Below are 144,179 nucleotides of genomic sequence, written 5' to 3' on the forward strand. Positions count from 1 at the left end.
ACTCATGGCAATCCCATTTTTTATTCTAGCATATTTAATGCACTGTATTTAAGCCATAATTTTCTCCGTAGCCCAACTAGCTGCAAATTTGAGATACTCCTTGCTCCAATTGACAGTAAAAGTAACCCCTGCAATAATTGTTGTTATAAATGAACCTATTTTGTTTTATTCTGGCTCGATGGGTGGTTCCCCCCACCCCTCCTCGATGTTCTCCATTGCTGACGACGCTCCTCTTGTCCTGCCCCCCCCCCTCCCCACAGTTCTGTGGCGTTCTTGGTGTCACATTTATGGAGTTTGTGAAGGCACGTGGCGACTACTGCCAGGCGCAGCACGGACTCCTTGCTGACAAGTGAACTTGTGTGGTGGAGAAACTGTACTATTCTATCACCAAACCCCCATAGCCCCCCAGGAGTGTACACGCGAATCTCCGCTCTTCCGAATTGTTTTGCAACTTCTCCGTGTACCAGCGTGTGCAAGAGAAGACCCTCTGCATCACCCCCTCTATAAATCCAGATGGGGTAAACTGTGTTGTGGACTCTACAGTCATTCCCTCCAGTAGAGAGCATTGATTGTGTTTTTTAATATTCATTTATTATTGTTATCATTGTCATCGCATAACACAAATAATAATAATTATTATTATTTATAAATATATTTATTTTAAGGTATTTTTTTTCTCCTCCGTTTTTACGTCCAAGCGGAAGTTGACGAGTGGGAAATCGTGTGGACAATTGAGTGAATTCTCAACATTTGCACAACTTTTGGAGAAAATTAAACTTAAAAGGTTGAATAATATAAAATATATCAATATTAATAATAATAATTAAAAGTAATAATTACAGAGCACAAGTGCAAATAGCAACCTGATAATCGTCATTGCTGCTAATTGTAACTTCAAGTTGCCTCAAGTGAATCCGCTGGAAGAAATGGCACGAATGAATCGCCCAGGGGCCGTGGAAGTTACCTACAAGCACATGCGCTTCCTCATCACCCATAATCCGACCAATGTCACCCTCAACAAGTTCATCGAAGTAAGTACCTTAGGCTGCCGTGCATTACATGGACTTGCTTGAGACTTTAATCCCCGCACTCCCAACGTAATCGTGGCACAAATAGAGAATCTTGGGAGAAATGCCGCGCTCGCCGTACAATGTTGCACGTTTGCCCGATCTGAGCAACAGTGATGCGTGTGTGGGTTTTGTAAAATAAGTAGCATTCTGTGTAAAGTTAATGGTGATTTTAATAGGGACACTGGCCTTTTAATGGAGAAATAAACGTTGCAGTTGCTATCATGTTGCTATAAAATGTTACCAAATTCCCAAAGAGTTTTTTAGTTGATTTGGATGGCACACTGGGTTTAACCCTTGATCGCATAACAAGGTCTAGCACCTCTGATTACAATATTAGCCTATTGATTGATTCATTAACATTCCTTTAAAATCTTGATTTGAAGCTTTCGTGACTGCAGGAATCCATTCTCTTTGGTTCTTTCGGTAAAGTCACGTAGTTCGAAATAAAATAAAACAAATAACAATTTGTTTTATTTTAAGAGGGTTGACTTGGGGCTAAAGTCCCTAATATGATGTGCTTTGGAATGACCCAGCCACATTTAACTAATGTTTTTCTTATTTATTTTCTGTCACAGGAACTTAAGAAATATAATGTGACCACTGTGGTGAGAGTTTGTGAAGTGACCTATGACAAGAGCCCTGTGGAACAGCAAGGCATCAGTGTCTTTGTGAGTGTTTATATACACGGATGGCTTAGTCATAATTCACATAACTTGTATTTTCAGTATAACCTCACTTGCTGATCTTGTACCTGTAAAATAATATCACTTTGTTTTTTGAGGTTCAGCTAGATTTTTCTTTCCATTTACTTGTTCCAAGTTTCCAATGTAATGTTATCAGAGCACACGTATTTTTTGTGATGCCTTGTTTGGGAGTGGCATATTTTTTTATATGCTGTGAAGAAGCGCCATTGCTCCAAACGACACCTTTATATTTTAAAAAGCTTTTTGTTAACAGCACAGTAATGTAGCCCATTACTTGATATTATAAATGAGCACCCAGGAACCATTTTTGGATTTAATTTTGATGCACATACAGGTTACATGTTCCCATTACAGCGAGAGAAAAGCCTAAAACGGTGGCGGGGTGCCAGTGTATGTACGCATATTGAACTTCTTTCGCACCATACATAGCCAACCGTGCTACTCAGAGGTGCAGGGGAAGGACAAATAACTCAACACAAAGCGGTTCTTCAGCAGTGAATTTTCAATTTAGATTAAACAATATTGATCAACGGAGGCATCCTACCATGTGACCTCTGCTGCTATGGTCGCTTTTCTCTTTTCACATGCGTTTAGGCAGAGGGGGGCTACGCTCTGAAGCTTAAATATATATGGTTATTAAAATCTTGATTTAATTTAATTATATTTTGCACATAATGCAGTCTTGAGAGTTTAATGGCACACAATGGTAGAAAAATATTCTGCATTGTGTTCACGATAATAATTTTGTTTCCTTTTTAGGACTGGTCTTTTGACGATGGGGCACCACCATCGAACAAGATTGTTGATGATTGGCTGAACCTGTGCAAGACCAAGTTCCGTGACGAGCCTGACTGTTGCATTGGTGTTCACTGCGTTGCTGGCCTTGGGAGGTAAGGGCCTTTCGCATTGGTCATGGCTAGTTTGTAAATAAAGTCAATATAGTAACCAGGCTACATAGTGGCTTGTGCTGATATCAACATTGGCTTCCTGTTGTGCAGTTTGGCAACAGTGTCACAAAGCACACTGAAGGCATAAAGGTTACATTTGCCAATTGCCTGGTGCTAAATTGTTTCCTGAATGTTTTCCCTGGATCTAAGTGCCACAGGTACTATTTGCTTTTTGGGATGGTAAGTGTACACATTATTATTGTTTGATGCACAGCATGGGCTGTTGTGTGTGTGCAATGTTTCGCTTACAGTATGGGAATTCAGATGATAGTAAATGTGTTCTTTACAGGGACCCAGTTTTAATTATTAGCCATTCACATCATTGCCAGTTGGGTTTTTTGTTTAAAATGGGCAAGGTGTAGAGAACAATGATAAAGTGAGTACTGACTGTGTGTACACCTGCTGTGTCCCCATCACTAGCTTGTGGGCCATGCAGGCCCAATAGCTAATGGCTGACCATGTTTTGCTTCCTAAGATGGTGAGGGTGGTATTTCTGCATTCGAATCACGGCGTATCAATAGCATCCATCGTGCTTTGAACACTTATAATCAAGGCACGCGATTGAATGTGTATCACCTCTCAATGACGGCTGCTCACTTCAGTGAGACATGATCGTCAACAAACCCTTCGCAGGCAAGAAATGTGATTGCTATTGGAGCGAGCACTCATCAACCCAACAAAAAACCGTGTTGGCCCAAACCCTTGATGAAGATGACAGACGTACACAAACACATTAACCAGCTTAAAATTTACATGTGACTACTTTAAAGCCAACTTCTAAGGCATGCAGTGATTCCTGTGGATGATAGGTTGTGTGCTTTGTCTGATAAAGCAGACTGCCTGAAAACACAAGCATCTTGCTTTGAGAGGTGTTGTATATGAGAGCTGAGCAGAGAGCTGCGAAATTAGAAACCACATAACAGCTGCAATTCTAGAGTGGCTAAACTTGACCGGTGTTCACCGCAAGTGGAGAAAGACTCGTGGTTTTAACCCCACCCTCTTCAGTTCTACGTGGATATGTTGGGAGACTTAACATTTTAATTTTTCCATAATCCTTGCTTTGAATGGCAGTTCTTCATATTCAGAACTTGTGTGGAGTGGTCGCCAAACGGTTATTCGCGTGCTATAATTGCTGTGATCCCTGATTAGTCCCCGGTAATGGCTAGCATCAGTGTAGAGTAATATCTAAACCAATCCTGTTGAAGTATAGTCAGACAACCTCTATCTAAAGAACTGTAAATTATTAAGATACATTGTGAGTACCACGTTTTTTTATTATTATTTTTGTTTCAGAAATTACTATACTTTAAAAATAGGTGTAAATTATTTGTAACAGTCAATATGTGCCACCTGGGCTTGTTTGAGAGATGCGTACGCATATTTGTAGTGTTTTGCAAAGAGGAGGGGAAATCTGAACTAGTTGATCAGGATTTTAATCTCTCGTGCAACTGCTTTATCTTATAAGTATAACCCGTAAAAACTAAGTTTTTCACTATAAATCCTTTATATGCGTGGCAGCGAACTTAATATAAAGGATTTAAAAATATATTCGCCTGTGGAGGACGCGGGGATCGATCCCGCGACCTTTGGCATGGGAAGCGAGGGCGCTACCAACTGCGCTACTCCGCCACGGCCTGTGGAGGGGTTACGCTCTGGGCTCTTACACTCTGACGTTCAGCCAAAGCCAAGAATGAGTTCTATTTGAATATATGTAAAATACATTTTTTTTGCCTAAAAAGTGTAAAATTTTGGGAATTTTTTTCACGAACATTAATTGTCTGGCACAACGAGTCTGTGTGGAAAATGTCAGCTCGATTGGATCACGGGAAGTGGGTTAAAAAACGACCGAAAGATTTGCACGGTCGTAAGCAAGCAAGCAAGCACGCAAGCGAACTTAATATAAAGGATTTAAAAATGAATAAAGCTTCCCTCGAAGAGCATGTATTCTTCCTCACATTCTTATTGACCGTAGAATAATACTTCCCGCACTGATCACAGATGACTAATGGAAATAACGATCGACTACCTTGGAAATGGAAAATCATTTGTTAAGTTCCCATTTAACGGGTCATGTGTCAGAGCGTTGGACTTAGATGACACACTCTTTCAGTATTCACTGCCATTTGTTTTTAAACTGTCCCCTGCTAGTCTCATAATGCATACATATAATCATACTGTGCATTGTTCACTGTAATGGGTGATAAATAGTGTTTAATGGACGCATTTGTTTTGCAAGTTTCTTTGAGACCACAATGCTTAGCATGCATAGGTCATTGTGTTTTCCCGTTATGGTCACGTTGACCTGAAAAAGCTTTTTCCCAGAAAGTACCACAGAGGCTCCTCCTGAACTTGTATGTTGCACTTGTAATAGCCACGTAACACATTTATATCGTTTAATGGTTACCTTGTGTATACAATTGCCTACTGCTGGACTTTGATAAATGTGCCCTGCTTTACTGTAATCATACAATACAACTTGCATCTCAAGAAATTGGGCATATTTGTTTCAAAGTGGCAGTTTTGTCATTGGCAGAAGAAAAAAGTAAGTCGTTCAAGCCTGGATTTGAATCGAGTCAGGGAGCCATAGGCATGGGAAACTGTGGAGGGAAGGGAGTTCCAGATGATATGGGCAGCAGAGGGGAAAGAATGAACTCTGACTGAGCTAAGATTGACTAGTTTGACAGAAATCTTATTTTCTGGAGCGTGTAGAGCACATGGAGTGAAATAAACGAGAGATAAGCAGAGGGGCCAGTCCATGGAGGATTTGATAATTGAGTGCGATCTTGAAATGGATCTGAGGTTGGATTGAGAGCCATTAGAGGATTGGGGTTATGCTTTTCTTATTAACGGGTAAAGGTAAGCAGTCTGGCTGCTGCATTTGCATCATCTGAAGTTTGGAGGCGAGGGATTGTGGCAGGTTGTAGGAGAGATTTGCAAGAGTCTAGTTGGGATTGTTTGAGTATCATCGGAAGCTGGGGTAAGGAAAATGGCATATGAGGTCTTGCAGAGTTTCAATGTGGGAAAAGAATGAGAGCTCTGGATCACTGACAACTCTTAAGGTTGTGTACACTCTTTGCCAGTGTATATACAAACAGGTACTAGACCATGCATACGTTGGTAAAATATTTTTGTTAAAATATATTATACTTTCTTTGAGTTATGAGTTTTCCTCTGGAAATTTTTACAATTTTGAGTTTCTGCAGCTGGCAATGGAAATTAATACTGTTGCATGCTTTATATGACTTTGAAACGTTCAGGAACCCCCAGAAATACTGCCACATGGCAAAGTACACCTGCTATTTTGAGGGATACCCCAAAAGTCATGCATCCTGCTTTTTCTTGATTGTTATCATAATGCCACATCTTTCACACCTTATTCGCATAGATAACATTCAATCTCATGGGCTTGTATGAGATCAGATAATTTCTCAGCAAACACGACAATTCCAACAGGCCCTGGAACATATTGGGTGGACTGTTCCTACTACTACCAGCACTGATCTTAAGATTTTAATCTCTTCAGCCCATGGAAGAATGTCTTACATGAGAAACGTTTTCAACCGAGTGCTTTACAAGATGCTGTTAATATATTTATGTGGTACCAATGAATCGTTTTACTGGGATTTAATTGTAGCCCTGCTTCAAAGTCGGTACTATTGCTTAAACTTGGATGGGGATTATAGTAAGAAATAGGAAAATGTTTGACTTTCCAAATATATCTAAAATATGGTGTTCGTTTAATAAAAGAGAGAAAATTAGGCATTATTTTGGAGATCCTTAATGATATCTATCAAATTTTTTTTACACACACTGCCATCCACCAAATGATGACATTTACGCTTCTGATGGACAAACATGCCAGCGTACCAATTCAATTACAAGCAGATCACCCCACACCCTATGTGACTGCACAAAGCACCCTGATGAAAGCCTAGCAACGCAGTGTCATGGCACTCGTTGGAATGCACAGGGATCCCATTTAATTTGACCCTGAAAATTGGCAAAGGGAGTTTGTGACTGCCAACTTGTAATGCGATTATTCATGAACTGTGAGTCTACGTTTAGCTTGGTAGTTAGTATGATTACAAGAATAGTACATATAGTTTTAAAATATCCACTGCTCTTCACATGTCTAAAGGGCAACATATACTGCACATACGTGTTTTATAATGTAGCATATATGATGGTAACTGAATTTGGCAACATTTTTACATTTGAACATTCCTTTCCAAGCATCTTGATTATTTTATTTTTGGCAATTAAAAGAATTACAGTCGCTTAAAATGCATTTTCGCCTGTCATTTCAACTTCATCATGTCAAGTCAGCATGTCGCCCTGCATAAATTAATTTGGAGTGGCGCACTCACTTTTGTCGGTGGTCTTGAGCCAGTAATGGCAATTCAACATTATCATAGCTAGGGGCCAGTCACTCCGTAGGACAACCATTGTTGACTTTCCATGAAGTGGTAATAATATGATTAACCCCGGAGGGATTATCCTAGGCGTCTGCTGCTTACCACTACTTGATGTTTTACACCTTTCTGATTTGTAAGTTGAGCGGTACAATCACGGCATCATCTGGTCCAATTTTTGGGAATGTTGCAATGAAAATGGGGCTTAAAGTTACTCATTTTCTATTTCTCCATTTGATATAAATATACTGCCACCCTGCTGATGACTCAGGTATCAAACCAATCGAGGTTTTGCTTTGTCTAAAGAAATCCTGCTGTAAAACTTTGGTTCGGAAGGCTCATTGGTCATTGAATTTAAGTACGAAATCGATGACGTATCTTTGCAATGAAACAAATATCTTCCCTGCTATTACCCACTTAGAGACATTCCATATTTATTTATGCATAAACACTTGCTTTGATGCTTCATCATTTGAAAGAGTGAGCCCTTCATATTCATACCAGGTGAACCCAATAGGTTTGAACTAATATCACTAATTAATATCCCACAAAGAACACTCATGAATCATCCATGTTGATTTGTATTCTGTGGTGCATACCTTTTTTAAAAGCGTCAGATTGAAAATTTGTCCAAACATGCATCAGGCATTGCTTGTATTTATAACACTTTATTATTATTATTTCGAGATTGCATCTGCCAACAAGCCTCGTCTTGATGTTTTAACAAGCCTTGGCCCCTTGGACTGTGGGAAATGGTTTGAGGCAATTCTTCTGACATCAAATATGCGCTCAGAATGTTTTGATGTACACCTGGATCGTCTCTAGCTTTTGACTGGCTTGTGATAGATTCAGATGTACCCCATGTGATTGTGTGAAACTTAGTTTAACCTGAATATGGGCACAAGAGCACAATGTCGTATCTTTAAAGGTCATGGTTTTATGTTTCGGGGGCAAAAAGAGGTTAAGATACAAATGTGTGGTCTTCCTAATTTGTATTAATCCACATGTAATGCATTTTTATTTTTTACACATTGGATTCCCACAAGTGTTGTTTCAATAGCAGCATTTTTAAAATGTAACTTTATTTTGTTTAACATAGCAAAACACTTAGACAGCTGTACACAAGCATGAACCAAATGAAAGTGGTGAAGGTTGTGAAGTATTTTTTAAATGAAGTTTAATCGAAGCATTACATATTATTCGTTTTATCAAGAAATACATTTCTGTGAATGTAAGTTCCTGTGAATGTGCATGCACTTGCTTTTCGCTGGCTTGAGGCCAATTGCTGTATACCGGCATAAAAACTGCATTCCCCATCTCCCCAGCTGGGAAAGTTTTGCTCCAACTCGCCCCAACTTGGTCACCGCTCAGTCCTTACAATGCATAAATACTCATCAACACTCCATTTCATTAACCAGTTTAAATTGATTTAGCAGTTTTTATATTCAGACGCTCCGGCGAGATGTGAAACTGGCCTGCGGTGTGTGCATGTTATTTAGTGTCTTGGTAAAACTATCGCTTTCTTACCATGAGATGTCCTGAGGGAATGAACCTCGTCGTTTGATAGATAAAAAGAAAGAAAAAAATGGTGATAGGTAGTGTTCAGTGGCATTGGCTGTGAAGATTTTGCCCTTGTGATAACCCTGTGCACAGACCTTTTTTCTGAATTGTGGTTTGACACTTTCAATGTCGTTGGTTGCTCAGGGCTCCTGTGCTCGTGGCCCTTGCCCTCATCGAGAGTGGGATGAAGTATGAGGATGCGGTGCAGTTCATCAGACAGTGAGTATCCTTCCCCACGAAACCCCGCTTACTCCCCATATCGACGTTCCTATTAATTATTTTCTCATTTTCCTGGGCGGGTGACGCTGTGACAAACAAAGGACTCGATTCACAATTGGAATGCCCACGAGTTCAAATTCCGGTCAGGGTTGATTCAGTCCATCCCGCCTCTGGGGTCGGTAAATGAGGTACCATGCTGTGAGAAGTCAACAGTGGTCATCCAGTCGTGAAGACTGGGCCCATCATGGTAATGAGGGGTTTCCACGCCTGCCTCGGCTGCCATTGGATATGAACACCACCCAACGCTCTTATGAATGAGCATGGAGAGACTTTGACTTTTTGTTTTAGGATTATAGCATCGATTGTTTATGCACAAGCAATGTGTAATGCTTTATTCAGTCTCCTGTTCTATGCAATGCTGAAAGATACAACTCAAAATAATCAAATTGTTATTTTAGGTAAATCATTAGACTGTTGTGTTCCAGGCAGTTTGAAGCATAAAAAGTTTTTGAATCACAGTACGGTGTTCTGTTATGTATGTTGGTTTTATCTGTCGGTATGATGACGATTCTGAATGGACTGATCTCTTGATTCCACATTGTGCCTTGCGTCACTCCCACTTTATGTGATGCTCGGTTCTAGTGCTGCAGTCGCATCGTGGTGTAGATTTTGAAACGAAGCGTCGGAGTGACACTGCCGTAACGTCACCCGTGGTATTATTGTGAGCCCGGCCGAAAGTTAAAACCTGGACATAGAGCCTGGATATGTTTCTACAAGATAAATTATATGTATGTGTAGGTTTGTGCCTTTTAATGCTGTTATTCATGGCGATGAGCCAACAGATTAAGTGCTATTTGTCAGCAAGTAAAGCCGGCTGGTTTGAACCCTTATCTTTTGTATGTACAGTTGTAATTAATCACCGTGTTGATCACATTAAATGATTATTTGTGATGTGGCTGGTACACGTAATTAATTAATCATCATTTTTCTGTTCTGTTAAACCTAGAAGCCGATGAACTATCGTTCTTTAGACTTGTAAAAATAATCTTAAAACGAGAGGTGCACATGAGTACATTTTGTATGAGTTGAAGTCAAATGAGAGGATTTGTGTAGGAATTGAAGGTTTTTTTGTAGATGCACTAGAACAAGAAGTACCTGAATAGATAGGCCATCGAAATCACACAAAGGATCCGGTCTCGTTGCAATTGAATAAGGGCTGTTTTGATGTTCATTGAACTCATTCATGTTGGTGTAATTTTCTCAGGGGCACATACTGTGCTTTTGGTTACTCCACACCCATGTGAAACAAGATTCATTGCTGTAAAAGGCTTGAACCACCACCTGTGGCGTTGCGTTGTCTAGTTTGTATGAAGGTACACAGGAAGTATAACATATCCTTTTTCCCCACAGCAGTAAGCCTTTTACTAGATGTGTTAAATAATGGATAATTGTTTTAACCTGCTCGAGTAGCTCGTTATACATGCTCGTGGCAATTGTTGTTTATGGACTTTTGTCAGTGTAAGAGTAGCGTGAATGCATCGTGTATCTCGTGTGGCGCAATGGTGAAACAGTTTGCAGTTGAAAGGGTGTAAGTTGAAATCCTAGTTGGGGTCGAGGGCTATGATTAATTTAGGGTCGATAAAATGTATACCATTATATTGGAAGGGACCAGTACATGAGAGCATTTACCCTTGCTATAGGAATGTGGAATATCCATCGCTGGGGCTCAAGGCCACCAATGGAGATGAGCACTACCACCCTACATGTACTGGTTTTGACAAGGAGACACTAACAAGGCAGCTGCAGGAAGGCTTGGGACATCTCTCTTGGGGTCTTGAATGAGTTGCTTTAGTTTGGCTGATTCAGGATGAATGCCTTTTGCGAGGGTTTGGAAGGGCTTACCAGACATGGCATGTGCAACTTGATGTCAGTTATTTAATTGCTTATTTACACATTAACTGCTTGGGGGCTCTTAACTGGATGGTTGTTTTTTTTGCCTTCGATTTAATTTAAAACTTATTTTGGGGGTAGGACTGTGGTTGCAGACGAGAAACATAAATGTACGTGTATGTAGCCAGTGTCTTTTTATAGCCAGACCCAAAGTTAGTAGTTTCCCCTTCGGGGTGAGACAAACGCTCAGTGTGCGTTTTAATACAATTCTACCTTGTAGCTTCTAAATTATAACTTCCTCCTCTATCTTTGCCATTTACGTGACAACCTTTTCGCTGCTGGCGGTTGCAGTAGGCAGTCGTACCTGTTTTTATTGCACAATTTGGAAATGTCAAAAAAAAAACTGCTGTGTACTGCATAATTAAGTGTAGGTAAAGGATATTTCCCATACGTACAGCACCTTATTGTGCTGTTAATATTATGGCTACGCAGCCTGCATGTGTCATCCATTTTTGCAACAATACTTAAGCTGTACCGAAGTAAAGTATACCAACCGATTCCAGTGAACTTAAATAAAGCATTAATGGGGCTGTTGTGGTTATCGTAAGATAGTCTAATCGCTCTTTGAGTTTCTCTATTGGTGAGCAGTTTGCAATTGGTGGATCAAGGTCAGCGAGTCGGTGTATGCGACTTAGGCTTTTTTTATTTTCAGTCAAGCCTGACTAACACCGTTTAATTGAAAATCAAGTTGCGTAAACAATGAACTGCTCTGCCTTAACAGCAGCTAATGTTGGCAATAAAGCATGCTTAGCCTGTAACCCAACTGCTTGAGTGGCAGCGCAGGGGACAGCATTGCGTGCCTGCCTTCAAATAATCAACATGTCAGCATTAGCTACGCACAACTGTAGCTCTTCACACTTGATGAAGATGGGTTTCTATTAGCAATAATGCCTTAAAATTTAGTCAAGGGGCACCTCTTTTGGTGTTCCTGCGTGAGTTGTAGAAACTCCATATTTCTATGGTGCAGATCTAATTATCTACAGGACCCAACCATTGGTGACTTCCCACAGATTCGTTTTTTTATCACCTGTGAAGACATGACGAGCTAAGAGTTTATATCCCCAAGTGGGATGTGGACTTTCTTAGTACCTTCTGATAGTGAATCTAACTGTCATGCATAACTCTGTCCTCTACTGTTTGTATAATTCCACTGTAGGTCGGGGTGGAAAGATAACATGCATTTGTCAATTAATATTAATATCGTTTTAAGCTAACAATATGGGCATTGCACATATAGTTGTACGTAATCCATTGCGGCAACTGGAGTTGCTACCATTTGACACAATTTTAAAGTGAATTGTTTCTTGCAAATAATTGAGTCCCTGAAATCAGAATTAATCTATTTTATAATGATTCATTTCACCGTTAATATCTGTTAACTAAGGAGAAAGGCTCACCGAGTCTCACTGCTTTTTTAAGGAGGGTTCCTGTTTTGGGATATTTGGAAATGAAATGAAAGCGGTGGCTGAAGATTAGCATCCATGAGAGAGATCACCTGCCCAATGGGGATCACAGCTTGGTGGGCAACTAACAATGCGATGTCCTTGTGCACCTCTGTCTCCTAGGAAACGCCGCGGAGCCATTAACAGCAAGCAGCTGATCTATCTGGAGAAGTACCGACCCAAGATGAAACTGCGCTTCAAGGAAACAAATGGCCACAAGAACAACTGCTGCATCCAGTAAAACGAAGCCTCTTGGCCGAGGGACCTGTTTTGGATGAAGAGAAACCAATTCCGCGCATCTTTTACTCGGGGACAGGTTAACTTGGACTGCTTAGGACCACCTATTCCACCGCTGGCACCATGAGCCCCCCCCCCCACGCTCAATGCCGAAGTTTCCAACACACACTCTGGTTGTTATGGAGGCTGAGAATGGGAAGGAGTATTTTCCATCTCGTTCTCCCAGTGGCTTCGCTCGGGGGTTGTTAGTGGTGGCTTAAGCTCACCGTCAAATGGCCTTTTCTTTTTTCCTCCACCCCCCCAATCGATGTCGGTGGTCCGTTTTACTTGTCGGTTTGCAAGTTGATAATTACATTTTAACTGAATACCAAACAGTCCGAATGCGATTTAAGCCAATTGCTTGGTATAGCCCACATAATTGTGTTTGATTAAATACCTACACAATTAACTTGACATTCAGATTTCGATACCTCATATTCCACATCAAATGAAGCCCTTGGTGTTAACCTGTCCCTTGAGTGCAATTGAACTGATTTGTTTTACACGTAGACTGTCCAGCTGAAGAAATCCTGTGATTAATATTGATTTCGTCGCCAATATGTATTCGTTTAGATATCACCAATGAATGCGTTTTTCGGTCTCCATAGCGGTGTGCTTGGCCCATCTGGGATTGTGGCCAATAGCAATTTACGCTCTAAATTATCTGCATGCCGCAGACATTGATGGCTAGTTATGGGGATTCTATAGCCCCGCTCCAAAATGTTCCAGGGTATTTTCAGCTGGGAAATCCAAGGGGAGTTTTCATTTCCACAGTTTATTGCAAACGAAATCAAAGCTGTAGACTTGAAAGCACATTGTTTCAGTAAATTTTTATTGCCTTAACCTCCTTTGCTCTTCGCCTGTGAATAACATAAGCAGATGTGGGGAACGAAATAGAACTCCCCATGGCTGAGGCATGGGGGTCTGTGATTCAAAAATGCACATTTAAAGCTATGCTAACCATTTACTTGCATTAATTTATTTAACGTTACCTTAATTAATCAGAGTGGTTATATATATTGGCTTTTAAATGTGCATCAAAGCGAACACTTTTAGTTGATTTTAGGCTATATGTAGCTTACGCCATCTAGCTTTGATAATACAGTGGTTTCTGCCATTGTGGCTTAAAGCTTCTCTTTATGGCATGCAAGTGTGTGCTGAGAGTCCATTATGGTTTGATTCACGGTTTAAAATGTCACGCGTGGGTCTTTGTCTATTGCTTGCGTTGCATAAGACCATGTGACTGGCAGAGATAGGAAATGCACACGTCACATGCACCGAGGGAATGGTGCATTTCTGTGTGTCTGCTGAAAGAAAGGTTTTCTTTTGGTCGTACTTCATAGTGCCATTGTTTCATCTTGGTATGGTTGTGTCAATGATTTTTGCAGTAATGATTTTGGACATGAAACAAACGGCCTTAGATACTAAGCAAAACCTTGGCCACTGCAATCTCTACAATTATAACTATAAACTACAAATATGGCCTCTGTTACTTCAGCCAAGTGTAGAAACTGGTTTCATAGCAGTGCGTATGAAGCGGGAATGTTCGATTTAATTTTGCGCATGGGGCATATGAGTACTGAACAGCTATGAAACTAAGTGCAGAAGATCATATTTAAATACGAACAATATCGGAGAGAATTACGTTTGATATGTCCTACACAATGGGATTCATTTTTTTTAACCGATTTTTTTAAATTTACAAAATGATGCGAAACATTATTTTCTGCTGCGTTGCCAGTGGTGCACAAAGCATCAATAACAAACAACAAAAAGACAACACTTTCGTCCATAACACTGCCTTTAAGGGGAAAATATATAGCAGGCAACGTTTCGGGCAATGGGTCTTCTCATATACTCTGAAGGGCCATTGCCTGAAATGTGACCTATGTTATACATACATTCCTCCCGAAACAGTGTTATTGATGAATGTGTTGTAGTGTTGTGATGCTGAAGTCTATTTTTGGGCAAAAACTACATCTCTGGCAGTTCAAACACTGAAGATGTTCAAACTTTTTCCCGCCACCAAATAACTTATTTTGGATTATAAGTAATGTTTTTATTTAAGACACCAGCATGATAAATCTAGGCCGCTTAAGTTCAGTTTTAGCCTTTTTGTATGTTGATGCGGGAAACGGATGCAAATATGCTGCTTCCTCTTGTCTGCCGTCTCAACCCATGTAAGAGTACGAACCGGTTATCAGCAAGCGTACAGCTTTAATGTAACTATGCGGTGGAGAAGCCAGCCGTTTGGGGCTGTACCCGGTTCTGATGTATTCAGAATTTGTTTTTGAACTTTTTTCTTGTTAACAGCGTTGGAAGTGTCACAGTCAAACAAAAAAATATTTCTGTATACGGATTACTCATTGTCACGGGTCGTGTGCAGGTAACCCCTTGTTTGGTATAATTAAACATTTGATTGCTTGAATACCTAATGCAACGTATTCACCTAATTAGATCTATTTGACTAAGGAAGCAAAGTCACTAAGTCCTCGGTTTTGTTGTATGATATGTTTACATTTGATGTCAGTCGTTGCTTAAAACCAAGCTGCTGACACAATCATTTCCCCGATATTGCATTTTAAGCCCTTTTTCAAATGCTTTACAATGAAAGCAATCAAGAGTAAATAATCCACTGGTGCATGTTGAGCGAATTATTTTCACCGCTGAAAATTGAGTGATAGGGGATTACCCGCTTGGGTTAGGGTTAACACGAACCCGACGCCTTTTATTAATCTAAGTACAGTAACATTTAACTTGTGAGTGACCCTTCAACACTGGCTGTCAACAGATTGTACTTTTTGTTTGTGGCCACTTAGCATGCGTTTTAAGAAATGTCTATCGCTGAACACACGAGGTACTTGCCCCCATTTTTAATACATAACAGTTGCTGTGATCACGATGCCGTGAGCACTCTTGTGCAAGTTGAAACCTCGATATGGTACTGCAGACCAATTTCAGCAACCCCCACAGACAATCGTCTTGAGGTGGCAAAGCCTTATTAATTAATGTTACTGCGCTGTGAGGTAGCGTTTTGAGTACCGTAGCAGTAATACAGTGGGTAGGTGTGGTTCAGTTTTTTCGTCATTGTGTATTCCTAAGCAAAAAGGGTTGTTTAATGTCTGAAATGGTTGTGCACCTGAATTTAATAGGGGGTCATGGTTTAAAGTAACTTAGTGTATGCCTGCTTTATAACAAATTGTTTTGTAACTAGACTATTACTTTGACGTTTTGATGCAACAGTGTTTCTGTATTTTATTACGTATTTTTGGTAATAAGTAAATAATACAAGTGTACCTTCTTTGTCATTGCAGGTAAAAAAAAATATTTTGTACAAGAACTTAATAACTTTAAGGCAGTGCTTTTCTAATCAGCCAAACTTTTTTTGCCGACGGACCTGCAGCCTTACACTGTTTAGAAACCAAAATGTTTTTGAGTGAAAATGAACTGGGAATGGTTTTGAGCGGCACATACTTCCAGTTCTGTCTACATTCGAACGACATTGTTGAGTGCAACTCTGGTCTGTGTCCTTAAAGTTGTCGGCTTTTCCCATTTTAAGAACAATGTGAGTGGCAACTGCGCTATCAGAATAAGTGTCAGAATTCATCTGTAACAGGTCAACAAGCCTGTGAAATACAATAAATGTTTTAAATATCAATTCACAAAGATGTGCATGTGCTTAAAAACTTTCAAGGAATTATATCAATATACATCTCAACTAGTTTTTGTTGTGGTAACGTATGGTGTTATGGTTATTAGTCCAAGTTGCTGATCTGCTGTCATCTGCATTGTCCTTTCCTCATAGTCTACCAATGGAATTCACATTTAATGTTGGCACTTTGCATGTATGCAAGTGGATAGTACATTTTTGTTGAGCGAAAGGTCACAAGAGTGCAGTTTTAGCACAGGCATGCCAGGGTCATGTTAGCATGTGCTACCTGAACTATGCTGCCACATTCTTTTAGTGTCCAGTCTATCCCAGAGTATGGATGCATGCGGGTTTGGTTGTTCAGAGCCACTGACTTGCATTGCATCCAATAGCTACTGTGCTTGCTTTGTTTTAAATCACATTCTGGGGTTAATGCCACTGAAAGAATGTGGTCATACGATACTGTCAGCAATGTTCCACTTTTGATTTAAAGCTTTTGTGACTGCAGGGATTCATATTATTGGTTCTTTCGGTAAAGTCACGTAGAAGGGCGATAATGAAATAATATAAATATAAAACAAAAATTATCACGACGTTTCGACTGCAACACAAGCAATCATCATCAGGTGTGATCAGATGTGATGATGATTGCTTGTGTTGCAGTCGAAACGTCGTGAGAATTGTTATTGTTTTATATTTCATATTAGTTTATTATCTCCCTTCTACGTGACTTTACCGAAAGAACCAAGAATATAATGTTCCACTTGTTCTGCTCATGTCAGGAAACATGGAAAATATACATTTATTTTGTGGTTCTGCATATTTAGTATGGTGTGTGAATATACGCCACATGTCAACATGCCCGTTCACTGCAGAATGTTTTATTTTTTCAACCGGGTATCATTTGTTGTTAATATCCCAGTTCAGTTTCCCCAGGATCCACATGCATTAATAATAGCTGTTCCATTTCATTTCTGACCAATTTGTAAATTACAAGAAAACGTTCAACTGCCACAAGTGGGGTGGGTATTTTGGTCTTTTTTTTAAGGAAGTATGCTTTTGCTTGCCACAACAATTACAAATAATTAATTGTGTATCCATTTAGTTCAAAACCAAAACTTTTAATTAGTGCATACTAAATAAATTGTGACGTACTGTAATTTTAGGAAAGATTTACACATTGAAGCCAATCTTTAAATAACTCAATTAAAATTGATATAATGTCCTGTAACAGAATCGTGGAAGAATTTGTAAAGCAAATATTGCATCTGGAAAATAAACAATGGAAACATTTAACGCTTTTTGCTTGGATGTTTTGACGTGTTCCTGTTATGGTGAAAAGCTAATTTTGAGAATATGATTAAATTGCTGTTGGGGTCATTGGAGAAATATATTTTCTTTTATCAGCACTTGAACTATATTGTATGTATGTTGAACTTCTTTCGCACCGTACGTAGCCAACCGTGCTAATCGGAGGTGCAGGGGAAGGACAACAAAGTAAAAAAAGCAGTTCTAAAGAAATGCGCATTCCTGCAGCCATATATTTTTGTTGGCTTATTGGGATTGCTTTATTCCCCAGGTCAAGTAATAGAACAGAGGTTCCACATCACAAGCTAAATGCTGTTATGATTCTTGTCGCATTGGATGTCTTTTTGCATCCACTGTATTCTTAAAAGGTTAAAGTACATGCCACATCAGGGTTGCATTGGACATTGTGCAATATCTTAATACAAACATTTTAACTCTACAAACTTAGTCGGGATTTACAAAAATAGCCACGGGCAATTTAAGTGACCAGCCGTTACTATACTTAGGTTGCTGTCATCTGTACATTTCAACACATGACACGGGGGTTAAATAATATTACCGATATAGTTAACACGAGGCTGCAGTTGGGCAGGTGCGCGACCATTTAAAGGTTGTTTACATCGGATTTGCAGACCACGTGTTTGAGTAATTTGGTGATGACTTCAGCCAACTGCTTTAATTCGATGGTTGCCATTAGTGGTGTTTTGAGCGTGGTGTAAGCTCTTTTTGTTTAGCCAGCAATGTAACTTCAGGCGGGCATTGAGTGCCTGCCAGCCAGGGCAAACGATCTTGGCTTATCGTACAAAGTGGACAAGCAGACGTCCATTGTCCAGATGGTTGATTCAGAGAGTCGTGTTTCCATGTGCCTTACGTCAAGACAGGCGGTAACTTGTGTGATATTGCTAGATTCCATTGGGGTTCTGGAAACAACTTTTTGGCTTTAGACATGGTAGGATATTGGGTACCCAAGAGGGTAGCTGCCGTGTTCCATGTGCACAATTCAGCTGCACAACAGACACACATTGGTTTAGCGGTTATACGTGGGGGCTACATATTTGATGTTCCATATTTAGTATTGTTTGGAGTCCGCAGCCCAAAACAATTTGACTTTGTGGCTGTAAATGTATTTTATTTTTAGTGTATAGGTGGCTCAAAATACGGTCCAGTAAAATATATCTCGCGACTTGAGTTTTATTCCCGGTCACGATTTAGTTCAGTGGCGGTCGACATCAGAATCAGTGACGTGATCGTACCAAGCTGCCCAGCGTGGTGACGAATGGTCGAACAACATCCACAACCAACACAGCATGGCGATGCTTCCTCGAGCAATGGATTAACAGGACTGAAAAAATGCGTTATTTATAATGTACATTATATGGGTTGTCCATTGAAATGCTATTTACTAAGTGAAACCAATTATGTTAAATACGTCCAAACAATTCACACGTGACTACTGTATTTGTATACATTTATTGTGTCGTATAGTGATATGCCTTTTTTTCCTCAACATGCTTTTTAACTGCAGCTATTAGAAGTGTGCGCATGTGAGCTGGATTGACGTTACAACTGAAAAGGACACCACAATAATTATAGATTTTTGGATGAAAGCTACGTAATTACCTAACCAAATATGTGTCGATAATAATTGCAATTTGAAACGCACCACAATATATGCTCGTTCTTGAAGAGAGAACGACTCAGAGCTGCGAAGAACTACTGATTAGTCGGGAAAGGCGAGTAGGCGGTGAGCCAGTGCCAAATTCCCCCACCCCAAGCTCTGCGATCCTCTATTTAGGTGACAAGATGTTAACTATCTCGCCTGGTATTTACGTGTCGAGACGTGCATTTTGAGCAATTGGCTGTTTACATTTCCACGTGATAAGCCACTTCGTTGAGCTCTCATTTGTGGCCAGGTCGCTTCTCAAAATAGCGAGATAGCTCAGTGGACCTTACCTGGTGAATAAAAAATGTGTTGTCAACCGATGAATAAGTGTTTATACATATGCGAGGACGATAGTGCACCCAGAGAAAACCCACACAGATGGAATAGATGGGATTCCGCATTTGCAAAATGCCACGTTTTCCAGGCAAGCCAGAGCATTGGCATCTCAACGTCCACGGGAAGGGAGTTTCACAACCCTCGTCTCCACCATGGTGGACTCCAGGCGGACGGAGCTTCAATCGCCCAGCAGCGACTCTTCCCCAACACCCAACAGAGCCAACCGAGTGAAATCGTCACGCGTCCAAGCGTTGAATGCGCCAACTATGATTGTGTTTCACCGCACCGGTATGTTGGATAAAAGCAATGATCACAACTACATTCAGCGATTAGATGTGCGAAAATTCAACTCGAGCTCCGTCAAGCGTCATATTGGACGATTTTTGACCCTTCTCCCAGTTACACGGCGTCACAAAGTCAGACCCCCCCCCCCTTCAAATATGACGTCACAAAGCTCTGCCCCCCCCAAAAAAAATCAAACATGCTTCAAATCGCTTTAAACTATTGTCATTATAGTGCATATTTAATTTGGCGCTGCACTCTGATGTCGGATAAAACATTCATTAAAAAGTCGATTTCATTAAGTCGAACGTGTTTATATGTATCTGAAGTTCCGCATTTTGATGTGACGTCACAATCCACAAACCCCTTCCCCATTGTCACACATCGTCACAAATGTCTGACCCCCCCCCCCCCCTAGGTGCGTGACGTCATTTATGGACGGCCCTCAGGACAAGATCCAGAAAGTCAGCAAAAAAATCCAGCAAGTCAGAATAATATTGGCTGTGAAAATCCGACGTGTTGAGCACACCAACATTTGTGACGGATTTATTTGAGTGAGTTTATTGAGTGGGGCTTTACAATTCGACGTCGCATCAGCTTCCGGTTAAAGTAAAATGGCAATGTCTCCCTGCTCAAAATCAGAATATTTATACTGGAGGAATCCGATGTGCATCGAGCAGTGTTCATTGACTTTGCTGGTCTAATTACGAGTAGCAGCATTTGACATTTGAAAAGCGCTGTGCACGAGCAATCCCCTCTTGAAGCACTGCTTTTTTTTTGCAGGTAGATTGACTTCTTCCAACAATCGACAAATGAACCTTATGGCGGGACACCGGGGTCCCATAAGGGGCCATCCATTTAGTGCGTACGCATGGGGGGGGGGGGGTAGGGGGGGTTAACTCAAATGCGTGCGCTTGCGTATGGGGGGTCTACTGACAAATGGACGCACGCATAGGAAACGGGGGGTGGGGGGGTGAAGCCTCGATAATAATTTGTCTACATTGGCCTTCAAATGAGTTAGATAGTCCGGCGGTGGACTATCTGTTTGCTAAACACGTTAATATTATTAATCATTGATCGTTTCTACGTGGATTAAATATCGGCCGTTCTGTAGGATTCGGGGGGAGGTGGAGGGTGTAAAAAGTCCGCGTGCGTACAGGGAGGGGGGGGGGTCAAGTTTTGACAGATTTTTGCGTACCTACACAATGGATGGCCCCTAAGCCCCCGGCTCTCGCATAAACTGCGTTGCGACGTCATGTTATGTCTGTTGAAGGCGAACGATAGGGCAATCTATTCCTCTCGACGAGCTCTACACTATGCGCTAATCAAAGTTTCAACGTTTTGTTTGTGACTACGGAAATTTTGGCAACGACGGGTGCTTGGTGAAGAACGAGAGGATTGATTTCTGGTGGGTCGCGGCGTTGATGTGCGCGGTGGGACGAAGTCGACAAAAATAAACTAATTTATTACGATTTTGACTTCCGTTTATTCGGGACCCCGGGGTCCCGCCATAAGTTATTCTTTGGGCTTTTTTCGGTAAAGTCACGTATAAAGATAAAATAATAAATTAAATAATAGCATACGACGTTTCGATTGCAACACAAGCAATCATCATCAGGTATAATGAAATAGCGACATAGAATCTAACCAGAAAACTATAGACAGACATGTAAGCAGACAGATATCACCAAGATACATAGAGAGAGCAACCCAGGAACAGAAAGGGGCGATCGTCTCTGTGGGGTGGCCTTAAATATACAGAGGGGGGGGGTAGGGAAAATGTTTTACATGTCAATGAGTACGACGGGAGGGCAAGTAAGGTAAAAAAAAAGATTCCCGCCATAAGGTTAAAATAATAATTTACACGTTCTGTATTCCAAAGTGGTCGTATACCGAGGTACCACTGTAACGCGCATTTCACCCAGAGGTCACAAGGCGCTGTCCAAAACAATGACAAAGACCACCCCCCACGTCTAGCCTCAACAGACTGTCGGGGCAAGTGCCGTTAACGAGCACCTATGAAGGCCGGTGTGGCACACGAGGGGCTGGGTTGGCCAGCACCACGCCCGGCCGCATTTGTCTCTCTAATAACAATTGTGACACAGCGCACCAGGTACTCATTTGAGGCAGAGTCGATCTAGGGGAGGCCCAGGACCGGCTCATATATTCGTTACCGATGTTGGTCTAGAATCGAACTCGTATTGCCGGGATCGTAGCGCAGCGCACTAACCGCTACACCACCACTCACTGCCACACACAAAACAAAAACACACACAAACACGAAGGCTCACAGCAATAACATAAATGAATAGAACAAGCCCTTAAAAATGGCGTCCGCCTCGAGGCGCGATTTGAAGAAAACGAGGTGGGAGACAGCAGAGCGAACGTCGAATGGACGTGAATTCCAGAGGCTGGAGGCCACGCGAAACAAGTAAACCCGTAAAAACAAAGTTTTTCACTATAAATCCTTTATATGCGTGGCGGCTAGAGTCCTCTCGTCCTCTGGCTTGAGATGGCTGCCACCTATGGGTCAGATGATTGTCTGCCACCATTAAGCAATTGGTAATTAAATATTTAATTTGTTTTTCCTAAACAATGTAAAATTTTGGATTTTTTTTTCACGAAAATTAATTGTCACACAACGAGTCTGTGTGGTAAATGTCAGCTCGATTGGATCACGGGAAGTGAGTTAAAAAACGACCGAAATATTTGCACGGTCCTAAGCAAGCAAGCAAGCACGCAAGCAAGCACGCACGCAAGCAAGCAAGCGAACTTAATATAAAGGATTTAATAAAAAAGGCCCCGGTCACCTATCGTCGTAGAGAGAACTTCCTTCGCACCGTACGCAGTCAATCGTGATAATCGTACGGGTGTGAGGAAGGACAACAAACTGAACGCATAAAATCAGTTCTAAAGAAATTAGTTTTTTATCTACATTTAAACATGCACAGTTCCAGTGGCTTCCTAATATCTGAAGGAAAACAATTCCAGACGGATGTAGAAGCGCATCTGAAAGCGCGCGATGCAGTGACCGTCTTTGCTTGATGCTTATCCAAAAGCCGCTGCGAGGATGACCAGAGTTCGTGTGATGGTTTATGATATTTGACGACATCAGCTAAGTATTTGTGGTTCATTTATGGAAAGCACTTTGTGTGTAATGAGTGCCACCTTGCAACGTGACCTCGGCACGCACAACAGAGCAGACTCAGGAAAAGAATATCGACTGACAGAGGTTATTCCTGGATTAAAGACATTGATATAGACATGATAAACGCTCGAGTTGGTGTTTGGTTGGCACTTGGCAGTCTAAGGTGGTGTTTGCAAGAAACCGGTTAATGAGAATCCAATGCAAGTTTCCCAGTGAAACATTTAACGCAACCTCTGGATTGTTAATTTATGCCGCTATAAATTGTATCTGCAACTCTGCTTAGTCCAACAGAGGTGTCACATACCACAACTCTATTTCCACATCCAGATGTCATGTTATTTAAAACATGTCTGGTGTGTAACCCTACAGTATACAGTATGTCCAATACTATAATTCTTGTAAAATAAATATGTAGTTAAAACTGCGGTAGAAACGAGTAAAACGATATGGACGATAAAAGATGGGATTTTAGATTCAAATAAAGTTATCGTACAATAACTAATCCAATCAATGGCAGATACGGATACCTGATGCACTAATGTGGTCATCCAGAACAGATCACCCAACGCATAACGACGCAATGCCCGACTCACAGATACCAATGAGACATCACAGTGATATACACACCGCCGGCTTGACCGCCTGAGTGTGAAACTGTAGATGTCGCTCTGCATCGACATCAGCCCTACGACCTAAGAAGTGGCGAGAAGGTAAAGGCGCAGCCCTGGAGTCGCTGGCTCGGGCCACTGCTGGTGTCCGTGCCTCCAAAGGCTATTTTGGTCCTCTTCCACTGAGACCAAGCAGGCGGCTTGGAGGTGGATTCGTGCCCCACACTTTAACCCGGCACACGCGGTCTGCTGCTGGGTGGACAGGCAGCGGGTAGGGGATTTTAATAAATGTATGCATTGTTTTAACTGCCACGCCGGGAAATCGAATGTCATAATTATGACACTGCTACTATGGGTGTGTAGGGGACGTCCATAAATGACGTCACGCGATTTTGGACGATTTTTGACCCCCCCCCCCCCCTTCGTCACACGGCGTCACAAAAGTCAGACCCCCCCTCAAATATGACGTCAAAAAGCTCTGCCCCCCTCCCAAATAAACATGCTTCAAATCGCTTTAAACTATTGTCATTGTAGTGCTATTTAATGTAGCGCTGCACTCTGATGTTGTAGGAGAAAACATTTATTAAAAAGTCTATTTAATTAAGTAGAACGTGTTGTATATATTTATTTAAAGTTGCGCATTTTTATGTGACGTCACATTTCTCACCCCCCCCCCCCCTCTTGTCACACATCGTCACAAATGTCTGACCCCACCCCCCACCCTAGATGCGTGACGTCATTTATGGACGGCCCCATACCTCAGAGTTATCATGATCGCATCGTGAACATCTAAACTGTTGCACGCCCGCCATCTAGTGGCTGAAAAAACCGCATGCAGGCTTGAAGTATTTCATCGGGAAAGCAAGACGCACCCAAGACTTGTTTTGAATGCTGAGTGCATTTTATTTTTTTAAATCCTTTATATTAAGTTCGCTTGCTTGTTTGCTTGCTTGCGTGCTTGCGTGCTTGCTTGCTTGCTTACGACCGTGCAAATCTTTCGTTCGTTTTTTAACCCACTTCCCGTGATCCAATCGAGCTGACCTTTTGCACATAGACTCGTTGTGCGAGACAATTAATGTTCGTGAAATTTGTTTTCCAAAATTTTACACTGTTTAGGGAAAACAAATTAAATATTTAATTACCAATTGCTTAATACTGGCAGACAATCATCTGACCCATAGGTGGCAGCCATCTCAAGCCAGAGGACGAGAGGACTCTAGCCGCCACGCATATAAAGGATTTATAGTGAAAAACTTTGTTTTTACGGGTTATACTTATTACATGGATGATGATCCCGTTTAGCCAGTTGCCCGGCTATTTTACACGGGAGATCTGTGGTGCTTGCAGGAGCAGCAACAACAAAGACGCAAACATGAGCATTGCTGAGCAACGATTTCAGAGTCCTTAAGAAAATTTGTACAACAAACGAGATGCGTCTCAAGGTCGTCAAAGAAATACGCGAATCAAAAAGTGCCCAGTGCCAATAAAGTGATCCAAATCTGGTCACACCCACACCCCCGACTTCTGGGGAAAAAAAGACAAACCCAGTAAACATGCAACGCTGGGCCAGAGTTGGCTTAACGTCGGCCCAAAGTTCAATGTTTTCCGGGAAGTTCGTCTTCTCATCTGGAGAATACACGAATAGATATGTAAGGCTTCAATAATATAATCGATGTTTTTTTTTATGACTGTACCGGCCTCTAATGGCTGGAGGGAGTAAAATTAATCCATTACACACATATATATCGCTTTGCACTGAAGGTGGAGAAGTGAGTGATACTTTTACAGTGCTAAAATTGATTATTTTACCATTGTATATATGTAAGGGTGCATTCTCTGAGCAATATACGCAGGTTTTATATTTGGTCCAGGTAACAGCGTTAACAATACGTTATTTTATAAGTAAACTAGCGTTACTACCCAGCTTTGCCCGGGACTTGGATTCACCACGCCCGGCCGCCTTTGTCTCCCCAGTGGCGATGTTCACACACCACACCAATTACTCATTTGAGGCTGAGTCGACCTAGGGGGAGCCCCAGGACCGGTTGAAATAATCGTCACCGGTGGTGGCCCGTGGCCGTGAGCGGGAATCGAACTCGAGTCGTCGGGTTCGTAGCGCAGCACGCTCACCACGTGCGCGGGTCACATGGCAATTTGACGTCACAGCTCACTTTCCGTGCAAAAAATATATGCATTATTGAGCTCCCCCCCCCCCCCCCCAAAGTATATATTTTTTTATAATTTTTGCATGGCGTACAGTCTGGAAAGTACCCACATGGCAAATTTCAAGTGTGTTGCATGTCGGGAAGTACGCTAAACATTTTGAACAGACACACATAATCACAACTCTGCCTTTTATATATATGGAAATATATATTTTTTATAACATCAGCATTATGTATCGCACTCACTCGTGCATCCACCTGACGCTTACCTGCCTAGACCCGCCGTATCACTTGCATTTTAACATCCAAACGGCTGCTTTCCCTTGACACTTTAGTCACACTCGCAGGCCTTTTTCAAACATTATGGGTCTAAAATGCTCACAAGAAGACGCGAAAACAAGGCAGAAAGACCAATGCGGAGTAAACACATAAAAAAAAACTGTAATAACATTGAATAACAAATATTGTGATAACATCGATTTTTTATGTAATGGTGACCACGAATCGTGATATTCATCGCTCTCATTTGGCTGAACGAATGTAAACAAAATGGCTGCGGATATCACGATCTCACTCGTAAGCGCTTTTCAGGTTTTTTGATTTTCTTCCTTTTTTTGTAGTAAAAAAAATACTCCAGAACAAGTAACACTATAACGAATCAGCGTTCTACAGGGTCGCGTTAAGCGAAGTCAGCCTGCTATATGTGAACACGATTTAGTTTCACATACACAATTCATTTGTTTTTATTACAGTACGTGCATGTATTGTGAACTTAACTAATTGATGTATTGTTATTAATATTACACATCACCTGCTTCTGGCAGGGGTGAGGATATGATTGCTAACCTTGTGAATGGACATACTGCATTTCCAGTCAGCCGAGGTCTATAAAACCTGCGATAGAGTTTAACACAGTACCACCAGATCTCGGTACAAATACATTCAATCAATTCCTGCCCACCCAAACACAGATTCCAATTCCAGGACTGTCACTCAGAATAAAATAATGATAGGCAATGTCATGCTAGTATTGGGTAAATCTCCAAACGAAGTAAAACAGAATCTCCAACATAATGTTGACAAAATTCACTAGCAATTGTCATCACTAATATTGTCCCTAAATTCAAACAAATATCCACTTTCACCCCCTTCACCTATCAAGTATATCAGAAATAAGATCATATTCTTTGGGTCTTTCGGTAAAGTCACTTAGAACAATTTTTTTTTACAAAGAACTACGACGTTTCGATCGCAACACAGGCAATTGTCATCAGGAGAAAAACAAAGAGGGGGAAAGCTGCTGAGGCAGGCTGTTTTAAAGGTTTGAAATGGATAGAGCCCAAGGGTCATAAACGAAGTGGGCGGGGCTAGTGATGTTAAAGTGAGAAATTTGCATGTAAATGTAAGATCGGAGAGCTACCTCCACAACTAGGGCGAAGAGGTGGCCATTGTATTGTGAGAGATTAGCATGTAAGATCGCAGAGCCGCCGTCACATCGAGGACACGAGCGATGGTGGCTGTGTTAGTGTGAGACATTTAACCTGTTCATGTAAAATCAGAGAGTCGAAAATAACTGATAAGGAAGAATCCATTGGGTACCTTCGACTTGTTTGTAGAATGTTCCATTCCAGGTGAAGTAAGTGTTGGTAAAGCAGTATCTCACCAGGGCCGGTACAAATCTTCAATGATTGCAATGGTGTCAGGCACAGGAACTTTGGTAAACAAAGATACTACATCGAAAATAACGAGCAAATCACCTGGAGATAGTGAAATGTCCTTAATTAACGATACCAAGTGAGCTGAGTTAAGTACAGCTGAGGTAGTCTTACCAGTGAATGGTTGTAAGGTCTCAGACAGAAATCGAGCCAGTTTATAGGTGGGTGAGTCAATGGTGGAGATGATAGGACAAAGTGGTGTACCTTCTTTATGGATTTTTGGTAAGCCATACAATCTGGGTGGTCGAGCAGCAGAGGGTTTTAAGGAAAACCGCTTGGTTGGTTCGATTAACGATGTCAAGAAATATTATCATTGAACAAATTGAGTGCTTCAAATACTTGGGTTTACGGATTGATTCATAACTTCATAACTTACATTCCAACCCCATATTGATAGCATCTCAGAGAAAATAATATGCAAAAATGGCTTTTATACTGAAACATTATTTTCCCATTCGATTGCACCTGCAAGTTGTTGAAGCTATCATTCTATCAAATTTTTACTACTTTGACGCTGCTTACAGATCAGCTACTAATGAAACACTAACAGAAGAAACCCGTTTTATCATTTCGCTCTTAGATTTGCACTGGATGAATTACAGGACCCACTATTGTAACCTCTAATTAGCATTTAATCTCACATTACTTGATGCAAGAAGAAATCTACACTGGCCCCTGTCCATTCCATTGACAGTCATTATATCAATAAACCATAGTTGGTATGCAAATGAAATTAAATAATACACAGCTGACGGCTCTTATCTATAATTATAACACACATCGGCTCTTAAGAGGACAATATAGAGTAGCTTATTCACAAGGCAACAGTAGAAAATATACCATAAAACATCCACAATAGCTTGCAGGCATTGGTTAAAATTCCACAAAAGTGATATGCAACATTCCGGTCCAAGGATGCTACTTACTTCAAAATTCACATCAGACCAGTGAGCACATCAATGATTTGATTCAAGAGTTAAAATCCCAGGCGACGTTGCCACATGTCTTAGTTTTGCCAGGAGGTAGTTGTCCTCGGAAATCTGTCATTTTTCCCAGGATATGAAGTGTCCCAGTCTTTATCAGTTGCATACAAATACACCACTTGCAAAAGACAATGCATCTACATGTAGTTCTACCCATGTGGTCATCATCATCACAATTTTCTGGTATTGTGAGAATCAATATTCGTTTTTTGCACCTCAGCGTTGGCAACCCTACATTCGCTTCCAGTCATGATCATAGATTCTCTGTGGTGGTTTCAATTAGTACCACCTAGGAAAGCTTCAGAGTTTGGTGGGAAGTCAACTTTGGGTATCTACTAAACTGGCCCGTGCTTTAGGAGCATGCACTATCAACAACGAGCTCAGGTAAGTCATTGGAAATGAACACAGCACACAGCTCGTTTGAGCATGGACATTTTTTTATTTGACATTCACATTTACAAAATATCGTACCATGCACATTTTGTACTAGAGCAAAGTACTACGATTTGTGAGCAGAAAATCACCAGTCTTGGTCAATCTGCTGCTAGATGAAGGCTTCTCCAAGATTCTGCCATCTCTTAGGATCCTGCATTGTAACAGTTCACTGAACAAATGTACATGAACTGATTTAATCACTCTATCTCCTGGGTGAAAATCCACTCAGATCCATTCAACTGCTTGGCTATTACTCCCTTCTTATTCCTGACCATCTGCCCATCATTCTTTTTCATGATGTGTTTTTTTCCCAAGCCTACTTACTTTTTAATGTTTGAATGTCACAAACCTGCACATGTTCTTTAATCCACGTGTTCCTCTTTCGGTCTCTATAAATGTAATTACAATCGTGCATCTCCACATTTTGGGCGCTTCAGTTTTTGTTTCATTATTTTTTTTATGACAATGTTTCTGAACCATATATGAGAGCAGGTAATAGTGCATTCATTACAATGTTATTTTTTGGGTACATCGATACGTTGTTATTCATGATGAAGTTCAGCTTCCAATACCACTTCAACATGCTATCTCTCGTCTGCATATTTATACACACACACAATCTGCTGTGTTTACCAGTTGTCTCTCCAACAGATATCTTCACATCTTCACTTGTTTAGTAAACTTTGTTGCGCATATCATTTGGTTTTGACGAGACCAACTTGGCAGCCTTAATCTGCATTGCAAGTAAAGTACTGCACATAACATTCCTTGCAGACAATTTATATTCAACATTATGAAGACTATTTTGTCAGAAAATCCGAGATAGTTAATGTTTTCCTCATTAACATTAACGCATTTGTTTTTCCCATTACAATGTTTTTTTGCCAAATTATCTTTTACTGCTCTGCAATAATTTTGGCCCAAACATTGTGCCACCTTGTGATGACTTTGTGTCAAGCAGATGGCGAAACTTTAACCCGAGTTCGCGCACCCGTCCGTAAACCACACGGCACAATTATTGGTAGAATTTGGAGGACAATTCACGGTTCCTTCTGGTCGACAAAACAAAACAAACCAGGATTGCCCTGATTTTGGCAATTGCCAAATGTCAGCTTTACCAGCCCCTTCCTACTCCACCTCCCCCAATGCCCCATTAAAGAACGGGGTCACGTGGGCCCTGCACCGAGGCGGCTGGCAATGGCCGCGTTGCCTTCTCGCGAGGGCTTCAACTGACGGCTTCGCAACGAACGGACACAACAACAATATTACAAAAAAAACTAATGCGAATGGCTTTAGCGAACGCAACTTTAACGAGGACGCACGAATGTTAGCTAAGGTGAGCGCGCCGCTGTTATGGTTGTTTTGCTTTGCCAACGCCGTCCAGGGTTTGGGCCTAGTCCTAGACTTGTCTAGTACCAGGGCCCAGATGCTATGCGTGTGTTGTTATGTAAAAAAAACAACACAATGATTCGTATTGCCGTTTCTTTCATCAGAGTTAAAATACGTTGTTGCTGTTGCTAACTTGGCGTTGAGCGTGGAGTTGCCGCTTTAATTGTGTTGCTATTATTAAAGCAGGCGCGTGACGAGACGATCGCTAGCATTGCCTGTGGCCTAGCTTGGGCTGCCTTATGTTGCAATGTAAACACTAGACGTTTCGTACTGAATTGCGATTGATTCTTTGCTGTTCCAGATACTATAATTCACGGCGACGTTAATATTGTAATGCCGGTGTTGAAACTCAAGCAAACACGTGCACATTTTGTTTGCACTAAGTCGCATGCACTTTCTTCCCTCCCTCTGCAGCGCTTTACAGCGTCTGTTTAACTTTAACGCAGTATATGGACGGATTATTTGAGCGATTTTCTCACTAAAATGTTTTTCTCAGTCGTGTTGAGCATGGACAATACAATCGTGAACTGTGTAAGGGACGATATGGCCGTGGCGCATTGGATAGCGCGCTGCGCCTATGCACCCAGTAACCAGAGTTCGATTCCCGACCGCGGCGAGGGGATCACTGAACTGGTCCTGGAGCCTCCTGAACCCCACACACCACCACAATTGTGCTCAAGTGTGAACCGACATCCCTGACGATCCGTTTCGACGGCATGGGGGAGGCCTTCATCATCCAGCAGTGGATTTGCCAAAGGGCTGTCAATGACAACTTCAAGGATACAATTTTTTTCCCCACCACAATGGCAAAAGTATATGTAATTGTTGACCACCAAACTTGAACTGAGTGAAGTATGGTCAAATAGGACTGAATTATACAGTCTATATCATATGAACTATGTCAAATGTGTACGAGTACACAGTACTCAATGATCAAATCACTTGGAATGTGCCAGATCCTGTCGGACCTCAAGCTAAGGACAGTATGTTGGGTAGAGATTGTACTGTGCTTAAATGTGCGACCAGATAACACAATCCATTACGTCTCTATATTTTCCGCACTTTCACCAACCCTCACTGACCCTCACTGACCAGCGTGGTGAAGTATGGCCAAAAGCCCTCGCTGCCTGATGAGGGCCTCATCCATCAGTGGATTGACAAACGGGCTTTACATGCATAGGTAATATACTTATTGGACTGTGTTAGGTCTGTATACTGCTCGCGTGCATTTTAATTCTAAATGTAATACTAATGTATATATATTTAAGTTGTATACATTTGCATGTTCACATCTTGGTCAATCCACTGCTGGATGAATGCATCTCCGCGTTTGTGTGGGTCACACTAACTTACTGTTTGCGATATTGCATACATATACACTGTATATGCAGCAGAGCAGCTGGCTAAAATGTCAAGGGTTTTCCTTGCTATTTGGGACAAACATGTAAAATTTTTGCTTGATCAGTCTGTATTATCGCTGAAGCGGCATAAAGTAGGTAAATGCATTGCTAAGAATACATGTACACGAGACCTCTTATCTTCAAAAGAGCCATATTGTGGTTCCTTTAATCTGGCAAGGCCAATCCAATATAAGACAAATTTATGGATTAAATACCTTTTTTGTGGATAACCATATTTTTGTTAAAGTGTGTTATCCGTGATTTCTCTTAATCTGAATCTCTTTTTCAGGCCATTACTAGTAAGAGGATTTATATTGTACTATAATACAAACTGCAAAGTACATCACACATTTGCGTTAAAATACAACTATGCTGTGACGGTCAATGTACCTATACTATTATGCACATTGTGGTTGTTGATGTTGTAACGGATTCATGGGGATACTAAATACACATTTAACAGCTTTTGACTTTATGCAAATCTAACAATTGCTTTTGCAGATTGTTATAGTGAATGTAAAATAAGTTAATGATCAATGATATGCTTGACAGTTTTGGCAGGATGCTCTTGCAAAGGATGCTAGCAGAAAGGTACTGGTAAAGTGAGCAAGGCAGGCAAGGGGATTATGACTGAGAAGATGGACCTGAGTGTTTTATATAAAGTCACAGTCTTTGACAGGTAAATTGTAAACACTTTTTTTTATTTAACTTAAACTGTAATATTGGTGATGGATGTGGAAAGGTATTATGGTGCTTTGTAATTAATTTATAAGGTATTTATTTTTCTTTACATTTCCCATCACTTACATGCCAAAATGGATGTAAGCATGCAGGCTATGCGTTCATTTATTGTCTTTATCTAGTTCATTTTTTCTTATTTAATGTGAGCATTGCTCTAATTTTACATTTGCATGCAGTTATGACTTAACAAAGCACTTATGAATTACAATGTTGAAAAGAATGGTTGCCGTTCATTGTGCTCTGTTTTCACAAACTTTCACAAGATGCCCTGGGATGTCCAGTGGTGCTGACGTCTCGGATGCTCAAATCTCTGAGCCTTCATCAGCGAGCATCCTTGATGGCTCCTCCACATCACAGCAGATGTCTCATGGCACTGATGGCTTGACATGGGAGCTGGTACCTCTCAACTCTATCAACCGTTCTGACAACCAGGAAAGTTCTTTGTTCTGATGAATTACTGTACATAACTGAATGTTTGTCATTGCTTTGTCACTGCATTTTAAAAAAGTGGAATGACAGAGTAATGGATTTTTAAAAAAAATGTTCTGCTCCAAATTATATTCTTATTGTGCTGTATCTTGAAATGAAGAAATGTTTCTTTTGAGTTTTTCAGCAAGCAATGCCTGAAATACATAATACATGTAAGCTAGTTTCTTTCCCATGATAACCTCTTTTTTAAGAGGTTTCCTGCCAAGTTTTCACATTAAGGGGCGATGATTGCGAAGTAGATTCCAATTGAATAATTTGCAGGTATATTTTCAAATTTGGACTGTGACGCTGGCACACAATGACCCATTCTTGTGAATGCTATCAAACTTTGCTGCCCATATGATCCTTATGGCTGTACCCCGGGGTACCAAATAATACAAAATGGCCAAGGCAATTTAATGCTTTATTTCTGGGACACTATTTTTTCCAGGGGTGTACCTAACTCCACGACTGGGGTACCAATCAATCCGAAATCAGTGCTACTCCGCGATGTCGAAACGCCAAACATTAGCATGAAAAATTAAACTTTGAATCGTGCATCGTGTACAGCTCGTCGAGATGAGTCGATTGCCACATCACCGACCATCAACAGACTAAAAATGACTGCATCACGGCCATTATGCGAGAGCCGGGGTACAATGGTACCCCGGGTACCGCCATAAGGTTCATATATGTATTTAGTATTATTCATTCATTTGTGTGGCTTTTCACCAGAATTCTAGTTTGCTCCCAGGAATTGATCGAAAATCTGCACACTTTTAAATTGGGTATTTTTCAGAGATGTTTTAATACTAAAGTAGTATACAAATTATACCGTATTCAGTGGACTTGAACTGGTGAATTATGTTAAAAATCACATGGAAAATGTACCATCATGATTGGTAAGAGTAGACTAACTTAAAATTGTAAAAGGTGAGTCGGTTGGTTTGAAAGTATGTCATTTATATTCTGTTGTTTGACAGTCAGATCATTTGACTCTCAATCAGAGATTTTCAAGTTCAAATTCTTTACAGGGATCAAGTAAATGCATACTTTTTTTAGGTCGAAATTATGACCATTGTGTAGGAAAGTCGAACAGTGGTGTATCCTCTCATGAGACCACCATAGGTATATGACATATCATTGGCTTGGGACCACTCATTATGCTAATTTAAAAACCAAAGTGTATTTGATGCTTTATCTCTGTGAAAACCTGTTTTAAAATTCTCAAATATGTATTTTGATACCGTTATATTTCGAAGCTATATATGAATATATATTTTTTCCACTACAGATTTCAAGATGGCTTTTTGTCATTGCCAGCTTCCATTGAGATTATCTCCTGATTTAATTACAACTTACATTCAAACAAATCCAATTGCAGGGTGAGCAAGGCAAAGAAGGCACGCAGATGGACCCATTGCTGAGCTGCGATCAGATGGAGGTGGAGCTGGTGCCACTGGATGTGGAGCTGGTGCCCGTGGAGATCCAGCTCGTTCCTGCGGAGGAGGAGGAGGAAGAGCCGCCCGTAGCCATCGAGCTCGTGCCGGTGGAGGAAGGCTGTGGGACGTTCTCTCAGCCGCCGGGGGACTCCTTCGAGTCTATTGAAACATACACCAAAATGCTGAGCGACAAGGACCCCATGTTCACAGCGGCAAGCACTCCGTACCATCTCAAGTATCACGAGAACCTGCGCGACAGCTTCTCGCTGGCTTCCGCCGAGGGAGAAGGTCAGTTGAATGCCAACGTTTGCAATGAATTGAGTTTCCTTTCCACCCGGATCAATTGTTCTATTGTTTTGAGGTTTACTTTCACAATGGAAGCAAGTGAAATAATCTTCTTAATGAAGCCAAAGATTTGTCTGACCCTGGATAATTTATCTCAAATAGAAGCATTGTGGCTTGGAACATGCTGCAGCAATACAAATCATTAATCTTGGCTTGTAATTTTGGAGTGCTGTTTTGATTTTTCTTTAGAAATATTTATTGGTTTTCACTGACATTGTGTTATTCAGTTTGGTATGTTTCATTCATTGGTAATGAGAAATTTATTGGTTATTCTGACAATGCTCTTGTTCAACCTTGCTGGCACATGATGGAAACTAGTAGGCTTAATCGAATGTATTGCATTACTGTATCTAGATTGTATATCAGTACTTAACAGTAATAACATCAAGTGTATTCAACAAAAATAGTTGAAGTTTTTCCTTAATAGCCCTAAATGTTGGCGATTATGTAAATGCATGGTTTACATATTTTTTTTGTAACAATTAGAGCTGCTACCATTGACTATTGAATCTTGATTCTGGTGTGATTAATGAATAGAAATTAGCATTCAATTACCATATATTTTGCACAAGTGAACAATTTTTCAAACAAGAATCTCAAAGCACTTATCGTATAAAAACTGTAAGACCAACAGAACAAGAACACTCATACTCAGAAACACGCCAACATATACTAACAATACACCACGAAAACATTAATAATTGTAACTATCACTTCAAGAATGATGTGTAACTAGAAAGCAGTTCTATAAAATCAGCTGTAACTCTTACTTACAAATACCATAAATTATGACTCTGCAGTAATTTAAAAATTTTGGTGTCAATTTAATTTGTTGTTTGACATCACCATTTTAAAATGGCTCATGATGAATGGTTTACGGGAAATTTATGTACTTTTTTACTTTCGCACCGTACATAGCAACATTATATATTTAAAAATGTTTTCATTAAATAACTAGCGGAACAATTTATTCAACCAGCGCGTAGGTTTTTTAATGGTTAATTTTTTTCTAAGGGTATATCTTTAACATGTGCGGAATATAAAGCAGCTGCTTTATCCACTCAATATTATTTTGACCCTTTTTCACATGCATTGTCAAGTGAAAATGTAATCTAGTATAAAAACCAACCATATTAGCGCAATAGCAATTCAAGGTATTCAGTATTTTTTGATTGAAAATGTGTGTTTTTACAGGGCTGGGACTGGATGATGCCATGGTAGAGAGCCTTTTAAAGGATGGAAGCTTACCGATTATAGAGGATGTAATGGGATCTGAATTCACTAACCTTTCAAATGCAGAAAGACAAAAAACAGGTTTGTATTCATTTGAAATGTGTTACTTGTGTGTGTATATCATAGCCAAAAGTCCTTCCATGTACAAACGAGTGTTGGGTGGTATTCATCTCCGTTGATGGCCCTGAACCAGTGGTGGAAATTTCACATTGCTGCGAGCAAGTCTCAGCATATAGTGTACTGTATATAGGTTGGGTAGCATAGTGTTTATAGGTTTCATCTTTAAAGTGAAAGGTGACTAGTTTAAATCTGGTCAATCAACTTGGCACTCGCTCTGGGATAATTGTCACTTTCTGAGAAGTCAGCAGTAGTTGTTTGAGAGAGTGGCCCTCGCCATATGATCGTGTAATTTTCACCACTGGCTCAAGTTGACAAGTAGGAGGTGAGTCTCTCCTATGCTTCCCATGAGCAGGAAACTACTTTGTCTCCACAGTATATACGTATCTAAGAAGAAATGAAAATGTTTTGACTGAGATGCCATTTTCTTGATTCTTGAATGTGTTTCCAACACAGGAGCAAGTGGAGGTGGAGCTGAAGAAAAGAGGCCTAAAACAGTGACCAATAGTGCAGAGCACACACCTGGAGAGAGTGAACAGGAAAGTTTGCGACGTAAACCAAGGCAAACCCGAAAACAGCAGCAGCTGACAGAGCAAGGTGCCTCCACCAAGTATGCTTCAAAATCAGACTCTTGTGCCAGTGCCTGCACCAATGCAAAACCCTCGGGTGGGAAGGGCAATGATGTGTCAAAAAGCCATTCGTCACACAATGATGATGGAGAGGAATACCCAGAGCATGCAACTCCTAAAACCAGGCAGGTGCGGTCAGGCTCATTGCAGGACGGTGAGCAAAAGTCTGCGGGGAAAAGTTCATTCCTGAAACAGTCTGAAGCTGAATCCGCAAAGAGCAAGTTGGTTGCAAAGCGCAAAACAATGAGCATTGAGGAGCCGCCCCTGTTTGTACCAGACAACCTGCTTCCCGCAGTGAAGAAAGACTGGTCCGAAAGATCACAATGCCAAGTCTGGAAATGCTAAAGCGGGCAGGATGAGATCACAGAAGTTTGAAGAAGAGAGCAGCACGGACCTGACTGAAACAATGTCATCAGCCCTTTCTGATGAGAGTGACAGTGAGAATGACCCCAACAAACTTTGGTGCATCTGTCGACAGCCATATAATAACAGGTGAATGCTAAACACATTTGCAGTTGATTTACTTCACAGACCCAGCCCCTCTTGACATTGATTGGTTTCTATATCACATGTTTGGAAGATATGAGACTGGAATGTTTCCCTCCCTATTCCAATTACACTGCATGTAAATGTGCATGCTCTACTGCTTATTGAAACTTACAGTAATTCGGCGTTATTTTCTCTAATTCTATTTTATTGCAGTCATTAATAAAGTTAGTGGATCCATGGTCAAATAAGCAAAGAGAGGTATTAATCTCTGCAGGTTGCCCTGAGCCAGTGGTTGGAATTACAAATGATCATGATGGATGCAAGTCTCTCCGTAAAACAACCACTGTTGAGCTCCCGGAAAGTGGCACTTATTTTTTATTAACCACGGAGAGTTGATGGGCTGAGTAGAACACCGAGCGAGATGATAAAGAGGACAGTTGAGTATTTATCTCCAAAGTGTTAGCTACTGTTAATGGAGGAAGGATGTAATAAGAAATGGAAGTTGGGAATTATGACTTGATTCTAGCAATGTACAAATGTGTCACGTGGTTATTTGGATACTTAATTAATAAGTCATTAATTGTGGTTAACCAATCTGGAATGCAATCTAAGAAGAAAATGTTTTTATAGAAGTAGCATATCCTGAATAATAAGCATAGGTCCCTATCTAGGAAAGCTTCAACTAAGTTAAGACTTTTTCAGGATTTGGTTGTTGGGTGAATTTATTTTTATTGAAATATTTTAGTTATTTGTTAAAAATATCAGGAAAATCCCTTGCGATACAACATATTGTTTGCAAGGGTATCCAGGGTACCGATTGATACACATGTAGAAAATCATTTTAATCTGGAATTTGTGGATTTTTTTGAGGAAATATTAGTATTTGGAGAATTCCAGCACATCAAAGGGGATAAAAATCTGGACCGAAGAGTCAAAATTCCACCTACTGTGCTGCCATATTCTTGCATCCTCACACCCCAACAAATTTAGTCTTAACAGTACGTGATTATATTGGTGTGATTCACCAACCTCACCTCCAAAGTGATAGTTATAGGCATGTGGCACCACGTCCGTTTGTATGGTGTGTTTGGTGTGCCACTTTCTTTAATTCCCCAACTTCAAAACTTTCAAGGTCGACATTTATTTGAATAATAATAATGCAATTTATAACGCGCGCAAATTTGTGGATGTAACGGCCGCAACTCAGAGGCGCGGAGCCAAGCTCAGAGTCGCTCGAAAGCATGGTTATAGAGGTAAGTTTCTAAGTGTCTCTCCTGAAGGAGACGATTGAGGTGATGCTGCAAATGTACAGAGGGATAGCGTTCCAGACTGTTGGGGCTGCCACCCAGAAGCGGCGCATAGACACGGTGACCATCCTGGATCTTGGTATCAAGAGGAGGTCGTGAGTCTCGCTGCGCAGGCATCTGCCGTGTGCTGAGCTGCAAGTTGTCAGTAATGAAGAAAGGTACGGCGGGCAGGCAGATGTGTGGCACTTGCAATGCTTTATGACATTGAAAGACTGAGTACAAAAGAAAACTATTTTGGGAATTATTTCTGAGTGCAGGCACTTGTTTTATGGTGGAATGGTACTTGTTTCCGACAGGTTTATGATTTGTTGCGACCGATGTGAGGACTGGTTTCATGGTGATTGCGTTGGAATCACAGTTTCCCGTGGGCGGCAGATGGAACGCAATGGCGAAGATTACATTTGTCCAAACTGCAGCTCCAAAGAAGATGAATCCAAACAAGGTAATTCCTCTTGGTTGCATGGATCATGGGCAAATGCCTGATGTCAAAGTGTCTGCCAGAGGAAATCGCGTGGGTCAGTAATCATCCCCTTTGGTAGCCTTGGGCCAGTGGTGTAAATGCCATATTGTTATTGCAGAAGCCAGACTGTTTAGAGGATGACCAGTGTTGACCTTCCACTAAATGGTACTCATTGTGTCAGCTCAATTGTGATGTTGAGTGAACCCAGCACAAATGTTAATTCACCTTCCAACTGTGAGTCGAGCAATAATATAGTATAGTCTGGTATCCAGGAACACCCTCAATTACATGTGTTCTTTGACTGGTAACAAATGTTGTACTTTCCATAATGTCCTTCACATGTTCAGCTCTCCGTACTAAATGATGAACTTACCACTCTGCTTTTTCATGCGTTAAAAAAAAATCCTTAACCAAGGAAGGCTCACTTATTCTTAAGCACTCCTAGGGAGGTCCTGCATTGGGATATTTGTGCAATCAATAAGTATGGGTTCGAGTGGCATGAAAACACAGTATGTGATTAACATCCACGCGTAATAGGAGGGGGAGAAGACTCAATGTTAGGCATTGCGTATTATCCCCCTGCTGCCCTTCTGTCTTCGTGCTACCTCACAGCACTCGGTGATCTGTGATCCACTCAACCTACTTAAAAGCACTTTATTACAGGCGTGTATGTTCATTTCGCTTTTACAATGTGAGAGAAAACAAGTCCATACGATTATTTTGTTTCGTTTAATAATCATTTACATTTACGTGGTTATACATTTTTAGCACAGTTTATATGATTTTTAAAAAATATTTAAATGTAAGTGTGTATTACAATGTAATATATTTAATTTAGCCTGATTTTTGAATTTTTCAGTTTTAGTTTACGTCTGAAAAAACATAGCTACTCTATTTTTTAACTAGATTTTATGTTCATGTTAATTATTTTTTTATGCACCAAATTTGTCCCCTGTTTGCTTGTATTTCCTCCAGGTCTCCCTTGCAAAAGCGACATATTGTCCCAGTGGCGTCTCACCCAATTATAAATAATGGAAATAAACTGAGTCACAAAGTTTCCGTAAAGCGCACATGATAAATTATAATGAAACGTGAAATGTATCAAAAGTGCGTTCATAAGTATAGCATCATTCAGTGATGCAGGAATTTGCTAACCTACCAGGTCACACATGTGACTACAAAAGCAAAAGAAGCTTTAAGTGCAAAATTATTTAGTGATTAATGTAGTAAAAAAAAACCTGGTATAAGTGCCGGGTTTGGTGTTGCACACCTGTAATAATGTGACTTGGAGGTCGGGTTGATGGATCATACGTGGATGAGCCATGATTTGCGTGAGACTCCCACCTGCGGGTAAGTGAGGTGGCTGTAGGAGCCAGTATGGCAAGCGGCTTTTAGATACTTCTTTTGGTGATTTTATCGTTCACCGCTCATGCCTTTGGTTTCTTTGGGCTGTCTATTTTATGACTACAAGATAAAACATTCAGAAAGGAACGGTTCTACCCTCCCAAGTAGGACCGTGCTGAAACAGAGTCTTGAAGACTCAATGAGGCTTCACTGGGTAACTGTAAGATTGCGGTCGCGGTAAGTTAGTCATTTTGAACTCGTGCCTATTATTGTTTCCAGTTAATTGATTGTGCATCGTAAGATGACATGTAGTTTCTTATAAAAATAGCAGCAGTCGGTCAATAACTGGAAACAATGTGGCACGAGGTTATTGTCTCTGTGGCACTTTGTTCTCAGCCGGCGGGGCTGATCAGGACGTGCAACTTGGAGCGAAAGCCGAGAGCAGCACCACCTTGTCCGAGGCGGATGCCGGGGCCATGCCAGGGAAAGGGACACCTGCCCAAGCTGCCTTGCATTGCATGAGCGACGGATCCATGCCAACAAACACACAGCAAGGCAACATCAAGGGCAAGATCGAGAAAGCGAAGATTGTGTCTGACATCACAAAGAAGAAGAAGAGGATATTAAACAGGGTAATTGCACAGTCATCAGACCATATGGTGCCGTGGTAAGAGCATGTGACCTGCAAATGGAAGGCTACAAGTCATTATCCTGGTCGGAGATTGACTCGGCCCATCGTCACTTGAGGGTTAATTAACTGAGTACAATTTATTTGAGAAGGCAGCAGTGGTGTCACCCTGTGGAGAGACTGGTTCACACTGAGAATGAGTGTTCCACCCCTGGCGCAGGGCTGCCAAAAGAGATCATTGCTGCCCAGTTGATTGATTGAGCATAGATACATTTTAACTTTGTGGAAATTACTTTTGATCATTAAATTCGGCAGTCACTTAAGTGTGGGCTGAAAATACAGTATCCATTGCAAGGTAAAGGAAACATGTTAGTTGTGGGGAGACAAAGGTGGCTGGGTGTGGTGTTTGTGCTTGTGTTCAAAGGTGTTTACTAACAGCAGTTACCCCTACAACCTTGAAGGCTAATTGAGATATTTGTCTTGTGCAGTGTGCTGGTACAGGGTGTACAAATATGGCAGCTCCAGGCTCTGTGTACTGCAGCAATGACTGCATCCTGCGACATGCAGCTCACACCATGCAGACCCTCCAGAAAGTTCAAGCCAAACCTGCACCTCTACCCAGCATCATAGGAGATTCCAGCTTATCTGTGGTCAGTATACTTTGAAAAAAAATGTTATTTGAATGGTTGTAAACTGCAGAAGATGCAATTTAGTTTTTATGTTTTGACATAGAAAAGGATGTGCAAGCAGAGGTCTTGGTTTCATAGATTAATAATCTACATTTCATCTTCTGTTTTTAATGTTATTGTTTTATAAATAATTATTATCTAAAAAGACAAATGCAAATGTTGAAAGATCTTGATAAAATAACTTCATTGGTATTTTAATAGAAAATGTTTTTTTCATGAAGCTGACAGTTACCCCTGATATACACGGTGAAAATATTTCGTATTCATGCCAAATTCTACCATCCACAGTTCTAGTCTAAAAATAAGCAAAGTATTTGTTTTGTATAGCATTGTTCATGCACATTGCATCTCACAATCGCTGAGGAGCCACAGAACAGCTGAGAGGCTGCCAGGCGCGGTGAGCTGCCATGAACAATTGCTCTACAGCGTGGTTGTTTATACACGTGGGAGGAAACCAGAGCACCCGGAGAAAGCCCACATGTGAGGGAGCAACATCTTGTCCCATACAGAACGAACAAGATATCACGCCACACTTTGCTCTACTGCGTTCTGCTGGCAAGCGAGGGTATTGCCCCTGGATGCCCATGGAAAGGAAGTTGCTCAACATATACCTGGTCCACCATCCCTCGCTTCCAGCATCAAACAACCGCAGGCAGGGGGCAGATCATCTGCAGCCTTTGCTTGTTTGGCCTGAAGTCTCTCCCATACTCATTTTTACCAAAATTATCTTGTGGCGCACGTCTGGCTCCACCTCCCCTCCGGATGGGGTGGCCAGTGGAGCTGTAAAGTGGGCCACCATACCAGTCATTCGACTGTGAAGGAAAGTGAACCTAGGTGGCAAATGATTTGTTTTGGATATTTGGTGGTGTAGGACCCACTGCAACACCCTCCGATTGCCAGTCCAGTTGTGGCAACACGTCTCAAGGTCACAGCCTCTGTTTTTTGAGGTGTTCATCACCTTCCTCTATGGCCACTGCTGGGCATGGTGACAGGTTGAAGACGAGGATTGGTGGATTTTTCTGATTTGTGAAACTATAATACCTACTGCATTTTGAGGTGGCCATAAAATGGCATGAAAGGAAATGGCTTCTTTATATCCATATATGTTAACGTTTGAGTGTTGTATTCTCATACGTGTGGGCTTTCTACGGGAATTCCTTCCACATGCAAAACACTATTTGAAGTGAATATGGCTAAACATGGCTATGCTGGACTTTCCTCAACATGAGTGGAACGCTCAGAAATTCATATTTATTGCACGTGGCAGTAACATTTAACACATGCCTAAGTCTTGGACAATGCACTTTATCATCGCCATGAGTTGTTGTACTGTAGTTGAATTGGGTCCTAATTTGTGTTGTGCGTAACAGCAGGCTCCTGGCACAAGGCTCGATGCCAACCCTGCTTTGCGGAGGAACTCAGGCGATAAGCCTGTGGTGGTGTTTGAGCGCAGCAATAGGGTGGTGCTTATCAAAGCCAATGTGATCCATGTGCCTAAGCCTGGAAGCCTTGTGAAGCAGCCACAGCCTGCAACCAACGCTCAGCTGGGATCAAAAGCCAACATCCCCTCATCAACATTTTACAATACAGGTAACGTCTACACACTAGCATGAAAAGGTTTTTTTTTATTGTAGAGGTGGCCTGATTAGCCGTAAAGGACAAGCTCATTGCATTTTTAACAAGACCAACTATTAGTATATTTTGGTATTAGCAAAGGAGGCCTCATGATGTAGATCCTTACCCCGAGCTCTCATTGCTCTGATAGTGCGTTGTCTTTGAACTGTGCGCCTTTTGGCGTCATCTGGTCGAACACCATATGAGACGAGGCTCTAAAGAAAGCTGTCTCTGGTGTGGACCACTCAATTTCAAGGACAATGCATAAATTATCAGAGTATTGTTTTTTATTTGCATTTGACTGCAAGTATTGTGGTTAATGTTAACATATTTCCTTGCACAAGGTGTCAGTTTTGTTGCCACAGAAAAGGGGAAAACCCCTATTAGTTTCAAGACCAACTAAATTGTATACAATTCTGAACATTTGGCAGGAGCCATTGAAGTAGTAGCCCTGAGCCAGTGCTGAAGATTTCACATTGCTTGAATAGGGACCAGTGTACAGCACAATCACTGTTGATTTTTCAACAAATGGCACTTACCAATTGGTACCAATTTTACTGACCTTGGAGTAATATAACACACATCTTCAATTAGTTTCTCTTTTTAAATTATTTGGAATGCATTGTTGTTCCAAAACAAGAATTTGCCTCTTGCCGTCAGACTGATACATGTTAGCCTTCTGAGCAGAGATAGCATAAACTGCCTTAGTACCATTTAGCATGCAACCAGGCTTAGAACCATTGTTAACTGGGGCTGTCTCACGATTGCAAATCCCTGTCATTTCCAAATACTGGTTTTGTTGGTTCAGGCTGTTTAGTTTGGTGGTAAAACTAAGTCAAATGTTATGCTGAATTAGGAATCTTAAAATATACACTCACCAAGCCACTTCCTGTTGTTTTCAACAACAATCAGGTTATACAGTGCTATTAACAGAACGTGAGCTTAGAATAGCGGTCGTTAAACTGATTACAAGACATGCAAGTACCAGACATTTTATATTTCTAGCAAGAGACAGATGTGTCCTGTCATGGTCTGGTGCTGTGATACAACACTGTAAGGCGATCTGTGTTCAGCCTATGGGTCATATGTTGTTGGACTTGTAACGAGTTGGTAATATCTTGTAGGCTTCTTGTGAGATAGAATAACTGATTCAAACTTTCTATCCCCTTCTCTCACAGCAGCTACCTACACATTTTTTACAGCATTTAGTTTTTTTATGAAGCATGGCGATAGGATTTTTGAACAAGATTATCCTTTTAAATGTATCATTGCAACCTTTCCTACTCCATAAGCTATTTAAATTGTTGTATTATTGAGTAAGGATGTGATTTGTGGCAGTCCTGGAAACGAATGGTTATGGGAAAGTGTTAGTGAAACACTTAGATATTAGTAAAACACTTAGATATTATCATGTGTTATGAGAAACACAGTCCCTCTGGGCTGCAAGGTGGCTAAGTCATGCTCGTAGAGTAAATGTGTTGGTGTGGTCTGTGCAGAGTTTTACGCGCTATCTCCTTTCCAGACTTTGTCTTCTCTCAGTACAATCGGTTTCCTCCAGCATGTAAAGGACTTCGAAATAATCACGAGCCAAAGATTTAAATGTGGGTTCTTCCTCAAAAAACGTTTGAGTCTCAGTGAGGCTCCCCTGAAAATAATAATGAGGATATATTTGAATAAATTTTAATCTTACAATTTTCAGGGAAGCTTCATCAGTAAATATTGTTGTTTATAGCACTGCTCTTAATGCAATCTTTTATTTTGTTTTTCAGCCAATAAGCAAAAAACAGATTCCACCATGAACAACAAAAAAGACACGGTGACCAAAGATAAGAAGCCAGAGTTAAAGAGAAAATCAGAAACACCCACACCTGCTCCCAATGACAAGCTCATCCGGAGCAACGTGCGCCGTTCACTCGGAGACATCTTTGCAAAAAGGTGAAACAGGAACAATCGTTTGATTTTGTGTAGGGTTCTTATGGGCGCTATATCCATCACAATCTATATGGGACCATCACGATGGCACATTCTCCTAATCCATTGCTTTGGGGATGTGTGCTGCACATCTGAACTGTGATAACCCCAAGCCTTCATGAATATGAGGTGGCCACTAGATGGCAGTGAATTAAGTAGGTCAATGACATTTGTCTTAATTTCAGTGTCCTATATTTTGGGTTTCATCCTGATACTTGTTTTTGCACAGATGTAAAAGTAAAACTTTATAGTGGAAGTTGACCAAATATCTCAAACATGGTCTTTGTAAAATTGTTTTGGGATTCATTGAGGCTTTCCTTTAAAAAATGACATCAAACAGTTTTCCCATTCATATGATCATGGGTTGAGGTTCAGAGCCAGTAGTGGAAACTCCACATTTCTATGGTAGGGGATTGTCAATTCATATTAAAATATATCTCAACACGTTAGATAGTGACGAGTCTGCACCTATTGAGATCTGCAGACAGTTTGAATTTGTGCATACATTTGTTTTTTTGAGCATGGACTTTAAACAGTACAAAATAAGCGTCTGGGGTTAGTACAGCACCAAATGTTGTGTAAACCACTTAATGTGTCCTGAATGTGTGTCCAACATTACATATTTATATTCTTGGTTCTTTTGGTAAAGTCACGTAGATAGAAAAATAATAATTAAAAAAAAATTTGTTATATATATGTCTTTTTTTAAATCTACGTGACTTTACCGAAAGAACCAAGAATATGAATTCCTGTAGTCACGAAAGTTTTAAGTCAAAATTACATATTTACTATTTACAAGGCATGTAGCAATGCTTCGACTCATTAATTAAAATCTATTCCCGTGCTCAACATACACGCATTGAATCAATAATTTGAGAATCAATTTACGATTCATGCACATTATAAGCCAATGTTATACTTTTGGCTCATGGGGTAAGTACATGGTACAAATTATATAGACACAAGAGAAACAATGCAAATAAGTAAAAAAAACTTGGCAGAATTTATTGATTCTTGAGTTGATTAGTGTCCAAAATTTTTGTTATTTCTTTTATTTATTATCTGCCGAATATTTACCAAAACTCAAGCACAGCACAGATGTCTTAACACCCACTAGCCCACCCCCTCCTTCTGATCGATTGTGGTGTGCAGCATGACACCACCTTTGCCTCACTGACCCTCACTGCACTTCACCCCTCCTACTGTCTCCTTCTGCTATTGACATTTGCCATTCTAGGAAAATGTATTCCAGCTTCAGTAGCACACAGCCAGTGCCTGTGTTGGTTTTTAAACACTTCAGATATTCGTTGCCCTGCTGTAATGTCACTTGTGTGTCAATGAAAGGGTTTACCGATCGTACAATTTCATTTTCGAGAGAGTCGTGCATTGGTATGTTTGGCCAGTTCCTTTGAAACATTGTTTCGCATTTCAGAGGAATCTTGAGCACCAAGAAAAAAACCCATGTATGTAATATGGTAACACTGAAAGGTCCACACAAATGGGTTCATTAATCCTTTTAGCCATAATACCATCTCCTGGCCACCTTGCATCCCAGTGTCTTTGGGGAGTGATCAATCCCTTATCTCTAAGATTGAGTATTTATTAATTGTTCATGAACCCTGAAGGGGTGCTGGACTAAACTGCCTCTGAGTGAGCCTCAAATAATTGTGAGTTTTTCTCACTAACCACAGCACCATCTGGGCTAGTCAGTATTATCACCTCTGCTTTTTTTGACTAGGATGAAAGACACAAAGAGTCTGAAAATTTCAGAAGATGAAGCATTAAAAGTGGCGGATGAAATTGAGAAGGAGCTATATGCCCAGTTTCAAGATACAGACAGTAAATATAAGAACAAGTATCGGAGTCTCATGTTTAACCTGAAGGACGCACGGAATCACGTATGTTTACACATGCATCATCATGAACACCGTTGCCTGTCTATTTTGGCAGAGCCCACAATATCTTAATGTGCCATCAGCTTTGTGTTAACACATTTGTATTAATCGATACATTTTGACAAAGCTTTGTTTTAGTAATGATATAACCTAGGAGCGGTCTCAGATGAGCTGATGCACCTGCGTTCACACTTATACAAATTAATTTAATTGCTTGCCATGACAATGGACACTGTAAGTGAAATGATGCAAAGGCAAAGTTGAAGAGTAACCTCTTCCGAACAACTTAACTGCCACATAAAGTATCTACTGAGTCTCATCAGCTTTCACCTTTGACGCCTCCTCCCTCGGGCTGAACGATTAATCGATTTCAAATCGAAATCACAATTTGAAACAATGCGATTAGCAAATCGCAAAGGCTGCGATTTATTGCGATTTTAAAAGTCCTATTACTTTCCTATTGGAATTGTTTAATTTAGTATTATTGTAACTTTATTTATTTAACTTTACAATTGTACTATTTCAATAAAAAATTGTAATAAATACATGTTGGAAGCAATTCATATCTTTTAAGTTTTCATCTTTGCATTATAATGTATAGAGCAGTTCATATTTTGATGGTATCATGTGGTAATGCTCCATCACATGTTTTAAATCTATTACACAGTGAATATTGAACTGAAGCGTGACTTAATTTTTTTTTATCACAAATCAAATCGCAATCGCAATATCTGTCAGAAAAATCGCGATTAGATATTTTCCCCAAATCGTTCAGCCCTACTCCCCCCCCCCCCTGCCTGCCTCGATCTCACCCTGCTGATTACAAAACAAACATTGCGTGAACTCTGCTAATTGTCATTATGCTGTTTAATTGAGACTTGGGCAGTACTCAACCGTATTAGTGATTCCAAGTCTGTGGTGGACGTTTATAATTCTAAGGGTTGGAACAGATCTTTCTAGGATAACATTTCATAAAGTTGCACTCATGCTATTAATCATAGGGGTTATGAACGGCTGACCGAACACCCAGTTGGATTTGTACTCGCATCCTTGTGATTGTGAGTCACAATTCAGCAGGAGTCTTAACATGGAAACAGCATGTTGATGTGCACAGAATAACTTTTTATTGTCTTGAAGACTTTTTTGTCCTTAAGTTTTGATTTCCTCAGGGGTTAGTTTAAAGTTATAATATTTACGGATAGTAATTTGAGTTGAGAATAAATATTGGAGAATAATTATTTTATGGAAATTGTGTGCAGAATGTTGATATTGTGTTTATTTTTGTAGGGCTTGTTCCGTCGGGTTTTAAGACGTGAGATCCCACCACACAAGCTGGTTAGAATGAGCCCTGAGCAGCTCGCTTCCAAGGAACTGGCTGAGTGGCGTGAAAGAGAGAACAAACATGTAAGTCTATTCCATGATCAACCTTCAAAATGCTCTTTTGTGAACTTTCACGTTGACGGCTACATTGCTGAAGCCACTTTGAAAGCAATAGGCATTCACCGAAATGTACTAAACTCAAGTTTAATTGAGAGACTTCAACTGTTTGCCGTGAAAACTCATGTTAAATAGGTGTATGTAATTTACTTTGTTGGGACATATTTGCTTGAACTTGAAACTTTATATTTGGGCATCAGGAGAGTTTTGGTATGCTACTTCGATTTCTTTCTCCGCAATGACATAGGGCAAATAATCTAACATTGTGTCCCCAGTTTAAGTCATAATGTCATTTTCAGTCATTTGCTAATCAGCTGGATCAAGACATCCCCTACTCGATCTTGATTGTGGGGTTTGATTGACCAAACTTCATATTGCTCATTGTGGGTCGGTGAAGGGAATCCAATACATTGACTACCGATGTTAGTCGTGGTCAGGAATGGAACAGTGCACAAACCACCGTCATCACACCAATCAATTAATCTGGTATACTATTGGGATGGGTGCTATTAAACAGTGTTATAATAAAGGTATGCTTGGGATACATATTAAATATGTAGAGTACTTAATTCTAAGCTTCATATTTGTATTTTTTCATGGACAAAAAATGCATATTTAGATAAGCAGCGCTTTTTCAAGTACATCCATAGCCCAAGACCGTCAGCAGTCGTGTCAGTTACAGGACATTGCAGTGAGGGAATATACAAGAGAAAAACTTAAATATTCATCAACATACGATAAATAATTCATGTTTAAATGCAAATAAAATATTAAGTTAAAAAATCATATCACATATATGCAAATTATCCATATATGGAGCATCAGACATACTGTAGCATATTCGCATTTTGAATCCTGGCAGAGGTAATTCAGTAGTATGGCCTTAAAGCACATGCTAGAGAAGGTAAATTAGGAATATTAAGATTTTAATTTAAAGCTTTCGTGACTGCAGGGATTCATATTCTTGGTTCTTTCGGTAAAGTCACGTAGAAGGGAAATAATAAAATAATAATAAAAGGGAAATACTAAAATAATAAAATAATATTTTTATTATTTTCCTTCTACGTGACTTTACCGAAAGAACCAAGAATATAATATTAAGATTGTTTATGAAAAAAATCCAAGGGTTAAGTTGGCCCTCTGAGTTGGGATTTAAACTTATAACCTTGCGATTGTGAGTTGTATCTTCTAAATAAACCACCCAAAATAGGTAACACATTTATCAGGACTAATAAGTAAAGTCAATGAATACATTGCTACATAATAGATTGTGACATTACACACCCTATCATAAACAGACTTCCTTATTTTCGTTGATAAAGTGACAGAAACCATTCTTGCATAACAATAACATTTTAAAAATGATTCCATACATGAGTTGGTGTTAATGGTTCCTTATGAAAGTGAAGGCTGCAAACCCATTAACGATTTTGTATACATTGTGTTAAGCTGAGGACACATTAACGAAATGTGAAACATTGCTTATAGAAGGTTATCTCGAACCTTGTATGCCTTTATGGAACTTTTGTCGACAAGTAATATGAGCAGTTCTTGTATGTCTTTTGCAGAGGGTGTTTTTCGATGGGCTGTAGTCTTCTTTGTGACTTTTGGTCTTTTGGCTTCATGCTGAAAGAGACAGCTGCTCTTTGTGCACACGATATCCATTCCAAACACAGTAGAGGTGACTCGGTGGCTTTAGGGTAGTGTGCCCATCTTTTGCAGTGCAACATTTGCTGGTTTGCACCCTCCAGCAGTGTTGCAGGCAAATAATCGTAAATCATGCCGTCCTTTACAGTATACATGAAGCATGCAGTTGTGTTTGCTTGCTTGTGGGCAGTGTACATCCATGCATTACATTTCACAAGGAAAAGGCTACTCTCGTAGACAAAACAACCACCCTTTGGACTGTGATAGATAAACACTCCTGGCTGAAACATAACACAAGCTCTTTAAAAAAACTATGCTATGTAGCCGAGGGAGATTGCTCTGTTTACAATTAGTGAAATAATCCCTTGATTTAAAATATCCCACGGAGTTGCATGAGAGATAAACTTAGTCATAGTTCTTTACTTGAATCGATTTCACCTCGATCTATGTGGGCAACTACATCAAACTGAGGAATAATCGTCAGAAACATACATACTATTTTCCAAAATAATATCTGAGGCAAGTTTTAGCCGATGGTGATGGAGGCTTGTGTGTTTGTGTGAAGAGCGTCACAGTGGTTTGCATGCTGCTCAGCATTAGGTGACATTGCGTTATGTTCCTAAAGAAACACATGAGAAGCAAATTGTCTTTGGACCTGTCCTGGGCCTTGCATAGTTTGACAGAGCTCTAAATTAGTACCGAGGGTGATTTTTGAATGCTACTCCGAGGGAATCGAGGAAAATGGCTGTGGTGTTGGTCACACTTCTGTTTTGTGCCCTGACGATTTTGGGCAGTCACCAGTATTAATTGTCCCAACTAGCTGTAAGCCTTCAGCAGGGTGGTATTGTCTTTTCCAATTCAAAAGGTAATTTGGGTAATGCAATACATGCAATTTTTATTGCAAAAGTAGAAGTGTGACTACATCAACAGTACAGTTGTTGCTAATGCAACCATTGGACATTTGCAAAGGATTTGGAACTAGAAGCTTAGTGGTAAGCATTATTTTTACATGAATCATGTTTTTTTCTTGTTGTGTGTATGCAGACACTAGAAATGATTGAAAAGGAGCAAAGAGAAATCGAGAGAAGACCAATTACCAAGATAACTCACAAGGGAGAAATTGAAATAGAGGAATCTACTCTGCAAACTGCTGTTGAGGTCATTCTCAATATCCCACAAGCATAGGTGTAATTTGTGTAAACTGAGGATTTGCATTTAAATGAATTCCTTATTTAAATAAGTGTAGCGCTATGTTACTGTTTTAATTAAGAGTAAAGGTAGCCTTCATACGGCATATCATTGATTATGTACATTTAGCTATGGTGGCGATTGAACACATTTAAATGCCCCTTAAAAATGTGCCGATGGAATAAAAGCAAAACAAAGTGGCTTATACATTGACTTTATTTTGCAGGAGTCTACTGACAGCGAATCCACACTGACTGAAGAAACTGAAACAAAAGTGCATGTTGATACCACTGAGCAGCATAAACTTCACCTTTTTGACCTTAATTGTAAAATATGCACAGGTAAGTTCTCAGTGTATTTGTGGTTTACATGAGACCTCCAAAAATTTTAATTTCTATATTTTTTTTTACCCTCAAACGTATCGAGATTGTGCTATCGGCCTCATGTCATAAGATGTAAAATCCAATTGGATATCTGCAGAGCAATGCAACCCTTTGTGTCAAAGAACAGACCATTGAAGTAGATATTGCAGAGCTACTTCTGAGATATGTCCAGTTACCTTTGGTCCACACACAGAGGGCAGGATTTCTCACTTGCTCAGCAGATGAATGATGTCTGTTGCGTGACATTCCAATAATTTTTTTATTATCAGTCCTGGAATTTAGGCAAATTAAGGGCGGAACCAATGTTAATGTGATGGGTTTTTTGTGCAGTCTTAGATGACTGCACTAAGAATATCAGCTCTCTATACTAAATCAATTTTAATCACAAACGCCTGCCTAGATTTGAACCCAGGGTCTCAACGATGCCAGCTCAGCACCCTGGCCTATGAGCCACCCGGCCACCTCATGAAACCATGATTAATAGTCACAATGTATATTTGTATAATAATGTACATTTAAATTGTATGTTAAGACACAATTTAAGTAGGTTGGTGCGTGACAGTGATCACATTTTGTGTAAATATATATTTGAATCATTTATAAAAATTTAAGTACAGGGTTAGAGAGACACTGTCTGTAGCATTACATTTCTTATTTAAGTTAGGCCACTTGGGAATGGTTTCGTACACCAAATATGGTCTATGCTTCGGCCCTGCAGTGGGTGTTTGTTACTTGACAATCAGACGAAATGTTCGAAGTTATTAAGTTAATCTAAAAGACAATTTTATAATGATGGGCTTTTTTTAGTGTGCTAACACCGATGCCCAGTTTGAGACCATCAGCACGCAGCACTTAAGAATAAATACAAATTCACAGCTTTGTTTACTTAGCATTTTCACATGAACAGTCAGCTAAATCTACAGTGATATTCTTAAGGAGGGTTGGTGAAGTTAAATGGGATGTGATACAACTGAACAGATTTTAACCTGAGATGTGTCTGAAAGCAGTAAACATTAAAGTTGGAAGTACATAAATCTTGTACGAAGTAAATTTAAAGAAAAGTAAACCATAAGTACATGAATTGGAATGTCTTTCCTTCCCTTCCCTTCTACAGGTAAAGTAGCACCGCCTGTTGAGGAACCGTCAGCCAAAAAAGTGAAAGTCGCCACATCTGTTATACTGGCAACTAAGAAAGCTGCCGCAGAGTTTGAATCAGCCGCTGTGACTGCACCTGGTCCATCTAAAGCAGATGCTGGAACCGCCAAGTCAGCAGTTAGTGTGTCTGCTTCATCACGCGTGAATGCCAACCTGGAGGAACAGCAAACCAAGTCCCCAGTGTCTGTTCTAGCTGTCAGGTACATTGCATGGGAGCACGATTACAACAGGCATATATGTACCTGAAAAACACACTACATATGCTCATTGTAAATAAATTAAGAGCCGTTGCAGAACCACTGGATTATATTTGCGTTTAAAAATGTGTACATTTGATAGGTCGGCAGAGCAGTCAGCAGGTGATTGCAGGGCCTATTCCTTCTTGGATGACATCTGGAAGGGCTTTGTCAACATGCAGAATGTGGCCAAGTTTGCCACAAAGGTGTTTGCAGTGTCCGGATCTTGTGACCACATGGCAGAGGTAACTGTCGGCTCATGTATGGAGACAAAAACCATTAAAATACAATATGTGGAATGCATTTGCTTTTGTCTATATCATATCAAATATTGTTACAGCAATGAAGTAATTTTATTCTGGTAAGGATTCTTATTACATAATATATATTTTTAGGACCTTCCGGACACAATTGAAGTTGGTGGCAGGATAGCCCCAAAGGTCGTCTGGGATTACCTTGAAAAAGTAAAGGCTACAGTGACTAAGGTAATCCATTTTCATGATTTCTTTTTCAAGTCAAAAAGGCAAAGTATTTCCCCATGCTTATAAAAGCAATAAATGGGGCAGTGATAATTTCCTTGTGTGACCAAAATCCCAAATTTCCATGACGGCTTGATTTCTCCATAGCAATGCCCACTGTTGACTTCCCACGGATATGTTTCCTTTTTTACCCAGAAGAATGATGGGCTAATTCAATTGCAAGAGAAACACTGCCGCAGAGTACTTCTCATGCTTCATATGTACATGGAAACACTGCGGGTGTTTTAACCGTTAAATAGACGCCGTCTGCTTCGCCGTTGATGTTAAAGATCCAAATAAGTCATTCGAACAAGTGTATACCATGAAAAATACTTGCAAATTACTTAATGGATGAAGCCACACGTGCAACATCACCCCTCCTGGCAGACTGTGCCCGTCTGTCTTGTGTCTCAAGAATGGTGGGAATACCAAATGCAATAAATTATTAAATGCCCAAAATAAGGCAAACTTTCAATGAAGTAAAGACGTGGCTAAAGTTGAAACCATGAAAACATTTAGTCTTACAAGAGAGATGCCAGATTAATTGGTCGTCATAATAGAAAATATTTCCATAGGCACATTCCTGTATTATACTGTTTTCATGGGTAAGGGTTTATCGGTCACAGATTTGTGTTGGGTGCCAAAAACCCCTGGGCTGTAAAGTTACCAGGATATGGGGGACTTTTTGGTTATTATCTCCCCTTGCATGGATTGTCTCTCGGTGCTTCATTTTCTGACAAGGAAAAACATTCCTTAAATCCCGACCCATTTCACGACTCCTCTGAGAACGAATATTTAGATTTGAGACGCCTGAGTAAATATAGTACATGTTGTGCTTCCAATACAGCTTTTAGTTTTTAAAACATGATTTCTATTACTGATGAAATATCGGGCAACATTCATATGAACCTTACTCGACCTTTGCTCCGCAGACTCAGGTTTGCATTATAGTATAGCCTCATTCCACCATTTGCTGTTTATGAGCTCTAATTATTACCTCTACCGAGCTACATCCCACACCCCCTCTGGCAACAAGTGGAGTGCACATGGTCATGCAACAGCCGTAGATGCCCCCCCCCCCCCCACAACAGTGGCAGAAGAGTGGTTATTGCGGCGCATCTGGTGCAATTAATGTATGCTATACACACATCCTGTGTAGAGGGAAACGCAACAATTCTGCCATCACCCTCGTGGGACGGTGGATTGAGATTCTGGGCAGGATATAAACTGAAAATGTCCCTATCTCTGGTCAGCCTATCTCTAGTGTGTTTGTTCCATACACTCAATACATGCATACACTGACGTACACACATACATAGCCTGCATAGACTGTTTGGGGTAGCAGCTGTTTGCGAGCACATAATGAAAATGTAACGGTTTGTTACGCGCGCAAATTTCACGAAACGGACATTGTTTGAGCGCAGACTTGGCGGCCCAGAGCATAGCTTATTTATTATTTGTATGACGGTCTGAACAAGTGTGGTGCCTTTCAGCCCAATTCTGAAGGTAGGAGGGGGAGTTTGAATGCTTCGCATGTGGAGAAAGCTCCAGATGATAGGAGCAGCCATGGACAAACACCACTCGGCCAAGACAATCCTGGTTCTGAGGACGATCAGCAAATCTTGGGACATTCTCTGTAGAACATGGCGCCTCTCTGTGGTCAGGTTTAAGCAGAGCGAAGAGATGTGAAGAGTGAAATGGCACACAAGGTGGTGGTTTGGCGAGCACCATGGCCAAATCCATTTTAATCCCCAATCCTAATGTTTACAAATGCACCAAATATTAATTTAAGGCTGAATCATCCTAAGGGAGTGCCAGGACCATTAAGGATATCACTCACCACTAACAATTCGGGTCACAAGGTTTTTTTGCAGTGCACAGCTCCCCATACACTCGCAAAGACCAACATGCATTTCCACGCAAGTGCACATACACAGCAGCAACATTAACAGCCTCATTACCAGCAGCAGCAGCAGCAGCAGCAAAAAACCACATCAACAGCAGTGGTGGGTCTCGTGGGGAGACTGGCCCCTGCCATGAGAATGTATAATTTCTACTGCTGATTCACGACCACCTATTTAGATGAGCACCACATGTGCACAGGTACATGCACATACCTACACAGGTGTGTGTTTCATCAATCTTAGCCTGATGGTTGGCCCATGGGTATGGGTGGGGCTTGTGTCTTGATAAAATTAAGCAGCAATGGCACCTTTCCATCACTCCACTCCTAAAATTGGATTGTCAAGCAACATGCGAATAAGCCCTCCCACCAAATTCCGTGGGCTGGGGGGGGGGGGGCAAAACACCACAATCATGAAGAGTAAAAATATGCCTTGGCAGGCAGTTTCCTGGTTGCGGGACTACCAGACCTATTTTTTCATGTGAAAGTTTCAGCGTGGCATTTTCTCTCATTTTTAAGTGGGGTTTATTTTACTTCAATCTTTTGAACACATTTTTCTTGAATGATAATACACTGCCTGTCACGTATCAAAGAGTAAATTATTTAATCGTTGAGGCCATGTAAGAGCATACTGATATAAATGGGTGTTTTACAGGTAGGAACAATGTTCCACACTGCCCACCAGGGATTTTTTGTCTGTCTGATTGTCGGTCGTGCATAAATATATATATAATATAAACAGCTCTTTGATTGGTGGAGACCTACTGCCGGGTACGGAGAGGGGAGGTGCCGGAGGGAGGAGGGTCAGGGGAGGGGCCTAAGGGAGGGGGGAGTCAGCGGAGGGGCCTCAGGGAGGGGGTCAGGGGAGGGGCCTAAGGTAGGGGGGGTAAAGGGAGGGGCCTAAGCAAGGGGTAGGGGCCGATAGTTAAGGGGGCTGGTCTACCTGGCTGGCTGCCTGGCTACCTCAAGTCACGTGATCTTGTACACAGGTAGGAACAACAGGTTCCACACTGCCCACCAGGGATTATTTGTCTGTCTCGTGCATATTTGTCTGTCGTGCACGAATGCGCTGTCCAACCAGGTTCCTACCTGCCCACTCTGAAGGAACGTGTTTACAGAACAAAAGTGTTAATATATCATGCTTGTCACATGCATGCATAAATATGTAGCCTTCTTAGCTTTGACCTAAATGTCATTGGCTTTCAGAATCTGAAGCATGCATACATATTTAGCCTTGTCAGCATTGGCATTGATGTAATATGCCTTCAGAATCAATATTTAGTATCGGATTGATCAAAATATTCCTTGCTTGGCACAACATAATGTAGTTATAGTCAACTTATTTTATTTCTTGAGCAAGTGTCTTTTCACATTGCGAGACCTTTTGTCAAATACATTTCATCTCGTATATTCATTGAACATCACATATCCATTGTCTCACATTGTTGGAATATGTAGTTGGATATTTATCTTCTGGTTTTTCCGTGCATAGCCGGTTTTTCAGCCCTTTTGTATGTCCACTGATGGATGAATGACCCACCCAAGTTCACTTGACCTGCTTGATGCCATTCCTTAAAGTGGGTGTATAATACCAAATGTAATACATTACAACTTCAAATTATTAGATAAAACATTTTTTATTCCCGTCTGCAATCAAAATGTAGCTTTTTGTAATTTTAACTTCGACTACACATTCTTTATGCCAAAATTAGAATCATTGTGTATTACACATGCAGAATATTAAACTTCTCATTAGTCATTTGCAAGGTTATATTGTGTCTTAATAGTGCAGCAGAATTCTGGCAATTCAGCACTTAATCCTGTCGCGTATATTGTCAAACATTTAGGAGTTAGATTTTGATTTAAAGCTTTCGTGACTGCAGGGATTCATATTCTTGGTTCTTTTAGTAAAGTCACGTGAAAGGGAAATAATGAAATAAAATAAACATTTTTTACGTGACTTTACCGAAAGAACCAAGAATATTTAGGAGTTAGTTTCAACTTTGTTCGTTCTTTGTTTTCGCCAGGAGATCTGCTTGCTTCGCTTTTACCCAGCCACGGAGGAGGAGAAAGTGGGCTACGTGTCACTCTTCTCCTACTTCAGCAGCCGCAACCGCTTTGGCGTTGTCGCTAACAACTGCCAGTATGTGAAGGACATGTACCTCATCCCTTTGGGAGCATATGACGATGTGCCAGAGAACCTGCTGCCTTTGGACGGCCCAGGTGAGATGACGGTCAATGTTCGATGTGTTAATGTGACGGCGCATGCCTGCAATCCAGCTCCGTGCAGGTGGGGTTAGTAGATCGTGCATGTTTCATTATGCGTTGTGAAATATGCGGGAGATGTGATATGTCCACTTGGTGGCAGCAGAGAAAGGGGGTGGATACCTTTCCATGGAGATAGACTAAGCATTGTCCTGGAGTATTTCCATTTATTTAAAATACCCAGACATTTTCATGGAATCCTACATTCAAGACCCTCTTGAAATAAAATTCATAATTCTTTTTTTTGGGGGAAAATGGAATTATTTGTATGATTTGGATTGCCATTTATTACTTCTAGCATTTAAAATTACCGCCTGTATTGACCATTTTCATACGTCTTTAATCATCATCATCAAACTTTTCTTCTCCATTGTATTCTTGTGCAGATGCAGTTGATTTGATGTCGATATGTGTGACCCTGCCTTATATCTCTCCTTTTGGTTATACCAGGGGTCGTCAACAACAATAACAGCATTTTTTTTAATCGGTAAAAAACTCTGTCAAGGGCAACAATGCATGTGAATGCAAGACGGTCCTTAAATAAAGTCACGAAGCAGTCCGTCCTTAGAGCCACATGCAGCCTTGGAGCCACGGGTTGCCGACCCCTGGGTTATACTTTTGAGCATCCTCCCACTGTGCCACACCATCAGTATCCTTTTTCAAAGGACATTGCCTCTCACAGCAAAGTGTCTTTATCAAGCATATTTTTCCTAATGTCTTTTTATATATGTATACTCTTAGATATGAATTCAAAACCCGTCTGTCAAACGATTTTATTTGATGCATCTTGTCATCCTCGTCTGCATGGCTTTCAGGCTGTGATCTATTGTGTTTTGTAAAGTGACAATTTTATTGATCCATATGTCATACCTGGCAGTGTGCATTTTTCTTTGCATTGGCCAGCATTGTAAAATACCAGCATGACTCGCAGGTGTGGCCAATGTAGTTAATTTGATGATTAATAACGTACGTACAGTTTGCATTAAAACTACGGACATAAACCTGACAATGTCACTCAAAAAGACCCATCATTTGTTACGTACCTTACCGAACTTTAGTGTAGACACAGAATTGGCAGTGGTAGCAATTACTTGATTATATTTTTTTGTAGAACATTGGTTATGAAGTCAACCATATGAAATTTAAATTGACAGCCCCTTTGTGAGTCCACTGCTGGGGAAAGGCCCTTGCCAAGCCCTTTTTGTGGCACATTTTGCTTTTACCATTCTTCACACTGGTAAGTGTGGGTTGGTGACTACTGATGTTAGCCATGGTTTGGAATTGAACTCAAGGCAACTCAGTTTAAGCGCAGTTTACTAATAACCGTGTCACCGATCCACTCCACCATATATTAATTTCACAATGTAAAAGCGATCAGTATTCATTGTCATTGATTCTTTAATGGGATGTCCCAACATATTAAGGATATCTGTTACAATTATAATGCACACTATTATGAAAGATAGGTTAAGCTTTTGAGCATTGATTGTCAATGCAATGTATGTATATATCTGTAATCGAGTTTTAGATGGACCAGACATAATATCACCTGCGTAGAATCCAGCACCTTGGAGATGGGGTTGGTGGCTCATACAAAGATTAATTATCAAGTGCTATGGGACTGCCAGGTTATTGGATTAATAGATAGTCAAGAGATGAAAGTATGTCAAATGGGTTTTGTCACATGTGGATTTTTATTAGTATAATTGCACCTGCATAGGTGTTGTCCAAGTTCTTAACTTAACCTCTCACACACAAAAAAAGATTATTCTGTAAAAAAAAAAGTCTTGAATCAATGAGGTTTTCGTGCATTAACAAAGAATCGTTGTTTTCCTAACATACTTATCTTCTGAAATTCGTTCGTCTTCAGGATTGGAGCAGACGCGACCGAACATGCTACTTGGGCTGGTGGTGCGGCAGAGATCAAAACGGAGGCTGCCAGGCGAGCATCCCTTCGACGCGCCAATTCTTTATGACAAAGAGCACACGATTCTGAACAGTCCCGATGATAAGCAGAAGCAAGTGAGCTCTTTTGAAAATGAATACCACCACTCCATTCCAGAGAATGATAGCATTGGAAGATTAACTAAGTATTCAGAAGAACCAAGCAACTCCTCATTTGTTGAAGATGGCATATCACCACTGATATCTATGTATTCTGCAACGACGACAGGATTCTATGGGACAAGCGATTACACTACAAATTCTCTACCACTGCCTCCGTCTCCACCACCGTATGTTCCAGAAAATAATGTTGACCCAATTGTCCAGAATTTTGCAAATTTGGGTGAGACTGTAGAAGAAGAGCATAACACCGATGATGATGAAGCTTATGACCCTGAAGATGAAACACTTTTTACAGACAACACCCGGCGTTTTGGCCAAAGCTCAGGCATGCTGTCAGTACGAGACAAGCCTCCTGACATGTCCATGGACACCTTTCTTGATACCATTGTTCCACCGGCGAATGTCAGTCTCTCGGAACAACAGACAATTCTGGATAACCTCAAGAGACAGATTGCTGAGGAGAAGCGGAAGCTCGAGGAACAGGAGGCGAGTCTTCGACAAATGCCGCCACTGCCTCTCCCGCCTAACGCTGCGGAGAATGTGGAGAGTTTGTCCGTCCAGGTGAATAAAAGCAGGGACCCACGGCAGTCGGGGCTCGCTAAGCAACCGCAGCTGCTGAACAAAGCCGAGCCAAGTGCCGTGGCTTCTCACAGCTCGAGTGACGCTGTCTCAAACCAGCGGTATGAGCCTGCAAACGAAGGTGCAACTGAAGTCAAGGGCAAAGGTGTGGCACCGAGTCCACAAAGCTCGCACCTCTTGGCTAGTAGACATGACGCGGATCCAAAAAGGGATTGGAGAGACTCGAAACAACCGTCGAACTTGAGCCAGAGTGAGAAGCGGTCTGGTGCCGACAAACCTTCAGAGCCCTCCGGTTCGGGAAACTCCCACAGGAACTCGTCCAAGGAAAGAGAGCACCGGTCACGCCGCGATTCAAGCGAGTCGCGGTCACAGCAAGGGAGCCACCGGCGGTCAAGCGTCAACAGCGGCGACAGGGGCGTCGAAGACCGTGATCGACACGAGCAAAAGAACGCTCGGGCCAAGGGGGGGCACACGGAGCAGCGCTGGGACCGTGATCGCGAGCGCCAGCGCGGCTGGAGCGATGAGCGAGACCGGCGCCGGGGGTGGGACGGTAGCAGCGGCAGCGACAAAGACTGGGGCCGAGAGAGGGAGCGTGACAGAGACAGAGACTGGGAAAGAAGCTCCAGTGAGAGAAGCCGGAGTAACCGAGAACGGTCGTGGAACCGGGGCAGGGACCACGACAGCCGAGACGCGGGGAGGAGTCGAGACAGGGATAGGTCCAGACACTGAAGTGACCGACCGATATCCTGTGCGCTGACCCAATGGGGGGGGGAAAAAAACTCACTTGAGACCAGGACACTGTTTTGAAGTCTTGCTATTATGCTGACTGATGCATCTCAAGTCGAGCGGGCATCGGTCGCAGCAGGCTATCAAGAAATGCGTTATTTGATGAGAATATAGTTGGACTTGAAATGTTTTTGATGACTCGCACCACAGGCTGTATTTGTTGTACATACAATTCAGTATGATCTTTCATGTGTTCTGAGCTGTACAATTATTTTATGGTGTTCGTTGACACTTTTGATAAGCAAATCTATTACCAATTTTTCATCAGGAGTTTGCCGGCCTCAAAAAGTTTTGTTATAAACATCGGTAATTCAATACATTATCTTTGTTATTGCTTTTGCAGGTTGTTTTGTGAAATTCCAACTTATTGGATGTTGAAGAACCATGTCACACACATGTTAACTGATGTTTTGTTTGTAAAATATGTTTATTAAAAAAACATGTTTCTGTATTTTCTTAATTCTGAATTGCTTGTGACAAATTGAATGTGATTTTTTAAATATATATAATTAGAATTTTAAAATTAGAGTTTTTTTGTGTTCTCCCTACTCATCTAGGAATCATCCACGCATCACATGTAAATTCAAGTCGTATCACTGTTGTTAAAGTTCAGCTTTAAGACTGTTGGCAATGATTGAACTAAAATATTAAGCCAACCTATGGCATGTAAGAGATTATTTGTATTAATAATAGCTTAATTTAGATGACTTCAGGTTATAAGGTATACGTTAAAGTTTTGCCATTTTTAAATACTGTATCACTTTCACAACAATGTTAAGATTCGTATTGCTAAAATTTTACATTGGCTGCAACGGTGAGGAAAACAACTTGAATTCGACATTGAAACTTTGAATATCGGTACGACTTTCACTTGCAGAGTCTTGATTAGTACGGGGTCATAGCTCTTTACACTTGAAATGGCTGCCACTTTTGGCAATGGCATATTAAGATTGCATAACTGAGAGCCTTTTGATTTAATTGTACATACGGGGGATCTTCAGCAAGTGTAGAGACAAACGTATTTTTTTCAGATAACACTTTATATCGAAAGACGGTCCCCATCATCATACTCTGCGAATATACAATTGTCCCAACAGCCCACTAACCTTCATAATTCCAGAAGCACATGCTGTAAATATTCTGGTTTGTCTTTGAGCCATTACTGCGCCACTGCTTTTACAACCTCGTCACTTTCAAACCACTCTCTGTCGATCTTCTTTCAGATGTCAATAAATGTCACTCCTAAGCGGCTATGTGTGGGCTATATGCTAGATCTTTCGGATAATAGGATCCAAGCTTTCCCAACAATTATATATTTGTGCACGTGCAGTGTGTGGGTGAGCATTGTCTTTGGTGTCCCACCGTCCCTTTGTCAAGAATCCGGGCTATATCATAAATTCAAAAGCTCACCACGAACCCCGATCGTTGAAGGTAAAGCATGAACTGGCCTACCACGTCTCTTAATAAAAAATATGCTCACTTCCTGAATGGAGCTGATCCACCATATGTAAATAGTGCAATGATTAATACTCTTGTCACCATAATGCAGCTTTATATATTTATATTTCATTTGCATTACAAGGTTAGGAACATTTCCAGATAGCTGCTCTTCTAATGTGCAGTTGTGCAAGAATATTTTTTTGATGTGAAACGTCTGCCAATCTCGAAGCAAAAGCTACAAAAAAGTTCATGTGAGTACCAAGATCCTGTCCGCATTCATCACTGTTTTGGATATAAAAAAAAACCCAAGTTCATTGCAATTATATAAGAATTATAATTGGGAAATATTGCAGCGCAGTATGATAGTTTTATCTCGGCAGCTGTGGAAGAGATTTTTCACGGAACTTTGTGGCCTTTTTTACCTTTACATAATAGGGGTCGTATTTTTCTCCATACACTTTGTTACGAGATTGTTGCGCACCGTATTCTTCATTATTACCTGGAGTTTGCAAAAATTAAGTGCCGAACCAAATTTAACAAGATTTTGGTGTGTGCAGTCACTGGTGATTGGGCTGAAACTAGCGATTTCCTCCACTTAACCCGGTTTCATCACGGGTACCTTGGCGAATCCTAACCCAAGGACTTCTGACCTATCCGGCCACCTCTACAACGTAATTTCTTAAATCAGAATCCTAATGACATACATCTATATATATAAAATCGTTCATGTCTGTCTGTCTGTGTGTGTGTGTGTGGACTTTGGCCCATACGCACTTTCATTGGACGGCGGTTGCCCCTGGCAACGGCTAGCCACGCCTTCGCCAAGGGCTGCAGTTTCATTGGACGGCGGTTGCCCCTGCCAACGGCTAGCCACGCCTTCGCCACTTTCATAAGCTCCGTATTTAATTAAATAATAGCCATTACACAGTATTGTTGGAGCGCTAGGGGGGGGGGGAAGGAACGCCACCCGTACCCTGCCTCTTCCAAGCCGACAATTTTAGGCGAGGCCGCAGGCTTTGCACGCTACTAGGCCTCGACACCCACAACGCCACTCTGAGGTAAATTCATCAAAGTTTTTCCTACTCTTCACTACACCCCCACCACAATGTGTGCTATTAATATTACTTTTAAACCCAACGCGCCAACAATCGATTACTTTAATGTTCACTGTACAAATACTCATTAAGCTGGGTGAGCGTACTGCCAGTCTATCATGTACACTGTAGCCTGCTTATTAAGCTCGGTGAGCGTACTGCCACTCTATCATGTACACTCTAGCCTGCTTATGAAGCTGAGTGCGTGTACTGGCAGTCTATAATGTGGACTCTTGCCTGGTTATTATAATCGATTCTTTATATGTTCTTTGTACAAACAGTCATTAAGCTGCTTGAGCGACCCCAGTTCGATTCCAACTCACGCCCACCACCGCTGACGATTATTTGAAACGGACCTGGCCCTCCCCTAGGTCCACTCAGCCTCAAAAGCGTAACTGCTGTCGTGTGTGAACATCGTCACTGGGGAGACAAAGGCGGCGGGGCATCGTGGATCCAAGTCCCGGGCGAAGCCGGGTCATGTGTATGTGTGTTTGTGTTTATGTGTATGTCTGTTTGTCTCTATGTATGTGTGTATGTATGTGTATGTATGTGTTTCTGTGTATGTGTGTGTGTATGTATGTGGGTTTTTTTTTATGTCTTTATGTGTATGTCTGCGTGTCTCTATGTATGTGTGTATGTACGTGTGTGCATGTGTTTGTGTGTATGTATGTGTGTGTCTATGTATGTGTGTGTATGTGTATGTGTGTGTATGTGTGTGTATGTATGTGTGTTATATGTCTGTCTGTGTCTGCATGTATGTGTGTGTGTATTGTGTATGTGTTTGTGTGCATGTATGTGTGTGTTTGTGTGTATGTGTATGTCTGTGTGACAGAGGAGGTGTTCAGGTTAATTGAGAAAAAGCGTCAGGCCCACTCTCATCGCCTACAGCATCCCACGTCAGAGAATGAGGAGGTTTACCGCAGCCTTCGCTCAGAAGTTCGGAGAGCCGTAAGGCGCTGTAAGGATGGGTGGTGGTCGCGAGTTGCTGAGGAGATGGAGTCTGCCTCAGTGGCCCGTGATCACAAATCACTATTTAACTCCATCAAAAAAGTAACCTGCAGCGCCACACCTATTACCATCATTAGAGGAAAAAACGGTGATCCAATCTCCGACCCACAGGAACAGGTTTGCAGATTTGCTGAGCATTTCTGTGAGGTCCTGGGGGAGGGAAATTCTCTCAGCCAGGAAAACATCATGGCACAAAGTGGTGATAACCCTGCTGAGGCTGCGGTGCCTCAAATATTGGAAGAGGTCACCCCCTGTGAGTGGCTGGCTGAGGTGCCAGCTGTTGAGGAAGTACTGAGGGCGATCCGGAGTCTGAGACCAGGGAAGGCATCGGGCAGAGATGATCTCCCAAGCGAAATGCTGAGGGAGGGTGGCGTTTGTGCACAGACTGCCCTATATGACATCATAACAACAGTCTGGACCACTGGACGGGTTCCGCAGGACTGGAAGGATGCCCTGGTGGTTCCCCTCTTTAAGAAGGGGGACCGTACCGACTGTAACAACTACAGGGGCATCTCACTCCTCAGTGTGCCGGGTAAGGTCCTGGCAAGGATTATTCAACATCGCCTTGCTAGGCACGCTGAGGAGAGGCTTGCGGAGCCCCAATGCGGTTTCAGGAAAGGGCGGTCCTGCACAGATGCCATATTTTCTGTCCGTCTGCTACAGCAGAGGTGTAGGGAATTCCAAAAAGACCTACATCTCTGCTTTATTGACCTGGTCAAGGCCTATGATACCATCAGTAGGCCTGGGCTCTGGGTTGTTCTTCGTGCTTTCGGAGTCCCTGACCCTCTGCTCACGATCATTAAGGACCTTCATGATGGTGAGCGGGCCCGGGTAAAACTACGTGGCCGGGAGTCGGAGCCTTTCCCTGTAAACCTTGGGGTGCGACAGGGATGTCCTCTGGCTCCCACATTATTTAACATCTATTTTGACCGCGTAGTTCGTGAAGCCTTCAATAGCTGTACCGGGGGAATTTCCATTTGGTACAGATATAATGGGAGGCTGATCGACGCCCGGGTGCGATCAAGGGATGGCTCCCTATTGGTCAACCACGTTATGTATGCCGATGATTTGGTAATAGCTGCTCACTCAGAGGAGGAGTTGGAGACGCTGCTGCTGAGACTGGAGCGTGCCACTAAGAGGTGGGGCCTTACCAACAGCCCCACCAAAACTAAGCACCTGCCTGGGTATTTTGTAACATCGGACACTCCACCCCCACAACTCCCAATTGGTGATGGGGCAGTTGTGGAGAGAGTGGAGAGTTTCCCATACCTGGGCAGTGTGCTTATGACCGGCTCCAGTCTATCAGCAGAGGTCTCACTCCGAATCAGTCGAGCGGCAATATCTTTTCATCGGTTGCGTAACGCTGTGTGGAAGCTACCTGGTCTGTCGCTCCGCACGAAGCTTCAGGTCTTCTCGGCCACGGTCATTCCCTCCCTTCTCTACGCTTGCGAGACGTGGACCCCCCTGGTGGAGCATCTTCGCCGGTTGGAAACATTTAGGCTGGCCTGCCTACGATCCATCCTGGGTTTAACCAGGCTGGATTGTGTGAGGAGCTCACAAATCCTTGAAAGATCTGGGCAAAGTCCCATCAGTGAGCTCCTCCGGCAGGCAAGGCTGCGTTGGCTGGGTCATGTAGCCCGCATGCCCAGCCACCGCATGCCTAAACAGCTTTTGTTCGGCCGGATCGAGGGGGCTAGACGGGCGCGGCACGGGCTGGAGAAGAGATGGAGTGATGTGGTACAGGAGGACGTGGAGCTGAGTGGACTTGCCGATGACTGGTACCAGCGGTGTCAAGATCGGCCTCAGTGGAGGAGGCTCGTGAAGGACGCTACTGGGCAGTTGGAGGCAGTCGCCCTCCAACAACAACGGAGGGCGGAGGAGCGACGCTCACAACAACGAGCGGAGCGCCGGGTGGCTAAAGCACAGCAAGTTGGCACAGTAGGGGGCACAGGTGGTGCATCAGCCAGTCATCTCGGTCATCTCGGTCAGTCGACCCGTGGCACCTGCTGGGTCTGCCCCGTGACCTCCTGCCAGCGGGCTTTCGACACTTCACGTGGCCTCAAGGTGCACTTGGCCTGGCACAAGCATCGTGGTGACGTCACCGCCACTTAGTGGCGAATGGCGGTTGTTGTTGTTGTTGTTGTTGTCTGTGTGTATGTGTTTGTGTGTATGTGTGTGTATGTATGTGTGTGTATGTGTTTGTATGTGTTTGTGTGTTTACGCTCGCATTACACAAATGTGTTGCTGGTCTAAGGCGTTCCTCGCACAGCATTGCCGCTTTATTATTTCAGTCGTTTACTGCCTTACGCACCCTGAAAGTCGTGTGTGTCTGCAGCAAGCGCGTGTATGTGTACCTATGGACGCGCGCGCGTGTGTTGTGTAGGGGGAACGGTAGTGTAGTGCTTAGCGTGCTGTCTGTGTCTGTGTGTGTGTGTGTCTGTCTGTGTCTGTCTGTGTGTGTCTGCGTGTGTCTGTGTGTGTGTCTGTGTGTGTGCGTGTGTGGTGTGTGGGGAGCGGTAGTGTAGTGCTTAGCGTGCTGTCTGTGTGTCTGTGTGTGTGTGTGTCTGTCTGTGTCTGTCTGTGTGTGTCTGCGTGTGTCTGTGTGTGTGTCTGTGCGTGTGTGGTGTGTGAGGAGCGGTGGGTGTAGTGCTTAACGCTACGCTGCGCTAACAACCCGGCGAACCCAGTTCCATTCCCGCTCACGGCCACCACCGGTGACGATTATTTGAACCTCCCCTAGGTCCACTCAGCCTCAAACGAGTAACTGGTGTGGCGTATTAACATCAGCACTTGGGAGACAAAGGCGGCTGGGCGTGGTAGATCCAAGTCCCGGGCGAAGCCGGGTCATGTGTATGTGTTTATGTGTATGTCTGTGTGTCTGTATGCATGTGTGTATGTATGTGTGTCTATGTGTTTGTGTGTATGTCTGTGTGTGTATGTATGTCGGTTTTGCCGCCGTGGTGGATCCAAGTCCCGGGCGAAGCCGGGTCATGTGTATGTGTGTATGTGTTTATGCGTATGTCTGTGTGTCTGTATGCATGTGTGTATGTATGTGTGTGCATGTGTTTGTGTGTATGTATGTGTGTGTGTATGTATGTGGGTTTTTTTGTATGTGTTTATGTGTATGTCTGCGTGCCTGTGTAGGGGTTATTACGGGAGAAACGGCGGACAACAAACACAGGGCTGTCGGCACTCACATACACGGGTGGTCACACCGACGTCCGCATCAGTTATTGCCCACGCCCCAGCCCTCGGAGGCGATCCCTATAAAAGGTGGAACCCAAAGAGCTCGTTCAGTTCGACACGAAGCTGACCAGTGAAGATCCAAGACTCGGAGATTAGGCCCTGGGACTCCCCGGTCTCGCCGTCTTTATAAGGGCCGAGCCGGGTAAGCCAGTGGCGCGGCCCAGGAGCTTCCAGACCGCTGCCCTTGTCAGGGCAAGGCTGGTTAGCTGGTGCCGAGATCTGTGCTTGCCAGGGCCAGATCAGTCAGCCTCCCGTAGCCCAGTAGAGGAGGACTGGGGGACAGGACAGAGGGCTTAGTACTAGGGTGGGTTTCCCATAGTACGGGTGAAGGGGCCGATACCCCTTCAACTATTGTATCTGTCCCGGAGTTAATAAACAGTGTGTCTCAACTTCGACATCGTCTCCTCCGTTACTTACTACACCTGTATGTATGTGTGTATGTACGTCTGTGGATGTGTTTGTGTGTATGTATGTGTGTGTCTATGTATGTGTGTATGTGTTTCTGTGTTTGTATGTGTGTGTATGTATGTGTGTTATGTGTCTGTCTGTGTGTCTGCATGTATGTGTGTGTGTATTGTGTATGTGTTTGTGTGTGTTTGTGTGTTTACGCTCGCATTACACAAATGTATAATGCGGGTCTAAGGCGTTCCTTACACAGCATTGCCGCTTTATTATTTCAGTCGTTTACTGCCGTATGCACCCTGAAAGTCGTGTGTGTCTGCAGCAAGCGCGTGTATGTGTACCTATGGACGCGCGCGCGTGTGTTGTGTAGGGGGAACGGTAGTGTAGTGCTTAGCGTGCTGCCTGTGTCTGTGTGTGTGTGTCTGTGTGTGTGTGTCTGTGTGTGTGTCTGTGTGTGTGTCTGTGTGTGTGCGTGTGTGGTGTGTGGGGAGCGGTAGTGTAGTGGTTAGCGTGCTGTCTGTGTGTGTGTTTCTGTCTGTGTGTGTCTGCGTGTGTCTGTGTGTGTGTCTGTGTGTGTGTCTGTGCGTGTGTGGTGTGTGAGGAGCGGTGGGTGTAGTGCTTAACGCTACGCTGCGCTACCAACCCGGCAAACCCAGTTCGATTCCCGCTCACGGCCACCACCGGTGACGATTATTTGAACCTCCCCTAGGTCGACTCTGCCTCAAACGAGTAACTTAACTACTGTAGCGTATTAACATCGCCACTGGGGAGACAAAGGCGGCCGGCCGTGGTAGATACAAGTCCCGGGCGAAGCCGGGTAGTACAGCTAGTATGATTATGAAAAGGCATAAATTGTTATGCGCTCGTATAAAGAGCAATGTCCACTTAATTTTGCGTATAATTGCTCAACATTGCCTTATTTTAAAAAGGAGCTTACATTTTCCACAGCACTGATGAACACGGGGAGGCTGCAATTAACCGAAATTAATTGCCGCTTTGTCATGAGCTCTTCTGATTGCATTTACAAGGTGTGGTGAGAGGATGGGTTCAAGAAAAGCTTTTAATGCTGTATCCTCATCAGTGATTTAAATGTATCAGTATTGGCTATTATCAGTATTGGCTATTATAGGCAAACTTAGGTGGAGCGCCGGCATGGGTGTGCGTTTCTCGCTTTGCTACTTGTTTCAAGAGGCACGCAATTTGAGAAAATAAAAACGGGTTAATAATATAGCGGATGTATTAAACCTAGTTCTGTGAAAAATCTATTTTACAGCTGCCGACACAAAACATCGTGGACGTAAAATGTCATTTCGCTTTTTTATTTTATTTTCTGGCCACGTGTGCAGACGTCATGGTGGTGATGAAACCGGGTTAAGCGTAGGATTTCGCTCGTTTCAAGCCCAATTACCAGTGACTGTACATAACAAGCAATGTTAAATTTGGTTTTGCACTTAATTTGGCAAACTCCAGATAATAATGAAGAACACGGGGCACACCAATCTCATAAAGTTCATGGGGTAAATACGACCCCTATTCTGTAAAGGTGAAAAAGGCCACGAAAATATTTCAATAAGTTCCGTGAAAAATCTCTTCCACAGCTGCCGACTAAAAACTATCACTTCATCGTTGGCGTAAAATGTCTTTACGGTTTTCATTTTATTTTATTTCTGGCCACGTGTGTAGACGTCATGGTCCTAATTTTTGTTCAAAGATCACTCGCAAGTCACCTAATTGGGAAACCACGGCAACATTGCCCCGCTCATGATAGAACTGAAGCCGACTTACAGGCCGGTTCTGTGTTAAAGCCGGTTCTGTGTTCACCATGCGCCGGACAGAATCAGCAGCCACCCCCAGGGGTCACTTGCCACTGGGCGCCTCAATGTTTTGAATTTGAGGCTTGGTATAAATATGTGGTGGTGGTGATGATGATGATAAACTAGTGCAATACAGAATCAACAAAACGAAACCAACTTTTCACTAACTGGCATGTTAATTTAGACAATTATTTAATATTAAAAAAAGAATAGTTACGTTTTGGCTGGGCTGGCTTTCAGGGAATATGAACATTGCCTCGTATTGTTTTAAATTACCTCAAAGTTTCACTCAAGTAACTGCTTGTTTCCAATATTAACATTTGGAGCCCAGAAGCCGCCCTTGTAACGCTATATAACACCACCAATATATGATAATAGGGGTTTCTCCTTTTTTCTGGAATCAAAACAGGTGTTAAAATGTTAAAACACCAAACTGAAATGTTTTACAAGAAATCATGTCTGCATTAAGCACACTACTTGTGGTCAGAATGCAAAAAAAAAACATACTCTGATAATATATGCATTGTCCTTGAAACTGATTGGTCAACACCAGAGAAAGCTTTTTTTGCATATATTATCAGAGTATGTGTTTTTGTTTGCATTCTGACCACAAGCATTGTGGATGCAGACATGATTCCTTGTAAAAGGTTTCAGTTTGGTGTCTTAACATCTTAACACCTGATTTGTTGCCAGATTAAAAGGGGGAAACCCTATTATCATATTTTGGTACTGGTAAAGGTGGTCCCATTATATAGACCACCGATGTAACCATTGTAAACGAGACAGTTTTGTAAAGAACATCGGCATCATTTTTGAATGCTGAACAAGTTTGCATTTCATGAGCCTCTGGTGGGGACTGTTGACTTTCACGGAAGAAAAAACACAAGAACTCGAGTCACTCAGTGTTAGATTTTGCGGTATAATTAATTGCCTTTTAAACTACCTGTGATTTAGTTTGTATTTCGCAGGTGAATAAATTGTGTTTGACGTAAGTGCTTTCCAAGTAGCCATTCTGAGTCCTTTGGAAATAGCCGAAGCCAATGCAGCAATTTTAAAGTCAAGTGAAGTAATATGTCCAAATCCTTTCAGTCAACTGTATCCAGTCCATGTACAACCTTTCCAAATCTCTCATGTCCAACAGTAATATGCATGGTACTGCATGTCATAGTTAATACTGGTAGGAACCTCCTGGTTAAACCAGCCCACAGGGGATTATTGTGTCCGTCCGTCCGTCCGTCGTGCAGGGAGGGGCTGGGTGGGGAGGGAGGGGCTGATGGGGAGGGGCTGGGTGGGGAGGGGCTGGGTGGGGAGGGTGGGGGCTGGGTGGGGAGGGGCTGGTCACCCCGTGGTGCCCTTATAAAACTCAACGTTTAACCTACTCACGCCGGCTTGTGCCCGCCCTCAGGCATATGTGCGGAATACACCACGCCGCCGTTGACCCTGGCCGTTGACCGAGCAACCCAACGTTCCTACCAGCTCCCTCCGCAGGAATGTGTTATGAGTGCCGCGATGGTATCATAGTTGGCACACTGGGCTATCCAAAAGTCGCCGGTGCGATTCGATCTCTCCCGGCTCAGTCGTTGGCCACGATTCATATACCACCCCTCCCGTTGCTATATCACCCAACACCACATTCTATTGGCAGGTTGCAGATGTTGGTGGTAAAGTCTGAGTGCTACCCCACCTGTTCCACCACATCTGGACCAGCGTGCAAGAATGCACAAAATATACCCTCGAGAACCCCCTCTTGGTGGATGCACTTCCAGAGGCCTTTGGTAGGCAATTGCAGGGCTGCACCTTTACCTTTTTCATAGTGTACGTGCACAAGCGATTACCGTTTGGTTATAGTTGGTCCGTTCGGCTCTATAATTAGGTTGAAAATGTATTACAGAAGGCACGTTTCGTGTTTAAAATATTACGTAATAACGCGATGTGTATGTCGGCCTAATTGCAATTGGAAAGCATTCGCTCAGCATTGTGTCTAATTGGTACCGAGTGGCATGAGCTGACAGTTTTTTTAAAGAGCCCACGTCTCCCCCCGTATTATTGAGTTGCCTCGGCTTGGGCTCGATTACAATTTAACCAGTCAAATTTCGTTTTAAAGCTTTCGTGACTGCAGGGATTCATCTTCTTGGTTCTTTCGGTAAAGTCACGTAGAAGGGAAGTAATAAAATAATAAAAATAAAACAATGAAATAAAATAATATTTTCATATAATAAAATAATTATTTTTTGTTTGTTTTATTTTTATTATTTTATTACTTCCCTTCTACGTGACTTTACCGAAAGAACCAAGAAGATGAATTTAACCAGTCGTCAGGTGTGCCTTGTTTTTGCGACTTAATTTGAATGTGGCACATACCTATTGACGTGAAAAGGTGAACTCAAGCGCAGCGCGAGTTAATGCAGTTAGCTAACATCTGAGCTGTGTGAAGGAAGGTGCGATAATTAACCATCTCAGCAAAACGTGAGTCGTCTATGTTGCACGCGTCTATCAGTGACTAGTGGCGTACACCCTTACTAGACTTCAATTGATAGCTTGCTGTACTTGAAATGTTTATTCATTCACGAGCTTTTTTGCACGTCAAAGGACGGGTGTTCAGTGCAGTAACTCTTAAATATTCAATCGAAAAATTGTTCAGCGCATGATTTTTAATGAGGGGGGGGGCGGTTGCCCCATGTGGAGTGACGTCACCCGCTTATAGTTATTGTGGAGGGGTGCGGCATTGGAGTGACGTCACCCGCTCATGATTATTACTGAGGGAGGGGTGCGGCATGTGAAGTGCGTGACCTTCTTGTGCGTTAGCGTAAATTTCCACGCGGGTATGAATATTAATGAAGGGGGGGTGGGCCTCATGTGGAGTGACGTCACGCGCGGGACGGACAGACATTTCTGGGTGATTTTTACAGGAGGTAATATTCCCAATGCTACTTTATCTAATTAAACCCGTGGAGCTCATTTGTTGTAAGTCAAAGAAAAGTGGCGTTACATAGAATGTAGTGAAAACGTTGTGCTCGCAGATAATGGAAGCCCACGGGGTTCGTCTGTCGTGGTTTAATATTCTGGCTTGTAAATTGCGTGCAAAGCGGGATTTAAATGCATCCGTGAGCTTGTTAAGAAACACTATAAACTCAACTTTTTTTATTTGACCAGGTAAGGTCCACTTAAAAAGTAGCTCTATTTCAGTAGCGACCTGGCCACAAATAATAGCTCAGCGAAGTAGCTTATCACGTGGAAATGTATAGCAGCCAAATACTCTGAAACGCATGTTGTTCAATGTGAAGGGAAACACCGGAGAGACCATGGGGAGAGAGAGACATGCAAACTCCAAATATACAGCAGGCGTCAGGGTTGGGATCGAACCCACGACCTCCTGTATATCAGGCGAGGTAGTTAACATCTCGCCATTTCATGACAAGGGCAGACATTCAAGTTTTGTTGAATGTCTGCTCTTGTCAGTGTTCGCCACCAAAGTGGCTACAGCGATGGATGCATATTATCAAACCCTTGACGTTGTTAAGCATAAGTTATATTTGTAAAGGAATGTTGCAGTTCTAAAGGACCGACTGCTGCATTTTCCTTCGTTTGAAGGTTAAAAAAACTGATTGATGTAGGCTTAGCATAGCAACTAAAGTTGTGACACTCAAAAATAGTTCAATTCGGAAGGTGGTACACGAACTCTGCTGCGTGCACAATGTAATTTTTGTAGAATTAATTGATTATCCCATAGATAGCAATTAGGAATAATAATTGAAATTCATAAAGCGCCCTTAAATATTACAGAAGACATGAAATGTGACCAAAGCCTGCATTATCAAGGTATACGGCATTGCCTAGTTGTGCCATGATAGAAGAATGGGATTTCACAAATATGCCAGAATAATGGAATTACGCAAATTATACTTTATTGCTTTTAAGACGGCGATGTTGGGGATGTACACGTACAGCCCAGTACTTGACGACATTTTGTGGGAGCGAGCCCGAGCACCCGGCTCGCAAACCGATGTATGCGAGGGAGCCACAAATTACTCCGTAGAGATGGAACGGATGGAGATTTGGCCCAACATTAGCTTTACCACCTTGACCACACTCATGTTTTTTTTTCATACGAGGGATGGATGGGATGAATTGGGCATCCCGATGATAGGTGCAGTGGCATTAACGGATAATGCGGGCAAGCCCTTAATGGTATTCAGAATATCAGAATTCGAATACAGTATGCATTTATACTGGAGGAGTCCTCTTAGCAAAACGCTATTTTTCAAATATGTCCAGAAGGACACATCATGATTGTTTTTTTTTTTACTATAGAGATGGAACAGATGTAGATGCGGCCCACATGATGTGTGCTACATATCGTCACATCCCGTCACCAATGACTGCATGAAGAAAACCTCCACAGCGAGGGTTTTTAATGTGTCGACTTCATGACTTCTACGGTGAGTTTATGTCCCATAAGTGTGTTGTAGTTGTGTGTCATTAGCCTCCTGATGTTTATTTGTTTGTATTAGAATGAAAAAAATTCGTGTAATTTTGAGGACATTCCTATTTTTTTACCGGAATAAATTGCATCCAATAATGTAAATGTCCATCTCATGATCGCTGGTGGTCGAGATTAATGACGGAATGGCAGGTAAAGGAGGGAAACGTTCTCCTGTGGAGGAGGAGGTTTGAGATCGGCTGGCCTGTTGGAGTGAAATGGATGTTTGCGAGGGATGGTGAAGTCCTTCATCCAGCAGTAGATACATAATGGATAATGACGACGATGTTGAAGCATCACGCTTTTTGAGTATGTCGGTTCAGAAATATCCACCAGATCAATTGTTATTCTCAGGTTTTTTCCGGTAAAGTCACGTAGGTAAAACATTAAAATTAATAAAAGTAAAATAAAATAAAAATCACGACGTTTCGGAGGCAACACAAGCTTCCGTCTTCAGGTGGAACCGTCACAGCCACGACAGCTGTATCAAGTTCCACCTGAAGACGGAAGCTTGTGTTGCCTCCGAAACGTCGTGATTTTTATTTTATTTTACTTTTATTAATTTGTATGTTTTACCTACGTGACTTTACCGAAAAAACCTAAGAATATGAATCCTTGTAGTCACGAAAGCTTCAAATCTAGATCAATTGTTGATGTGTCCGTGTACAATGGAGCAATATTGTAACCGACCACGCGGTGGTAATGTTGCATCGCGGAACTGCGAGTTTCCCAATTCTTCCGAAAATAATGGGCTGTCTGCCGCATGTGAAAGGGTGAAGGATGTATGGATGGGGATCTTATTGATCTTGCTTCATGCCCTTTACAATTGTTCTGCTTTATACATGTGAAAGCAGCATGATTTTAACTTTTACTCTAAAAAAATAGATATTTTGATATCAATGCTTTTCATGAAAGTGTATTTGATCAGTGTTTGTATTTTTTTGCGTTCGAATGTAATGGTGAGCAATTGTATTCATCGTTCTCGCGAAGGCAGTATACAAAATATCTATTTAAAATGACTGATGGCTCACTATTGTGCATAATTAACCCACCCCCCCTCATCAATTTCTCTTGTTTTATTGTCCCGTGTCCAAGTTGGCGCAGCCGGTTTAAATGATTTCAATATTCACCACTAGAAGGGGAGACGTCTCAGAACATAATTTGCAAGAGCTCTGTGCGGTCAGTTGCCTTTCAATTTTTTTTTGTTTCATCCAAAGTTATTAAAACCTTGGTGCAGTGGCCTCATTTCATTCAGCTCTGATACTCTTTTCACAAATGATGTGCTCGGCCCCACAGGATCCTTACTGAGGCATCCTTTGTGTTTCCCTTTAATAGGAATTTTATTTTATAATTGGAAATTCTCCACTGGCATGGCTGCAGTTGTTTATAAGCAGGTCAATGTCTTTATAAGGTGTGTGTTTTCAGTTTATTGCAATGGTCGATTGCTAATGCCATTCAGGTGCAAAGTTGCAATGACATTTAGTAAAAGAGGGCTTTGTTAGACATTGGATGAAAGTAAATTTATTCTCTCCACAATTTTCTTATTCTTGTAATGTTGAACATTTCACAAATCCTATGGCTTTTCAAAGAAGCAGAGTGCCACTTGTGGTAAAATTAACTGACTACAATAACGATGACAGCCCTTCACGATGTATAATACCATATGTGACTAAATATTAGTATGCCAAACAGCTTTGCATTCATGTAACATGGCTTAGGTTAATTCAACATATGCATCAACAACCGTTGCACATTTACTCGATGAAGTCAATAAACTGTGAGCTTTAAAAATTGTGTCTTGGGCATGTTGGAAATTCAGAACATTGTATCTTGATGTTTGTCAATAGAATAACAAAGTGTGTTTTTTACATGTTTTAGATAAGGCACAAATCTATCACTATACTCTTTGGTTCTTTCGGTAAAGTCACGTAGGTAGAAAAATTTAATAAAAATATGTTTTATTTTATTTTATTTCTGCAGTTACGAAAGCTTCAAATCAATTATACCACCGTAGTGCATTTTTACATTTAATATTTGAATGCTACGGACCATATTGTTTTAAAGCTCCACGAAAAGCTATAGTTCTATTAGAGCATTCTACGTGCTGTATCTTACGCACTCCTGATAATAACATTGTAATTATATATTTATTGGAAACCCAGCGATGAACATTTCAGGTTTACATCTCGATGCGCCAGAAAAATCCATGTCACATTTAGCTTTCGGGCTTGTTCTGATATATGGAATCTTGCCCTGATTCTTGTAGCAATGCCTAAAAGCCATTTTCGAGGTAGAGTTCTGATTTTAATTTGAACAGTAAGATTTGCCTTGCCGTATATATGTAAAAGTTTAATGGTGTTGGTTAATTCATACAAGGATGACCTATGTTAAACGAAGCCCAAATGTAATTGCAAGTAAGAGGTTTTAAAAAGGCACATGAGAAAATTATGAATTTCCATTGTAAAAATACCCAGTAAATTACAATGGCCGAGATATAAGTGCAATTATAATGGAAATAGGCAATTCTGAAATAAATCGTAACATAAAAAAACATAAAATATGACTATAGCAATATTGAACTGCTTTTTACGTGGGATAAAATAGGAAAATTAAATATGTCAATCCACGTGTCATTGCTTGCTGTTTAGGAGAAAGTGGTGTCTGAACTTTTATTGTCCTAATAGTTGAAAAATTGTCTCTCTTTAAAGGCAATTTCCATCAGTGGTTTAATTAAATGTGTTAAAACACCATTTACATTCAACCGTAGCATTTTGTCCTGTCACCCAGTGTGTGGTTCACCATCTGCTTCCTGCCATCTGTGCATTAGCGAGTGAGCAGCAAAAGCCATATTTCATTAAAATGCCAGATGACCACAATTTTGTTATACCACCTGATTCACTGGGGTGCATCATGCAGACTGAATCTAAATTCACTAGATAAAAATAAATAATAACAAACAACATGAGGAAACCAAACCTCACAATATGTAAGGCCCGTAATAGTGGAATCTTGTGTTAGGGCAACACAGTATAAAATGGAGAGTCTGTATGATAGTGTGATTTCAGAAAAATAGCATGGCACACTACTAAGCTTCTGTGACATTTAAAGTACCTGTTTAATGTATGGAACTGCTTGATAAAGTATTTTATAGCTGACCTGGGAAACCACAATAACAAGACTCCAGATGTCTATTACTAAATGCATTTCTTTTACAGGACATTTAACATGTACTTCATTAAAACAAACATCTATTATTAGGTATTTTGAATGCATTATACACATTGGTGATTCGCACAGCCTCTGAGGAAAATGCTAAATTTTATGTCTTGAAGGCTTCACTCCCACTGCAAAGAGGAATGATAAGAAATAATGGAATGAACAGATGCAATCCCAGGTGCAGCATTTGCAAGACGCTTCGTAGCCATTCATGTTGGTGTATCTTACCGTATATTCCATTAGTAATCATTTGGTGGCTGTTCGGAGCCCTGACACTTTACCATTGCATCTCTGTTGCTTCTTGGGCTTATTAACATTTTAGGAGATATGTATATTTATTTACATTTATATTCTAATTGTACTTTCAGCATCCAGTGATGAAGGTTCCTTCCAGGGTATCTCAATGATAAAAACACAATCATCTAAATCAGAGTTGTATATCCTGCCCAAACGAGTTTGGGTAGTGTTGTTATCCGTGTCCCACCCTCAACTTGTGGTGGAAATTCCATATTGGTACCGTTCCCTCCATTGTGCAGTCACAGCTGGCTTCCCACAAACTGGTCCTCATTTCATCCACTTGGATTTGAGCCTGGGATGAGCATTGTCAGCACGGTGCTGCTCGACCAGCGTCAACACGCGCTCGTTACTGACCTTGATGCAATATTACGGACTTTTGCCTGACATCCTTCAAGGCTTCGTTACCAGTTAGCACAGCACCCCAGCATGTGCTCCTTAGCTGTGTGTGTGCGCGAGCGAGTGGCTCGTTAGGCGCTCATTTGTCAAACGAGCCTTCGTAGCTACAAAAGGTCACCCCAAGTGGCCTTGCCAGAGTGTCAATACGGCTGTACTTTGGTTAATCTGTGTTGGCTGCCCAGATTCGAACTCGGGGTGTCGGCAATGATGGCTCACTGCGTTTTCGTTCAGTTCGGTCGCGTTTGTTGTTTTACTTTCCACCATTAACATTGAACCCGACGTAGTTATTACTATTCACGTGGCGTTTTAGCTTCCAATGAAGGAATTAAGTCGATTCTTCATGGTTAAAATCACTCCAGCTCATAAAAAATACTCCATATGGTTTACTTTTGTTTTATACGTGCATACATCGTATTTTTACTGCACACGTGGCTTGTATAAGGCGTCATCACCATCATCGGCGATGTCCAATGCACTGCTGGATCAAGGCCTCCCCAAGCTGCAATCACAAGCCAGAGATGAAGCTCGTCAGTACGAGCTCAGCGATCTGATTTCGATTGCCAACCACGACGACCACGCGTGGCAAGTGATAGTGTATCCGAACTGGTGCTGGGCGTTACTAAGATCGTTCTTAGCCCTTAAATGAGTCATTCGCGGCTGCCTTTCGATCTATTGTGTGAAAGGAATGTCAAAGCCAAAAGTCTAAGTGTCTCCATGCTAACATCGTGCAGTGCTTATTTCCACTGGCAGTCTTGAGCCAGTGGTGCAAACTGAACATTTATTTCGGAGGAAGACTGTTACGTGCCGATCAGGCCGAATATTGCCACGTGCCATTTGAAGTAAACACATGTCAATTCACTTTTTGAAACCGTGGCATACAGTTTTATACATGAAGTGATGATTTACAAAGTGTAAGCATAATGGCTACTTGTGTGTTCTTAATTCATCATCATCTTCACAAGCCTTGATCAATCCACTGCTGGATGAAGGGATCCACAAGCTACCTGCCATCTCTCACGATCCTGCGATGTTGAATGTAATTGCTCCATCTCCATGGTTGTCCTGTTCTGAGATGTGTGCCGTTCCTTGTTAATTATGATGTGGTTTACAAGAAACTATTTTATATGTTTTTGTACGTTGGACTTTTTGTACAATTTCCCATTTTTAGAGCATAAAAAATTGGTCCAATATTCAGAATCTATATGCATACATATTATAAATATTCCCAATGTGATGTGTTTCATTGTATTGCATTGGGGCAGGTGAATTGTGTTCTTTTCATAATGCGAATACCCTGGAATGTATATTCAGTTCAAGTGGCTTAAACCATGGATGCATTATTCATGTGGTATAAATTTGATCATTGTTTATAATTTATAAAGGTACGAAGCAATCCTCTCACTATACAATACACATCCACTGAACGTGCACGCAAACAGTGAAATTGGCAAAACCTTTGGTAACCCTCAAGTGGCATTGACCGTGCACCCACATCTGCTGGGCACGGTCTCTGATTTCATACCAATGACCTTTAAACCACACCACATTGATGCCGAATTAAAATGAATGTTGTGCACTCTGCCAGGGTGCCCTCGAGGAACGCGTCAATGTTTGGGAGATTCAAAAAAGAGGCATGGGATCTGAACGCAACTCGACAAAAGCAAAAGATAAAAACGTTAGACACTTGTGAAGGATCTCGATGTGAGAGTGCTGCGCAAGTCTACCGCATGGGACGCCACCTGCATGTATGTTGAACTTCTTTCACACCGTACGTAGCCAACCGTGCTAATCGGAGGTGCGAGGGAAGGACAACAAACTAAACACAAAAGGCAGTTTTAAATCAATAACTTTTAAATTGAGATTTAAATCTAGATTTAAAAGTGCATAGCTCCGGTGGCTTCCTAATATCGGAAGCGCATCCGAAAATGTGCGATGCGGTGACCGTCTTTGTTCGATGCCTAGCCAAAAGCCGCTGTTGCTGCTGCGAGGATGACCAGAGTTTGTGTGACGGTTTATGCTCCTCGACGGGCTCAGTGAGGTGTTGTTGTGGTCCCCACGTTCGGGCGGTGGTGACGCGGCCCGGCTGAAGCATGTTCCTCCGCCTGTCGCAGAGGTTCGTGGTTCGGATCGAGCGGCCGCCCCCCAGTTATTTCAGCAGGGTGCGTTCGCCGTGAACAACACGGGCCATCTGCTTCGCGGTGGACATTGACGATGCGTCCATGTCGTTCCCAAGAGTAGGCCACTGTTTGTCGGCGTTGTGGTTAGAATTGAGCTAAGTTTGAAAAATGACCCCCAAAGTACTCAATTGAGATTATTCATGGTTGTGTGAACATTTGTCAGGACCCTCCTTATAGAGTCGTGAATCTCAGCCAGGCTTTCCCAGGTAACAAGTGAGATAACATGTTAATAAATAAAAATGAAACATATTTACTACAGTTGTATGAATTGAATTGTAGATTAGATGTGCAATATCTATCTATCTATTCAAGAGGGCATCGCTTTGTCTCAGCAAGGTACCACTCAAAATGTCTGGGAAATTCCTGAATGAGCATTTTTGTTTGTGGCAGGAAAAAACTGTGCCCGGGATGCAAAACTGATGTATATCATTGGAGACCTTTTAAACTCATTCCATGTTGTTCACAACAAAAACCATGGAACTAAAGAATTTATATTTTAGAAGACAACCAACCACAGGAGAAGCTGAACATATGAATACTTTACCATTGATCATATGCATACGATGAAGCAGATTTTAAAAAGGGCAATGAATTAAACTGCCATCATGCCTGGCTTTTATGGAATGAGAAGGAATTTGCTTCAGTGGAAACCTGATGCAGTTATCTAGCACGCCGAGGCATAAACAGCCAAAAATTGTTGCTGTAAATAATGATGGAACTGGCTCCGACAAGGTTTTAAGAAAATAAGTACACGAAGAAAGCAACACAATATTGAAAGGCAGAGGAGTGGCGCAAGGAGACATGCTCTCACAAGGCTATTCACCGCAGCTTTTTGCAAAAATATTACGCAAAATTGTATTGAGAAATGAAAAATACACGGAGACAATGTGTTATCCATCTCAGATATTCTAACGGGCAGTGATGTGACCCAATGGAAACGAACTCCAGGAACTGATTCAAGAACTCACCAAAGAACATTGCAGATTTGGGCTCAAGTTAAGTACGAGCCAAACACATGTCATGTACCACGAGTTTAATAGAAAAAAAGAACATATTTGTAGGGGAAATGCAACTGGGAAAACACAGCAGTACAATATGTGTTTCTAACTAGGGCATGTAAAATGTGAGTGCTTTTTGTAAAAAATAAACTTTAAAAAGAAAATGATTCCTTAACAATGTTTTGTGATCTGAATATCATAATGGGATGCATGCTGGGAATTGTGCTCATTGGCAGAAAGAGGAGTAGATAGATCAGAGAAAACCCCCAAATGAGAGTAAATCACATTGACTGCTGAGAAAAACAAGTGCACTTAGCTGTAAAGGATGATGGGAAATGGGCAAGAATGATAACGAAATGACAGCCAAAGGAGAGAACACCCTTTTAGGGGCTGACCCATCGCGGAGATGGAGTGATGAGGTTAGCTCACGCACAGGAACGAGATGGATCATAGTATCGCAACATCACGATGAATGGTGTCAGCATGGAGGGCCATTCGTCTAGCAGTGGAGAAGTTATGGCTGATGATGATGATGATGTCAATCAAATGAATGAACGAAGGCCTCCCAACATTCTAATGTTGCATTGCTTATAATAGACTACAAAAGTGATTGAATTTCCATCTCCAGTGCAGTGTTTTGATGGTCTCAGCCAAGTCACCGATGATTTTACAAACAATAACCTTCACGTGGATGTTCTTCAATTAATTTGACTAAATTCCAGCTCTGAGAATGACAAAATATCAGTTTCGTTATCGTGCAACACACATGACTTTGCAGTCGGGTGTGTGGGAAAGCACTGCCCCCCCCCCATATAAGAGGTCATTTGAAGAAATGTCATAAGTTCTGTGATATCTGCTTCTGTGGACCATGACCCAACATCGCATCCCACACTGCTCTGTTAGCGTTTTAAATTGATGCTTTGTCTCATGACATAATGCCGATAGCACAAATGAGAGACATTTTAGGAGAAAGGTATAGAACATATATGTGAAAAATAAAGAAAAATATCATAAGCTCAGCGCATTAGATCCTATTCGGTTATCATATCAGAATTCGATCCTGATGGTGTCACATTTTTATTCATGATTGTACAATCTCTTCTGATTAGATTCCAATTTTTCACGAATATATATTCGGATCCAATTATGATCCAAACTAATGGAGTACCCTTCAAATTAGCTTAATAAACATGCTTTCTGCACTGCCTCCTGTAAATACTAATTTCGTCTAATCTGTGCGTCTCACGCATTTATCTCGTGATCAACCGATCACAACTATGTTCATGGGTTACAGATGTGCACCGCCACACCTAGCATAGACAATTCCAAAGTATGTGCGTGCAATATGATATATAATTCGCAACAACAACAAAAAAACACGACCTTTTGTAACTCCTCTGGGCACAATATATGCAGCTCTCAATGCAAGATTAGCTTGCTATAAATACACGATAACTAATGACTGCATTTGCTTTATTAAGTCGTACGCATTTGCTAATGAGCAAATTCGCATTTCCCCAACAAAACATTAGCTTTTTGCCGAACCCCTGGGAAGCCACTGGGTAAGAAGATGAATCGCCAAGTTGAGCACACGGTGACATCTTCCGTCCCAGCATTTAGTCAGACTTCCACTTTTTTTAAGTGATGAATGCACTGCAAAGAGTTGGTTTATGTGAAAGCAGTGATGCACGGTAATTGGTCATGAGAAGCTTAAACCACTCCTTTGAAACAAAGGAAAAACGTGCAGGATACCTGCTGAGAACGATGCTGTGTTAGGTAAATTGTATATTTCGGTGGACGCTGGGGTGGAAGCTGGCCCTGGCAATGCAGGTTTTAACAAGCAGGCAATCCAGTTGACGAAATGGAACCGTCCTTCCGTTAAGTACGCGAGCTTGCACCCACGCGCGTCCATTCTAAAGCAAGCGCTTTCATTATACTGGCACGCAACAAAACATAGATTTGCAACTGTGCTTAATACAGCACACCATATCGCTCTTTCATAGACCCATGACAAATCCAAAGTCAAAATGTCTCCATAGCTCTCCAGAGTGTTCGTGGGTTTCACTGGGTGTTGTTCCGCCCGGAGAGCCAATGTTTTGCTCCATGTGCTACCAGCTTCTTCACGAACTCCATTCGGCTCACAATGCCGAACAACACGAAGTGCAACCAGAACGCACGCCGGAGATTTATCGGGCAGGCCGCCCCGGTTATCACTGCAGGCGAATAAAGCATTATATGCGCCGTCTTCTTGTATTATGTATGTATACTCTTTGGTTCTTTCGGTAAAGTCACGTAGGTAGAAAAAAATAGATCACGACGTTTCGATCGCAACACAAGCAATCGTCATCAGGTGGGACAACCACAGCGAGAAAAAAACTGCTGAAGTAGGCGAGAGATCTGCCGTGGCACGAGGTTATATAGGCCTCGGTCAGCAGGGGGAGAGAGAAGGGGGAGAGGCGGGGCAGAAATTAGACCCCGCAGCAGCACCCGGGTCACTGGAGTAAATCAAGATTAAAGTTGTATGTTGAACTTATTTCGCACAGTACATAGCCAACCGTGCTGATTGGAGGTGCGGGGGAAGGATAACAAAATAAACACAAGCAGCAGTTTTAAAAGAAGAAGGCCAGTTTAAAATCTAGATTTAAAAGCGCATAGCTCCAGTGGCTTTCGAATAACGGACGGAAGAGCGTTCCAGACGGCCGCAGGAGCGCATCGGAATGCGCGCGATGCGGTGACCGCCTTTGCTCGGTGGCGAGCCTAAAGCCTCTGCGAGGATCGCTGGAGTTTGCGTTGACGGTGGTTTGTGTTCCTTGACGAGATCGGCACTTGCGGCAAGCTCTTCGCGTGCGATGAGCTGCGACCTTCACCGCGCAAGGTAGAGATCCTGTGACGTCCTTTCGAAAGCGTCGGCCCTTGTGTGGTGGCGTCACGGCCCAAATTTGCCACGAGTGTCGACTCGGACACGGCAGCGACATCGCCCCCCCCCCCTCCACTGCGGACAGCGTCTGTGAAATACGGCGCCACTGGCCATGATATTATTGTTCTATTAGAATGGCGCCAATACCAAACGTACAACATTATTATTATTACTGTTAAGTATATGCAGCACAACCGTGATAACATTTGCAGTAAAATGTCTCCCTGCCTCCATTGGTGGCTATTTATGCGTCTATTTATCTATTATTTATTCATAGTTTTCTTCAAATCGACATATTTTAGGACGATCTCGGCTCAGGACTAACAACGCAAAGCTATACTATATTGTATGCTTTGTGGTGCGTTCAATCTGCATTACCTGTTGTTATCATATTTGCCCAAGCTGCTGACACTATCATTTTCTTTTCGCAAAGTAATTTTAGGTACATTTAAAAATATATCTATATACTTTGCGAAAGAAGTACAGATAAAAAAAACTCAATCAAATGGCGCAACGCATCTGATTGCGCAGTGCGGAGAGCAGGTTACCGTTACCTGGGGCCTGCGTGACTGAGTAGAAGGCGACGCGCCTCGCTTTGAGGGCACCTTGGTGATGAGAAACGGGCCACGTGGGAACAGCCCGGGCGCAGACAAAGGTGCCCCCCCCCCCCCCACATGTTTGTGCGGTTGACGCATCCGAGGATCAACACTAGGTGGTGGTGGGTGGTGGCGGTGGTGGGTGGTGGTGGTGGCGGTGGTGGGTGGTGAGTAGTGGTGGGAGGTGGTGGTGGTGGGTGGTGGTGGCGGTGGTGGGTGGTGGTGGTGGTGGTGATGGGTGGTGGTGGTGGGTGGTGGTGGTGGCGGTGGTGGTGGGTGGTGGCGGTGGTGGGTGGTGGTGGGTGGTGGCGGTGGTGGGTGGTGGTGGGAGGTGGTGGGTGGTGGGTAGTGGTGGGTTGGTGGTGGTGGCGGTGGGTGGTGGGTGGTGGTGGTGGGTAGTAGTGGTGGGTGGTGGCGGGTGGTGGTGGGCGTCGCGGCTGGGTGAGTGAAGGGCCATTGCTCGAGTGTGACTAAACGCACGCCGGCCGTGAGGTGCGTGATGGGGATGTAAATAATTGATGCCTCACACCGCTCGAGACTGTAATTCTCCAGGACCTTTCACTGCTGAACACATCCGAGCAATTTATGGCTGAAATGCCATCATAGATTTTTCCGGAGCAGTTGTAGAGTGTGTGTGTTTCCTGGATCGACACGTTAACCTTTTTTTTTGCAATACTTTGCCGCGTACAACTTACCTAGGGCCAATATACATCTTGCAAAATGGTGTATTTACACCACAATGGTTTTGAGTAATGATAGCCAGTGAGTGGTAGGTGTTCGGAATCAGAATCAGTCGTTTATTTCCTCAGATAAGCTTTTTTTTCTCAAGGACAACTCAGCCGGCAGACAAGATCAAACCATTCCACAATTACAGATGAAAAAAACAAACTAATAGCAACTATACTCTTTGGTTCTTTAGGTAAAGTCACGTGACTTTACCGAAAGAACCAAAGAGTATAGATTCCTGCAGTCACGAAAGCTTCAAATGAAGATTTAATAGCAACTCTGTTGTAAACTTACATTCATATTTCAACTTCAGTGATTTTAATCGAGTCAGTTTACATGAGGGCAGAGCTGGCAGAATGGAGATGCCAAGAGACTGAGCGATTCCAAAACTTTGGAGCAGCTCCGTGAAATTCTTTTGACATGAAAAAAATTGCGTGCAATTTCAATCTACTTCATCAGCAATGGCATCAGTTCTGTCCACCGCTGGATGGCCTCCCCAGCATTGCCACAACTGGTCAACAACCGACGATGCCATAACAAATCTCGTTCTCGTGCACGAGTGATTCTCATTGCTCTGTCTCCGAAGTCACCGTCCTCTCGGCCGTGACGCCTGCCGTTGCCACCGTTCCGTCACTGCTCCGGTCGACTACCGGTCATCAACCCACTTAGCTGTCTTAACAGTCGCCTTAATGTCTACGGGTTTGTGTTTGTTCTACGATCCATGTATTTCCTCTCTCTGTCTCCCAATGTAATTCCCACGATGCAGCTATCCGTGTTTCTTTGCGTGCTTTTGAGCTTTCCATTCTCTTCGTCAGTGTCCACGTTTTTCCATCCTCATGTCGGAGCGGCTAATGTGACATCGATTGAAAACTTTTCTTGCAGAACCATTCTGGGAAAAGGATGAGATTGAGACAATTGGGGAACGCAACGTTTTCACTGCAGTGGGATGATGAGAGCGGCAAAGGGGAAGTTGATGCTCGGTAAATCACAAACAGTAGCTCTTAGAGGGCGAGATGGAACCATTCTACTTACATGTACATACATAAAGTACTAGTACAGTGCAGGTATTATTGTTGTGAACTGTTGTGAACTGTGACCCTTTTACACAATGCATTGTGAGGTATCCTTTGCCAGGCTTGGCAGCATACGTATGCTATATGTGTATAATATGTGAGGCATTGTTTACCACAGATTGGCAAAAATTGGTAGGGAAAAATATGAAAATATATATGTGAGCATATATTTGCACAACTTCTAAGTTGATGTGCTTTGGTAAATGAACCATAATTGTGTGAACTTTAACTGGCCGGGTGGTGTTGCGGTCGAATGTCCATCATACTCACGGAGCTGATAAATTAGGTACCACTTTGTAGAAAGTAAATTGGTGGTTGTCCTTTGGAGAGAATGGCCAGGCCATGGAAAATGGGCGCCACGGTAGCGAGATGTTATCTCCCTCGCCCAATATGCAGGAGGTCGTGGGTTCAATCCCGACCCTGACACCTGCTGTGTATATTTGGAGTTTGCATGTTCTCTCTCACCCGTGGTCACCTGAATTTTTATCCAGGTCCTTCGGTTTTTTTCCTCTCCACATTTAGAATCAACGTGCGTTTTTAGTATTTGGCTGCAAACATTTTCACGTGATAAGCCACTTCGTTGGGCTATCATTTGTGGCTAGGTCACTTCTGAAAAAGAGCTATATATCTCAGTGGGCCTTACCTGGTAAAATTAAAATAGTTTTTAGTTTAAATTAGGGATTTAGAACTGTCAATTGACATGAGCACAAAGCAAATCAAGAAAGTAAACAGTTGTTTGAGAACGGAAACACCTCGACTGTCCTTAAATTTGTGTCTCGAAACGACCATTTCAATATGACCCTTTCTCCAAAGTAAACATTTGTCATGAAATATAAATGATTTGAGGATGCCGTTATGGTTATGCGGTTAACACACCACGTGCGGTCCAGAGGTCACTCGCCAGTTCCATCTGCCGGCACAGAAGTTGAAACGGCGCAAGTTTCTTAAATCCTCCTCCCAGCACGCAGGTCACGTGTTGTGGGTTCAACAGTGAGCACCTTCCACCTATTCCAAGATGTTATAGCTGGTGTCGAAGAATTGGTCAAATAAGTTTCCAAACACGCTCTCTAGATTCTAGATTTGAAGCCTTCGTGACTGCAAGGATTCATACTCTCAGTTTTTTCGGTAAAGTCACGTCGGTAAAAAAATGAAATTGAAATTAATAAAAAAAAATTGTAATACATTTTAATACAAATGTAATTTTATATATTTTTATTTATTAATTTTAATTTCATTCTTTTTTACCTACGTGACTTTACCGAAAAAACTGAGAGTACGCTCTCTCGAGGTCCCTGTGGTGGGAGGCCATCTGCCAGCGGTGGCTTTAACAAGACATTGTCTGGGTGCACCTTTACCGTAGAAAAAATACGTCGTATGACACCACTGCACTGGGAAACTTGCTAGAGCATAAACATATTGTAAATATGCTATCTAAAGAGAAATATGTTATAAGGTATTTAACGTTCACTAAATAACAGATGTGGTGCTTTCACCTCTGTGGCCTCTCAGTTGCAAAGAGCAAGCTAAGGACGGTAATGTAGTTCCTGCCAATTACTACGTATACATTTTTGCAATGTTGCATACAATCAGAGCACTGTTTATTTAAATGCAGTTACGTGTTAATTTCATCTGCTCGTTATTATCTATCGTAATTTAAATGCTGAACTAATTGCAAGCAACACACGGGCTAGTTCAGATGGTGGTTGCACACACGTTGAAGAGAAACGGATTATTTAATGCAAATGAGAATGAAATTGTAATGTGCATTTGGCTGAGAACACTGACATTTAAGCAAATTAAGCAGTTGAACGGTTCAGCCACATAATTGCGATATTGGGATTAAAATAGTTTGTGGCTTAAGTGAAATTGAATAATTCTGCACATTACAGAGAGATGTGGCTCACACTCAATAATATGCAGGGAAATCCCAGTGTGAAGATTATTATTAACATAGTGTGTGGCTTAAGTGAAATTATTATTAAATTAGTATTGTTGACGTTATAATAATTAAATATTAATCATATTTATTACATTCTTATCATCACATTATTATGAAATTATTATGACTAAATTATTACCAAATAAATTGTTGTAATATATTTATTAAATTAATCATTTAATACGTAATAATTATATATATTTTTGATAAAATAGTGTATTTGATGAAATTATTATTCAATGATTACATTGTCATTGAATTAAAGTATTATTAAAACATTATTATTGACATTGTTGAATTAAAAAAAATATTATTAAAATAGTTTGTGGCTTAAGTAAATTTGAATATTTCTGCACATTACAGAGAGATGCAGTTCACACTCAACAATGTGATGGAAATCCCAGTGTGAAGATTATTATTATTCAATAACCGCTTTTATATAATTCATGTAAACAGATGGTTATGCGGACGTTATGAAAAAATATATATAAGTAAAATATAGTGGTGCCCTGCCACACATTGTCATTTAATTTGAATGTATTTGTTTGCTGGTAACAAATGCATTTTTTAGCGTAAAAAAATGAAAGTGTTTAATTTAAAATGTTTGTTTAAACCGCGAGTAATTGGTGTTGTGCGGAACATTAATGCTGTGCCTCAGGTGTATATTACCATCTGCCTTGCTCCAAAAAACTGCGATCATTTCATTATGCAATGGGTTTTTTTAAGTCCACATTCTCAAAAATAAATGCGGCCCCTGTCGAATCGTGGTGGAGGAGAGGTGCACAGTTGGTACAGTCTGAATCGTGATGTCAATACAATTATACACGTGCAATGAGCCTTTTGTCCCTGAATGCCCATCTTCATATCTGCAATGCTCATGTTTACATTTCCAACAGTGGTGTTAATATGAATGGACTTGCCCCAGCCATCTGAATGTGCATAACAGGCCACTGCTGCTGAAAGTTGCCATAAAAACCATGCGAGCACTGCCACATGTTTCTGCAGTGGGATTATTATTGGCCTTTGCCAACGTTATAGTGTATTTTGTATCAAAATTCATACCGCATTTAATCTGTTAATGCTACAAAAAGTTAATGCTACAAAAGGTTCATGCCAAAAAAAGTTAATGCTACAAAAAATAGCATTAACTTATACTGGTGTAATGGGAACATAAATCGGGTTGTTGCTGGGCTCTGGTCCAATCATACGGCCCGGGGTATTGGGGGGCGGAGCCTGGTCTGCGGGGCGTGTGGGAGGGGCCACCGTTCGCCTCGGCTCCAATGGGAGGCGAGGTGAATGGGGGCGGAGCCAGCGGGGTAGTATGGGAAGGCCGGATCTGAGGATCCGGAAGAGGAGGAGTCAGGGTCACGTGGGGGGAATATATATAAGTGGGAGCCCGGAAGAGATCGGGGCAGTCGGGGAAGTTAAGAGGCTGAGCCACTTTGGGTGGTGAGGAAAGATCCGCGCCATCGGCCACGTGGCCGAAGGACCTCAGCACGCCGTCGGCCAGTGGTGTGCGGAGTGCGGGAATAGAGGAGCTAACGGAGGAGCGTGCGTGGCACGCGAGAGGAGCGTGTGTGGCACGCGAGAGGGAGCGTGCGCGGAGTGCGCGAGACGACACTGGTCCGAGAGGAGGCCAGTGGGGGATGTGGAGAAGAACCTGAATAAAAGACAAGCGGAGACCAGCATCGCCTGACGGAGTCTTTTATTACACTGGCAGGAACCTCCTGGTTACACCAGCCCACAGGGGATAATTGTGTCCGTCCGTCCGTCGTGCATCCAAAAATGGGAGGGGTCGGGCTGGGTGGAAAGGGGAGGGTGGGGAGGGGCTAGGTGGGGAGGGTGGGGAGGAGCTGGGTGGGGAGGGGAGGGTGGAGAGGGGCTGGATGGGGAGGGTGGGGCTGGGTGGTGGGTGGGAGGGGTGGGGCTGGGTGGGGAGGGGCTGGTCGACCCCGTGGTGCCCTTATGAAACTTAACGTTTAACCTACTAACGCTGGCTTGTGCCCGCCCTCACAGTCAGCCATATTTGCGGAATACACCACGCCGCCGTTGACCCTGGCCATTGACCGAGCAACCCAACGTTCCTACCAGCTCCCTCCGCAGGAATGTGTTAATAAAGCCAACGGCAGTAGGATCGCAGTGGCTTCCTCAAATCCATCGCTTTTTGTAAGCGATGAGAACATCCATCAAAACAGGAACCGTGTGCAGTCTATACAACAATAAGAACCACGCTTTCAGTTCTTTTGAGGTGGTGGTTTAGACAAGGCAGTGTACATGCAATGTGGTAGTCACATGGCATGCACGCAGGGCATGATGGGAGCCGTGCCCTCCTGCTGTTTGTGAATACACCCTTGAGGGTTTTATTTGCGTATGCCCTATGCCAAGGCTTGCTTCTGCCACATTAATGTGGAATTTCCACACTGACTCAGTACTCTAAACTATCCCCTGCCACTCAATTAAATGTGAAAGCATTTTGACTGTTTTGGAACAATTATACAAGGTACTACAAATACATTGAGTAATAAAATTATATACAGTTATATAAATTGTTGCACTGTACGTAGCCAACCGTGCTAATGGAAAGGTGCGGGGTAAAGACAACAAACTAAAAACAAAGCAGTTATAATGAAATTGTTGATAGTGATGCTTGGCGACGCTGTGTATAAAACAAAACCATTTAAAAATTATTGTTATATAGTACCATATAATGATTACCTTGACATAACATTAACAAACAATTATGTTTTTAAATTAGGCTAACATTCCTAGGTTTGCTTTTCTATGTAATTAGACCATTGTAATTGCGTAGCACCTGCAAATTGATCAAGTGTGCAAATTAATCAGCCAGCTAATTCGTTGTGAGATAAATCGCATAAACAGATTTAAGTTGAGTTTGTTGCATGGTGCAGATCATCGTATCTTACAGATACGGAAAACAAAACGTATCGGCTGGCATGATGTAAAACGAAAATCACAATCTTGTGTATTTTTAAAAGTCAAATGAATTCGTACCTTGAGCGCCTGAATAATGGACACGTGGCTCATTAATCATCTCGCCGTGCTCAACGCGCTGCTCACAGTGCCCTGTGCTTGACTGCGTAAATGGTCACCGTTAATGCTCAAATAAGGCCATAGCTGTAAATCAAATGCCCCGGGTTGTGTAAATGCACACAAGAGCATCGCACACACATATATATTACGTGTTGAAATGGGTTCCTATTTCAGGTTATAATGTCATAAGTCTGTCAATTCGAAAGTCAAAGTATCTCATTGATCAAGTAAGCAATGAGGTGGTGCCCATCTCTGCTGTCAGCCCTCAGCCACTAATGGAAATTCCATATTTCCATGGCAATCTCTCCATAGGAGGGCCACATGACTTACCAAACTGTAGTAGGCTGATCCAATGGAAAATGTATTAGCAATGGAAGCTTGATTTACTGGGTAAACCCCTGACCAGAAATTGCGCTTTCCTATAATGAGTTGATAACTCAACTGGAATGCTTCGGTTAAAATCCTTGAAGCTAAGCTGGGTTGAGGCTGGATAGTGTTGTGTGACCGCCAAGCACAGAACAAGTCTCCACAGAGCACGTGGTGCTGCCCTTGTAGGCATCAGAAGGGGTAGCACAGCCAAAGCCATGGTTGCTCTGTACTTCTGTATTCCCAGGTCTATGATCCCTGCCTTCTGCAGCACTCACTAGCATGTTGGGGTATGGTAATTGAAACCCCTATGACTTCCACAGCAAAGGATTGACACGTCATTCTCAAAAGGGCTGTACATGTACACACATTGTGTGGTGGGTATTCTAAAAAAAAGTGCCACCTAGCTGGATTTTTCTACATACATTGAATATACTGGCATGAAGCAGTGGCACAGCGCGCCATAAACACAATGACCTGCATTTGATTCCCAGCCGCAGATCATTTATGTGGCAAGTGATATCTGAGCTGGTCTTGGACACCCTGTTGACAACTCACGCTGACCCCCAGTGTGGTGAAGTATGGTAAAACAATCCCCACGACTGACAAAACATGAGGTTGAGGCCTTCATCCAGCAGTGGACTTATAAATGGCTAAAGTTCTTGTTCCATGTATTTTATATCTTACGTACTATGCATGAAACACCATAATATTTGTTACAGGTCCAGACTTCAGATGTGTCAATATTTACTCATGCATACACACTGCACGTGAACAGAAAGACCGTGTACGTTTACGTGCACAAACTATCAAACGTTTGCCATATAAACTCCACGTGTCTCTGCGCGCGCCCGCACGTGCAACATGCAAATGGCATGAAGAGATATAAGGATGATAATCTGGAGATAAAGATTGATAATACATCTGCGTTGTGTAGAGAGAGAGAGAGAGAGAAAAAAAAACAGACATGCTCATAACTCTTCTTCATTTCAAGGGCATTCTGATTTTTTTTGGAAGGTTGAAGAGTGTTTAAGCCTCCTCGTGAAGGTGACGTGTGCAAATAAATGGCAGAGCACCGAGAGAAAACCTTTTTTTATTGGATTTTATTTTTTTTAACCTCACCTTGCCAAAATGTAATCTTTGTGGATTTAGTTTGGGAATCCTGGCGAAATCCCTACCTCGCTCTTAACTGATTGGGACATGGCTTGCAGTGTTATTTATTTATTAACATACTTTGTGATGCAGGGGCCCGGCAGCGGTACGGACGTAGGGCTATGGAGGCACCCCGATACAGCACTGGATCAATTGGCGGTTAGGCCAGTGCTCCAATTGCCTGAGGAAGAAGGTAAAAGAAAAATAAGTAATATTAAAAAATATATTTTTTTAGAACACGCTTTAATGAAATGTACCCTACGAGTAATGGCAGAACTCCACGACTCCAGGAAGTGGCCCCGAAGCTTGCCATAACATAAGAGGCCGTGGTGATTTACAGCCAACGTGAGTTGAGCGTGGACAATTAGACCCAAGGCGAAACATAACATATAAAAAAGATTGTTTAAATATTTTATTTTTATTTTAAATGATAGAATATGATATTGTCATCAGTATGGCATACGTATACCAAGTTTGCAATCGATATGACATTAGGAAGTGGGTTAAAATTGAGTTACAAGATTTGAGGATACGACAACAGACAGAGAGTGAGTTAAATAAAAGCGTGTAATTAACAAGATGAGTCATTGCCGCTCTCATATCGTTCACACGAGACCGTGAAAATGATCAGCAACTTAAAATAATTTTGTTTTTATTGAAGTCATATTTGTCCGGATAGCTCTGCGGCACTGGGCTTGACATGCAATTGGACAGTTAATTTCAGGGTCAATAAAAAAGGTACCACTTTGTGGGACGTCAACAGTGGCTATTCTATCCAAAGGACTGGTTCTTGCCAGAGGAATGTGGATATCCCCCACTGGCTGAAGATTGATAATGATCTAGGACTCATTTGAGTATTGCGATACCTGGTTGTGACAGAATGATGGCCAGTAAACGTTAAACATTGGGCCGATGTTGGCTCGAAGTTGGTCCAACGATTCCAACCACATACCAACGTTGGTATGTTTACTACTGATTCGTACATAAACGCTGACTGGTACATGATTTGTACATTAAAGGCCGATACCACGCACGACTGATGTGTGCTGTGGCTGGTATTCAGGCTTAAGTCGCCGGGTCCATAGTAGCGTGTGCAATACACATTACAAAGAGAAACTTCCCCCAGATAGCCTTTAGCAGGCTGTTAGGGCAAGTGCTCTTAGTGAGCACCTATAAAGGCTGGCACGGGCACACGGTGGGCGGCCAGCACCACGGCTTGTTTTTTTTGTGCGAACCACATTACGCACACACAATCATCACATTTACATACACAGATAGACGTACACACACGCTTGCGTATTTAGACAAGCTCGCACACGCTCCTACACACAGCACAAGGAAAGCCAACTTATTCCGCATGCAGCTTCATAGGCGAGAGACTGAAGAGTTAAGAGGGGGTTGGGGCGAGGTGAGGAAGGGGGGGGGGGCACGGGAGGGAGGGGGCCAGTCGACCACTGCACTACCAAGAACCCGGTCGGCTGAGTTTCATTTCTGGCCACGGAGAATATCAGTGGCGGGTGATGTCTGAACCGGATCTGGGCTGCCACGTCGTGGCAGAATGCTGCCCAGTGAGTATTAAACATTGGGCCAGTGGTGGGCCAATGTTGGCCCAAAGTGGGCCCAAAGGTTCCAGCATGGCGAAGCAGGGACCTGATGTGGGAAAACCTTCATCTAGAAATCCAGCGGTGCATTTTACAAAGAGCTGTAAAAAAACCACTAAACAGCTCTAATTGTATTTGTATACCGACGGTAAGGGCATTAGTAGCCTTGAATATTTAAATAATAGAATTTGCATAAGCACCGTATGTTGAAAATGGACCCGTATGAGGTAATGCAATTTGATTTAGCCATTGCATCCAGCACGCGAAAAACCTCCCCTCGCCAGACTCGGTGTGCTCGCTCTCCACCCAAGGTAGTCATTTCACGAGGCATTCCTACGAAATCCATGAGGTCGTGGGGTCTTTAACATTGGCAAGTGCACAGGACAGGCAGCTTAAGGTTTTTTTTCTTCTCTCTCAGAAGACAGGCACTTTTTTTTCCTCACCGTGAGGTTTTTTCCACATTCAATGACAATTCAAGGTTATGCCTACTGCTTATAACACACTTAGTTGAGAATTAGGTTGGTTACATCAGAGAGGCCACATGCCTCATGCCCGTTACGGTATCTCATTGATAACGCTGTGTAACAAAACATATTTTTGTTCCTGAGTAGTAAGTCTGATTTCCTAATTGCTTATGCCTCAAAAGTACAGAAAATGGCGATTATTCCGCACAAATGTTGTCTTTGTGACCAGGACATTGATATTTAGAAATGTACCTATTTTCCATGGGAAAACGTGTGAATTTGTGTCATTCCTTCACGTAAAGTCCTGGTCGTAAAAGCAAAGTTTTTGGGGAATAATAGCGAATTAACACAATTGGAACCTCCTTTGCCAGTAGCAAAATATGATCATTGTTTTTTTACCCTTTTATCTGGCAACAAAACTGACACCTTTTTTACAAGGAGTCATGTTTCCATTGACCACAATACCTGCAGTCGGAATGCAAACAAAAAACACAACTCTGATAATGTATGCATTGTCCTTGAAATTGATTGGTCCACACCCGAGACAGCTTTTCTTCGAGCCTAGTCTCATATGGGTTGGACCAGATGACGCCAAAAGGCGCACAACTCAAAGACAATGCACCATCAGAGTATGAGAGCTCGGGGTAGCATTTAAACCATTGGAACCTCCTTTGCCAGTAGCAAAATATGATAATAGTTTTTTTACCCCTTTATCTGGCAACTAAACTGACGCCTTTTTCAGTTTTGTTGCCAGATAAAAACGGTAAAAAAAAACAATTATCAATAGCCATTTTCTATACTTTTAGGCATAACCAATACAAAAATAACACTTAGTACCCAAGAACAAAAAATGGTGTTCCATAGTGTAACGCACACGTGAAGAAGGGTGCGCCCCGGTTGAGCGTGGAGGCGATTTGCAAGGAGAGAGATGCAAACGCGTTGTCAGTATTGTGCTGCATACAAAGCGAGGCCTGTTTTGGAGTCGTCTGCTCAGCATCAATTAAACGGCTGTCCTATTCCCTGCGCACCGCCTCCGCCCCCGCATGTATTTTTAACCATGCTTACTTTCGACGTCAGATTCATCTTTGGCAATGGGTACATTGTTGGCCCTCTGTGTAAACTATCCTGACGACGTCTCCGATGGTCTGTCCCTAAGGCACAACGGGTAGGGATTTTCAATGATGTGGTGAGTCCGAGGGGCGGGGTGGAGGGGGGAGGGGCAATGTGGGTAGTTCATCCACCCCCCCCCACCTCTTTTGAGGTAACGAAAATGTACATTTTGTTCATATGCACTGGTCGTTGTTTGCATTCATTTAAGGCCCTATTTCAAAAGCTTAACGTTTCAGAGCCGCCACCTCTCCCTCCCCTTGGAACGTTTCTAGATCAATCTCTGCCACAGCTGTGGATGCGCGAATACACACACGTTGTTAACGAAATAAACTCAACTTCTTACGTTTACCAAATAAGGCCCACTGAGCTATATAGCTCTTTTTTCAGAAGCGACCTGGCCTTAAATGATAGCTCAACGAAGTTGCTTATCACCACGTAGAAATGTACAGCAGCCAAATACTCTGAACGCGTGACGTTGATTCTAAATGCAGAGAGGAAGCAACCGGAGGACCCGGAGAAAAATCCACGCGACCACGGGGAGAGAGAGAGAGAGACACGCAAACTCCAAATATGCACAGCAGGCGTCAGGGTCGGGATCGAACCCACGACCTCCCGCATACCAGGCAAAGAAGTTAACATCTCCTCGCCACCACAGCGCCCACCAGCTGTTCAGTGAGCACCAGCGAATCACAGCGGAACGGTGAAAGCAAAAAAAAACCTCGCACGGGTCGACTCAGGACACCGTTTATCTGGTGTCGACAAGCAATTTGTTCAGCCCTTTTTTTTTTCTGAAACACGGTTGCTGGGCCACCGGCTCAAATGACCCGAAATACCAAGCGGCTTGCAGCGAACAACGCGGATCGCGATTATTTGAGTCCAGCACGGTTCGGGGAAACTTGTGGGGAAAAAGAGGCGACGCTGGGAGGATAATCCAAGTTGGAGCAGTGCGCAGAGAGACGTGGAAAGAGCAAAGTGTTTTGGTCCCGCGGTGTGGCTTGGCGGTTGAGCGCACTGTGGATGCGGGACATCAACAGAGATTAAGTAAGCCCTGCCATGGCAATGTGTAGTCTCCATCATTGGCTCAAGGCTGCCAGCAGAGACCAGCATTGCTCCACACCTGATTGGGAAAAGACACGCCTGATTCGCGTGGTTATATTGCCGCTGTTTTGCCAGTCTTTGACAGAATGAGCGTGTGGAATTTTCAGCACTGTGGCTCTGGACTGTAAATAAGAGATAAGCACAGCTTTAATGCTCATTTAAGCAGGAAATCAATTTTACTTTGTTTTATTGTTCTGTATTTCGCTGTACATTTAGGGCCAACTCCAACGGAAGAATAAAAAAACAAACACCCATTGCACTGCTGCTCATTGCATGCGCAGCCAAAATGCCCCCGGAGAGGAACTGCGGCTCGGGTTTCTCGAGCCAACGATAACGAACATTTCGGCACCAAATTGCTGAATCCTTCCAGCATCGAGCGGAAATCGTGTCAATCGCGCGTTGGGTGCGTGCCTCGTGCGGGGCAGTAACTTGGCAGGGTGTGACAACACATGCCGCCGTCCTCTGCGGACTTCTTCCGCGGGACGTCTCACTCGAAGTTTGTGTTTGGGTTGCTCTATGCCATGTGTGGGAAGGGAGGGGGCACGTATGCAACACTGCCAAACATAGTAGCACAATTTTTTTGGGACAAATTTGACGTGAATCAAAGCCCCGATGACATTGATAACATGAGAATGTCCTGTGAACTGTCGGTGTTCCGTAAACATGGTTAACATTGCATATAATTGGGAGTGCTCAAAATTAATGTTAATGAGTGGGTTTGACGTTTAAAGCGGTTAAACCAACACATTTACCCATCTCGCTTCATCCCATCCTAATGCGGGCTTTTAGTCAGTCATGAATTCAAGGAGACAATCCACCTTGGGAGCAGGAGAACAATAGCGGTGACCATGGAAATGTATCCGAGGCACATGGGAAATTAGCAGACAGTCGGGCCTCAAATGTCTTCCCTGCCAAGTTCAGAACACCAGAATGTTGACAATCAATAGGGTGCACTCAATCCATTCAAGATAATGCATTGAGGACAATGCCACCTTCCTGGATTTACATCAGGCATCTGGAAATGACCCCTCCCTTAGCAAATAGACAAGGCTACGGTAACTGTAATAAGAGACAAAAATTTCGATTTAAAGCTTTCGTGACTGCAGGGATTCATCTTCTTGGTTCTTTCGGTAAAGTCACGTAGAAGGGAAATAATAAAATAATAAAAATAAAACAATAAAATAATTCTCACGACGTTTTAGCTACGACGCAAGCAGCCATCCTCACCTCCGTCCTAACCTCACCTGAGGACGGCTGCTTGCGTTGTGGCCGAAACGTCGTGAGAATTATTTTATTACGTTTTATTTTTATTATTTTATTATTTCTCTTCTACGTGACTTTACCGAAAGAACCAAGAAGAAGAGACACAAAGTCAAGTCAACGTGTCTCTAGGCTGGAATGAGCAATGGGATAGCACTCATTTCCAGTGGCAACCAGAAGCCGCTGGTGGAAATTCCACATTCCTGTGGCAGGAGCCAGTTTCACCATAGAACAACCAGAAATACATATTAAGAGACGATATGAAAGCCGATCACTGAGATACCATATCAAAGTTAAATCTGCAGCCGTGCAATTCTTGCAGAGCTCTAGAGATGAAGTTATAGAGAGCCCTCTTAGACGGTGTTGGGGCAAACCTCTTCCATGCTGGCCGATTGTTTTTGAAGACGTGGGAGTACCCACACTTTACCCCGCAAGACGTGAACTGGTCGACTGTGGTGGACTCATTTATACTGCTGGGTGGATAGAGGTGGAGGGGTTAATAATTATTAATAGGCATGATCATCGTTTCAACTGCTGTGCTGGATGATCGAGCAGGCGAGCTCTCGAAGTCAAGTCCAGTCTGCTGCCCATTGCCCGACAGCAGCAAACCTTAGAACATACCGAATGTTTGTAAAGTTATATTTGATCACTCATCTTAAAGAGCGTGTCGGAATGATTCGCCTAGTCCCCGTCTTGAGTATTTTACTTGTGGGAGGAAACTAGAGGCATCTTGTGCAGTTCCTATTTGGTTTACACAGCTGATGAGGAATGAGGCCAAGGGCTCGAAAACATCAGGCGGTTATCAACGCGCAGCCCTATCCAAGTTGTCATAGGAAAGAGTGTAACGCGTTTCGTGTGTTGAGCAAGGTGGGCAGAAAATATTTACACTCATTACAGATAACACTCAAATCCTACTTTCAGTGCCGCTTTCTACCACAACCACGTGGCTTTTATTGCGTGTTGTGCGCGGTGCTTTTAGCGCCACAGCGCGTGGATTTGTAGCGTTAATTTTCATTTGTTTGCTGGTGACTGTGTATTCCATATCAAAATCGCCTCCAGTGCTGTTGCTGCTGGCGGCAATAAATGTTGCTTAAAAGTCAAAAGTCTACAAGCACCTCATAGCTTTGCGTGCGAGTATTTAATACACTTAGAAATTACTCCATCCCCGCTTGATCCTCCAACCCTGCCTACTATGAAGACCACAGGCAGAGGCGTTGGTATCGACCAAAAACACAAGTTTGGGCCCAAGGTCATAACCAGGTGGAGCGGCTGCAACGCATCTCGTAGGCAATGCGAGCTCGAATTGGTAAGAGGCGACACGGGCACGAGGTTGTCCCAGAAAATGTTACAAAAGCAACATTCGGCATCACGTGAATGGGGCCCGAAGCATTGCGCGAGAAAGGTTTGCTGTTGACGATCGGGTTAAACAGTAGCCATATCGCGAGTGCTTTGTTGCAAGCAATGCCACTGGGCCATGATAATTCCACCACGGTAAGGCATGCCTCTCATTTCCAAAATATAAATGAAAACATAAATTCCCCAATCTAGCCGTGGCTGAATTGATCGTTTTGTTTGTTCTATTCGGAAAATCATTTCCAGAAAGGATGGGACAACAAGTTGCATTGCATTCACCTACCCTCTTCTTATCCCGTGTCTCATTTCTGCCCAATAATTGCATCATATAAATATTCACAGCATGCATTCTCTTTGCCACAGTCCACCACCGAGAGGTAACGACTCGGTTTTATGAAGTGCGGTCTATTTTACCAATTTTTTACTAGGTAAGGCCCACTGAACTATACAGCTCTTTTCCAGTAGCCACCTGGCCACAAATGAAAGCTCAACTAAGTGGATTATCACGTGGAAATGTATATCAGCCAAATACTCTAAAACGCATGTTTCTCAATGTGAAGGGAAACACCGGAGGACCTGGAGAGAAAATCCAGGCGACCACGGGGAGAGAGAGACATGCAAACTCCAAATATACAGCAGGTGTCAGGGTCGGGATCGAACCCACGACCTCCTGTATACCAGGCGGGTGAGTTAACATCTCGCCAATATGGTGGTGTTGTACGGATGAACACACCGTCTTAGAATTTAATTTTCAGATGTCATGTTTCCGAATACCCTGTTCTGGCTTACCCTATGTGGATGTGGAATTTCCACCTCTGACTTAGGGAAGCTCGGGGAGATGAGTATCTATGGGGACATTTTGCCAGTATCCAAAATGATGGAAAATAACAATAAGTTTTACCCTTCCTGTCAATAAAACAGGTGTTAAGATATTCAAACATCTTTTGCAAGGGATCAACTCTGCATTAACATGCGAACAAAAATGCCCTACTAATAAAGGCATTGTCTCTGAAACTGATTGGCCTACACCAGAGGCGGCCTTCATCATGGCCTCGTCTCACCAGCGTCAGACCAGAGAACGTCAAAAGGCGAAGAGTACAAAGACAATGCGAGTATCAGAATGTAAAGGGGGAGCCGACACCAGATTGCAGGGGTCTCGTCCTTTATTCCTTTCCTTCCATCCACACCTGTCCCCAGCCGTCCCAATCTCGTTCCCGCCAAAGGCCCCTTCTTCCCGCCCGTTCCCTCCTTATATCTCCTCGATCACCCCTCCCACTAACCCATCTATTGGTGGGAATCCTTCCCCTGACACCCCTACAAGAACACTCATCGCTCGGGTCGCGCTGTTATATCTATGGCAAGGCCGTAGCCACGGAGTCAACATTGGGGGGGGACCAAATCTTCCAGGGGGTCTGGGGGTATCCCCCCAGAAAGAAAAAAAATCTTAATTTTGAAAACGAATTTCCTGCCATTTCCTGCCTAAAATATAAAAAAAAGATTTCACTAACACGTAGGATGGACTTTTTAATTGAATTTTTTACAATAATGTCGAATAGTGTATTGTTTTACATTGCTCTGTTTTTTTTCTTTTTTACCTTTTCTTGTTTCATTGTATGTAATGGCAGAGGTTAGGGATTCATAAAGTACAACCATAACCACAATCATATAAACAGAAATCTATTTTATAGCAATATATTGGGGGTGACATTTTGAGAATATTTGAATATTAGGGGGGATGTGTCCCCCCAAAATATATATTATAATTACGGTCTTGATCTATGGGATACATTATTTTTCCCCCCAGAATCCAAAATGATGAATACTAAGAATATGTTTTATCACAGGCGGAGTTCGACTTCTATATTTGTGGGGGGAAAACTACTGAAAATAAATGAATACATGTGCCCAGTTTTGCCGGGGCATTGCACCCCCCCCCGCCCCCCCGCCCCCGAAAACTCTGCCCATAGCCGTTTTTAAACTTTCTGGCAACAATCATCAGGGAGATGAGAGCTGCCACGTTGCTTGTTTACTAAAAAAGACCGACTTTCACCCCTTCACGATTACACCTTGAGCATATCCAGCCGGGTAGCACTGCAGCAGAACGCCCAACACGCAATCATTGCCCTCTGGGGACCGATACACTTTGTGGGGAAATCAAAAGTCGAGTACCTGAAAGGTGCCTTGAGCCAACGAAGCTCTGGAATTGGAAATAAAACCATACGAGTTGCTAAGGGTAACCGTATTCTGGTTATACAAGTCTCCGGCGTAAAAAAAAATAAAACGCAACTTCAGAATTCTAAAGGTACTTTACGCTATCCCGTGCGCATTATTCGTAATTGTTTCGCCCACACTAATTCTGTGCCTGCACTCACGCTCTTCATGGACTCGGGCCACGGTGCTTCAAGGGCGCATCGCTAAGCAACGTGTGTGTACACGCGGGCATGGCACACGTGTTGCTTACTCATTCATACGCGGGATTCTTCTCTGTGTGTGCACAATTTTTGTCGAGAGAGAGGTGTACAGGGCCGCTCTGTTCACCATGTGATTTACAATCGCTACAAGCCTGCCTCGTAAAAGGGAGTTTCAGTCTCCTGATTATAAATAAAGGTGGTATTATTTTACAATATTTTTTGTGTCTTTCGGTAAAGTCACGTAGATAGAAAAATGGTAAAATGACTAAAACATCGTCTTTAGGTGAAACATTACAGCAGGCGGACTGCTGAGGCAGGAATAAATATAGCAAGATTGCTACTGCAACCAAAGTAAGAGCTACTGCAGCCAACAGTTACATATACACTTTGGTTCTTTCGGTAAAGTCATGTAGGTAGAAAAATTTTACAAAATAAAAATAACATATCACGACGTTTCGATCGCTACACAAGCGGTCGTCCTCAGGTGGAAAAAACAATCCAGCAGTGGAACTTCTGAGCCAGCTCAGACCCCGCTTGCTTGCCCATCGCCACGTAAATAATAACCTCTTGTTGAAACAGCTCTCTCGCTGGTTCAGCAGTTCAACTGCTGGATTACTTTTTCTGCCTGAGGACGACCGCTTGTGTTGCGATCGAAACGTCGTGATTAGTTATTTTTTATTTTGTTTTATTTTTCTACCTACGTGACTTTACCGAAAGAACCAAAGGGTATGGATTCCTGCAGTCACGGAAGCTTCAAATCAAGATTGAAAGGTTATATATGTTTGAAGTAGGCGGGGCTAGAGATGGAATTTTTCAAGGAAATGTAAGATCGCAGAGCTAGGAATATCTCGGCTAATTATGTCTGCATTCACCAAAATACTTGTGGTCAGAATTAAAACAACAATAATAATAGTAATTCCCTATTGGCCATCCGTGGAAAGAGCTTCATAGCTCATCGGATTTCTCCAGTCGAAATAACGATTCTGATCACGGTGAAACCCAGGCCAAATTACCAAACACTTATAATAATCAGCCGTTCCGATACAAAACATGTAAATAGAATCCAATGAAATAATGTGGAAAAAAAGAGTACGCAAAAGCTGAATGGGTGTTTAGCATAAAAGACTAATTCATAATGGGACCTTTCTTGCCAGTATCAAAATACAACAATGTGTTTCACCCTTTCTGGCAATAAAACAGGTGTTAAGATATATTCTTGGTTCTTTCGGTAAAGTCACGTGTAAGGGAAATATGATTTTGTTATTTCCCTTCTACGTGACTTTACCGAAAGAACCAAGAATATGAATCCCTGCAGTCACGAAAGCTTTGAATCGAAATTTAGGTGTTAAGGTGTTAAAACACCAAACAGAATCCTTTCTGTTTGGTGTTGTAACAAATCAGTTTCATAGGCAATGCATATATTAAATTATCAGAGCATGTGTTTTGTCTGCGTCTTCAACACAAGTACGTGTGGTTAATGCAGACAGGATCCCTTGAAACAGGATTCTGTCTGGTGTTTTAACATCTTAACACCTGTTTTATTGCCAGAAAGGGACAAACATATTGTTATAGACTAATGTATGTAACAAAAAAAAAAACTAAAACAATACAAATTCTCTTATCTCGTCGATGCACAGCTGAGAAGCCTATCCCAGGGTTGACGCGTCACGAAACAACGAAAGAAGGTGCCGACTTGGGAAAGGCTTTATCCAGCAGTGGAGAGAGCACGCCTGCTGTAGGCTTGCGTGTCTTCGCTCGGCAGATAGAGGAGTGGTTAAATGGAAGTGTGGTACTCAACAGACAGTGCAACAAATAATATGAAGTTACACCCTTCAAAAAATAATGTCACATCTAATCTAAGGCGAATTTAAATGCTTGCAGCACTCCCACTGGAAATTAAGTCGATCTTCTCTCACTGATATATCATTTACTGTCAATGCATTGTAATATTTTAGCAAGAAGTTGTGAAAAAGACGATGTTTAATTTTAGCAATAAATTATCCGGATGCTAAATTTGGCAAAGCCCTTGCACGGCCATCAGAGAGCAGAGCAATGCATTTGAAAATCAAAGTCACGCCGTGATTATTTTAATCATTGTCTTCGACAGCGTTGATGTTTCCCAGATGACATTTTATCACTTGTTTTATAGATGATCTGTGCTGAATGGTGGCATGCCGCGGTGGTGTTTCATGGTCAACGCACTTTCCTGGCAATTCAGAGATTGCTGATTCCATCTCTCGGCGCGGTATTTGAAGCAATTATCAGGTTTATTGAATCCGCTCAACCCTGTCCACCCATTAGTTATAAATCGGGACACCACAGTCGATTTGGCAGGTCGTGTGTGGTGGGGTAAACTGTGGGTGCTCTCGCTTGTTGTAATACTTTTATAGTAGACCGAATGCCCTCTAGATGGGCTTTCGAGAGCTAGAAATTGCAGTGCTGGTGTGGTATCTCAGTGATAGTTTAAAAATTATTTCTGGTTGTTCGATGGTGAGACTGACTCCTGCCACAGGAATGTGGAATTTCCACCAGCGGCTTCTGGTTCCCACAGGAAATGAGTGCTATCCCACTGCTCATTCCAGCCTAGAGATGATTTGCCTTGACTTTTTGTCTCTTATTACAGTTACCGTAGCCTTTCCTATTTGCTAAGGGAGGGGTAATTTCCAGATGCCTGATTTAAATCCAGGAAGGGGGCATTGGCTTCAATGCATTATCTTGAATGGATTGAGTGCACCCTATTGATTGTTGACATTCTGGTGTTCCGAACCTGGCTGGGAAGACACTTGAGGCCCTACTGTTTGCTAATTTCTCATGTGCCTCGGATACATTTCCATGGTCACCGCTATTGTTCTCCTGCTCCCAAGGCAGATTGTCTGCTCGAATTTAATGACTGACTAAAAGCCCACATTAGGATGGGATGAAGCGGAGATGGGTAAGTGTGTTAGTTTAACCCCTTTTAATGTCAAACCCACTCATTGACATTAATTTTGAACACTCCCAATTCTCCGCCGTGTTAACCCTTTTGTGGAATATCAACACGCACACTTGATCGGATCCAATGCCAGCGTCATTGTTTGCAGATCCCCTTATTCAGTCATGACAGAATACTGCAAAAATGCATTTCAAATATAAAAGTCACACTCTCAGCGTTGTCGAAGCTAACGGGCGTTATACGGGTAGATGTTAAAATTGACGATGGTTGTTTGAATTATCGATCCGGCTTCAACAATTTTGAGGTGTCCCAATTTACACTCTTTCTCTCTCTCTCCGATGACACCACAACCACGTGACTTTTTTCTTTTGTGTTGTGTGCGGTGCTTTCAGCACTACAGCACGTGGATTTGTAACGATATGTAACGTTTGTTTTCTTTAGTTTGCTGGTGACTGTATTTCATATTGAAATCGCCTCCGGTGCTTTTGCTGCTGGTGGCAATAAAAGTTGTTTAAAAGTAAAAAAAAAAGTCTCCTGTTTTGTAAATCATCTGTGTTACGTAACAACAAGCTGCCGGGGTGTCACGGTCAGCACACTGAACTCGCATTCTAGAGGTCGGCGGTTCAGCCACCGCATCTGTCCACCCAGCGTTCTGAATGCGCGCACCAAAGTCGGCCAGCTGGTCGCGTGTGGTGGTGTAAAGTGTGGGTACTCACACCACTTCCAAGACGTCTGGCACAGCTTGAAGGAGTTGGCCAAATGTCCTCCTTGAGGAGCATTCTCCAGCTCCCGCTCACAGAGGATCCCCTCCATTATAAGGTCGCACTCATTACGAGCAGAGAGCTTGCCACAAATGAATCACAATACCTTGTTGATCTCGTCAAGGAACATAAACCACCACGCAAACTCCGGTAATCCTCGCTTTGGCTTTTGGCTGCCCATCGAACAAAGCCGGTCACTGCATCGCGCGCTTTCAGATGCGCTTCTGCGGCCATTTGAAGCGCTCTTCCCTCCGATATTAGGAAGCCACTGGAGCCGTACACTTTTAAATCATCTAGGTTGAAAACGCATTTCTTGATAACTGCCTTTTGTGTTTAGTTTGTTGTCCTTCCTCCGGACCTCCGATTAGCATGATTGGTTATGTACGGTGTGAAATAGTTCAACATACAAACACACAACCAGCAGTGTTGTCAGAAAGATACTGCTAGGCTGAACCTTTACAGTTAACCTTTTACGTGAATACAATACTGCCCACCACCGTAGATAGGCATGCATTGTTAGAAAGAGGCAAACGCTGCAGGAACTCTTGCCTTTGGACTGCGCTGTGCGTTGTGCAGGCAATGCATTTGTTGAGCTGCAGAGGGCTTTTGCATTGATCAATGTTAACGTGACACCTTTAAACGATTCTCGCAGCCAAGTAATAAATAGCGAGCCGGCAGTATACAACCCTTGATTCTGCTCATGGGGAGTAGCCCTCTCCTCCAAATGTGTTCACTGTTGGCCCTTAAATTATTATATTCCCAAAGTGTGTCTTGCAAAAGAGGAATACAGTAGAAGCTGGAGATATGCACTCCTAATATATTAGCACAGTTCCAATATAAGCACAGTTCTAATATAAACAATATGCTGGCATTCCAATGATTGGGGAAGGCAAATGGCCACTTCTGATATCAGCACAAGTGGCCTTGTTCTCAATGGGTGTGACGATAGCAAGCGTCTGTTGTTCTGTATTCGTGAGCCCTTGCTTGTCGATAGTAAAGGGTTCATTCCGATATGTTCATCTCATTCTGTTGCCTATAGCCACATCAAACTAATCGTACATTTCCGTCAGCCGTCCTGATGTACGTATGTTGAACTTATTTCGCACCGTACGTAGCCAATCGTTGCATGCACACTACTCCGGACCGCTTTCACCCATGTTGGATCTCATCAGCTGAGTCGGGCATGCTAAATGAATCATTCTGGTTCACTATATGGTGGTGGCCCCCTCCCCACACCAAACGCGAATAAAAACAATCTCGTATAACATCTCACCACACTCGAGCGCAGCATGCTTGGTAATGAATTCAATAAGTCTATTTTCATTCCATATCTCCATAAAAAAGCACAAAACGTATTTTTGTTCGGTGACCTTTTAGCCATCCCATCTCATGTTAACCAGCAGCATCTGTCCAAACACACAAGCCCCAAGCTCATCGTCACCGTGTGTTGACATCGCGCCTCCTTACACGCCGGTAGAACACGTCCCGGAGCGCGGGCGAAATTAAGAAGCACAAATGAAACAGAGCATTGCACGTGGGCAGTGGTCGTAAATAAACCTGGAATCACGAATCCCTCTTGAGGCAAACAACAACAAACTTTCGTGGACTCGTATCATCATTCTGTGGCTCATCGGCAGAGTCAGTTTCATTCCTATGACATCGTAAGAGATGCGTTTAGCGTGGGGCTAGACAGAGCAATCACATCGGCATTTTGGTGCTCGTCGCATCCAATGCCTGCGGCGTCTGTTGAGATACAGCTGCATGACGGCCCCTGTACTTTAAATGTCTGCACGGTGGATAATAACGAATGGCAATTGAGTACATTTGGCATCTGCGTCATTCTCCAAACGCAGGGGCTACCACAAAGGCGGCTATGCTGCGTAGTCTACCTGTTGGGGCGACGTCGCTATATGTAATCCCAACTGATTAATTAACGGGAAGTGAAAGTTTTTATTTTTAATGGACAAATTTGGACCGAAAAATGCTCTACTCGTTTTGAGATGTATCACGGAGTCTTTGGGATTTACTTTGAAACAGGTGGCACACAGTTCCGATACACCAGGGCGACCTGCCAGAATCAAACCGCAACCCGCTGCTACAAGCGTTGAACGCGCTACCAACGTGTGCCGTTTCGGCGCACGGATAATGCGCGTTTTGTGCTAACCCGGTCCTTTTTCATAGAGCGGAGCTCGGTGAATAAATATCGGTGCGAATCGATATAAATGTTCTGATCTCTTGAATCATCATTAGCAGAAGCAGACGATGAAAGCCTGACAAGCAAACACGTTTTCGCTTCCGACACGTTGCATTCCGCAGGTGTACTTTCATGGAGGTCATTCGATTTAAATAGAAGCTGATGCAGGCTCTCTGTCTGTGCCTCATGGTAGCATTGTAGCGGTGTCACAGCTGAGAAACACTGTGCATTTCCACACGTCCTGTTGGTGCACACTCTCTTCGCCTCGCACGATATTTTGCTGCCGTCTCTGCTGTTGTCATTGATCGATCCCACTGTGCATGCATATTTGCATGCACGTGCTTGCTCTTACTGCCCATTTGCCCTGAGCAAAGACTAACCAAACGTGTCATGTTTAATTTGTAAAAATTGAACTACCGGGCCAATCAAGATTACAATTTCAAATCAGAAGTGGCTTGAATCTTAATTAATTAAGAAGATATGCACTCATCTCTGTTTGTATCTCTAAGCCAATGATGGAGATTCTTCATTTCTTTGGAGGGTGCCCAGAGTATCTTCATGACAACCCACTCGTTAACGTCCCAAAAAGTATGACCATTTTATCGATCCTGGAAGGATGGCGGGCTGATTCAACCCCATAACAGAAATTGAAACGCGTGTCCTTTTTGTGAGTCGAGTGCTCTTCAGACAGTTGTCACCTGGCCAGGTTAATTTAAAGTAAATTACGGCTCATCGTGACACACGCAAAACCACGCTGCCCTGTCGCTGTCACATTAGGGAGCGCCTCTCTCATTTTCAATATGGAATGGACTCTAAAGCAAGTTCATTCAAAATGAACAAATCCATACTCTACCTGATTGGTCATTAAGGTGGAGGTATCGATTGAAGGAATGTCTGGCATTTTCCACCCTTTTGTAGCCAAGGCACACTGTTTATTTCTTAATCAATCTAACACTTCATTAGCATACAGTGGCACTGACAAGGAGAGCTCTGTTCACAATCACAGATCCATGAGTTCGAATCCTGGTGAGGGTTGACTCCACACATCATCCTTCCGGGGGAACAATCAACGTGCCCACGTCTTTTCGGGAGACCCACAGAGGCCGTGCTCTATTAGAACGGTGCCTGTCACATGAAACAACCAGCACGGACGAGCACCTTTGTTTGTCTAAAGTATAGAAGCAGTGGCGGCTCCTGCAAAATCTCTCAGGGGGGGCAAATGTCTGGATGATTGATAAGGATAAGGTCCACCCATGCAATGGATACATTAACAGCTTAAGCATGTAAAGGCAACTTCACTTCTTTAATATTAATGAAAAATAAAGTGACTCTTACAATGCATCGTATTTGTTTCTATACTCACTATTAATATACAATCCACTCAAGTTTCTTTTATTAAAGATTCCACTAGGTGGCGACAAATTATATTGTTGGATGAAACGTGCTTACGTATGATGACGTAAGCACGTTAGGGCGAGCCCTCCCGGAAGCCATAGAGAATGCATTGCAGCGCCCCCGTTCGAAAAAAAACATCTTTGAATGTAAGTCTATGGGGCCACTCGGGGCGATTCTCAGCCGGAGTGAAATCGCCCAAAAAGAGGCGGTACTCCACAGAACGTTACATGACGCTGATTGGACTATATCCAGAGGCACAGTGACGGCTAGCGTGACTCTGTGGTTGAATGACATTGGTGGTGCGTCGCCCAATCGCCCTAATGAAGAAACCGCCCCTGTATAGAAGTATATATATGTATATAGTGGGGGGCGGTAGTGTAGCGGTTAGCGCGCTGTGCTACGAACCCGGCGACCTGGGCTCAATTCCCGCTCAAGGCCAACATCAGTGACGATTATCTGCACCGGTCATGGGCCTCCCCTAGGTAGACTGAGCCTCATATGAGTACATGGTGCGGTGTGTAAACGTCGCTACTGGGGAGATAAAAATGGCCGGGCATGGTTCTGGCCACCCACCCATTCATGTACTGTGCCAGCCTTCATAGGTGCTGGCTAACAGCACTTACCCCAACAGCCGAGTAAAGCTATAGGGGGGTCTTTGTATTTGTTGTACATTATTTTTTATACGTATACACATTAACTTGAATGGAAGGAGAAAAGTAATCTTAACCTCATGGGCTGAAGGAATGCCACGTTCTCAAGAGTTTATGGGGGAGTTTCTGAGTTGATGAAATCGTGGTGTAGGTTGCGACGGGTGCAGTGGTTATTCTCACTGTGTGCTACGAACCCAGGGACTCATGCTGCGAGCTCTATGACGAGCTCGTCATGTGACTTGCTAGTCATTGCGAGCTAATCATAGCTAGCGAGAGGCATGGGTCGAATGTGATATCTCAGCCGCCATTGGTCCCCTCCTCTTCACCAACCCGAACTGACCAGCGTGGGAACCTTCGGTCAAACAGCTCCCCTTGCGCCGACATTGCTTGGGGGAGGCCTTCATACGGCAGCAGATTGACCCAGAGATGCAAATGATTTTTTTGACTTCAGTCGACACAGTCGAGAAAATAAGCTCTCTGGCAAAATGGCCACCGTGTAATTCAACGCCCGCACACATATGTCAAGCTGCCAGAGGGGCAGACAAGACACTTTGAAGAGAGTGATTGAGCAATTGTTCGCGTTTTTTTACATGTTTGTATTATATTTCAGGAGCAGCCCGTTACGGAGGATGAACCGCGACATCGGAGGTGAGGGGCGAGGTACAGAAACTCCGCGGACGGAAGGTCCCGAACTCTGCGCTCCAGAACTTCGAGGGTGTGAGGGATTTCCGCTCGCTTTCCAGGAGCCCATCTCCCGCGTCGCGATTAGTAGGGCGCCACGGTGGCGAGATGTTAACTACCTCGCCTGGTATACAGGATGGTCGTGGGTTCGATCCCAGCCCTGACGCCGCCTGTATATTTGGAGTTTGCATGTCTCTCTCCCCCGTGGTCGCGTGGATTTTTCTCCGGGTCCTCCGGTTTTTCTCTCCACATTTAGAATCAACATCTCGCGTTCAGAGTATTTTGCTGCTGTAAATTTCCACATGGTGCTTAAGCAACTTCCTAGAGCTATCATTTGTGGCCAGGTCGCTTCTGAAGTATAACTATAGAGCTCAGTGGGCCTTACCTGGTAAACAACAAAAATAGTGAGCTTAGTTTTTTGTTATCGATCCAACGTCCAGGGCTGTGCGACGAGCGATTTCATTCCCCGGGGCACACCTCACGCCTGCCCGCAGCCACGGCGATGCCCTGGGCTCTTGCAAGTCTCGCCGTTGCTCGGCCGATTTGCTTCTCTTACTCCGTGCGCCCCACGTGGCCACCACCTGATTGACAAAGTTGAGGTAATTAATCACCCTGATTGATTGTCCGCACCTCACCAGACAGCTCATAGCCCCACGCGCTGCTGGGCGCGGGGAGTTCTCAAGACGCGGCTAATATTGGGTGGCAAATGAACGGCGCGCGTACGCCCCAGTCTAACAACATCACTTACAATTTAAGCTAAGTAAAATATTCAGGCGTTGGGGTTCATTTTTTTTTATTCAAGATATTAATTTCAGTTAAAGTGAGTGGCTTGTCAGCTTTGATTTATGTTCATGGTCTTTGGATTTTTTTGTGAAAGTCCACAGACTGGGTTTGCCTGCACGCGGTGTGCGGCGTCTGCTACGTGGCGAAATGTTAACTACCTCGCCTGGTACACAGGAGATGTTAACTACCGCGCCTGGTATGCAGGAGATGTTAACTACCTCGCCTGGTATACAGGAGATGTTAACTACCGCGCCTGGTATGCAGGAGATGTTAACTACCTCGCCTGGTATACAGGAGATGTTAACTACCTCGCCTGGTATACAAGAGATGTTAACTACCTCGCCTGGTATACAGGAGATGTTAACTACCTCGCCTGGTATACAGGAGATGTTAACTACCTCGCCTGGTATACAGGAGATGTTAACTACCTCGCCTGGTATACAGGAGATGTTAACTACCTCGCCTGGTATACAGGAGATGTTAACTACCTCGCCTGGTACACAGGAGATGTTAACTACCGCGCCTGGTATGCAGGAGATGTTAACTACCTCGCCTGGTATACAGGAGATGTTAACTACCTCGCCTGGTATACAAGAGATGTTAACTACCTCGCCTGGTATACAGGAGATGATAACTACCTCGCCTGGTATACAGGAGATGTTAACTACCTCGCCTGGTATACAGGAGATGTTAACTACCTCGCCTGGTACACAGGAGATGTTAACTACCGCGCCTGGTATGCAGGAGATGTTAACTACCTCGCCTGGTATACAGGAGATGTTAACTACCGCGCCTGGTATGCAGGAGATGTTAACTACCTCGCCTGGTATGCAGGAGATGTTAACTACCTCGCCTGGTATACAAGAGATGTTAACTACCTCGCCTGGTATACAGGAGATGTTAACTACCTCGCCTGGTATACAGGAGATGTTAACTACCTCGCCTGGTATACAGGAGATGTTAACTACCTCGCCTGGTATACAGGAGATGTTAACTACCTCGCCTGGTATACAGGAGATGTTAACTACCTCGCCTGGTATACAGGAGATGTTAACTACCTCGCCTGGTATACAGGAGATGTTAACTACCTCGCCTGGTATACAGGAGATGTTAACTACCTCGCCTGGTATACAGGAGATGCTAACTACCTCGCCTGGTATACAGGAGATGTTAACTACCTCGCCTGGTATACAGGAGATGTTAACTACCTCGCCTGGTATACAGGAGGGCGTGGGTTCAATCCCCACCCTGCCGCCTGTTGTATATTTGGGGTTTGCGTGTCTCTCATTATCATCACGGTGGCTAGGATATGTTAACTACCTCGCCTGGTATACAGGAGGACGTGGGTTCGATCCCCACCCTGCCGCCTGTTGTATATTTGGGGTTTACGTGTCTCTCTCTCTCTCTCATTATCATCACGGTGACTAGGATATGTCAACTACCTCGCCTGGTATACAGGATGGACGTGGGTTCGATCCCCACACTGACGCCTGTTGTATATTTTGAATTTGCATGTTCTCCTCTTGGTCGAGTGGCTTTTTCTCCCTGGTCCTTCGGTTTTTTTCCCTCCATATTTAGAATCAACGTGCGTTTACATTAGTTGAGCTATCATTTGAGGGCCAAGTCGCTTCTGACAAAAAGTTGTTATATATCTCAGTGGACCTTACCTGGCGAAATAAAAATAGTTCCTAGTATAGCTTATAGACTTGGACTTGCGTGCACACGGCGCAGCAGCGTGCGCGGTTCACTCGGCCGATTTTCGCTGTGGGTGGCAGAATCGTGACCTCTTAAGGGGAACTTTGCAAGTTCAAATCCTGGACGGGAGTTGGCTCATTCCATAATCCCACGAGGTTGATAAGAACATGACCAACCACGTTGTGGGACGTCAACAGACGTTTATCTATGAAGAGAATAGTCTCTATGAGAGGAATGTGGAATTTTCACGACTGACTCAGTAGGGGGGGGGGGGTTAGGGGGGTAGGGCTTTTATGAATCTTTGGGCTGTGTGTTTTTTTTTTTACGAAAATAAAAATGAGGAAAGTTTCAAGGCTGAAAATGGGACAAACAAACAAAAACAAGTTTGGCAGGTAGCTCTAACGGGTCGATTAATTCCACAGGAAACGTTGTAACTAGGCGCAGATTATGTCCCACATGGTCATTAATTCAAAAAAAAGAAGGATTATCAATTAGGCATATGAATGCTGGAATACAGCTACTTTGTCTGTGCCAATGTCATGAGCCTCACCTTGCAACCTTTGTCCATTGGCCAGCTGCTATGCCATATAACCACGCAAAGTGAATGATATTACATTTTCACCCGCAATTTTAACTTTGCTAAGATAGATAAACTGGTTTTCTGTAAAAGGAATGTGACATTTCCATCCGCTGCTTTGAGCTGCAAGGACTTTCTCTTGGTTGTATCACACCACTGGGAATTAGCACCACAAATGTCATGCGGACGTTGATTGAATCAACAAACATGCATGCGCACTTTCGAAGCATTTGAAATACCACGCGAGCAAAACGATCCACATTCTGATTTGTTCGCAGTGCGCATGGCAGACCTGGGATCCAAAACTGCCTTCGCTTGAGATTCCCACCCGTAACACGAGAGAGAGAAAGGGGAATGCATGGATTAGAGAGCGCAATACGCGGGTTAAAGACGTAATTATGTGTCTGTCTGTGTGTCTCCGTGTCTGTGTTTTGTCCTCTCAAATTTAGCAATTTTTGGAAGAACGTAATCAACCAGGTAGGGTGTTGACTTGTTATGTTAGCCGACTCTCTGTGTTGTATTGCATTATATTTCTGAGTTTACTAGGTTTGTTTTCTCTTTCATTCCGTACCTGATGATGATTGCTTGTGTTGCAATCGAAACGTCGTATGCTATTATTTAATTATTATTATTATTTCTACTTGACTTTACCGAAAGAACCAAAGAGTCATTGAAACTGTTAAGAAAATAACAGTAGGGCCGGGCCGGGATGCGTCCCGACTGGAAGTGGTAATGGGCCATGGTCAAGAATAAAGACGGAGCGGCAGCTGAGGAATGGAATGTGTCCTAGAAGAACGTCCGCCGAGGAGATGGAGCGATGGCATCAGTTCGTGTGTTGGCGCCTGGTCGATTGCGACATCGCAGGATTGAGAGAGGGTGGCTGAGGCTTGGAGAGACCTTCATCCAGCAGTGGATTGATCATGGATGAGGAGGAGGAGAATATTGTAATGAATGTCACCTACACATATCGTGGACTTGCATTTGCGTTAATTTGTCAAATTGTGCAATGGAACAACGCGCGCAATGTGTGAACGTTTTCTATTCAACAGCAGGTGACGCACATTGCGTTCCACAGACACGAAATGAAGGCGGCTCAAGACGTTGCACGGCGCCAAGCGGCAATTGGTTGGAGGAGCACAGCACGGGGCTGCGGAGTGCTCACCAATTCCCATCGCCAGGTGCAGTTGGTTGCGATAATTGAAGTGGAGAAGCTGAGCCCATTGTTGTTCACAGTGACCATCCATCAGAGAACAATGGCTGTTGTCCTTCCTTCACTTGGCTTCCTTGGACACAGCTGGCATCCCGAGAAGGTAGCTCTTCCCAGCAGATTGCTCATATGTGCGGGTAGTGTATGTGTGCGTATATGCGCACGTGCGTGGCTGTCTTTGTCTTTCTTTAGTGCAGCGGGGAGCGGTAGGGCATTCTCACTAATCATCGATGTGTTTGCCTGTTTTCCATTCGGTCATTGAGTAAGTAGATTCGGTATTTGTTTTATAAAGTGCTTTGGCTACGATAAAATGCATGCAAACAGCAACGCAAAAACGAAAACTATCACACCGCTTAGCTTCTGCACTCGATACATGTTGTCTGTACGCATGTTGAACTTCTTTCGCAGCGTACCTAGCCAACCGTGCTAATCGGAGGGGCATATTTAAAAAAACTCAACTTAAAATAACGAGCGTAATCGCCGGGCTAATGACATTGTTTTTTTGGGGGGAGGGGGGATTAATTGCCCACTAATGAAATGTCCGTCTCTAACGCAATGAGCCCACACCTCTGGCAGCTCTTGAGACGGCTGTTATATTCCGTCGACCTTTAGCACGTGCAAGGCGATGAATGCCGATGTTCTGTCGAGCCTAATTATGCACGGAGGTGATAGCGTCGCTGAGATGATTCAAAACGCGGACAAGGCGAAGGACGTCGACAAGGGATCTTAATAAGTATAACCCGTAAAAACAAAGTTTTTCACTATAAATCCTTTATATGCGTGGCAGCGAACTTAATATAAAGGATTTAAAAATATATTCGCCTGTGGAGGACACGGGGATCGATCCCGCGACCTTTGGCATGGGAAGCGAGGGCGCTACCAACTGCGCTACTCCACCACGGCCTGTGGAGGGGTGACGCTCTGGGCTCTTATACTGTGACGTTCAGCCAAAGCCATGAATGCGTTCTATTTGAATATATGTAAAATATTTTTTTTTTGCCTAAAAAGTGTAAAATTTTGGGAATTTTTTTTCACAAACATTAATTGTCTGGTACAACGAGTCTGTGTTGAAAATGTCAGCTCGATGGGATCACGGGAATTGGGTTAAAAAACGACTGAAAGATTTGCACGGTCGTAAGCAAGCAAGCACGCAAACAAGCAAGCACGCAAGCAAGCACGCAAGCAAGCAAGCATGCGAACTTAATATAAAGGATTTTAAAAAAAGATTCCTCCGTCTCTTATCGTCGCACGACCTGCGGACTTTTTGACCTCACACACACACACAAATAATTTCAAGTGAGATGCGGTGGTCATGGACGATTTGTCTAACGGACTTAAATAAGCTATCGCCAATTAAAGAGTCTGTGCACATTAGCGTAAAGCTTCAGGAATTAAACAGACCCTTCAATGTCGGTGGATATTTATAGAATGTAACCAGTCGTGATATGACGTAGTGTTTTAATTAAATATGTTTCGTTCCATGGCACTTACAAGTAGTCCACACCAAGGCCGTAGCCATGGAGTCAACATTGGGGGGACCAAATCTTCCAGGGGGTCTGGGGGTCCCAACCCAGAAAATATCTAAATTTGAAAACAAATTTTTCTGCCTAAAATATTAAAACGTTCACGAACACATGGGTTAGACTTTTATTTGTATTTGTTTACAATAATGTCTAATAGTGTATTATATTACATTGCTCTGTTTTAACTTTTTTCCATTTTTTGTTTCATTGTATGTAATGGCATAACCACAATCATATGAACAGAAATCTACGCATTGATTTACATGAAGACAATTCCAGATATTGTGGCCAAGCTTTAGCAAATTGTTATTTTTATTAACATAACATAGCAATGATATTTTAATAGCACTATAATGGGGGAGACATTTTGAGCATATTTTAATATTGGGGGGGATGTGTATCCCCCAATAAATATTATAATTACGGCCTTGGCCCACACGTGTGGTAAAAATGTGTCTCTCACAGCAACAAGTGCCTGAGCTCAATTCCTGACTGGCGCCTTCATGTGCGGAGTTTGGATGTTCTCCCCCTGTTCTGCACGGGTGTCCTCTGGGGTCTTTGGTTTCCTGCCGTAGCTAAAACAAAGCATACAATGTGACTGGTATTTGCTCAAATCGCACAATGCTTAAAAAAGACCTTCAAGTTTCTCCATTGGGATAACACACAGCAGCAACAACGCTCGCTACTACAAACATTTGGCATAATGTGGCACATTAGGAATGGACCACTCTTTTAATAAGTCCTTATGTGCTGTGCAGTACACCAATGCACGTGTGTACGCCAGCATGTGATGACTGAGTTGGGCCTGTGGGTGCCTGGCAGGGTTATTGATTAATCGGACGTGTACACCAGTCACGTGGTTAATGGCGACTCGGTTCAAGAATTGCTGTGTGTGACAAACGTGCTGTTGTATCTTACAGATTAACCACAATAAATGTGTTTGCCCTCGATTTGGAGCACCTGCTCACGTCCTTCATTTCGAGTGTGCAACAATAACCCTTCTCAAAAATTGTCTCGAGACTCAGTGAGGTTTTCCTGGGTAAACAAGCATAGTCATAATAATACTTGTCTGTTAATTTTCTTAATTAGATTAGCACATCGAGTTTAAGATTAGACACTGTATGGTGGGATCCTGTAAGAGCGGACCTTGAATTCCCTGATTTTTTTTGTTACAATAAAAAATATTTGGAAAACCATTCAACATGAATTTTTTTATTTTACCAGGTATTTTGTTACTTTTCACAAGCGAACTGTCCGTAGATAATAGCTCAATGAAGTGGCATATCACGAGGAAATTGATCGCAGCCAAATACTCTAACGCATGTTTCTAAATGTTGAGGGAAAAACCGGAGCACCGTGCCAAAACTGAATGTGATCACAGGGAGAAACATGCAAACTCCAAATATGCAACAGGCGACATGGTTGGGATCGAACCCACGACCTCCTGTATATCAGGCGAGGTATTTAACATCTCAACACCGCTTGCCCCTTTACAGGCATTGAGACAAGTTTCCTGCATGGAAAACAGACGCTTGGTGTCTTTCACAGCCTAAATTGGTGAATCATGAATAAAAAAACACATCAACAACATTGTCTTAAAATAAATGTGCAGGGTGGCCCAAACGTCAAGACACATAGCGTGATTATATTTATTTTAACAAATATTCAAAGTGATATCCGTCAACATTAATGGACGCATGATCTTTGAAATTAACTAAGGATGTTTTTAATATTCTTGGTTCTTTCGGTAAAGTCACGTAGAAGGGAAATAATAAAATAATATAAATATAAAACTATAAAAATTCTCACGACGTTTCGATTGCAACACAAGCAATCGTCATCAGGTGACCCCAGATAAAGAATAAACATCCATATTAATAATGATAATAGATACATTATTAACTTACATAATAAAGAACCAGTTCAGTAGACTATGCAATACAAAACAGTTTAAGAGCGCTTACATTGTATGAATACTGCACAATCGTGATAAGCTAGGATATAAGATTTGTGCATATATAAATGTAATTGTTTCGAATGTTTTAATGCCAGTTTTAAAATCAATGATATAGCCCTATAATGTCTTTCGTTTTGGGCCACCCTGTAATAGTAGGTGACGTTTCAGGCAAGGACCCTTCTTTATAGGACATTAAAGGGCCATCACCAGAGCGTCTATCAGGTATGTCGCACAAAACGCACCAACTCCGTAGTAGTTATTAAACCAGTATATGCGGAGACACTTCTACAATTTAGATCCCCCAGTGTTTATATTTGAGTACGGTCACATAATTTATGCACCCACATTGCTCATTTCTCCGACAAACAGCCCAAATTGCGAGTAGTAATCCTACGGGAGGTGGGAAATTAACAGCAATTGCCTCTTGTGGTTTTTTTTTTGCAGGTAAATCCAGCAACAGAATGACGATCGCAAAGGAGCGCCGCAGCTTGCTGTCGGGAGGCATCGTGGCAACGGCAAGAGATCGTGAATTTTGTCTTAATTGTCACCATTACAACTGCAGCAGCAGCAGAAACTGCAGCAGCAGCAGTAACTGCAGCTCCCTTTGATGCTGTTAATCCTGCATAATGCACATGCATATGCAGTACTAATCACATTCCTGCATTTCCCATAAATATGCTAAATTCCTCTTGATATGCAAATTCCTTTGTCAATGCGCCCAGCTTATATATATGCTCCAAGCTCGTGTGCTGTTTCATTCAGACTCTGTCGCCTCGACGGACCTGGTTTTCACCTGAGGACGGCTGCTTGCGTTGTGGCCGAAACGTCGTGAGAATTGTTTTATTATGTTTTATTTTTATTATTTTATTACTTCCCTTCTACGTGACTTTACCGAAAGAACCAAGAAGACCATTACATCTATTGTTACATCCATTGTTCATTGTTACATCCATTGTTCTCGTTCTTAATCCATTGTTCATTGTTACATCCATTGTTCTCAGTTCTTAATCCATTGTTCATTGTTACATCCATTGTTCTCGTTCTTAATCCATTGTTCATTGTTACATCCATTGTTCTCGTTCTTAATCCATTGTTCATTGCTACATCCATTGTTCTCGTTCTTAATCCATTGTTCATTGTTACATCCATTGTTCTCGTTCTTAATCCATTGTTCTTGTGCTTCACAGTAACGTAGAAGGCATCGCTCTAAAGCAAAACTTGATGCTCTTAAGTATGTGACTGTGTTTACGTGGCAGTGGCATGTGGCTGCCACGATGGAGAGATACTAACTTCCTCGTCTGGTATACAGGAGGTCGTGGGTTTGATCCCGACCTTGACACCTATATGTTTGGAGTTGCATGTTCTCCCCGTGGTCGCGTGGATTTTAAAACGATTCTTCCGGTTTTTCCCTCCGCAATTAGAAACATGCTTACATGTCCACACGACGGAACACTTTGATGAGATATAATGTGTGGCCAAGTCGCTTCTGAAAAAAGAGCTATATAGCTCAGTGGGCCTTACCTGGTAAAATAATATATTTTAGTTTAATAGCGTAGATGACCCAGGTTCACGGTTTGAAACTAGTGGCTGTCCCTTATTAATCCTCCCGGTGTATAAATTGTAACAACAAATCCGAACCGTGCACTATACTGACGGCGGATGTCAATGATCCCATGATGACATTTGCAAAATTCCTCAAAATTCACTCAATTGAAATCCACACAGCAATTTTACATCCCCTACTCTTAAAACTTGGCAGGACCCTCCTGAAAAGAGTCAACGAGGCTTTCTTGGTAAACAAGCGTAATCACTTTTAAAAAGTTATATTTTTGGAATGCATGCTTGGAGAAGTGGTATAGCACTGTGCCCTGAACGTACTCCCTGAGTTCGATTTCCTAGCTATAGCCAACAACGGTGTGGGGAGCATATCTGAATGTTCTGGCACGTAATGGGCTCATCGATTCGAATGACACTACGGGATCTTTAATGTCCACTGCGAGATCAGACAACGTGTTTTCTGCTGTTGTCATTCCACCCATAGTTTATTACCAGGACAGTCCAATGGATTCTAACTGTAAATATCTGCAGCAAGTGGCAAATGCGCTACCACTGGGGCATGTAAGGTGTGTTGAATACGAATAATAATTGGATGTATATGGCGCTAATTTGTGCTAACACCTCTGAGTGCTTGAACGCTCTTACATTCTGGGCTTTCTGATGTGTAAAATGACCTATCTCCATCATTCCATTTCGGTAATTTGTTTTTTTTTCACACACAAATAGCGGTGTGTTTACACTGTAGGAATTAATAGAGAAACACGCTTTAGGCATACTTCAGTTTCCATTGTCCATGGTCAGAATTGCCATTTATCAACGCATGGCCACCGATTTAGCATCATTATAAGTCACAGTTGGTGTTCTGATGGAGGCAATTCCCTGGAAGCTATTCACTTAGGGCCAAGTGACGTGCGATTGGAACGCTCGTGCGATGCATTTTTTGTTTGGCGAGTTTAAATCTCGGTTGGCAATGTGCCGTGCCTAAGTCGATGATACAACAATCGCTTTGGAGGGAGAAACTTGTGGCTGTGTCATACAGAGGCTGGTCCCTTGCCTTGGGATTATGGAATTTACACCACTTGCTCGAGTGCCTCCTATTGCTTGTCTGCAGAGGGACACGACGTTTACAAACATGTGCACCGTGTTGCTAGTTTAGATTGGTATCATCTCACAGCCTGATGGAATCTCACACAAATAATTGATTGGTGTCTGCCATGGCTTTTGGGAGGGTTCCCGTGGAATATAGTATTTATAGGAACTTTTTAACATGAACATAAATAAATAACAAAAATAAATAAATCGTACCGTGCTTAATTCTACAAAAATAATAATGCGTTAGCAGCTGTCATTTTCAATTAATAATATAACATATGCATGTATCACACGCCGGGCAATACGGGACATGCAGATAGGCGGCAAGCGTCGTTTTCCTACTTTATTGGCTTCCACATTTGACCCTGGATAATTCTCTTCAAATTCCAAGTAGATTGCAAACAAGCTCAATTTGATTGCTCTGGGAGTTTGCAGACCCCCTCTCAGACCTTTCCCACAGTTGAGACCATTCGGAAGCTCATCTCTGTGCAATCTCCTTTGGGCCTGAGTGGCCGCTCTCTCCCTGTTGTGAAAATTAATACAAACCTGGCATTAGCACATGCACGACACATTCAAACTAAAAAGGGACATTAATTTAAATACTGTAATAACTCATCTGATCTCCGAGTGGCAACGCTCGTGACACCTCTACGGCTTTCATCCGTTCCACAGCGGCAAGGCACGGAGAGTTCGAGTTGACGATATTTTCCTTCTTTTTTTTAAGCTGCGGCAATGTGCACAAAGTGTGGACAAGCGTCGGTTGCAACTGCAGCACCTGGAAATTCGCGCCGCTAAACTGCAGATGGCTTCTTTGTTCGGCAGTGCAGTGTCCGCATGCCGTGGCGGATTGGTAGCGTGCCGCAGTTATTGGGAAGGGACGTCACAATGTACGTTTCTGGGAATTGACAAGATGCTCTATTCACCGCCAAAGCACGCTGTTAATAGCTTTGTGTTGCCCCCCCCCCGCCTTTTGAAAGTCACAAGGGATGCGGGACAATGTGCAGCCTCTCGGATGTTTCTAATTGAGCTGGGTGGTTGTTTGAGATATCCCTGTATGGGGAGGTTTTGTTGCCGTTGAATTACGCTTGCATTCCCCCCAGGCTTATTGGCCATGTTTTGAGAATAAAGCCATTATGTGTAGGGTAGGACTATTGCTGGAATAAATGCGAGACACTTATGAATGCAAGTCCTGTTTGTGTAGCCATGTAAATGAATACAGAATGTCAGTGGGTGTTTTTTTTTTTTTATAAAAAAACGGAAGGGTGGCAGTGTTAGTGGTTTATGTACCAACTTATGATGCCAGTGACTCCGGTTGAATTCCTGTGTCCTGCTCAACACGAAAGTGGATATTCAGATCTGAACCAGTACCACGACTCTCCTAGGTTGACTTGGTACAGTGTGGCCAAATCGAGGATTGGAGAGACATGGGGAGGAGTGGTGGCGCAGTGGTTAGTGCACTGTGCTATGAACTCGGCGAGTTCGATTCCCTGCAACGGCTAGCGTTAGTGGCACGTGATATCTTAATTGGTCCTGGACATCTCACCAACCTTCACCAACCCACACTGGAGCCAATGTGGTGAAGTATGGTCAAACAACCTTCATGACTGATACGGGGAGGTTTCATCTAGCAGTGGATTGACTCTGGCTGTTGCTGCTGATGATTAGACAGTCAGGTTGCTCACTAGCAGCATTGGTTCTGGCAATCGATAATGATCAAAATGAAGCCATGATACACGTAGGTGAAACTTGCTTCATAATGTAAAATAATGCAATCAAAATTTTGTGCTCTGAAATGTCTCCTTTCCAAATGATCGATTTTCTACATTTCTATAGAGCACTCATTTTAGGGATGTTTAAAACATTTGTTTTGCACCGCCAGTAATTGCATGATAAAAAAGAGGCTCGGGATTTGTTGACCACGTTGCTTCCACATATTGGAATGGCGAGTCATAAATGTAAAATGCTTGCCTTTCAATTGAAAAATGGGGAGCTGCCATGATGTAATGCATTGCAGGACTTATTACGCACCGTATTCAGCCAAACGTGCTGACCAGAGCATTCCAGACGGCTGCAGAATTGCACCCGAAAGCGCGTGATGCATTGACCCTCTTTGTTCGATGGTTAGCCAAAAGCCACTGTTGCGAGGAGGACCAGAGTTTTTGCTTCGATGGTTTAATGCGCTGCTCTTCATTGCAAGGCCCGCGGGTCACTAACGGCCCCTGGTGCCCTTCAGTGTGGCCCTCGATAATACACAAATGTAAAAACACCCCATCATGACGTCAAACCAAATGGTGAGGTGGCACTCGCACTGATGTCTTTGCGGCGTATGTGGCCCCCCCCCCTCTGCAAATGAGTGAAGAACACTGGGTTAATGGTTCATACACTGGACTTGCCTTCCATAGAGAGGCCGCCAGTTCCATTCGACCTTCCGGAACGGCAGGGGCGCCGCAGTGGCAATATGTTCACTACCTCACCTGGTATAAAGAAGGTGGTGGGTTCGATCCCGACCTTGATGCCTGTATATTTGGAGTTTGCATGTTCTCCCTGTGGTCACATGGGTGTTTCTCCGGGTCCTTCAGTTTTTTCCCTCCACATTTAGAAACGTGCCACTTCGTTGAAATATTATTTGTGACCAGGTTGTTTTTGAAAAAGAGCTGCGTGTCTCAGTGGGCCTTACCTGATATATATATATACTAGCTGTACTACCCGGCTTCGCCCGGGACTTGTATCTACCACGGCCGGCCGCCTTTGTCTCCCCAGTGGCGATGTTAATACGCTACAGTAGTTAAGTTACTCGTTTGAGGCAGAGTCGACCTAGGGGAGGTTCAAATAATCGTCACCGGTGGTGGCCGTGAGCGGGAATCGAACTGGGTTTGCCGGGTTGGTAGCGCAGCGTAGCGTTAAGCACTACACCCACCGCTCCTCACACACCACACACGCACAGACACACACACAGACACACACACAGACACACGCAGACACACACAGACAGAAACACACACACAGACAGCACGCTAACCACTACACTACCGCTCCCCACACACCACACACGCACACACACAGACACACACACAGACACACACACAGACAACAACAACAACAACCGCCATTCGCCACTAAGTGGCGGTGACGTCACCACGATGCTTGTGCCAGGCCAAGTGCACCTTGAGGCCACGTGAAGTGTCGAAAGCCCGCTGGCAGGAGGTCACGGGGCAGACCCAGGTGCCACTGGTCGACTGACCGAGATGACCGAGATGACCGAGATGACTGGCTGATGCACCACCTGTGCCCCCTACTGTGCCAACTTGCTGTGCTTTAGCCACCCGGCGCTCCGCTCGTTGTTGTGAGCGTCGCTCCTCCGCCCTCCGTTGTTGTTGGAGGGCGACTGCCTCCAACTGCCCAGTAGCGTCCTTCACGAGCCTCCTCCACTGAGGCCGATCTTGACACCGCTGGTACCAGTCATCGGCAAGTCCACTCAGCTCCACGTCCTCCTGTACCACATCACTCCATCTCTTCTCCAGCCCGTGCCGCGCCCGTCTAGCCCCCTCGATCCGGCCGAACAAAAGCTGTTTAGGCATGCGGTGGCTGGGCATGCGGGCTACATGACCCAGCCAACGCAGCCTTGCCTGCCGGAGGAGCTCACTGATGGGACTTTGCCCAGATCTTTCAAGGATTTGTGAGCTCCTCACACAATCCAGCCTGGTTAAACCCAGGATGGATCGTAGGCAGGCCAGCCTAAATGTTTCCAACTGGCGAAGATGCTCCACCAGGGGGGTCCACGTCTCGCAAGCGTAGAGAAGGGAGGGAATGACCGTGGCCGAGAAGACCTGAAGCTTCGTGCGGAGCGACAGACCAGGTAGCTTCCACACAGCGTTACGCAACCGATGAAAAGATATTGCCGCTCGACTGATTCGGAGTGAGACCTCTGCTGATAGACTGGAGCCGGTCATAAGCACACTGCCCAGGTATGGGAAACTCCGGCAAAACAACCTCCTACCTCCTCGCGGTGCCGGACGGGCAACACTGTCGTGGGCAGTGCTGTGGGGGGAGGGCCAATGCCCATTGGCCTCTCCCCTCATGGCGTCTGTGACCACCACAGTGGCTAAACGGGGGCTCTGGACGGGTGTGAGGGGCTGGTAACCCCTCCACCTTCAATTCATTACCACTAAACCACGAATTAAACACACACAGACACACACACACAGACACACACACACAGACACAGGCAGCACGCTAAGCACTACACTACCGTTCCCCCTACACAACACACGCGCGCGCGTCCATAGGTACACATACACGCGCTTGCTGCAGACACACACGACTTTCAGGGTGCGTAAGGCAGTAAACGACTGAAATAATAAAGCGGCAATGCTGTGCGAGGAACGCCTTAGACCAGCAACACATTTGTGTAATGCGAGCGTAAACACACAAACACATACAAACACATACACACACATACATACACACACATACACACAAACACATACACACAGACATACACATACACACAAACACACACATACATGCACACAAACACATACACAATACACACACACATACATGCAGACACAGACAGACACATAACACACATACATACACACACATACACACACATACATAGACACACACATACATAGACACACACATACATACACACAAACACATGCACACACGTACATACACACATACATAGAGACACGCAGACATACACATAAAGACATAAAAAAAACCCACATACATACACACACACATACACACAAACACATACATACACATACATACACACATACATAGAGACACACAGACATACACATAAACACAAACACACATACACATGACCCGGCTTCGCCCGGGACTTGGATCCACGATGCCCCGCCGCCTTTGTCTCCCCAGTGACGATTGTTCACACACGACAGCAGTTACGCTTTTGAGGCTGAGTGGACCTAGGGGAGGGCCAGGTCCGTTTCAAATAATCGTCAGCGGTGGTGGGCGTGAGTTGGAATCGAACTGGGGTCGCTCAAGCAGCTTAATGACTGTTTGTACAAAGAACATATAAAGAATCGATTATAATAACCAGGCAAGAGTCCACATTATAGACTGCCAGTACACGCACTCAGCTTCATAAGCAGGCTAGAGTGTACATGATAGAGTGGCAGTACGCTCACCGAGCTTAATAAGCAGGCTACAGTGTACATGATAGACTGGCAGTACGCTCACCCAGCTTAATGAGTATTTGTACAGTGAACATTAAAGTAATCGATTGTTGGCGCGTTGGGTTTAAAAGTAATATTAATAGCACACATTGTGGTGGGGGTGTAGTGAAGAGTAGGAAAAACTTTGATGAATTTACCTCAGAGTGGCGTGGTGGGTGTCGAGGCCTAGTAGCGTGCAAAGCCTGCGGCCTCGCCTAAAATTGTCGGCTTGGAAGAGGCAGGGTACGGGTGGCGTTCCTTCCCCCCCCCCTAGCGCTCCAACAATATACTGTGTAATGGCTATTATTTAATTAAATACGGAGCTTATGAAAGTGGCGAAGGCGTGGCTAGCCGTTGGCAGGGGCAACCGCCGTCCAATGAAACTGCAGCCCTTGGCGAAGGCGTGGCTAGCCGTTGCCAGGTCCAATGAAAGCGGCGAAGGCGTGGCTAGCCGTTGCCAGGGGCAACCGCCATCCAATGAAAGTGCGTATGGGCCAAAGTCCACACACACACACACAGACAGACAGACATGAACGATTTTATATATATAGATAAAAGACTGTTTAGTTTTATAGTTTGTAGTTGAAACAACGGTGCAAGTTTATACAATACCCCCCCCCCCCCCCCCACATCTGTCCACCCTGCTGGAGAAATGTGTACAACCATAGTTAGTCGATTGGCGGTGGCATGTGGTGGGGTAAATTGTGGGTACACCAACCTCTGGTCAGCGTAAAAGAGGAAAGCAAATGCCCTCTAGCGGTCCCTCTCGCGGTCCCTCTAGCGGTCCCTCTAGCGGTCCCTCTAGTGGAGGCCCTTCAGCGAGAAGTGGTGCGAGCAAGCAATTGCAGGGCTGCGTCTTGATCCTTTAACCGATAAACAAGAGCAAATGTACCACTTTCTGACTCATGCCTGTCCCCATGCGGTTTGTATGTTCACGTATGCCAATAAGTGCGTTCATTACTAAACTACACTGATTCCTAACAGTTCGGTGTGATAATCAATTTTGAAATCGTTTACTGGTGTATCGTTGATTGTTTAACAACCATAATAATTTTACTTTTTTTTTCAATATTTTGTTACTTACATGTATTGCCTAATTGTGCTTTTCTAGTCATATATTTTATGCAATTCTTGAAAGCAGAAAGATCATCACATTGTGAAAGAGACAGCCTATGCGATATTAGTCCACAGTAATATCTCTCAAGTATATTCAGTAGGCCTATTACACCCACCATTACAAGCCAACTCCTCTATCAACTGGTTTCTCACATATCAAGCATATGATGTAATTAAAATAATCGTTCACGTCATTGTGTAGATTATAAATAAAAATAGCAATATAAATAAGCGGACAATATATGACCATATTTTTTTATCTCCACGTAAATAGAATGTCTTGTGGGAGTGCACACTTTCAGCAGCATTGATTCAAGACAAGCAAACTCTGGACCAGTTTCAACATGCAGTGTCTCATCACCAGAGTCAACTGGCAATCTTACAGGCAAGGACTCTCTCTTTACAATATTGTCCCTAGTTTGATGCAAAATCATTATAATACATAACCAAAATAATCATGAGCATCGTTATAGAATATACACCAGTGTCCTTATGAGATATTCTTCAATATAATCAAGAGATATTATCTCATTGTTAGCCTTAGCCAAATTCAATTAAACGAGTTCTGCTATTCTATTTTTGCACGGTTTGTTTGTATTCAGAGAAGGCCATCCGCCTCACTACGCTTGATACACCTGGATTAGTCGCAGGTCTTTGTCTGGATTCAAACCCAGGATCTTAGCAGTGCCAGCCAGGCACTTTGACCTCTGGGCCACCCAGCCACCTCATTGATCAATGCCCTCTTAGTGAGCTTATTACATCGACTATGAAATTACAACGTGATGTTTATTACGGTGGCTCTCGGATACCTCTGGCTCAGGGTCCTCACAGTGTCCCCAAGCAACCAGACTGCGATTTGCTAGAGCTTTGTTTCACATTGTGTTGAATTGCCAGCAGTTGTATAATGCGCACGCGGCTTGTTATGGCTAAAAGCCTCGCTTTGTGAGGTTTGGCTCGTTTGGTTGGTCTTCAAAGAAAGATGTTTGCAGATTCATGAGGGGATGGGGAGGGGGGTGCAATTGAAATACGAAAAGAGCACTTGCTTTAATTAAGTGGATGCTTGGTTGTCAGAAAAAAAGATCCTTACAAAAGAATGAATGAAAGTGAACAATCAAAGTTGCAGGCAGAGTGGGTCGTGGTGCATATTGATTGTGGCACGTTATAATGCATCCGTCTAGCAGCAGGAACGGACACGTCTTTGACCTTGACACACAGCATACAAAGGGATTGGCCGCTAGATTTTATTCTCACTCATAGTTAAATAAATACTAATGATAAAAAAACGTCCAAAATAGGCTTTGGAAGTGTGCATATATGTTGAACTTCTTTCACACCATACTAATTGGGGGTGCGAGGGAAGGACAAGAAACAAAATATAAAACGCGATTCTAAAGAATTTAGTTTTCAATTTAGATGTAAAAGTGCATAGCTCCAGTGGCTTCCTAATATCCGAAGGAAGAGCGTTCCAGATGGCCGCAGAAGCGAATCTAAAAGCGCACGACGCAGTGACCATCTTTGTTTGTTAGCCAAACGCCACAGCGAGGATGGCTGGAGTTCGCGTGATGGTTTATGCTCTTTGACGAGATCAGAAAGGTATCGCGTTTAATTTGTGGCAAGCACTTTGTGTGGAGTGTGTGGAAATCTTGAGCCAGTGGTGGAAATTCCATATTACTATGATAGAGTCGAACGCTGATTATACACGTTCCACAATATTTATCATTGTGGCTTCGATGATTTGGCTGCGTATCACATTTGCGGGCTTTGTTTTGGGGTACGAAAAATTGCGTTTTGGGGGAAAAAAAGTTATCTTTGAAAAGCTGCCCGTAAGCGATGGCCCCCATTTCAAACCGTTTACTAATTAGATCAAGAGCTCTTTGTGACATATGGCATACGTCCACACTCAGGTCATATTGAGAAATAATGATGACAAAATTGCGTGACCATATACAAAAGCAGAGTTTTCTAATGTGCTGTGTTATCTCCTGTACAATGGGCTGCTCCTGGCACAGAATGCACACGCAAATGGTAGGGATTATTTGAAGCGACGCACTTTGTAAAAAAATCATTGAGACGTAGATTAAAACAGGCAGATCGACTACGCTGATTGAGACCGTTGTGTCGGCGTGCCCTGAGCATCTAAAGTAGAAAGTGATGGTGCAGTATTTGGCTGGTATTAATTTCCATGTGATAAGACACTTGGTTGATCTATCATTTGTGGCTCTTTCCTAGCTCTCTCCGAGCTTACATTTACAAGCATCTCTAAACCTTCGTAAACAGCTCTTTGATTGGGGTAAACCTACTGCCGGGTACGGAGACCTCTCCTACATTAACATTAGCTGCCCCGCCCATCTCTAAACCTTCATAAACAGCCTGCCTCAGCAGCTTTCCCCCCTGTTTTTTCACCTGATGACGATTGTTTGTGTTGCGATCGAAATGTCATGATGTTGTTATTATTTTTCTATTTTTTTTCTATCTACGTGGCTTTACCGAAAGACCCAAAGAATATGAATTCTGCAGTAACGAAAGCTTTAAGTTAAGATTTAATTTTTCGATTTAAGATTTAAGATGTTATGCCTATATAAAGCTAAGTGGGCCTCACCTGGTAAAATACAAATCTTTCCTTATTTGTGTACAGTTTTAAAATGCAAAACGTAACGGTTCAGCCCTGTAGTTACTTGCTCACACCAATACCAGTGTAAAGGTCTCCACTAGAGGGAGCTCGAAAGAGTCATTGTAGACGGTATTTGGCCTAATCTTCGACGCTGGTAGTGTAGAGTTGCAAATACATCCATTGGATTATTGTAAATCAATAATGAATCAATGCCAATGGAATAAGTCAACGGTATTTGCATACTGGATGGGCATATGATAATTCATCGAACCATTCGAGTTGTGAGTAAATGCAAGGATTGCACAGTGGTCTTGGGTACTACTTGCTAATTTTTTTGCACTAAAGGGGCCTCCAATTTTCGTCTTTCTAGGAGGATTGTTCTCCGTGACAACAACGCAACACAGCAACTGTTTTTTAATAGGCCACATTCTAATAATGAGAAACAGAAAGTTAACACTGTTCCAGAGTTTGTCTTGCTTCAACAAATAATGCAGGATTCATCGTTGGTCCCGACAGCCAAAATCCTGGTGACCAAATTGTTATTTTAATATATTATTTACACGGTAAAACCATGGTCGAACACTTTATTAGCCACAATCCGCCACGATGGTGCATTAAACACTTTGTACAACTTCACATATCAGTCACTGTACATATAGTGAGTGGTGTAATCTTCGACACACTGGGACTTGCATGCCAGAGGTCACCGGTTCGATCTCCTGGCATGAGGTCTTGAATTGCCAATGTCTCTGTCCACCCAGCACTATAATCGGGTACACCACGGGCAGTCGTTTGATAGGCTGTTGTGTGGTGCGGCAAAGTGTGGGTATTCCAATCTCTTAAAATGTGTCTAATCCGCAGGGAAGAGTACACTAAATACCCTATCGATGGGCTCTCTCCAGTGGAGGCTCCGCATGGCCAAGTCAGAATCAGCATAAGAATATGTATTTATACTTTAGGAATCCGATGAGCTATAAATTTATTTTTCACAGATGTCCAGTCGGGGCGCGTAAGAACGTTACAACAACAAACAATACAAAAACATGATAAGAGTGCAAAGTACAAGAAAGGTAAACAAATCACCCAAACACAGACAAATGAAACTAAACCATCCCCATCCCTACCAGACAAAGCCCGCTGAGGTATTAACTTATTTTTCCAAAGCGACAGTGGCCACATGATAGCTCAACAAAGTGTCTCATCATTTGGACATTTATATCAGCAAAACAATCGAAATAGTAAAAACGCAGGACTGCACGTCTACCCTTGCGCATATGTTGCACACTCGAAATGAAGGACGTGGGTAGGTGCTCCAAATCGAGGGCAAACACATTTATTGTGTTTAATCTGTAAGATGCAACAGCACGTGTGTCACACACAGCAATTCTTCAACCGAGTCGCCATTAACCATGTGACTGGTGTACAAGTGCGATTAACCAATAACCCTGCCAGCCCCCTACAGGCCCAACTCCGTTATCGCATGCTGCTGTACACACATGCATCGATGTACAGCACAGCACATCAGGACTTTCACAGAACCACACTTTACTCCCTTGCTGCACAAGGAAATAATTAAAAGAGTGGTCCATTCCTACTGTGCCACACATAGAGATAGAGAGAGTAGAATAAGTTCTCGATATGAAGGTTATACTGTAAAAGTTTACCATACATTTCCCCCCCCCCCAAGTTAAATTAAATTAATTGAGTGAACTTGCGTCACGTCTTTCAAGGTCTATTGATTTGGACTCACTGTGATGCTATTGATTCATGCACACAACTGACACGCGACGTCTCGTTATCTGCTATGCAACACGTGCCCCTGCGATTGCACCGGCTTTCATCTCATTGCAGATTTGCATTACGAAGGATTCTACCTAAACATGCATACAAATATACAGACAAACACAAAGATCCCCCGTATAGCCTTAACACACTTTTGGGCCAAGTGCTGTTAGCAAGTAGCACCTAAGAAAGCCGGCATGCACACAAGGGGGGTGGGTGGCCAGCACCGCGCCCGCTCGCCTTTGTCTCCCCAGTGGCGATGTTTTTACACAACGCACCAGGTACGCATTTGAGGCTGAGTCGACCTAGGGGAGGCCCAGGACCGGTTCAGATAATCGTCACTGATGTGGGCCATGAGCGGTAATCGAGCCCGGGTCGCCAGGTTCTATGCGCAGCGCAGCGCTAACCGCTATACTCCCGCTCCCCAGACACGCACTTAGATACAGACACATACAGATAAACACATCCAGACATATTGACAAAAATCATACACTGATACACACGCACAAACATACAAACAAACACAGATGGAAAGTGTTGTCAGCGGGCACCTATTTAAGTCTGGCATGGCACATTGCGTTGCTTTGTCACCAGGACAACACCCATTGCTGACGTTAAAGCACATACCAGGTACTCATTTCAGGCAAAACCAGTGTAAGAAGGACCAGGGCACGCTTTGATACAATGGCAAATCAAACATCAGTCGCCAGGATCAGAGCACAACGTTCGAACCACTACACCACCACTCCACACTCGCACGCATTCCCTATTCACAAACACACCGCATCTGCAATGCTGTATGCAAAGCCGCAAAGAGGACTTGTGTCAAACCAGATCAATGGTTTTCAAAGAGAACAGGAACAAGCAATGAAATGATACTAATGCGTAGTTTTGTTGTTGTTGTTGTTGCGGTCGTGTGGTAAAGATCGTGGGGGGTGTTTTCCCGGTCGTGTCGTGTGCGGTTCGGCACCACTGACGAATTCAGCTCACGATGAAGCTCTCAGCATGTGGAGCTAAATTTGGGACATCATGCCGAACAGCACGTGGCACAATTGTAAAGGTATTAACTTAATTGTAATTAACTTTTCCACTGCATGCCGTGCAAATGGTGCTGCATTGCGTTACCCTCCGGCCCTCGTAAGCATTCTGGATTGTGTTCATTTAAATTCATGGTGCATTTTTTTGGATCGGGTATTAGCGAGCGACTCGCGTGAAATGTTTTATAATAAAGGCTTTTTGGGTTAGATTGTGTGAATATAAATGTGTCGTTTCGCGATCTCACCCAAGAACCTTTATAATGAATAATACTGGTCGCGAAAGCCTACGTGTTAAATTTGAGTGTTTCAGCCTATTTCAAGCCAATATCGAATTTGGGGTTTTAGCCAGTTTTCACGTCAAAGCGGGTTGAATGCGCGATTCGGGTTAAACCAACGGAGGGGCAGCGCACCGTGGATGACGAGGACTGATTAAATTGTCTTGCAGGCAGATGCATCACAGCTCCACGCAACGCAAAAGCGGAGGGGTGCCGCAAAAATGCCTTGAATCCAGCGGAACGCTGAGAATGGCTCAGAGCACAACTGAGGGTGTTGCCGAAGATCAGGTTATGAATTTGGGTCGATGTCAGTTTATTTTGCCATATTACCAAATTATTAATGGTGAATGTGCTTTGGTGTTGTTGCAGCTTTATGTTTTGCGCTATTGCTAAGCCAATAGTTGTCAAGGCCGTTGGTATTTTATTGACTTCTCCTCTGCAAACATGCAGCTGGCACTGACTCTGCATCAAATGTCACATTTTAACAATACACATTCGCTGCATCACGTCCAAATGTGATTAATCATATAGTAGCACACTTTAACATTTATAAACCTTTATGGTACATTTTGTCCATAGGCACACGTATAAAATTAGAAATCTGCTGTTGCTGGATAAAAACGCTTAATATTTTACCCTTAATGAGTCATATCGGTTAAAAATATGACAGTAAAATGGGGATTTGTCACATTGAAATGAATGACTTGGCAGAAATCTAATCATTAATTTCACAGGTGAGCTCTTTAATACCATTCTGGTCTGCGATTGAGCTAACATCCTGAACATAATTGAGACTGAACGAGGTTTGGAATGGCAGGCTAGATTGAAGCTCTATGCTCACAAAAAACTCCAAAGTCCAAAGATCCCCCATATAACCTTAACAGACTGTTGGGGCAAGTGCTGTTAGTGAGCACCTATGAAGGCCTGAACCGTACACCACCCCAGACTGCCTTTGTCTCGCTAGTGGCGATGTTTACACACTGCACTCGGTACTCATTTGAGGCTGAGTTGACCTAGGCGAGGCCCAGGACCAGTTCAAATAATCATCACCGGTGTTGACCGTGAGCGGTCATCGAACCGGGGTCGCCAGGTTCGTATCGCAGTGCGCAAACCGCCACACTGCCGCTCCCCGTAGAAAGCTCCATTCAAACCTCCACATCCACAAACTCCCGGGGGTCGCCTCACTTTCCCCCACAGTCCGATTGCTTCTCCTGCATCATGCTGCCTCCATCCGCCTGAAGGTCGAGCCCTGGAGTCTTCATCTTCACATTTCACCGTCACTTCTTCACCATGCGATTGTGATGGGAAATACTTGTAAGCGTTTTATCCAATGCCTATGATACCAGGGTTGACGATGCCGGGAAGTATCATGATTGCAGCCTTGTAATGTCAAAAGTGCTGTGAATTAAACATCAATTGCTCGGTTATTGCTCGGCATATTAGGCATGGCGATAAGTTGCGATGACCCAGGTCACAAGTTATGTTCACATTAAATCATGGCAGGTGACGCTATGGTTCGAGCGCTTCACTCACAATGGGAATGTTGTAAATTTAAATCCTACGGTGGATAAAACGAGGACCACTTTTAGGATGTCTACGGCAGTCGCCCCGTATATTTTACTGCAATGTTAAGGGAGAATGTCCCCCGTTGTCTCTGGACAGTTTTGGTTATACGCAGATACGGAAACAAAACAACAGCAAAATGTATGTATATATGTTGAACTTCTTTCGCACCATACGTAGCCAACTATGCTAATCGGAGGAGCGTTATATGCTAGTGGCAGTGATGCACAAACACAGAAAACACAAAATGAAGACATTCGCCTATAACACTGCTCTAAAATGGGAAAATATATATAATAGGTGACGTTTTGGGCAATGACGCTTCCCAATAGCAGTGTTATTGTTTGAAAATAAATTAAATAATATAATACGACGTTTCGATTGTAACACAAGCAATCGTCATCAGGTAGAACTAAATTTGAGAGAGAGACAAAACACAGACACGGAGACATACAGACAGACACATAAGCAGAGAGAGACAACACAGATAGAGACACACAACAAAGTTGCGTTGTCTCTCTCTGCTTGTGTGTCTGTCTGTGTGTCTCCGTGTCTGTGTTTTGTCTCTTTCTCAAAGTTAGTTCGACCTGATGACGATTGCTTGTGTTGCAATCGAAACGTCGTATTCTATTATGTAATTTATTTTCTTTCTATGTGACTTTACCAAAAGAACCAAAGAGTAATTCCTGCAGTCACGAAAACTTCAAATCAAGTTTAGTAGCAGTGTTATTTTACAAATGTGTTGAGTCTCCATTATATATCCTTGGTTCTTTCGGTAAAGGCACGTAGAAGGGAGATAATAAAATAATATGAATATAATATTGTTTTATATTTATATTATTTTATTATCTCCCTTCTACGTGACTTTACAGAAAGAACCAAGAATATGAATCCCTGCAGTCACGAAAGCTTTAAATCTCCATTATATGCTAACTCCATGATGCCGAACAAAAGTCCGAACACACCTGTGTTGTGGCAGCACACATGAGGGGGGTTTTGAGGACAAGCAAGGTGCACTTTGGGGTGAGATGCGTTTATAGCATCAGCGCCTCGACGATGCACGGAATTGAAAAAAAAACGCGGGTGTGCAGAATCAGCCCTCCTCGCTCGCAGGCACGGGACGGGATGACAGAGGCGAGCTTATGATGCCCAGCCGGTGTCGGAAGACGTACAGTCGGTGACAAATTCAATCTCCAGAACTGGAAAGAAAATCAATGGCCTACAGCATGTATCTTTCAGGACATAATGAGAATTGAAGACGTCGATAGACGCCATTTTAATGTTTCATTTTGTTGCTGGCTGTATGATTTCTGCTTTAAGGAGCACGAAAGAGACCCTCGGTTTTTTTTCTAGGGCTGCATTGGAAGCTCACGCGTTGTCCGCACGCACGGTGGAGTGGGAACTGATGTACAACTTCTCACCTCGACAAAATGGTCCGGTCCAATGTCGAGCTCACACCAGTGCGTCCTTGCAGCAGACCAAGCCATGTCGGCATTCGCGTTCACTCGATGCAGTAGGGGATGATGTCACCGAATGGAATCTCTCGTAAGCATTCAAAGCTTTTTTTTTTAATGGACCCATATCATACCAGGATCCATAACTTGAAAAGAAGGGTCCTTGCCTATAACATCTGGCGGTTCAACAGCATCGGCTCAAGCAAGCCTGACTGCTTTAATGGGATATTGTGCTTTCAAAACCGGTCCAGATTTGGCTTGTACTGAATCAATGCCGCAGGAATTATGCATTCCCAGAAGGCCGTGAGGGCAATGGGCTCTGTAAGAGATACTTTAACTTTTTTTATGTGGAGAGACAGATACGTATACGAAGGAGACATTGTCCGTTTTGTTATTTCCATTCTCTACTTTGACGCTGATAATTATTTTGCATTTTTAAATGGATTAATTGTTTTCGAACTTTTATTGAGACCCAGGCAGTGGGTATTTTATGGAAACACTCAACAGCATTCATTTTTACGAGAGAGAGTTCATTGAATTGCACCTCGCATAAAGGCTGCGCCAAAGGTTTCAATTCTGCAGCTCTGTGGTTTAGCTGACGGTCTGTCATTATTTTAACGGGATTAGCAGAGGTGGCCAATCAGAATCTCTCGGTCTCGGCGTGGCTTACGAGAGGCGTGATGCCTAAAGGTGTAGCGTAATTTCTATCGAGGCCACGCATCGCCCGGTAAATAAAGCAGATCCCAATCAAATGCAATGCACTTTCGTGGTGCGATAAACCAGGCTTGGGGTGGTGGTGGGGGAGTGGTTTGGTGGGTAGTGCTGCAGGTAATGGGCAACGCAGAAGTGAGCAGCAGCAGCAGAAGAACAGCATGCGCTTTTGCTAAGCCCCCTTTTGCCTCCCGCGCCATAGGTGAGAAATGTCAGCATTATCGGGGAGGGCTTTTGGGAATTTAACCTGCTGTCAGTCGCGCCGCTCTCCTGCATGTATAATTAATTTGCGGGCTGATGGCAACAGTGTTAGGCTTCCACAATGCTTCCTCCGCACGGCGTATTACAATTTCGGAGGCAAAATAGCAATCGCTCTGATCGAGACCGCCCACTGTAAGTTTTTGCGATGCCCCAAGGAGCACGGTGTAAATGGCATTTCAGGTTAAGGAGGGAAAACTTTAGGCGTGTGCACTCAATTGTTGCTGCATTTTAGATTACCCCCGGGGGTGTCCAGATGCACAGCTTAGCGTGGAATAAATTACAATTCCACTCAGCAGGTGGCCCTGCTGAGGCTATCAATACCACCCAATTTGAAACCTGGCAGTGGCTGCACAAAGACGCGTTCAGGCAGCAGGACACACGCGGACGGAGTACGTGGCCGTCCACTGAGCTGTCTGGGCAACGTGTCCGTATTGATTTCCCCATGAAATGTACGGCGTCGTAAATTGGAAGGTGCATTGCGTATTATAACTTGTGTGTGTGGTATATGGGGGCGGTAGTGTACTGGTTAGTGCGCTGCGCAACGAATCCCGGCCCCTGAGTTCGATTCCCGCTGAGGACCAATAATAGTGGCAAATATTTGAACCGGTCCTGGACCTAGCCTAGGTCAACTCTGCCTTAAATGAATGCCTGGTGCAGTATGTAAACATTAGAACTGGTGAGACAAAGGTGGCTGATCGTGCTGCTCGCTACCCAGCACGACACGAGCCTCCCCTAGGTTGACTCAGCCTTAACACGAGTACCTGATACCGTGTTCTTGAACTTTGGCTTGTTGCTGGCCACATCACCACCTCGTGCCATGAAGCCTTTTAATAATTATTCCGTTTACCAAAAGGAGTGTCAATAGAATGTAATGCTTTCTTCAAGAGAGTCCTGCTTTGGGATGTTTGGCCAATCGCAGTGTCAGATGCACGGGATTAAACCAGAGCAATGCACAAGAGGTGGCAATACTCAAAGGTGCGAAACAGATACAGTAAAAGCTTGGATTGTGAGCATAATTCGTTCCGGAAAAGTGTTTGTAATCCAAAGCACTCGTATATCAAAGCACTCGTATATTAGTTGTGATCACGTGACGCTCGGCAGACAAAGCGTATACTCGTACTACTCGTATTGCAAGACCTCGCTCGTCTTGAAAAACACTCGCAGACCAAGTTACTCGCAATCCAAGGTTTTACTGTAGTTTCAATAATCCATTGCTGCCATTTCTGGCCAAACCAGGAAGTTTTTCATCCAAATATGAAGCAGGCTCCAACTTGCTTAGCTCCTGAAGCTGTCGTGATCAGGCACACTCAGGGGTAGATTGGTCGTAAGCAGCATGGATCCTTGCCCCAAATAGGCACGAGGTGGTGCATGGATAAGTTTATCAGCCCTGAAACCAGCGGTGGAAATTCCTCGTTCTCATGGCAGGTGTATTGTTATAAATTACGCAACCTTTGTTCATATCCACATTTATGTATGTGGATTTTTTTAAAAATCATACTTCGAAGGGTAATGATCGGTTGCATAACCCCCCACCCCCAGCCAGAATTTAAACTCACAACCTTTGAATTGTGTGCAGAAACTCAAACCACAGTGCGGATGACTGATCTGGCTGGATATGAATAAATCATTGTTTAACCAGATAGGATCGAAATTGGCACGCCCAATCTTCTCATCACAGACCTGAGGTTTCTTTCTGGTGAAAAGTTAGATATGGTAGTGTACCCTATCCTTGACAACAGTGTGAGGATGTGTGCTGATGATGTGACCGAATTAATCATACGCTTTTCAAGATTGAAACGAATTTCTTTTTCTTCTTTTCACGAAATGGAAATGAAAGATTTGACATTTTGGCAGACTGGCTTTCTTCCAGACTATTGTGTGTGTGCGTGCGTATGTGTGTCATGTGTGGGGAGCAGTGGCACAGTGGTTAGCGTACTGCGCTACGAACCTGGTGACCCGAGTTTGATTGGCGCTCACGGCCAACACGAGTGACGATTATCTGAACCGGTCCTGAGCCTTTCCTAGGTCGACTCGGTGTCAAATGAGTACCTTGTGTGATATATCAGTACTGGGGAGGCAAAGGCCGCCTGGTGTAGTACTCGCAACACCAACACTTTGTGTGCTTTGGCAGCCTCAAAATGTGCTCACTAAAATAACGTACCCCGGCAGTCTGCGTAACCTTACGCTAGGGATATTGTTTTGTAAAAGTTTTAAAATAAATAAATTGTCATTTTAAGATTGGCCATACAATACTTGTTGCAAATTAAATACTGAATTTGGACAATTAGGCCACCTTCCATATCATGTCATATTATTTTAGCCATTCAATTTTTGACATGGCATGTAATCATTATTACTAAAAGCAATGTTATGTCATTATGACAATGGGCTTAGACAGTGGCATTAACTCTACACCTTACTGTCCTCTTTGAAATGTCAGCTGCTGCTTCCTACTGTGACTGCACGTGCACACACGTACATTGTGTGTCGGTGTGTGTGTGTGTGCGCGGAGCGGTAGTGCAACGGTTAGCACGCTGCGCTACGAACCCAGCGACCCAAATTGGATTCCCGCTCACGACCAACACCAGTGACGATTAGTTGAATCAATCCTGGGCCTCACCTAGGTCGACTCAGCCTCAAATGAGTGCCTGCTGCGATGTGTACACATCGCCACTGTGAAGACAAAGTGGCCGGGTGTGGTTATGGACACCCACCCCCTCGTGTGCTGCGCTCGCCTTCACAGATGTTCGCGAAGAGCACTTGTCCCAAAAAGTATGTCGAGGCTATACGGGGGACCTTTGTCTTTGTGAGGGCGATGAGGGTCACAGACGCATCGCACGACGGCGTGACTGGAGGCTAACGTTAAGATGGCAACTGCCAGCAATACAATTTCCTATCTTCACGTCCGCCTTGCGAATGAGCCCAATCTAAGTTCACGGGAGCTGGCGTGGACGGTTCAGTGTAGGACACATCACGATAAGAGCCGAGCGAGCGCGATGCCATATTAACTTCAACAATGCTGCGTCCGGCAGGCTGTTTAACAAGATCAATGGCACACATTGTGCGTTGTATGCCATTAAATATAACAACCCTGGGAATGGAAGATTATGCCAAATGTTCTTCGGGGGGCGGGGGGGGGGGTTCTCTTGAACTCCCTCTTGCGGAGGTCCTTCCAGTAGCAGTGGTACGAGCAAGCCATTGCAGGGCTGCACCTTTACCCCTTCACGTCACCTCCATTCTATAACGGCGCGAGGTTAAAGTAGAATGAGGTTAAAGTAGAAATTCCCCGGCGTATGAAGACTTGGATTAGAGCAGCTTCTGATTTGAGCCTCTCTGCTCGTTGGAGCGTGACTGCACGTGTGGGCAGCGTGGACCGTGAGGGATTAGGCGCCGTTTTTGTGGATCACACGGCGGAGGAGGCCCCGGATTCATCACCGGGCCCCCCCCCCCCCCGCCGGTGAAATTCGCCGAGCCCGTTCCCCACCGCCGTTCGGGCCCCGTCCACCACTATCAGGGTCGCGACACATTGCCAGCGGATCTCCGCCAAGCCTGGCACGCGGCAGTGCTGCAGCGCGATAGATTAACGCGCTCGCTCCCCATTACATTGCCTCAAACCAGCCCCCACCCACCCACCCACCGCTTCGTCCCCCGCCCCCCCCCCCACCGTCCATGTATTTCCGTTGTCTGACCTTCCCTTTGGTCAAGCTGTGAACTCGTCTGATCGATCCGTGTGCAGGCAAGCTCGCCTGCAGGTGTGCGAGCGCGATTATTGTTTCAGCCAGAGGCAGCCGCCCCCCCTCCCCCCCCCCTTATCCAGCAATACAAAAAAGTCGACGTGACATTGTGGCCACCACTGCCACCACCACCGCCACCGCCACCACCACCACCGCCACCGCCACCACCACTGCCACCACCACCACCACCGCCACCACCACCACCACCGCCACCACCACCGCCACCGCCACCACCACTGCCACCGCCACCACCACTGCCACCGCCACCACCACCGCCACCACCACCGCCACCGCCACCACCACTGCCACCGCCACCACCGCCGCCACCGCTGCCACCACCACCTCCGCCACCGCCACCACCGCCACCACCGACACCACCGCCGCAAACATCACCACCACCGCCACCACCGACACCACCGCCACCACCGCCACCACCGCCACCACCGCAACCGCCGCCACCACCACCACCACCGCCACCACCACCACCACTGCCACCACTGCCACCACTGCCACCGCCACCACCACCACCATCGCCACCACCACCGCCAACGCCACCACCACCGCCACCACCACCACCACTGCCACCACCGCCACCACCACTGCCACCATAACCCAAAGCCTTAACAGTGGAAACGTGAATAGCTGTTTACCTGCAGCTGATGTTGCGGGTGGTGTCTTCAAGTTTGCGAGCTGTACGCGTGAAGCCTCATTCATGAGCGGTCGGCTAAACGTCGTGAGCTTGGCTCGCAATGAGAAAGCCTTAAGGCTCAGGGGAGACTTTTTTCTTCTTCCCAATAAATGAAATGAGTTAGAGTTCGTGGAATGTGGTTATGCTATTGAAAGATTGTCCCCCACCCACCACTATAGGCATGTGGAATTTTTACAACGACACTAGGACCCCCCCCCCCATCCCCCGTCAAAACGATGAGCACTGTCACTTTGCTCAATTAAGCGTGCAGACGCAGTGAGCTCTGTCGCCGTTTTGATAGCGGTGGGATATTTGATTCTGCTGTTAAAACGTTGCTACTGAGTGGCATTGGGGGAAGGCTGCCACATTTCGGTGTTTTGTGGAGATTTAACAACGTCTCATCTGTGCTGTGCATGGCATCTGTATTCTCCAACCTATAACGGTTTAACAACGTTTCATCTGTGCTGTGCATGTCATCTGTACTCTACATACTATAACCTTCCCTCTACTTTGTAATGCCTCTGAAATTGTCTTTCGGTTTTGTTCTCTCCAATTCGTACTGTTGATGTATTAACTCATGCATGGCAACTGTTGTCTTCAAATGAGAAAAATGTATATAGCATTTGCACGAATCAGGAATATTGAATGCATATGCACACAAATCGGTGCATTGCGAACATCACAATTGATTGTTGTTGCTAGAGTGTCGCATGCCTCTTCCTATGCATATCTTCATGGAGATATAGGTCATTGGCATGGGAATGTGGAATATTTCCATTTTGTTCAAGTTACCTACTCATTGCTTGATGGAGCATGAAAAGACGTGTTTCATGTAGCTTCATGTACACACAGAGTAAAACATAATGCATGTGAGGTTGATTATTATTTGTGTTGTAATTTTGATTGTAAATATCGGCGCTATAAGCATGAGAAACCATGTAAAAGTGCCGTGACAGTGATTTAGATTAAGAAACATGGTTCTTCCATATGAGCATGAGCTGCATTAAAATCTACAATGACAGGACCATTACTTATTTCACAGCAGAGTGAAGGAGGTTGCGGGAATATTTATCCTTTCCTGTTCACAGAATCGAGGTGACGGGAGAGAAAGAGAAATGAGACCAATGAAAAGAAGATTAAATTCCAAACTTTTATGGCATTTGAAGCTCAGAAAAGTGCACTTGCTCAAATCACTGGGCTTTGCATTTCAACCACTCCGCCTTAATTCGTGCAATATTTGGACGGTGTAAACTGTGCAGGTGTCTAGCCAGTAAACCAACAGTACGTGTAGGTTGACGAGAAAATGAGCTGTCAATACTGAAAGACAAAGTGAAAGACAGACTCAGAGCTAAGATTGAATAAATTCAGCCTGTAATTGTTTGTGATTTAGTGTAATGGTTAGACTATATACAAAAAACACTTTTTTACCAGGTAAGGCCCAGTGGACTATGTAGATATTTTTCAGAAGCGACCTGGCCACAAATGATAGCTCAACGAAGTGGCTTATCACGTGGACATGTATAGCAGCCAAATACTCCACACAAACGTTTTTGAATGTGTAGAGAAAAACCGGAGGAGCCGGAGCAAAATACACGCGACCACGGGGATAACATGAAAACTTCAAATATACACCCCCGTCAGAGTCCGGATCGAACCCACACCCTCCTGTATGCCAGGTGAGGGACGTTAATATTTCGCCACCTTGGCGGGATACACTGAATGGGTGGAGAGGAGATGTATTTGTGGTTAGTATCCTACACTCTGAACCTGGTGACCTGAGTTTGATTCTCAGCCATGGTTAACATCAGCAGTGAGTGCTATCGGAACCATTCCTGGTCTGTATAATAATAACAATGACAATTTATAGAG

At 43.2% G+C, this 144,179-nt stretch overlaps 2 protein-coding genes across 5 annotated transcripts; both read left to right on the top strand.

The window, feature by feature from the left end:
• Window positions 1-863: 863 nt before the first annotated feature.
• LOC133349221 (protein tyrosine phosphatase type IVA 1-like) lies at window positions 864-16,238 on the top strand. Its single transcript, XM_061562529.1, has 5 exons — window positions 864-1,031; window positions 1,646-1,738; window positions 2,534-2,664; window positions 8,838-8,912; window positions 12,428-16,238. The coding sequence occupies exons 1-5, from the start codon at window positions 927-929 to the stop codon at window positions 12,543-12,545; spliced, it is 522 nt and encodes a 173-aa protein (XP_061418513.1). The 5' UTR covers window positions 864-926; the 3' UTR covers window positions 12,546-16,238.
• Window positions 16,239-36,812: 20,574 nt separating this feature from the next.
• On the top strand, window positions 36,813-61,648 carry LOC133349222 (PHD finger protein 3-like). 4 transcript variants are annotated; one of them, XM_061562530.1, is made up of 15 exons: window positions 36,813-37,128; window positions 38,729-38,874; window positions 40,633-40,868; window positions 41,353-41,514; window positions 42,924-43,143; window positions 44,937-45,102; window positions 46,877-47,036; window positions 48,321-48,437; window positions 51,162-51,275; window positions 51,532-51,646; window positions 52,803-53,043; window positions 53,183-53,324; window positions 53,475-53,564; window positions 57,528-57,723; window positions 59,636-61,648. In XM_061562530.1, the coding sequence occupies exons 1-15, from the start codon at window positions 36,992-36,994 to the stop codon at window positions 61,138-61,140; spliced, it is 3,747 nt and encodes a 1,248-aa protein (XP_061418514.1). In that variant the 5' UTR covers window positions 36,813-36,991; the 3' UTR covers window positions 61,141-61,648. The 4 variants fall into 4 exon arrangements, with proteins under 4 accessions (XP_061418514.1, XP_061418515.1, XP_061418517.1 ...); XM_061562531.1 differs by having other exon boundaries at window positions 42,927-43,143; XM_061562533.1 differs by lacking the exon at window positions 59,636-61,648 and adding an exon at window positions 58,216-59,629.
• The last annotated feature ends 82,531 nt before the right edge of the window (window positions 61,649-144,179 follow it).

Source organism: Lethenteron reissneri, chromosome 29 (genome assembly GCF_015708825.2).
Source record: "Lethenteron reissneri isolate LAM-NWPU_2019-01 chromosome 29, ASM1570882v1, whole genome shotgun sequence".
NCBI classification, from domain to species: Eukaryota; Metazoa; Chordata; class Hyperoartia; order Petromyzontiformes; family Petromyzontidae; genus Lethenteron; species Lethenteron reissneri.

What these genes read in the sequence shown, in the direction of transcription:
- LOC133349222 (XM_061562530.1), top strand. Translation starts at nt 36,992, where the DNA reads ATGAGATCACAGAAGTTTGAAGAAGAGAGCAGCACGGACCTGACTGAA. An exon ending in TGAAGGACGCACGGAATCAC is followed by an intron (nt 47,037 to 48,320) that starts GTATGTTTACAC and finishes TTATTTTTGTAG; the next exon opens with GGCTTGTTCCGTCGGGTTTT. An exon ending in CTCTGCAAACTGCTGTTGAG is followed by an intron (nt 51,276 to 51,531) that starts GTCATTCTCAAT and finishes TTTATTTTGCAG; the next exon opens with GAGTCTACTGACAGCGAATC.
- LOC133349221 (XM_061562529.1), top strand. Translation starts at nt 927, where the DNA reads ATGGCACGAATGAATCGCCCAGGGGCCGTGGAAGTTACCTACAAGCAC. An exon ending in CCCTCAACAAGTTCATCGAA is followed by an intron (nt 1,032 to 1,645) that starts GTAAGTACCTTA and finishes TTTCTGTCACAG; the next exon opens with GAACTTAAGAAATATAATGT. An exon ending in TGCGTTGCTGGCCTTGGGAG is followed by an intron (nt 2,665 to 8,837) that starts GTAAGGGCCTTT and finishes TTGGTTGCTCAG; the next exon opens with GGCTCCTGTGCTCGTGGCCC.